At 35.3% G+C, this 144,179-nt stretch overlaps 7 protein-coding genes and 2 long non-coding RNA genes across 19 annotated transcripts; 2 read left to right on the top strand and 7 right to left on the bottom strand.

Moving 5' to 3' along the window:
• Positions 1-6,458: 6,458 nt before the first annotated feature.
• Positions 6,459-13,624, bottom strand: l(3)87Df (lethal (3) 87Df). Its single transcript, XM_066299886.1, has 3 exons — positions 13,445-13,624; positions 7,793-7,980; positions 6,459-7,288 (listed from the first exon to the last, which is right to left on the bottom strand). Exons 1-3 carry the CDS (start codon positions 13,502-13,504, stop codon positions 7,162-7,164), a joined length of 375 nt encoding a protein of 124 aa, XP_066155983.1. The 5' UTR covers positions 13,505-13,624; the 3' UTR covers positions 6,459-7,161.
• A 2,656-nt stretch (positions 13,625-16,280) lies between these two features.
• Positions 16,281-24,454, bottom strand: LOC136348746 (uncharacterized). Its single transcript, XM_066299877.1, has 3 exons — positions 24,111-24,454; positions 18,783-19,420; positions 16,281-16,773 (listed from the first exon to the last, which is right to left on the bottom strand). Exons 1-3 carry the CDS (start codon positions 24,339-24,341, stop codon positions 16,677-16,679), a joined length of 966 nt encoding a protein of 321 aa, XP_066155974.1. The 5' UTR covers positions 24,342-24,454; the 3' UTR covers positions 16,281-16,676.
• Positions 24,455-31,990: 7,536 nt separating this feature from the next.
• LOC136348751 (uncharacterized) lies at positions 31,991-34,816 on the bottom strand. The gene is made up of 3 exons (XM_066299884.1): positions 34,480-34,816; positions 34,217-34,426; positions 31,991-32,164 (listed from the first exon to the last, which is right to left on the bottom strand). Exons 1-3 carry the CDS (start codon positions 34,630-34,632, stop codon positions 32,006-32,008), a joined length of 522 nt encoding a protein of 173 aa, XP_066155981.1. The 5' UTR covers positions 34,633-34,816; the 3' UTR covers positions 31,991-32,005.
• A 9,708-nt stretch (positions 34,817-44,524) lies between these two features.
• On the top strand, positions 44,525-45,785 carry LOC136348747 (uncharacterized). The gene has a single exon (XM_066299878.1). The coding sequence runs from the start codon at positions 44,821-44,823 to the stop codon at positions 45,607-45,609; it is 789 nt and encodes a 262-aa protein (XP_066155975.1). The 5' UTR covers positions 44,525-44,820; the 3' UTR covers positions 45,610-45,785.
• A 1,881-nt stretch (positions 45,786-47,666) lies between these two features.
• On the bottom strand, positions 47,667-60,169 carry LOC136348742 (FGGY carbohydrate kinase domain-containing protein). Of its 4 annotated transcripts, none has more exons than XM_066299866.1 (10): positions 60,060-60,169; positions 58,391-58,627; positions 54,511-54,911; positions 54,297-54,457; positions 54,089-54,238; positions 53,828-54,035; positions 51,929-52,076; positions 50,212-50,286; positions 49,965-50,148; positions 47,667-47,920 (listed from the first exon to the last, which is right to left on the bottom strand). In XM_066299866.1, the coding sequence occupies exons 2-10, from the start codon at positions 58,574-58,576 to the stop codon at positions 47,742-47,744; spliced, it is 1,692 nt and encodes a 563-aa protein (XP_066155963.1). In that variant the 5' UTR covers positions 58,577-58,627; positions 60,060-60,169; the 3' UTR covers positions 47,667-47,741. The 4 variants fall into 4 exon arrangements, with proteins under 4 accessions (XP_066155963.1, XP_066155965.1, XP_066155964.1 ...); XM_066299868.1 differs by lacking the exon at positions 60,060-60,169 and having other exon boundaries at positions 54,511-54,748; positions 54,800-54,911; positions 58,391-58,780; XM_066299867.1 differs by lacking the exon at positions 60,060-60,169 and having other exon boundaries at positions 49,965-50,115; positions 58,391-58,784.
• Positions 60,170-60,309: 140 nt separating this feature from the next.
• LOC136348735 (high affinity cationic amino acid transporter 1-like) lies at positions 60,310-96,740 on the top strand. 5 transcript variants are annotated; one of them, XM_066299849.1, is made up of 15 exons: positions 60,341-60,482; positions 62,627-62,879; positions 73,117-73,245; positions 77,298-77,453; positions 77,779-77,883; positions 77,938-78,045; positions 78,114-78,292; positions 78,348-78,445; positions 78,504-78,643; positions 78,704-78,806; positions 85,481-85,573; positions 88,446-88,624; positions 89,335-89,501; positions 90,963-91,071; positions 91,210-96,740. In XM_066299849.1, exons 2-15 carry the CDS (start codon positions 62,651-62,653, stop codon positions 92,706-92,708), a joined length of 3,294 nt encoding a protein of 1,097 aa, XP_066155946.1. In that variant the 5' UTR covers positions 60,341-60,482; positions 62,627-62,650; the 3' UTR covers positions 92,709-96,740. The 5 variants fall into 5 exon arrangements, with proteins under 5 accessions (XP_066155948.1, XP_066155950.1, XP_066155946.1 ...); XM_066299851.1 differs by lacking the exon at positions 62,627-62,879 and having other exon boundaries at positions 60,310-60,482; XM_066299852.1 differs by lacking the exon at positions 73,117-73,245.
• LOC136348754 (uncharacterized) lies at positions 63,171-81,249 on the bottom strand. The gene is made up of 3 exons (XR_010733715.1): positions 81,228-81,249; positions 64,041-64,135; positions 63,171-63,598 (listed from the first exon to the last, which is right to left on the bottom strand). It is a non-coding gene; the product is annotated as an uncharacterized lncRNA (long non-coding RNA).
• Positions 76,246-77,058, bottom strand: LOC136348756 (uncharacterized). Its single transcript, XR_010733717.1, has 2 exons — positions 76,895-77,058; positions 76,246-76,517 (listed from the first exon to the last, which is right to left on the bottom strand). It is a non-coding gene; the product is annotated as an uncharacterized lncRNA (long non-coding RNA).
• A 470-nt stretch (positions 96,741-97,210) lies between the features above and the next one.
• Positions 97,211-137,003, bottom strand: LOC136348739 (cationic amino acid transporter 2). 4 transcript variants are annotated; one of them, XM_066299859.1, is made up of 14 exons: positions 124,716-125,132; positions 124,603-124,664; positions 117,536-117,787; positions 112,912-113,040; positions 112,697-112,852; positions 109,768-109,872; positions 105,254-105,400; positions 103,370-103,592; positions 101,883-102,022; positions 101,722-101,824; positions 101,517-101,656; positions 99,165-99,331; positions 98,994-99,102; positions 97,211-97,672 (listed from the first exon to the last, which is right to left on the bottom strand). In XM_066299859.1, the coding sequence occupies exons 2-14, from the start codon at positions 124,640-124,642 to the stop codon at positions 97,500-97,502; spliced, it is 1,884 nt and encodes a 627-aa protein (XP_066155956.1). In that variant the 5' UTR covers positions 124,643-124,664; positions 124,716-125,132; the 3' UTR covers positions 97,211-97,499. The 4 variants fall into 4 exon arrangements, with proteins under 4 accessions (XP_066155956.1, XP_066155958.1, XP_066155957.1 ...); XM_066299861.1 differs by lacking the exons at positions 124,603-124,664; positions 124,716-125,132 and adding an exon at positions 136,800-137,003; XM_066299860.1 differs by lacking the exons at positions 124,603-124,664; positions 124,716-125,132 and adding an exon at positions 130,362-130,456.
• Between the last annotated feature and the right edge of the window lie 7,176 nt (positions 137,004-144,179).

The raw sequence follows: 144,179 nt of genomic DNA, 5'->3' as shown, positions 1-144,179 counted from the left end.
ACGAATCAACGTAGCACCCTCGAACTTGAAGTATAAACTTTCTAAGGTTACGTCTTTGTAATGTAGACGAATTTTTAACAACAAAATCGCTATCTACGTGTACGTCAGGTTAGGTACTTTCGGGATTACCCTCGTATCCAAATTCAATGCTAAAGAGCATAACCCTGGTTCATCCGTTGTCATTTAGTACAATTTGAATGTTCTATCTCGTGATTATACAATTTTTTTTTTCTATGAGTATTTGTTCCTCTATCTCATTATTACTCAACATCCATATCTCACTCATTGGCGAACTTTGTGCTTGGGACACAATATTTATTGTTGTGACATTTCATGAATGTGTTCTGTGCATCATATTTGCTTGAGGACGGTTTGACACATTGAAATAAAAAAAAATGAAATTATGTTTTTTTTTTTTTTTTTTTTTACTTAAACGCTGCCACCCTGTAACTCGAGAATTGAGAAAAGTAGGATCTACGTTCACACGATCGACCCGCTTTAAAATGCACTTTTTCTGGCAATTGCTGAAGTGTTGATCATAAACCTGGGACACCCTCTATATTTCTACTCAAATTTGCAGTGATCTGCATGTTTTTGATATCTCGAGAAAAATAGGTCTCAGCTAAAACCAATTTTTACGCACAGTGTTTTACAGCTGGGCTTTAAATTGTGTTTTGCGAAAACATTACATATCTCAGAAAAATAAAGTACTGGGTGTACGAAAATATTTGATATGTTGTGAATAAAATTGTATATTATTTTTCGAAATTAATTTTTTTTTTCATTATTTTTGAACTCGCGTGCAATAAAAGGCCGAGAGAAGGTTACGCTCACGGTAGAACTTCTTGCTTTCGATAACTCGGTTAAGGACCTCTCACTTCCTTGGGCTCGAGCTGCGAACAATATTTGGGCAAAAATTACATTTTTTAGCCCTCTAACTGCTAATAAAGCAGTATTACACTCGATTATTTTGTTGAAGGCAGTTTAAAAATAAACGTGCTTTATTTACACTTTACGGTCTTCGCCTAGAGCGACGAGCGTTACGGCTACTTTACGACACATTGCTGTGAGCGACAAGGCGTGAAAATCAAACAGTGCTCCATGGACGTAAACTGATTGTTTCCGACGTGGAAATTAAGCGGCGATGAACGGTTTCGATCCGATCGAGTTAAAGGTTTACTCACAACACGTCAAGCACTTCAGTTCGCGCGTTAGGCCCTTTGCATTTAAGAGATTCATAGTGTTTGTGCGAAATACCCAAAGCAGAACCCTCGGCAATGATTTTAAATCGAATTTTCCTCCATTTATCAAGAGTCTACCGTCATCCTCCTCGGAAATTGAAAAAACATACGCATAGAGAAATAAAGAAATAGCAAGACAGAAAATGAGCTGCGAACAATTTTTGGCCCACCGTGTACGTGGCTTCGACGTAATGAAGCAACGTTTGAAACATATGCAATTTATGAGGTTCGTATTTTTCGAAATTAAACGGATCCTATTTGTGATACTTAACTTAAAATGGGTATGTCGGAGATAAAATTAATTTAAAGAAAATGAATTAAATGCTCTCACTGATAATTACGTAATCCTAGGTCACCCATTATATCTAATCCGAATGTAAAATATCACGTAAGTAAACATTTGTGGTTTTTATCTTCACCATATTGCATTATAATGTTTTAAGCAATTGCGCCAGCCTTTGGTACTTTGAAAACAAAAGCTGAGGACTTAAGCCGCTTATGAGCGTGACATAGAGAAATGCGTAATGCCGATTTCCGTTCTTCGTTAATTAAATGCTTTGACATTCTACGAGAAGGCGCGAACTAAAACTCTCGCGCCATCTTTGTTAAAGTAAACGAAGCAAAGGCTTTGAACGCGCGAGGTCTATAAAGGATCGTTTCTTACGTCAAAGTTTCCATCTTCCATCGTTGTTCGAGCCTCACCATTGGAATCTCGACACGCAAATTTGGCTAAACTAGGACAAAAGTTTTCAACTTGAAACTTCAGCAATTTTGCTACACCTTTCGACACAGGGTCTTCTATGAGAAGGAAATTATTTCAAAGGGTGATTATACAGGGTTTTTAGTTTACCGATGCACATCCGAAAGAGGGTGGTGGGCAAGATGGTTGTGAACGTATTTGACCGTATATACTATTATACAAAGTGTCACGCATTTCCAGATATTGTAATTTTTCCGAACTTTGCCAAATTCGTTGTTTACTTTCGTGCAAGTTACACTAAAAATTTAATAAAATATTTGTTGCGACTCTATCAGTTTTCGCATAAACTTGAATATGTATTTTATGGATATCAAACATGTAGTAGTATCTGCATATGAAAAAAAAAATGATGCTTTAAAATTCCAAAAATGAATTTCTCTAATATCTCTCGACTTTGTAAGTAAATAAAGAGAAAGATGCAAATGGAAGAGTCGTTCAAATATCTTTAAAAATTCCTCTGACCATCTATCTTTCGAATGACGCATTGAACGGCGCAGGCTCAATGCTCTATAAGGTATTTAACTAAGAAAGAAAAAAAATTGCAGAAAAAAAAGCAGAGGGCAATTTAACAAATTGAATAAAAACTTAATAAGTAATTATTATTTATGTAAATTATACTATTTACTTGTAACTAATTATTACTCTCAAAATGGGAACCACCGTTTCTGCTCCAACACCGACATCTTCGTCTCATCTCTGTGGTGGTTGCTCCTAGCCTCATTTCAGCCTTTATTCATTTTGCTACTCCATTAATTCTTTCAATGAGAAGGTCTCGATCATGAATTTCCTCATTGCACACCAGCTCTTTCGTTCGTCTCCAGACGTGGTAGTCAATTGGGGTGAGATCTGGAGACCTGGCAGGCCACAATATCGGTCCAGGAAATTGATTATTTAAAAACTCTTTTATTGTTCTCTGATAATGGGCCGGACACCCATCGTTTTGAAATATGATTTTCGCTCTTACATCTGAAGGCACTTCGTCCAAAATACCTGGTAGACTATTTCTTAGAAATTCTAAAGAATTTTCGCCATTTAAATGGCTTGGCAGAAAGTATGGACGAATTGAGTGTCTGCCAGCCCACACGTTTACGCTAAATTTATGTTGAAACGAAATTTCTCTTTTCACATGCGGATTTTCTTCAGCCCAATAATGCAGGTCATGAAAGTTGGTGACTCCTTCACGGGAAAATTTGGATTCATCCGTCCATAAAATCCTGCGAAGAAATCTTCCATCTTCAATATCGGCATGTAAGATAAACCGGCAAAAATTTGTTCTTCGGATTGGGCCTCCTTCCCCAAGCGCTTGCACGGGGGTATAGTGGAAAGGGTGCATTTTCGCAGAGTGTAAAACTGACCACACCTTCCACGTATATACGTTGAGATACTTTCCTAATGCTTGCAGTGGGTTCGGCTGTGCATCGGTAAATCAAACACCCCGTATAACTCATTTTCAATGAAACAATGTCATATAACTAACTGTCCGATTATCTAGTGTTTTAGAGTATTCGAAAATTACACTAAACAATCTTGGTTGAGAGGCAATTGATGAATTGGCAATAATGTAACGAAATACATATTAAACGTAATTAACATAAGTGAAGTTTAATTAATTGATATGTTTAATGTAAAAATAGTACAAAATGTTTACTTTATTTTCGAATATCTAATCTGCTCTCTTGCGAAATCGAATTAAAAGTGCGACCAATTTCCTGTGTATTTTCGCGCTTCTTCTATCTGTCCTTATCAATTCTCGCTAATCGAACTGATGGTTTAGAAATGCGCTTAATGTTTTAGTTGACCCCAGATGTGAAAATCCAAAGGTGTTAGGTCTGGATTTCGCGGGGGTCATCTAATTGAATCACAGCGCAAGGTTAGCCGCAGTCCCCTTTTAATCGTTACGAGCCGGGCATGGACCTCATTGCAACAAAGCTCATCGCCGGACTAATAACTTAAGGCGAGAGTTAAGCTTGCTTTGTAAGAAATTTAGGACGCCGTGTATACACTCAGGGTATTCAGAATAACGAAGGGATCTAGTAACTAATTTCTCATTAAGCCTAACCAGGACGTTAACTTTGAAGTTATGTTGTTAATGCAGCCGGGGAGTTTTAAATGGATTTTCGCGAAATGAATGGTGTAACTTCCTTGAATTAACTTCCAGCAGGGGTGAATGATGCCTCATCTGTTAATATGACTTGTTTCTCGAATTGTCTGCTTTCTGCGCCCTTTTGTGAACGCCACCGACAGAAATTCACGTGAATTTTCCTATCGTTTTCTCGCAAAGCCTCAACTGTGTGGTAATGAAACGGACTTTGATCATCCCAACGAAATGTTCTCTATGCCAAAATATGTACAGTGACTCCCAAAAATATCGAACACTTACACGTACAATCTTCTTTTGTGTGAAGTGATAATAAAAATAAACAATTAGGAAACAGGACTTATTCTTCTACTTAATCTTAACAAACAGGTCGTTGTTGGGGTCTCCAAAATATTCGGACATCTTCAGTAGATCGTAGTTTTGCCCATAAGGGCGTGTCCTGTGGTGGATCTAATGTTCTAACAGTGTTTCGTGGTCATCATGAAAGTTGCCCCTAATTCTCGCATACATTTTTGAGGGGCAAAAATGGGGAGAGTTAAAAATAAAGCAAATACCACTTGCGATTTACGGCATTTTCAACTTTGAGAAGAAGTTATCCTACAGAAAAACTGGCAAAAAACTTACTTTGAGCAAGAGCACGGTTGCAGACCTTATTCACCGGTACAAAGTTGAAGACAGAATTCTTTTGATCAAATAAACTGGCCGTGAAAAAGCAATAACCACTCGAGAAGAGTGATACGTCACGAAGACCATTGAGGAAAATCCTGGAATTAGTGCTCTTAGCCTGAAAGTAACTGTTAAAAATTACACCGATAAAAAGGTATCTCCAGAGACTATGCTAAAATATACAGGGTGTTAATTAAGTACGTGCAGATATTTCAAGGAATTAATCTCTGACCGATTCCAATACGAAAAGTTCCTATTAACATATGGTCGCAACAGATTCGTTTAAGAGATACAGAGTGTTTAAATTTAAATTTTAATTTGATTTCCTGCGAATATTTTTGGACACAGATGAGTCAATCAATTTTTTTTGTCCGATTTTTGAGATAGTCGACATTATCGCATTTTTTTTTCTAGAAGTTCTGCAATGCATATTCTGTTTAAAACTCATAACAATTCTTCTAATCAAAAAAAAAAAAAATTCTATAGAAAAAAATATTTTCTTGCTGTCTCTGTCTTGTCTACAGGGAATCGATATTCTTTTCATATCAAAATTCAATCATTAAAATGGATCGCTACACTTTGTACGAAAAAATAGAAATGGTTTCTGTTTATGGAGATGCTGCAAGATTTCCGGATGAAAATTCCCTGTTAAACGATTTTCAAGAGTAAATTAAAAATTTCAAAGAAACGAAAAAATGCAATCACTCCCGAATGGCAATACATGAAGGCAATCAAATAGCAGTTCTTGCGGCTGTTGCCTTTGATCTCCATGTAAGTTATCGTCAAACTGCTGGTGACTCAGGAATGTCAAAGGCAAATATCCAAAGAATTTTAAAATTGAAGAAATACCATCCCTACTACATTTTTTTACATCAGAAATTCCATGGAACTGATTTTGGAAATCGAATCGACTTTTGTAATAGGATAAAGCAGCAATTAAATCAAAATGCAAATTTCTTTTCAAACGTTTTGTTTTCAGAAAAATCCACATTCACAAAATATGAGGTTGCCATTTGGGAAAAAAGTCGCCCTTTAAACGATTTTTTCGCTAAAAAACATTATCTTCATGGCATATACCCCTCTTTATCGGACAATTTTTATTTTAAGTTTTTTTTCATACAACGCACCGTTTCTGAGTAATCTTCCATCACAGCTTTAAATGAGACACCGCGTATAGTAGTTTTCAGACGTGCATATATAATGTCACGCTTGGGCCCAAATTCTTAGAGCGATAAGACAACTTTATTCCCTCATTGCCTCTGTTCATAGACCTTCATAGAAGTTAATAATTGCGGGTGCAGTTCTCTACCTACGTCCTTTTTACTACACTATTTTTTCTACGAGAGCGTTAATTTTGTGGCCTCCAGTAAGCCCAATTCAATATTAGCATGTGGTAAAAAAGACTTTACAGGCGCACACGCTCGGACATTTTTACCGCACGCACAACAATCAAACGAATCAATAGCTTTATTGTACTTAAATACTTTTAACACTGACACGTGCAATTTTGCTTCGCGTGTGGTAATAACAACTTGTGTTATCAGTTTAGCATTGAATAGATTTGCGTCACGACGGGGATTCTGCCGTAAGATCGAATCCGGGTTCCATAATGTGTTCAGAGTTTCCTAATAAAATTTTGTTCCTACCGGTCTTAATTGTTAACTGAATGAATGATGAAGTAAAAGAAGGTACATAAACTAATCTGCTCTTTTTAATTGATTGTTTACCGAAATGATACCCGTCACTGGTTCCGATGAAGAAAACTGCGAGTTTAATTACACAAAGTGGCAGATTTGATAAACAATTGTTCAGATTTAGTTTACAATTTTGGCTATACGCCTCGTTAAAATTCTCCCAATTTCATCCATCATTTAGCCTAAATATACACAACAAATAGCCAAGCATTCTAACAAAGCTAAAACTAGTTTATCCTATTTTTCTGTTTATTATTTATTTCAACTCTTACCAATAGATTTTTTCCTGAACGAAAATATACGGGGAATTTAACTCTGCTGCAGCAAAGATCTAATAATAGGTTAATAAGTATATTATTCATCAAAAACGTAACCTTTCATTGCAATGTAATTATGTTCGGGAGCTGTTGCCATTTAACTATAGAGTATTTGAAGAAAGCCTAATTCTGGTAACGTGTCTGAACCGTACAAAAAAAAGGCCAGAATTGATAATTACACTAAATGATAACGGTCTGTATTATAACACTTATGCCACGAGCAACGTGTGTGGACTAGTTAACGCACGAGTCAACGTTAGAAAAGCACATATGGAATTGTTCTTTTGAAAACTGAACACGTTACAAAAGAATTATATTATATTTACAAATTCTGCGATAACTTAACTAGTGTTCTGGATAGTAGTGACACCTTTGGCAATTTATCTTAAATATCTAGCACCTCAATCGTTTCTTTCACACCAGGACCCTCTTCTACACCTTCATAAATAATATGTTGTTCCAGTGCGTGCTGCAGTTGCATCATTTCAAATTTCTTTTTTGAATATTGATATCTATAAAACAAAAAAAAACGTACTTCATTAGGAGATTGTTATGTGTGCAATTTCTACAGTGGTTGCTCAACAGTTCTGCAGCGTGAATGCTCATCCATTACCTACTCAAAAATACTTGAACAGCTCAAACCCAATTTAGTTTTCGGCGGTAAAACAAAGGTGATTATCGATTATTTTTATTTTTTAAATAAATAATTAAAAGTGCTAAACATATTTTGTGGTACATGAACGAATTCGGAATAAAACGATTTCCCCAAATTGGGTAAAAAAAGTGATAATTGAAAAAAAAAAAATTCTGAATGTGGCTTGAAGTTAAAATGTCTGATATAAACAATAACAATGAAAAGTAATAAAATTAGTGAAATTTCTTTAAAAAATCTTTTCTTAAACAAATTTAAAACTAAAAATCATATCGTGTATTTCTTTTGGACGTTTTTTTTTCTACTTCATTTTTATGTTTGGGGTTCCCTACATTGACCATAGAATACGTGCTTTTTGACTTACCTACATCGTATCCAGTACCCAATCGTAATCATGGAAAAAGCATAAACAGAGTAATTGGTAGATTTTACTATTTTACTAGTAAACATAAAATGGGCAAGGCCAAAACCTAAACCCCCAAGGGTCCCATACAAGAAGCTATTGCGGAAACATGGTATTTGTGTAACATCTCTGCCAAACAAAATTAAGCCCTAAAAACAAATATGTACATACATATTTATGCCACCATTACAGAGAGGGCTTTTTTGATGACATATGGATTGGAATCTTCTAATTACTAGCATTGCACAAAAGGTTACTTAACTAAGTGGAGAAACCTTCACGTATTACAGTGTTGAATTACATTATTTCGCAAAAATCTCTTTTTTAAAATATTCTGACGAGACCAAACTTCCTATATTTTCATTTTGATTTCTTGTACTATCTTCTGAATACTTTTTAGAATCATCTTGCCTATACGCCATAGATTTATCAGTAGGGTGCCATCTCACGCAATAACCAACTCTCCAGATTCAAAGGATCCATTGAGAAGCTTGAATTACATCATTGTATCATATACTACATTGTTACAACATACGAGTGCCTATAAAATAATTAGTGTAGAGATGACAACACTTAATTGCGTCTACCGAATTAATGAATCGAAAATGTTTTTGTTTAATACAAAAAGTTCAACAGACATATTCTTTATTTTTATTTTTTAAGAATATACACGGTGTTTAAAAAAAACTCGCCAATATTTAAGGGGCTGATTTCTGAGGTCATTTTATAAAAAAGAGTTTCCATAAGCATAGGTTTGAAAATGTATTATTTCCATAATACGGGGTGTACATTTTTTTTTATAACGGTTTTTGAAAAGTATTTCAAATATCCCGTGACCGACTTTTTTGAAATTTGGTTGCATCGTTTGTAGCAATGGGGGGCCGATTTGGCCCTAACTACATTATAATTGTTAAGTCCCATTGCGTCAGACGGAAACACCTTAACCAAATTTATTGACAAAAAAGCGTGCGCCACTGACATTAATTAAATTTCAATATTTGCATGAGATGAAGCAATTAAAACTTCAACTTTTTCATCTCTGGAATATTCGCTGTACTCTGCTTCGTTTAGGACATTAATTTTTTTTTTGTAGAGATACAATCTGTCACAATAAAGGTAAAAATAAATTGGACATTCAATATCTAAGCTGGCAATTACAGATTATAGTACTAAGTGGTGTAGTAAAAGGACCAACATTTCAGTCTCTTACTTGGTTGAATCTATGGGGCAAATCTAGAGGGTTGAACCTCTTCAACCTGGTTGTATATGTCGCTGTGTCCAGTAAATTTATGGCTAAGTGATTTGGGTGGTGATCTAATCTTCGCATGTAGTTATTTGAGTAGCTCTCTATTTCTTCTCGGACTGTTTTGATTGAGAGGTCGGAGTGAATTGTATTGTTGCTAACATACCATGGTGCATTAACAAGCATCCGTAACGTCTTAGATTGAAAACGTTGTAAAATTTCGATATTAGAGTTGCTGGCGGTTCCCCATAGCTGGATACCATAGGTCCACACGGGCTTGATGATGGTTTTATAAATTAGCACTTTGTTCTCTAGTGATACTTGAGAGCGGTGTCCCAGTAGCCAGGTAAGTTTTTTTGTTTTGAGATTTAGTTGAGTTCTTTTGGTCTTGATGTGCTTCTTCCAGGTTTGCCTCCTATCGTAGGTATTTCACTGATTCTGCCTGGGGAATTTCCACGTTGTTTATCTTCACTGGCGGGCAGGTATTTCTTCTTAAGCTGAAGGTGATGTGGGACATTAAAAATAAAAACCACTTTGTTGCATGTCCATTTCTAATACAAAAACATTTTCAAAAAATTCAAGAGTACATTCCCTTATTACCCAAGAATATTTTGTGCTTTGATTATTTTAAAGTTTCAAAAAATCGGTCGAAATATATTTGAATTATTTTTCAAAAACTGTTATTAACAAAAAAAACACTCAGTATCTTGGAAACAATACATTTCCAGATCCGTGTTTACAGGAACCTTTTTCCATAAAACACTGAGAAATCGCCCCCATAAACATTGCCGCATCTTTTTTTAAACTCCCTGTATATCCGAGATGTTTGCGTTAAATGGGATATATACAGGGTATTATTTAATCATTCGTCAGTCGCCAAGAAATCTGAATATGCAATAGTCGCTACGATATAGGACACCAACAGGAAAAACGCAATGCTTAGTTTACAAATGTTGAATATTTTAATATGAGGCATCTTATGCTTATCTATTTAGTTAAATATACAAAAGTCGTATATAAAACAAAAATTAATCCATTATTTCAGATGGCTCAGGTACATGAAAACAATTCGAAAGCCGAAGTAAAATACCAATCCTTTATATGCTAAACTTAAAACAAGTTCAAAGTTTAACTGGAACGCCTTGGCAAATAGCAAATATTTCTTTTATGCAAATGCGTTATTTACGCAGTTTTCACATATGGCAGGAACGTATTCCACGCACATAAATGTTTTGCATTTTACATAGGAAAATCTTGCAATCCTATTCGTTTGTGATCCACAAAACGAACGGCGTCCCTTTGCCCTATTCATAATAATATTTGAAATTGTTGTATTTTCAATATTGTAGATTTCTTTCATACAACACTTGATAGTAACCGGTATGTTTCTTACTGTAGTTCTAGTGCTCAAGTGGGGCCTGATAAGTTGATGTGCTAGGATCCACAAAAATTCTCGTCTCCTTATTTTAGATTCGGGGTTATTAGCTGATGAACTATCATTGTATTAATTCCAGCTACATTTAGAATAGTACAAAATATAACCATTGGCTATCGTCCGGTGATCCGACTAGTTACAATTCGAACGTAGTTGGTCAACATCAGCTTCGCCTTTCGTAGAATTGTATGCTGTTATGATTTCAGGTTTACAAAGATTACCTGTATGTCGCCTATCTATAGAATGATCATGACACAGCGATAAAATTTCGCTCGACAATGCTTCAGCCCTAGATGGTCCTGCTTTTTTGCTCGTCATTGTTTTATCATCAATTTCAATACTTTAATGCTAAAACTTGAAAACTACTAAATCTCCGACATACGCCTGTATATGAAACACACAGTCGTTTCGGTGGAGTAGCACCAAAAATAGATTTACAAACCACAAACAATTGCCAATTAGCATGGTCACTTACTTACTAAACCTCAGTTAATAATTTGCAGAAGGTAGCAATAGCGGTTCAAAGATACATTATCTTATGCGTAAACGTGGTTTAAATGATTGTCTCTTCAGTGTCAGACACCGTTGCCAACTAACGAAGGGATAAGTATATAGTCATACTTCAAGGGATGATTCTAAGGCAAAAAGTTTATATAAAAGTAAATCTGGTAATGTTTTGATTTCAAGACACAGGGTGTCGAGCTTTAGAAAAAAAAAGGTTTTTCCTAAAATAAAAATTTTTATGCTTTAACAGATTTTATATAAATTTGGCATTTATTTATTATTACATGTTTTTTACTAAAAAAATTGCATATTGTTTGTTTAAGTGTAGTTTTAATAAAACATTCTTTGTGTTTGATTTTTCATAAATTTCCGGCGTTATTCCTATGGACATTTCCAGCAAAAGGAGATAATGAATTTCGAATTTAAGGGATTCCCTTGTACTATATTAAAAACTGTCACAAAATTTCAAGGTTATATTAGTTTGCATCTCCTTGTTATTTAGATCTTTTTTAGTATGCAATGGCTACAAAAAAAGTTCGACACCCTGTATCTTGAACACAAAGCATTACCGAACTTATTTATATAAACTTTTCGTCTTAGAATCACACGAACATTTCTATTTTGAAGTTTGACCATGTACTTAAATAATGCCCAGTATATACATATATAAATCAATTCTATATATACATTCAGACATAGAGCGCAATACAATTATAGATCGGAAGAGAAATATTAATAAAACGCATACAATAAGTGAATCTCAGTAATACAATGTATGCATATGCAAATAATTACTGAAATATTATTTTTTGATCCAAAATAAGCTTGAGAATAGCCCAATTCGTCAGAAAAAAGTATTTACCCACAAGATGAACAGTATTTAACATGAAATTAAAGCATAAATTTCTCACAAGTTAGGTATATTATTTCGAAAGTTACTTAATATTATATATATTTTATTAAAAGAAAATAAAAAAATAATGTTATTCTAGTTTTAGAAATCAACAAATTATTTTTCAATACAAAAAAATAATTGCATATTATTAAACAACTTGGAAAAACAAATAAATTCTGCAGAAATAGTTAAATAAGTAACATAGTAATGTTAAGTATGTATGCCTTATTCTTTAATAACTGCTGCTAATCATCGAGGCGTCGATGCTACGAGTTTTTTTTGTAATATCTGATGACGTTCCATTCCAGGCTTCAGTGACAAATATTTTCAAAGCTTTTCTATTGGGTTAAGATCTGGTAATTAATGTGGAATCAAAAGCCTTCTAGGTGTGTAGTAGTGCAACCATTTTCGACTAATATATGCTAGATGCTTAGATTCGTTTTCCTGCTGGAAATAAGTCATATTCTCATAATCTTTGGACACTAAGCATCGAATTGCATCCCAACACATTTACACAACCACATGCAGTCATGATACTTTCTATGATTTATAATTTCCACCTTCATCCCATGCTATACATCCCTAATCTATTATATTCCTTCTATCATGTGTAAGACTATTAAGAAAATTTTTTGCTTTTCCAGCTATAATCACTTTTTCTAAATCATCAACATATAAGGAGGCTTAAAAAGTTTAAATATATTTTTATTAGAAAATATAACATTTGTCTAAAACTCCATAAGCATATATCTATGAGCTTTTTCAAACTTTCATTGGTTCACTTGGTTGTTTTTGCTTATAAACAACTTTCTTCTAGATTGCCTTCCATATAGACCTGCTTCATGTAAAACATTTCTTGTTGTTTTATGATGTAACAACTTTTCATGATGTTGAAACAATACCCTCGACAAAGCTTCTAGCAAATTTCTAACAATATGGCTCTTGATTCTTAGTTAATTTTGAAGAAAATCAACTTTGAGGTTTATTGTCAACTGTTCTGGCCTTTTACTACTTTTCAATTACTTATGTATCTAATTATGGAAAAATTAATTTTAATTTTGATGCAATTTCTTTATCCTTTTTCTTTGATTATGCAAGATAACAATTTAAAGTCTTGTTTTATAACTGATTTCACTTTCCTTTAGAGATATCTTTACTGCAGTGAATTTGCTGTGATATGAAAACAAAAAAAGCAGCAAAAAAACAGACACAACATAAACATTCCAATGCACTCTTTTCTTTCTTCGGCCATGATTTTAATCAATCATAGTGAAGGAGTGGAGAGTGCAAAATGCTTTTTTCCCATTAAAAATAATTTGTTGATTTCTAAAATAAGGATAACTTTATTTTATTTTATTTTGGTGGAATATATGTAATATTTAGGAACTTTCGAAGTTATTATCTAATTTGTCAGAAATACGTTTCAATTTCATGTTAAAGGCGCTTCATCTTGTGTGCAAATATTTTTTTTGCCATCTATATATCGTAGCGCAACATATGTAATAAACTAACATTCAATATGTATATAGGGCTCACCTTATCATCGGGTTTTTCCACCTTAGACTCCGGCAGAATATAAGGTTTTTCTTCTGTCATATTATTTCTAATATTATTTATTCGGTTTGTAGGTAGTTGCGGACCTCTGCATAAATATATAAATAGAAGTAAAACCCAATAATATCAACATCTTTTATAAATAATCCGGAAAAACATTTTAAGCTACAAGTAGGAACCAAAACTGAGGTTATATACAGGAAAAAGTAAGGTTATGAGTTCTAACGGTGCATCTTAGAAGTGGCAATGTTGGATGGTAGAGCGAGTGGTTGACCATCTTTTATTGCCGCCATTTGAGTGAAACCGTCCCACAGAGTGATTCAGGTTTTGATGCGGAAAATTTAACCCCTGAAAGAACTCAAAAATATAAAAAGAAATGTTTATATAAACTTATTCGTTTTATTTGTTCATTGGTGCGAAGCGCAAACTACATTAATGAAAAATTGCTGCACTACGAATAGCGCCTCGTTTCTCGATATGAAAAAGATTGTGTAAATAAACAAAACGTTTTCCTTTCTTGGACTTCATGTGCATATATTGAAAATTCAACAGTACCTAATTTAACCACGAAGAAAATATTACATTACTTTTTTACTCTAATTGGCGTAGCTTTGACGATGTTTTTCTATTTTTGCAGGAAGAAAATAACAATTAAAAATATATACAGGGTGTCCCAAATAAAGTGTTCTATTCCATTATCTCGGAAAATATACAGGTTACGGCAAAAAGTTCCCTACAAAAGTTCAATTATTTTTAATGGCCGCTTTTTATATAGTAATTTGACATATACAGGGTGCATCACTTTGGCGATATAAATAACAACTTCGGTATTTTAAACGGAACCCCCTACTTATTTGATATTTTCGGATTCGTCATCAAATTTTTGGGTCACTTTATATAAAATATCTGATGTCTAGAATTTTCCATTTCCCGGTTATTTAGAAAAATTCGAAAATTTTGACATCTGCAATCCTATGGAAATGGATGCTCAGCCCTAACCGTGGCATATTTTGAAATCGGAAATCTCGGATCACAAGAGGAATTAACGAGCAACGTTTTGGCTTATGTTAATTTGAGAAAAAGCCTTTCACAACCATCGAAATGTGCCCCCAAAATTGCATTTTTCCAAACGTCAGTAACTCTTTGTGTTTTTCTATGAGTTCACTTAAAGTGGTGATCTATACAAATTATCTAAATGTAAAATTAGTTTATTGATGTATTTGACTGCTAACTTAAACTTTTAATTACAAAAATGGTCATACATGGGCTGAAGAAAATCCGAACAGTATAGTGGTGTGGCACTTTCAGCATGAATTTAAATTAAACGTTTGGTTTGGCATAGTCGAAGATAACCTTAGACGATCTTTTGAACTTCCAGTAACACTAACTGAAAGTACTTCATTACTTTTAGATGTGTTTTTCTCAAAAATTGTAGCGACTTCAATAAGGCATACCTTTCTTAACTAGGCAGGAAAAGAAGAACGGCGCTACTTTTTGAGGCTACTGGTTTCAAGATAGCTGTACACCCATTGCTACAGTAGGGAGCAAAAGCTACATGATAGAAATGGAGTTATTAGGAATCCGTTAAAATAAAGATGTTTTTTAAAAATCCGAAGCATACATGTAAAATCTATTGATGCGCTTTTGAGCAACGACCATTAACGAAACTAATGCAGAAATTTTGCTTCTCTACTTGGAACAGTGATAGTACGAAATATCAAGTGATGTTAGTGTTTGTCGACTTTGAAAAAAGTGTAAATATCTCGAAATCCATGATATTTTCATTTAGGCTATTTTTTCATTTTCTGACTTCTAAAGAATGGGCCTTCTATCAGGCGAACTATTGTCGAAGGTTTACGGGACACCCTGTATAAGAATGGGTCGTCAAACAATAGTAAGTGAAAGAAATTTTGTTCCATTTCACTGCAGAGATGGATACAATCAAAGCGACATAGCTAAAACGGTAAATAGCTGTTCGTTAACCGTTCAGCACACCATTGAGCGTTACCGTAATGAAGAATAACTACCAGGTGGCTCCAAAATATTTGCGGAGCGCGAAGAACGATGGATTGTACGAAAAACAACCAATAATCCTAAAGAAAATTTTTCGAAATGTGTTAAAGTGGAAAGACAGTTTTGGAAAAACATGAAACAGAGAAAGAATTCGACATATTTCGAGAAAAATGACAAATGTGGTCGAACTGCTACAAATAAACCGTTTATTAGCTGAAAAAATTGAGAACCTCAATTGGAGGTCGCCAACACTTGAGCAATAACTTAAATTTCTGGAATTCAGTAATATTTGCTGATTAAATCAAAATCAACTTATTTGGGTTGGATGGAAAACTTTTAGTATGGAAAAAGTCCAATAAAGGGTTGAACTTAAAAAAAATTAAGGTTACAGTGAAGCACGATGGAGGTGGATTAATGTTCTGGGGGTGTATATTGTCTGCAGAAGTACTTAACTTGCGTTTTATTGAAGGACTCATCAACCAATACGTGTACATATTCAGATATACAGGATGTTCACTTAACAGCCCTTCGGATTCCCGTGAGTTCATTTTTGGTTTTAGAAAAAAATCAATTATGGAAATGTATATGCGGCTAATGAAGGTAAATTTTGAAATTAGTGATAACCCTTCAGGGTGGTCCAAAAAAGCGGAGCATCATAAAGTGTAATTTTCTAAAATGGGACCACCTGCATTTGTTTTCCACGTGATAGAATCCCCTCTGGATCTTTGGCTAATTCTAGATTTTTATTGCAATGCGGTGCAGTGACTCGGAACTATGAAATTTTAAACATTGGTGGTTATTTATGAAAAATTAGGAGAGGGGGGGTGAACGTATTCATGACCCCCATTTTCCCCACTCTAGTTTCAAATTTTTTTATCCCAAATTAAAGGAAAAGTGCGTTTCGTAGAAGCGAGCATCATTGCAAAGTATAATTAAAATATGTTAAAAAACGTCGAAATTATTAACGAAATTATTTTTTTAATAACTTCAAAAATCTGTAAAGTGAATATTAGTGCTAAAGAAAAAAGTCACATAAAGAGAGTCTAATTATGTTAACTCAAAGAATCTGTGGAAAGTTCAGGTTTGGCCTATTAATTTGCAACACCCTGTATATAATTTTTAAAGAACATTTTTAAATAAGAATTCCTTAGGTATACTTATTTAAATAACATTTTATTTAACAACTAAAGAATAACACTGTTTACTTTTCCGTGGGTTCAGAACTACGAAGTTGAGTCTCTCCAGTGGGCAATCGTAGCTTAGTAGCTAAGCTATTGGCAATTCTTGCAAAACCAAACCTGAAATAATAAGATTTTGTGTTAAACAAAAGTTCTTATACATTGAACCGTAGATGAATATTCGCGCCTCGTCAAGCTCGCAACATGCAGTATTATTAGTTCGATTTGACTTTGACCACCTAATTCGGGGAAGAGAAACCTTCTGGACCTCAGGGATGCTCCATAGGTCGGCTTTCTTAGTCCTACCAGGGGGATCCGGCGGTTCAGATTCGACTGGGGACCCCGTTCGGATGACTGTCCCATCCAGGTTTACTGTGACGTCCAGGCTCTCCCGGTCGGACCTTGATAACCGGGTTCCCCCTGTCGTCAAGATTGGCTTTGAATAGAGAATTTATTCTATAATATACAGGCTGTTACTTAAGTACATACTATAGTTATTTCAATTGATGAATCTTTGGCCGATTTTGTCACAAAAAGTTGCTATAAGTGTTCGCAACCTCTTCGTTTAAAGACTAGAGGGTGTTGAAATCTTACGTTTAATTGGATTTTTAAAATAAATTTATAACAATTATTAAAATTATTAAAACAATTTAATGTTGTTATGGTTGTTGAAAATGGCCACTTCCGATTTCTACACATGCATCTATTTTTCTCAATGCTGATTGGCAAATTCTCTCGAACACAGCCGATGTATTTTTAATTTTCGTAAAATAGTCGATTATTCTATTTCTCAGGTCTTCTTCATTATCCATCGGAGTATTGTATATTAGGAATTGTCAATTAACCCCAAGAAAAGCAATCAAGCGGATTCATGTCCGACGACCTAGGATGCCATTGTTGCGGTCCTGCTCTTCCAACCCATCGGTTAGGAGAACTGTGGTTCAGAAGCACAAGCGTCTCAACAATGGCCTCTTAGGTCGCCCGACAAGAATTCGCTGGATTTCTTTTCTTGGAGTCAATTGAAGTCCCTAATGTACAAAACTCCGGGGGAAAATGAAGAAGACTTGAGAAATAGAATAATCGACTCTCTTACGGATATCTAATATGCATTGTGTGGATTCGAGAGAGTTTACCAATAAATGTTGTTAAAAGTAAATTCACATATAGAAATCGGAGGTAGCCATTTTTAACAACTATTATAATATAAAATTACTTTAGATAATTTCAATAATTGTTATTAAATAGATTTTACCCAAGTCATGTTAACTGCAAACCCATTTATCTCCTAAATGGTTACTTCTACAGACAATTTCCCACAGTATTTTTTTTTCAATAGAACAAAGTGTATAATAAGCCTATTATACAATAATGGTAAACAGCATAGCGCACAAAAGTTAGGGCCATGGCGGAGCCCTGTATGTGAGGTCTTTTATCAGTAATGGAAAAATTCAGACAATATTTGGATTTTGCGTCATAAAAAACCTCCGTATGTCAAATTTTCCCAGATTATTATTATATTATATTTCTGTCCAAAAATATCAACAAAAACCATACTAAAAATGAAATTTCAACACCTTCCAGTTCTTAAACGAAGACGTTGCGAACCTACATACATTCATAGGAATTTTTTAGTTAAAAATTTGACCCTTGAAATAAGTACATGTACTTAATTAACACCTTTACATATAGAGTTATTTGAATGACATTTTGCAATACCCTGTATTAACTCGTTAAAATCTTATACTCGTTTTTGCGTTTAAAAATGTGAAATTGATATAGCAGGTACTATTCAAATAAATTTGTATTCCTAGGCGTATGATGTTCCAACTTATTGAAATTCGGGCAGCGCCAGGGAAATCAATTGTACTGAGTCTGTATTAATCACGGACAATGACAGTGGGCAAATTTGACATATGAGTGAGGTTATAAAGTCAATAAATGTCAAGTTTTACTAGACATCTGTCAAAATCATAATTTATTATTCATACAGATTACCATATAACTAACCAATAACTACTTTTGCCTTTTCTCGAATCGTCTTTCAAATATGGATAATTGACGAAAACCATTTTGCCATATGTGATTGCTGAAATATTTTATTTTTTAAGGAAATTTAAAGTGTCACTCACGGTAATTGATGGGCTCCACCTCCAGGTTTCCTAATTCTTCTACATCGACCTGCCTTATCCCTTGTAAATCCATTAGCACATTTTCGATAATTAGATACCTCGCCTTCCAATATTGTGGTTCCTCCATGTTGTATTTCTTCTCCTGGTACAATCCCCACGGCAGGAGGTGGAGACCCTAGTACTGAACCAGGAGCCTCGACGATTTGTACCTTAATTTTACCTGGAGTCATCGATTCTATCGGCAATAGGGGAGAAGCCGTTCGTGTAGGTACTAACAAAGAAGTTGGGGAGAGTGTGGAGCTGATGATAATGTCGTTGGCTATTGAATCCACCGAGGTTTGTTCTGTTCGATCTATGGTGTCGTCCTCCAAGAAGATGGGGAGTTTGAATGTGTCTGCATTTGAGCTAGTAAGCGATTGTGGATTACTGACGGTAGTATGTGAAGGATTGCTATGTGAGTTTATGGTATAGCTTGGGAGAAGGGAGGATAATGACGGAGCGTTGTTAATTCCAGAATCTACAATCGACGGTGCCGTTGTTGAGGAGGTGGTGGTTGATCGTTTGGTTGTGGTCGATGTAGATGAAGAACCTGCGGGTTTGATCGTAAAGTCTGCGTAGTCGTAGTTGTAGTCGTACTCCTACAACAATATACAGGAATAGAATAATACAGGTCGGACTTACGCGAGCACATTTTTTGTTTTAGTAAAAGACGCTCGGATATCCGAATTACCGTTTTTAGACGTATTTGTATTGAAATTCCAATTTCCAGATTAAAAAAGAAGTTAATACAGATACTTGAGCCAGGTTGATAAGTAAGTGACATTTTAATGGTATAAAATAGGCTCTAAACTGCTACTTTTAATCCCTAGGCTATGAACTGGCATTTTGCTGTCTGGGCAAGCCAGACTTTGTCGCTTTTTGTGTCATTTTTCACTTTTTCACCAATTTGCTTTTTTTTCACTTTGTGAAATCCAAACGGTAACTGTTAGTTACACTTTACGGTTTTGCGTAGAAGGTGTGCCACTAATAGGTTTCATTTTAGTTATTCAAAAAATTCAACAAATTGATGATAAAATTTGGTTCAAATGCCATCAAGGATGACGTGACAAGAAATGTTGATTTTTTCGTTTAATTTTTAATTCACCTTTTGCGTGAATTTGGCGATATTTCTGCTCTAGACGAGAGAAAAATCATACTTAGATGTGAAATGCAGTATCTTCCTAAATATACTCACGACACTTTCATAAAGACGTATAGTACGTTCCATTTGAAGTCAGATACACGAATGCAACTTTTGACGAGTCTCGCGAATGGCGAACATTCGGTATTCCGTAAATGCCAAGTAAATGTAGATGAATCGTTCTAGTAACATATTGGTTGTTCATGGTATTATTTGTCAATCTCGTTTGAGGTAATAAATATTTCTAAAATAAACATTTGTTTGCATTGAGAGTTTGCCAATTTGGTAATTGAAAAACGAAACTTGGTACGTAGTTACCAAATAGCGATTTAGCAGAATTCGTAGAATGCTGAAAAATCGCGAATATTAGGTTTACCGGAAAGTTCTGTCCGATAATTTCCTTTCAAGTTTAAACGTGTATGCGCACACTCTTTTGAGCCATATACAGCTGTGTTCCTTCATAACTGCATGTGCATACATGTTTCCTTCGAAATTAACTACAGTAAAGATAGCTCATGTCATTAGTAAGCTGGAAACGTGGGTACTAATAAAGTCCATTTGAGGCACTGTATGTTGCATGAATTCCAACAGGGTGGAAATGCTGCCGAAGCATGTCGAAATTTAGTGAAAGTTTTTGGAGGAGATGCTGTTTCAGGAAGAACTTGTAGGAGATATTTCGAAAAATTTGAAGATGGTGACCGCGTTCTGGTCAATTACCCAGCAGTTCCAGAAATCGAAATAAAGAATTACACTTTTTCCGTCTGATTGAGGCTCCAAATCAAAATTCCATAAGAGATAAAAAAAAAAGTTGCATAATAGACCGGACATTTCACATAAAAAAAACTAATAGTCTTCATGAGCGAATGAAAAAGTTCTTGCGTATAAAACATTCGACCTTCTAGGAATTGACCACTACCCCTGACGGTTTTAGAATAATGACCCCCGTCTAATGTGCCCCGAGAGGCAAAAAGATTGTGCATCAAATTTCGTTACAACCCATATGGCCATTTTCTAGTTATTTGCAAAATTAGAAAAAAAATGATACTTTGACGGGCTGTATCTCCAGAAGGAGGCAATTTCGTATCTAAGCATATCACCATGACTCGATATATTTTTGACAAAGGAATATGTGGGTAAACCTTGACATCCTCATTCTGAGACACCCTGTATACAATAATTAATTACCGCTAAAACTTTTTTTTTTTAATTAATAAGTGCACATATAAATTGGACTATTCTGGTTAATTTAAATTCGCTGCTCACCATTGGAATCTCGAAAACCGTAAAAGAGACGAAGTCGCTTAAATTCGGGCGAAGTTGTCCATTTTCGAGCTTTGTTATATGCCGTTTTAAAATTTTGAACGCTCCCATTACTACCAAAAGATAATTAAAAAAAAACAATTTCCACAAAGAGCTTTTATTTTTTAAAAGTGATTTAAATGGATTTTACTGGCCCCATGAACACTTTTGATATTTTACAAGATGGCAAGGTTAGGTTCTAAATGCAACGTTCCAGAATGTGGGAACCATCATAAACTTGGTTTTTTCAAACGTAGATCTGCATCTTTTTAATGTGTTTTCGGAAAGCCTTTGATTTTCTGAATTAAATGGTGTGCCACATTCGTAATAAAAACAAACGTAGTACTGCAAAATACATTTTAAATAAATAAAATAATAAATCATTACTCAGACATAGCTTTTACCATGGAATTAATTAAATAAGGGACCATTTCTACCAAATTTCATTTCATAGGGCAAAAATGTGAATGGTGTGGCCGTCGCCTTTCGGGGTATTCTTGAAGACATGCTTCACTCGCACGCACGAACCTGTAGTGTATGAAATTATGCCGAAACATGTCACGATATGCTTCATTTGTGTAATCTATAACTGCGTTTTTTGAAATTCAGTATGGTGTTGATAGTTTTGTAAGTATTACGCCACTGGTCATTGCATTCTGACTTACGAAAACCGATGTCTTATGGAGACTCGGTTTATTGTTTCCATGGTAACATTCATGTCTGAGAAGTGTTAATTAAAAATGTATTAATGCACTATTACGGTTATTTTTACTACAAGCGCGAAACATCAGTTAATTAGGAAACTCTAAGTCTTTTCAAAAAGGCAATAAAAAAATTCAGGTTTGCGTTGAAAAAAAAATGAAGCTGATGATGATTTCCAAATTCGGAAACGTCGTATTTAAAATCTAACGATGTCGGCTCATAAGAAAGCAAAAATCCGCATGGGAAGGTGAAATTCATCGTAACAAGTTTTTTCAAATAACTTAAAAAAAGCCATTTGGACGGATTACGTTTTTCATTTGACATCGTTCGGAAGTGATCGGAAATTTTCAAAATTTTAAAACGGCAGTTAACGAAATTCGAAAATACACTACTTTGATCCAATTTAGGCGACCTCCTATCTTTTATGGATTTCGAGATCCCGATCGTGAGCAACGAATTTGAATTACCCTTTATAGTCGAAAAAAGGCGGGCAGAATATTTTATGCATAATACGCTGCCACATCCAAAATCAAGAGACGGTTATGAATATGCCTAAGTTATCATTGAATATAGTAAACCATTTTATTTGAATGTTAAAAATCTAGTAACTTTTTCCAGAGCTTTTTTTAACTCTGAAAGAAGCAAAAAAAATTATTTAAAATCTTGTCCATCAATTTTGACATTCTTACGGTATTTATATGTGGAAACCGTAATTTTCTACCCGGATACTCTACATTCAAGAAAGCCGTTTTTTTGTAGCAGGATTCTAACCACGTATTCTACACATAAAAACAATAATAGTTTGCTATATAAATTTATCTTTTAGAGCTCCCAAAGTTTCTAAGATATTTAGCGCAAATCTTGAGCGTAAATCCGTAACATAATTGGACTGGTGTCCTTTACATTATCCCCCGGTGGTGAGAAATTGGTTAAATGCGAACTACTCACAAAGACGGGTAAGTCATGGTGGAGGTGGCCTCCTCGATCGCCTGATCTAACATCTCTAAATATTTGCGTTCGGAGGGTTATGAAGGAAAATCTGTACTCTACTGCTGTTAATTTTCAAGAAAAACTTATAAGGCGTTCCAAAAGTTTTGTTTTTAGAATAACCGCTCAAAATTTGAGTAATGCTTAGCGGTTTTTATGGAGATGTTTTAATTTATATGTATATAGAACTTAGTAATGATCACTTCAAACAATTTTAATAATATTAGTTATTTGATATTGAATTAAATTAGTTTTTTTTTTTTTTTAAATAAATTATCGCTATTCAATTTATTCTGTATTTAAAGTTACTGTTGTCCTCTCGCCTGCTATTAAAAAAAAAAAATCTGTTTTAAATCTTCTATACTCTTAGATCGTCAATAAATAAATCTTTACTTCAGTTCACGCCGTAGTAGTGTGTCAGAAAATGTGACGTCAGTAGAACGTCAGAATTGTCAGAAACCAACCAAACCTGCTCGATAAAAGAATTAGCGGAAACTTTTGCTTAAAGCAGTAAAATCATTTTGCAAATCACCGAAAAACGGTGACAGATACCGAACAAAGGGGTTTTGGTTGATGCAATGAGTTATAACCCGAAGAAATATCACTTTGCGGATTTTCACGATCATCTAGTATTATGTAATTATGTCGACCTTAAACTGTAGCTGATGCTCAAAATTTGAGTTAAGTATCTCGAAAACTTTGGGAGATATAAAGGATAAATGAAAAAAAATATATAAAACTTTAACACCCTGTATTTCCTTGGTAAAGCATCTTCTTCGATTAGAGCGTATAAAACGAACCAATGTCGTTTTTACGCGTAGGATAAACAGTTAAAATTCTGAGACGAAAAACCGGACATCCTGTATATTGAAAAATAGTACCAGTCAAGAACGTATACAAACTTTACGTTAAAAATACTTTTTATAAAAATGTAGGATGTTAGTAATTCAGTAGAAACATCTTTGTATAAACTTTTTTCAAACCCTGTAAGATGCGGTAGGGATCAAATGTTGTTTGTTCTAAAACGTTCTCGACTCACCGGACATTTCTCATGCACTCTAGTGATATAGCATACCTGCATGCCTAAATAAAGAACCAATTTGGAACCAGCTTGACAAATATGCATTGGTAATGATATAAACATTTGCATAAATACTTACCGACAAAGTATCATCTCCCAGCAATGCGATAATTTGAAAATCCTTGAGATGGAGCTGAATGTTATAATCACCCGTTTGCTTCTGATCATAAACGAGCTGTGGTGCGTCTCGTCCTTTGCCCTTTGACCTATAGGGCGCCGACCCCGCAAAAGCCACCAACCAAAGAACGAGCAATAAAACGGCCCTAATTAACAACGGGTCAAATGGTGAAGATATAGAAGCGCCCGCCATCCTGCCGGCCACTAACTATTCTATACACTGCCACTAAAATATTCTTCGGGTCATCTTTTTCTTGACGATCTTCATGCGAATCAGTAGATGCCTCCGGGTATAGTTTGGAAGTCCAAGTCAAGTCGATGACTTTTCGTCGATATACCCGTTGCAAACGGAATATTCAAAAGTTATTATTCCTGTTAAGATCGTTATTTTATTGTAACTTTCAGGTTAACGTACAGAGTGGACGAAGTGAAGAAACGTAGGATCAGCTGGTAAGCGATAACAGTAAAATAATAGAAAAGAGATGATTTATGTTTTTTTTTTTTTTTTTTTTCTACCTCAATTCTACATTACTATCAGTTTGGCGTATTCGACATTATATTAAAATTAAAGAATCCAAAAATATCTTTTCTCAACGTATAGAAAGTGGTTTTTTCCTGTATACATACATAATAGACAATGACAGTGGCCGAATTTGACACATGATTGAGGTTAGGTGTTCAGGGAATGTCATATTATATCAGGCAAGAACACTCGTAATGAGTGTTTTGAATATACCACGCTATATATGTATTTATATATTAACGCGATGGTGAAGTTTTTACTGACCCTGTATACATTGTATTGTGATTGGGAAAAAATTTCAAATTCGAATTATAGAAATAATATAATTTTGGTATTTTTAAAAATGCGACATCTTCTATCTTCTATGCTATTGGATATGTGAAGAGCCTGCCATATATTCTCTTCAAATTGCATATGTATAAATTAATGGATATATAAATTTATAATAATATAAACGATTATTAAGGAGCTTAGATGAAAATTTGATTTTTTCGAAAAAGAGTTAGCATTTAGTGGACTTCTGTATAAAGACTCAAAAATCCCATAAAAATTCGTTAAAAAAAAAAATATATATACAGGGTGGTCATTTAGTGCGGTCTCGAAAGATTACGATTAAACAATTTAATATTTAGAATTTCTTTTTTTTGCGTTATATAGAACTCGATTATGGGTACATTCAAAAATTGTTTTCATTTTATACAGGATGTTCTAAATAAGTGAAAAATATCAAAGTTGTGTTTTTTTAAATAGGACACCCCATATTTTATTACTCGAAATAAGAGATAAACATATGACTAATCAAATTATTAATTTTGCTACCTTTTCTTAAATCTTATTTTTCGAAGAAAACCTGTATATTTAGGTATAGGAAGGTGTAACGATTTTTGATTAGTCATATGTTTATCTCTTAGTTCGAGTAATAAAATATGGGGTGTTCTATTTAAACTAAGCAAGTTATTTCCTTCCAAAAAGAATGCAATTTTCATGTTATTTTTTGGACGCACTGTATGAGATATTTCAATTTTAATAATTCTAGCATAAAATACGTCTCATATCTAAGGTTTGGAATGAATTTCGATTTACTCCAGTTTTAAACTTCCTTCAAAACAAAGTTTTTAAAATTGCATGATTTAAAAAAAAAACTTAATTATTTCGAAATCCTTAAAATTTGGAACAAGTAAACCTTAATGAAACTTACATTTATTTTTCTCAAGAAATCTAAAACGATATTAATATATGGGGTGTCCTATTTAAAAAAACATAACTTTGATATTTTTCATTTATTTAGAACACCCTGTATAAAACGAAAACAATTTTAGAATGTACCCATAATCGAATTCTATATAACGCAAAGAAAAGAAATTCAAAATATTAAATTGTTTAGCCGTAATCTTCCGAGACCGCACTAAATGACCACCCTGTATATATAACTTCATGTACATATATTATGACGATTTTGAGTTCTTTGAAAAATTCTGAAACGTAAGATGTATTTAAAAATATTCAACAATACAGAATAATTAAAAAATAAAATTAACCAAGAAGCTCAGTAAACACCTCCTCAAATGATAAAACAGGAGGATTTGGAGGATTCTAATTGCGGCTTGTCCACTGCTAGGAAGTCAACGCGGTACAGTTCGAGCATTTAATACATTATTCTACAGTAGTTTATATTATTATTTTTTAACTGTTAATAGTTTTATCATTTTTTTTTGTTTTTTGTTCGAAACCTGTTAAATGTAAACATGGGGGTGTTACATCTAATATGTTGAGAATTTCTCAAAAAACTCAAAAACGATATAACATACAAGGGATTCCATGAGAATTTTTTGTTTTTAAGTACGTTTTTCTACTGCATGAGTGACCCAAGTTTATTTATTTACTTTTTCAAGGAAAATATTACGTTTTAGTGGAAGTTGTGTTTCATACAGATGATCAATTTTTGATATATAGAATATCCAAAGTACAATTATTTTTTCTTATTAAATCTTGGATATTTTTTGATACATTTAGTTCAAATTTAATATTTTAGGTTTTCTTCACTAACCCGATCAAGTGACTACTAAAATCTACTGATGGTATCTGTGAAATCATATCTCATTTTATTTCACCTAAATCGTTCCTAGCGCTACATTATCCATTTCTTTGTGAAAAAACTAAATATTCGTTCTATTTAAAGACTTTTTCATTTTACTGTATGCACATCTGACGCCATTTTAGTGCAATTTGCAAAAACATCAGGCAATGCATGCCACTTTTCAATTAATGTTTATATACTTATATCTCCTATTTCTATTAGCTTCGTATGAAATCCCAAAAAATCATACTAAATACGGTATGTTTTCTTCCATATTTTTATAAAAAATTAAAATGAGGACAGCCATACAGTAAAATGAAGAAGCGGACAAATTTCCTGAATTAAACAGTGAGTTTGGCTTTCTGGAAAGAAACGCCCAGTGCTACACTACGAAAAAGTTACACAGGTGAAGGACTATCGGATTCCATGAGCAAAACTCAAAGAAAAACTAATTTTTTCATAACTAAAATTTTCTCCAAGCCTCAATAATAAAACAGTGTTATCAAGATATAGCAGCACTTCACCATGTGCGCATTCAAACTCTTGATGTCTACACCCTGTATATTATTCCATAGGTGTGTGGCAACAATGTGATAACGTTAAATAAAAGAACCGTTAAAATCTGAGAATCGTTCGTCTAACTTCAATTTAATCACATGTAATTTAAACCGAATCATGTTTTTAAACGTGTTTAAAATTGGATCTGTTTTTTACACATTCTCGGACAGGCCTGCTTATGCAGACAGTCCTGAAGCAACAGACCTGCATATGAAGCATTGATTAAACTGCTGAGGACTCACGGGAAACAGTACCTGTTTTTTTTTAATATTTTTTTGTTATATGCAACTATGTTCAATGTAAATTTTATGTAAAAGGTACATTGATGTCCCACCATATTAAACTAAATGGCTGAAAAGCGTCCGAGCAGACGTGATACTTGACGTCTGCATATAAAGACAGGGATTTTGTGTCTTGAAAATGTTGTACGTGGATTAAAGCTGCAGCTGCGTTTTAGGAAACAATCGTACAGGGTGTCCCAAAAAAATACCGATAAAGTTGCGGCGAAGGACATGAGTGCGAACCTCTTTTCTTTAATAAATATGTGCCCGCAGAAGCAGTGCTGTGGAGCAAATAAAATATTTTAAGTAACATCAAGTAACTAAATTAATTTTTGACGTAGTTGCACGCCACTGTCTTTCCTTGAACGTTTTTCGTTTCAACTGCGGTTGTCGTTGCGGAACGCAAATATTTCTTTACCATAATTAGACATTCTAAAGATGCCAATTATAAGAGCGTGGTAGATATAATTTGTGTATTATAATCATTCAGTTGGCATAGTAACATTCATTTTTTCGATTTTTAAAATCAAAAATAGCATTGAAAACGGACGTTAATTTTTCATTTGAAGAACCTCCCGATGTGCAGCGATGCATCGGAAGAGGAGGAGGTACTGCAGTGGTCGCCTGACATCACCCCTCCGGATTTTTTACGAAACGCTTCTTCGTAACGAAGAAATTCTTTTAGCAAGAGGAATGGCCAGTTGCACGCATCTAGAAGCTATTCCCGGAATATTCCATATGGTCGGCGAGTCAATGAACCGACGATGCAATCTCTGCATTGAAGCAAATGGCCAACGATTTGGACAATTATTGCAACCCATCGTTTACTTATCAACAAAGCAACGTCTAACACGAAAAAAAGTGATTATTCTGACTAAAGCCATATTGCCTTTTCCCTGCTTAAACGGCTCATGCGCGGGAATGGGTTAATTTAAGGGAAAAAGTTTGTATTGATGTCTCCCACCACTCCTCAAAGTTTGTCAGTATATTTTCGGGACAATCTGTCCTGTTTTTGTATGACCCTACAGCAGAATTGACTTCCTTCATTGTTTTAACGATTTTTACATTCTGTATTAGTGGTAGTTATTTTTCCTAGATATTTCTGGCCATTTAGTGTGAGTTTTTAGCCATTATAGAAAAATATTTTATGAATTTACTATATTGAAATTATAAAGCTCTACGAAATTTTTGACCTCTTTTTTTGATTTGAGCAAATTTAGTCTGCTTTTAGTTCTTTCGTTATTATTATTTTTTTTAACTTGATTAGGCATTATGTAACCTAAACCTTTCACTTTTTTATATATGTATGTACAGGATGTTTCCTAACTACGTGTAAAAAATTTAAAGGCGTAATCCTCGACTGATTTTGAGTCAAAAATGTCTAATAAACATATGTCCGCAAATGCCTTATTTCCAAGATACAGGGTGTTGAAGTGTGACAAGAAAAAGGGATTTTATTTGGAAAATGACTCAATTTGGGTGTTTGAATTTTAAAAAAGTCAATTCAGGGGGATCCGAGGTTTTCTTCAATACGTCTTAAGATTTCTTCCTCCACTTCTGGTGCTCGACGTGTTGTTGGCTTTCCTCCTCCTGGAGTTTTCATAAGAGATCCTGTATCACAAAGACATTGAAAGAGGTTTTTAAGGTTTGGTGGTTGGGAGTTTGGTGGTTTGAAACCCTTCCCATGTAAATGCTCCTCGCTGCCAAACACTTACCATCAGCAAGGCCGTAAACAAAAACCATATTGGCCATTTCTTGATTAGTGTAATTAAGCATTTGAAAAATTTTCAAAACTGAGGTATAATCTGATTTTTGGGACACAGAACTGAATTCTTTCACTTTAGAGAGTAAAACACCAAAATAACACTGACTATCTTGTTTATACTAGTGGAAGTAGCAAAAAAAAAACAATAAACAAGTTAGTAAATACCACCAAACCTTTAGAAACCTTTAAAACCTTTTTCAACGTCTTTCAGTCAACACCCTGTATCTTGGAAACAAGGCATTTGCGGACATATGTTTATTAAACATTTTTGACTCGAAATCAGTCGAGGATTACGCCTTTAAATTTTTTACACGTAGTTAGGAAACACCCTGTATATTGTACGTATAATATACATTTTCTTAGTTTGAACGACACGTCCGTTTCTCTAATTTTTGAAACTCTCCTCTAAACTCGAATAGCTCTCTCTTACAGCTATGACCGAAAACGTGAAAATAAGAGTGAAATTCACTAACTTCTGATTTTCACAAAAAGGAAACACTTTCTACCTGGTTATGTAATCTACTAGGTGTGTTTTATTATTATTATTATTTTAATACATTCATTTGATAAAAAATATACTTACTCGTACGCACTGGGTAATGGTGTAACCGCCCAGAAGCTCCCTCGTGATTCCAATTCTAGATATATTCCTCTTTTATTTTTATCGCACCCTGTATTTTGACGCATTAAGGAGAACAAATAACCGTAACGAATTCATAATCAAATCTTTAATATACATGCTTACATTTATACATATTACTTTTCAGCAAATATCCTAGAAGTACCACCTAAAACACATTAAATAAAATTAAAATATAGCATATTCTATAGCAAACAGTATTCCTCGCGTTAAGCACTTGCGAATCTCATAAACTTTTATCGTAGTTTAAAATTGTAAGTTACACATGCACCCAAATAATCATCAGGTACCTAATTGTTCTAATTTGGGCATGTTCCGAAATTCACCGAAATCTGTCACCGATGGTACCAGGGAATGAATCGTTGAATGTTACCAGAACAGCGAGTATGGTAAATTTTGGAACCTGCTTAGACCCATTTGCACCCACCCTCCTTAAGCGACGAATAAATTATTGGAGCATTTAAGCGAAACTAGTGAGCCTTATTGAATACATAAAACTTCCTTATGTAACAGTGCTAGCGGTAAACTTACTGTAGGTAAATAATGTTAATTTATTAGGTTCTCATAAAAGTTTATGCAAATTGACGTATGAAATTTACCAACACGGCTTAGATTGTAGCATCAGGACGCTCACTTTGAAGAAATAGAAAATGAAGAACTCTTTCCCAAAAGTGGTCGCAGTAATCCAGGAAGTCGTAATTTTCTATAAATATCCAAAAATATTTATAATAATGTTCGTAATATGTGTGTGATTTTAATGTGTCCCCCCTTCTTACCTTTTTAACAACTCATAGTTTTTTTTTTTGTAATTGAAGAAGCGTTTAGTAGGACAAAAATACCACTTTGTTACTATGTTTGTTCATTTTTCTAAATGTCGTTTTAATCACCGCTAGCACAAAATAGCCAATTAAAAAAATTTCAAATACGGGTCAAGTGACACCTCAAATTAACGGTCATTCAAAACTATCGAAATTTATCAATTCGATTTTGAGAAAAACAGGTATAAATTTGGTAAAAATTGCGATACAAACTCAGTTAAATAGCACCTAACCAATGAAAAAATTTATTTGTTGATAGCAAATTGGGCCATTTTCGATTTTGTGGCCAAAAAGAGTATTTGGTTGATTTTATTTACTTTTTTTTAAACCAAAATCGTGTTTGTGAAGACAAAATCGGGAAGAAACCAATTCCCTATTAACGAACAGTAGTGCAACAAAGGAAAGTTTTTTCATTATTTACGTACTATTAAACTGAGCTTGTATTCCATTTTTTACCAAATGCATGCTCGTTTTTCTCAAAAATCAATCGATTATATATATATATATATTTTTTTTTATATCGGCCATTTTGGGCCCTCGGTGAAGTGAGGAATATTTTAAAAACATAAACAAACGTCCAAAGATAATATTTTCGTCCCATTTGATATTGCTTTGAATTTTAAAAACAATAATAAGTTGTTAAACAGTTAAGGGAGGGGGAAGGGAGGGTTATTTAGATCCAAACAGTATATACAATATCGTTTTAGACTACTAATGTGGCCAGCAAAGTTAATGCCTGCATAGCCTTTATAAGCAAAGGCTAATATGTGTGTTCATAAAGGTGATCTCTTTCACAACCACTATCACTGGAGTTTCCTTGAAAAAGAGAAAAATCATTCATCTTGAAGACAAGCAGGTTCATCCGAGACCACCAGAAAATTTGCTCAAGTTTATTTATTTATGATCGATTGGAACTCAACACAAACCGATTAAAAATCTAATTCACATCAGTTCGGTGAGTTCCTTCATCATTAGTGCATCATATAAATATCAATAAAAACATGAAATGCTACGTAGACGTCGGATTTCGCGCTGCAGAAAATATCTACAGTGCCGCCCTCTACCTTTCCATTGCTGAAGTATTTAAAATGACAGCAGCGTAATATAGTAAATTGTTTAATATTTACGTCACTGTACCTTCATTTAGTAAGTTGAATGTTACATTTGAATGAACCGTCGACAAGAAAAAATGGTCTTAACCAATGAAAAAAACTTGCCGTTTTGACCCACTGTTTGTTGATGATTCTGGCTTTGGATCTAGCTTGTGACTAGGGGGAGTACTGCTTTCAATAACCAAAATCGTGGGCGGGGAGGAAGCGTCGATCTCCGGTGATTTATTTAATTCCAATTTGTCCTAGGAAAATAATAAAACGTCTTATTCAGTCTAATTGTTCCTTTGATGAATAACTGATCAAAACTAAAACGCTTTTAATAGTGGAACTTTTCGAAGAAAAAGTATACTAAATAACAAGCACCGAACATTTGCGTATCAGGCACAGGTGAGAGAAGTAAGTCATATGAATAGGAAATGATAATTTCGCTCAAGTACGTGCTTACCTACTTTACAAAAGATATTTTACCGACTTAAAACTTACTGTATACCTATAACTAACAAAGTGATTGGTTGACATTCGTTTGTTTTACCTTGTTGCTATGGACACCGCTACTCAGCCGTAGGAATCGAGTTAATTTTGAAATCGTGGCGCGCGCAACACGTGGGAAATGCGGAATATGAGGATCTCTACGAATGATTGTAAAGTCATGATCAATCGAGTATTGTAACAGTTGTAGAAAAAATATCTTTGAAAATATATATTGTTGTGATTTAGTTTTTTTGCTTCTAGAATCATTCGGAACAAGACTAGATTTTGAATAAAGTTATTCAAATTAAAAAAAAACTTATTTATAGCGTACATATTTCAATTACTGTTTTTTTTAATGTGAGAGAGCTTACTATAATCCATTTTATTAATTTATTTTTCCATTTCAGAGACTTAATATTATATTTAAAAAATAGAAACTGGAGAGATGTACCAGGTGTGTCTGAAAAATGGTTGCCCGTCACAATTTTCTACAATTTTCATATTTAAGATATCTTACCTATATCACGCTTCAGATAAAAAAAAGTGTCATTAATTTTTTGAATAAAACCCAGTTAGATTCTACCTTTTTTTTTTAATATTAAAACACGGTACCCTCTAAAACCTCCTATATATATTCATAGAAACTTTTTTCTTTTTTAATTTTATTCGCCTTCCTTAAGATTTTTCCACGAAATTTGTATCGCTCTTTAGATTTTATTTTTACTATATATTAACGAAATTATGAAGTAGAGGAACTTACCTGTATTTCTATGTAACTAATTGAGAAATGACAACATTTTACTACTTTTCTTTATCAAGAAAGCGTCAAATTAATTGTAAAAATTAAAAAATCTTTCTTTATTTTCACATATTTTAACGATCCACGTCTAAGACTTGGTGGTAACCTCAATATGCGAGTGTGTAGATTTTAAATCAAAATTTTGAAAAAAAATACATTTGTATAAGTTTTTCAAAAAGTGTAAAATCAGGAAGTTCATATAAATTCAGAAGCACAAATTTGTGGCAAAGTGAAAATGTACCTAAATTAAAAACAACTAGTTATGCAGTGACCGAGAAAGCATGAATTATACGATTTTTTTTTAATTTAAAATTATTAGAAAATTTTATTTTTGCTAAAAGTTTGTGCGTTCCTGCAAACTCAAAGCGCATTTTACAAAATTTGTATATCTCATTTAGCCCAAAAATGAACTTTTAAGTTTCTATTACAAATTTGTTTAATGTGCCAGTTTCGTTTCAGAGACGAGTAATTAAAATAATCAAATTATTTCAATCTATTTCATTTATCTTGTAATAATTTAATTATTTTAATTACTCCTCTCTGAAACGGCATATTATTTTTTTTTTATTTTCTCTACGGGTTAAACCATAAAAAATTTCAAAAGAGTGTTTTATAGAATAGAAACTTGAAACTTCATTGGTGGGCTAAATGCGATGTACAGATTTGGAAAATGCGTTTTGAGTGTGCAACAATGCATAAACTTTCACAAATAATAAAATTTTCCGATAAATTCAAGTAGAAAAAAATCCCACGTAGCGCGTACTTTCTTCTTTACCGCGTGCGTACTTTCTGCCGATTACTGTATAACTAGGAAATCCTTGAATGTAAGCTATCATCCGATCTACTGAAAATTATATTATCTTACCTATTTGTTTTTTGGTAAGCTATCAAAAAAGGCGAAAAATTTTAGCATTATCCTAATTTTTACATAAGAAGGTACATTTCCTAATTAGTTACATAAAAGCTATCAAGCACATGCCTATTTGCGGTCCATATAACTTTTTTAATTTCAAAGCGTACTTACGGGCTTGAAATTGACGGTTTTATTATCGTTGTCAACGATATCAATCGTCTGAGTGCCTGACAAAGGTTCTTCAGGCTTAGATGCATCGGGTCCTAATATTATGTCAACGCTAGTTTCTGGATACTCTCCGTATAAAGCTGGCTCCAGGAGGGCCGCGGCCGCTAGTAATGAGTTTGGAGACCATACTAAAGACAACCCATCAATACTCAACTAAAAGAACGTCCCTTATATTTCCTTACTGAGCTGAAACAAATCAAACTTACTTTGTAGTTTTCCGTTCCATTCTGTCTCTGGTCATACACAACGTCAAATTTGTCCGAATCATAGACACCTTCATCGTCGAGCTTTCTGTATGGTGAACCGAAGACACTAACCGCGAACATTGGAAAGCCCAAATACCAAATTGTATCCCACATTTTAGTGTTTTATTGCATGTAACACGAAACAAAGTGTTTGTTTTCACACTTCAACAATGTTATGTTCTTTTCGTAAACTGTTCCTTCGAATGGTCCCGTGTTAAATGGCAATAATTAACTGGAGGCATCTGCCTTATGAAGAAACGGTACATATGTAAAGACATGGGCGGCCGGTAGTACCTACTTGTCGATTTTGCATTTTTTGTGTTAGGAGACCAGCAAGTTTATTTTGTGTCGTTGGCCTTTAGTTTCAAGTGGTGTCGAGCCTTATTGCGTTTCAGAACTTTATACAGGGTTCCCCATATTAAACTATGCACTTCACAAGGCAAACAAAGCCTTTCTAGTCAAAGTAAAAAATAAAAAAAAAAAAATATTATCGGACTAATATTTACATAGCTAATTCTATGGAATTTATTATTAATTTAGATAACTATTCAGTTTTAAAAAATCGCGCCTTCTAAAAGCTCTCCATCAACTTCTACGAAATTTCGAATTCTAAATTCAAAAATTTTGATCGCCCCACGAAGCGTGTCTTCATCTCGGTCTCGATTCACGAAAGAAAAATCTATCAGCTTTGTTAAGACTTCAATGATTATTAAAATGAATAGTTCTGTAATAATTATTAAAAATTTTTTTTATTCCTGCTGGTTCGACATTAGCGCAAAAATTCTCGCGAACTGTTTATGAGAAAACTTCACTTTTCAAAAGTCGTTGTTTGGTGTGGTTTAGCAACAGATCTGAAGCCAAAAGGGCGGATTCGAAAGGAAATTGCAAGAATAGTTTGGGATTTACCTCACTGAATGATGTAAAATTTTGACCTGAAAATTCAAAATTTAATCAAAATTCATAGAGGGCATTTAGAGGATTCGATGATTATAAATTGAATTGTTATCTAAATTAGGAGTAAGTCTCATAGAAGTTGCTATATACCGGGTGGTCCATTTAACCTGACAAATCGGGATATCTCGAAAATTACGCATCAGATTGAAAAAGGCCTTTTAGCAAAAAAGTTTCAAATGAAAGTATTTTGTCTCGAATGGATCCACGGCATAATACTAACCATGACTTCCCAACTCTTTTACTTGGGGTTGGGGCGGGGGTAACTTTGAAATCTCATATGGCAACCCTAATTTTTTATTGCAGATTTGAATTTTACGATAAAAATTACTTGGAGTTTGTCTGAAACTTTTTTTTCGATTCGCCACAGATGGCGCCGTAATCGGAAAAATTTGTTTTATTCTGATTCTGAAAGAAAGCATCGTGTCTTTCATATTTTTAATGGAAACTTGTTGGTTTTTTTGGGTACCTCCGATAGTTTAAAGAAATAAAACCGTCTGTGACAAAAAAAAACTTTATTTATTATTAAATTTCTAAATAAACTTAGATCCACATTGAATTTTCATTCCATTAAACACTACTGTTCGAACATTAAATTAATGACGAAGCAAATGTTCAAAATGTCCACCACCTTCATCAATACATTTTCTTAAGCGCATCTGTAATGCTTGTTGAGTAGAAACTAACACTTCGGGAACGACAGAAACACGAGCATCTCTAATTCTTTCCATCATGTTTTCGGGCGTTGTGGGTACTCTTCAATACGCTTTTTCTTTGAGATAACCCCATAAAAAAAAGTCGAGTAGGGTAAGATCAGGCGATCGTGCTGGCCAATAAATAGGTCCACCTCGTCCAATGGATCGATTGCGATATTTATAATGTAAAATTTCTCGGGACATTAAAGCCCAATGAGCTGGGCAACCATCATGCTGAAACCACGGTTTTATTTCTTTAAACTATCGGAGGTACCCAAAAAAACCAACAAGTTTCCTTTAAAAATATGAAAGACACGATGCTTTCTTTCAGAATCAGAATAAAACAAATTTTTCCGATTACGGCGCCATCTGTGGCGAATCGAAAAAAAAGTTTCAGACAAACTCCAAGTAATTTTTATCGTAAAATTCAAATCTGCAATAAAAAATGAGGGTTGCCATTTGAGATTTCAAAGTTACCCCCACCCCAACCCCAAGCGAAAGAGTTGGGAAGTCACGGTTAGTGTTATATCGTGGATCCATTCGAGACAAAATACTTTCATTTGAAAGTTTTTTCAATCTGATGCGTAATTTTCGAGATATCCCGATTTGTCAGGTTAAATGGACCACCCGGTATTAGTCCAGCAAAAGATATTTTAAATTTACCTTTGATTAAAAAGTTTTTATTTGATTTTTAAAATGTATAATTTAAAACGAAGGATCCTGTGCATTGTCTTCGTTTTATGTTGGTACGTTTTTAATCGACTCTACAATCACGATTTTTTGGGATTGAAGTGTCGTTCAAAAACGAGATTAAATGTTTTTTCCAAAGTTTTATGTCGTAATTTTAGATTTTTTCTTAGCGTTCGATTTTCAAGCTGCCACATAAAATCATATTTTTCAATGGAAATTGATCTGTTTTGAAATATGGACAATGGACAAATGGACCAAAGTGGAGAAACTTTATTCTTCGGTTGAAATTTTTTTAAGTGTTCATATTCGAAAATAATGAGTTAGGCCTTGAAATAGCTCTGATAAACACGTAAAAGTTGTGCAAAGATCAACACTTGTTGATCGGTTTTTATAGAACCTTTAGGTAAAAATAATTTTTTTATAGGGACATGAGGACTGAAACATACAAAAAAATTTGTTTATAACAATTGGAATTCGTTTTTAAATAAATTTATAAACACTTTTGGTATTAGTTCGGTTCCAACGTGGTTCGTGGAAAGCATTTGTCTGAAGACATTCGACATAAAATCATTAACGCCCATCGAGAAGGTATTAAACAAGTCGATTTTGCCAAAAGACTTAACGTTCGTAAATCGGTTATTTCAAAAACAGTTTCCAATTTTAAATCGCGAAATGCATTAAAATCAATTTAAAAAAGTGGAAAACAACGAGGCGAATTGATGCATCAATCAAGAAAATTCCTCAGAAATCTCCAAACAAATCTGTAGAAGAAATTCTATGCGAATTGGTGAAGCCCAGATGAGTTACGAAATTCAAGTTCAAAGAAGACTGAGGGAGGTGGGATTGTTTAGTCGCAAAGCTGCAAATAACTATTAATATCGAAGAAGAACCTGAAGGCCCGACTTCCTTTAGCTAATAAATATCTCCCCTGGACAAGCAATGATTGGAAAAAAGTGCTGTTTTCAGATGAAAGCAAGTTTAGCATTTTTGGTTCTGATGGCGTATCACGGGTCCATCGTCCCCCACATCAAAGGTTTAACTCCAAGTGTACCAAACCCACAGTTCAATATGGAAGTGGATCTTCCATGGTGTGGGGATGTTTCCCCGGATATGGTGTAGGGCCGTTACGTATCATGAAGAGCATTATGGATCGGTTTGTGTATCTAGATACATTGAAAAACACAAGGCTGCCATTTGCCGAGGACCATTTATCACTGATGTGGATGTTTCAGCAGGATAATGATCAGGATAAAAAATCTAGAGTCATCCGAGACTGGTTCTTTGCCGCGAAAATTACTGTTATGGATTTTTCTGCACAAAGAACAGTGAAGCTATTTAATATAATTAATTTAATACTTTATTTAATAGTTATTTAAGACAGATTAGCAAACATGTAAATTGGAAACTAAACCATTGTTAGTGCAATAAAAAGGAAAATTTCAAATTATATTAGAAATATTGCTTCATGTGTCCACCACGTTTTTGATACACATTGTATACTATTCAACTATCAGTTCTTTAATTTTTAATAAAACTTCTCTATTATTTCTCACTTAACGTATCGTATCTCTAATACAGAAAAAAAATCATAACAATGATATCTGCTAAAAAATACCAAGACATAATGGTGTCCCGTTTAAAAAAAACTATGGGACAACTTGAAAATCGAGCGTGATAGAAAAAATCTAAAATTACGACATAAAACTTTGGAAAAAAATATGTGACCTCGTTTTTGAACGACACCTCTATCTTAAGAAATAGTGGTTTTACAATCACTATTACACACACACGTCACAAGTAAAATGAATATACAGGGTGAGTCGGGAGGATCGTGCCAAACTTCAGGAGCGTGTTGTACATGAAAAATAAATGTAAAAAAACTCAAATGTTGTTATCCGATATTCGTTTGTTTACAAGTTATAGCGTAAATAAAATTAAAACATCAAGGTTAAGCAACATTTAGACGAAACGTTTCCTGGACGTTGGATTGGTCGAGGTGGCCCTATTAGTTGGCCTCCAAGGTCTCCAGACCTGACACCACTAGACTATTGTTTGTGGGGTTGGTTTAAAACTGAAGTGTACAGAGTAAAAGTAGACACTCAAGATGCACTAATTCAACGCATTAGAAATGCTGCAGCTGCCATTAAAGAAAGACATGAAACAATCAGGAGCGCAACGAATGCTCTTCATAGACGAAGCCGAAAATGCTGAGAAGTTAATGGCAATATTGTTGAACATTTACTATGATATCCAAACGTTCATTTATGGACTTTCTTATGAAATTTATAAATTTTTTAAATTTTATGTTTTAATTTTATTTACGCTATAACTTGTAAACAAACGAAAATCGGATAACAACTTTTGAATTTTTTTACATTTATTTTTCATGTACAACACACTCCTGAAGTTTGGCACGATCCTCCCGACTCACCCTGTATAGTGTGCTTGGATAAGCAGTTATAGATACACTTGTGGACAAAAACGTGGAATATTTTAAATCCATCGTAGTTTTATATCAAAATAGTTGATTATAAAACAATAAACATATTATACACAAACATACGAATACTTTTAAAAATATTATAAAGAAAAACAAGTAAGTTCATTTGTAGAAATATTAAAAAAAAATAAAAACAATAAATTATGCTGGACAAAATGGAATACTTCGTGAAATCTGTTATAAACAATAAAAAACTTTAAATAAACTAATACTTTGTGGCATATCCTTTCGAATCGATAACAGCTCGACATCGATGGTGCAAAGAATCGATTAAATTTTCACGAATGGAAATAGGAATATTCGCTCATTCTTTCTGCAGGACTTTCCACAACTCATTCCGGCTGGACACATTCGTGTCTCGAATTTTTCGTTTTTAGTGTTTCCAGAGATGGTCAATCGGATTTAGATCCAGCAACTGAGACGGCCACTCTACTACCGGGATGTTATTATCATTCAGCCAATTTTTTTCTAATTGGGACGAATGTTTAGGGTCGTTGTCCTGTTGGAAACGCCCAAGTAAAGGCATGTCTTCGTCAGAAAATGGTAGAAATGGTCCTCAAAGATGGCTTTGCATTGAAACCCATCCATAATTCTCTCGATTTTGATCGACAGTCCAACGCCGGATCGAGAAAATAATCGCCATACCACAACCACGTTTCATTATTGGTTTTTGATGGTTGGGGTCAAAACTTGCCCCCACAGGTCGACGAACATAGCTTTTCTCATGAGATTTAAAAATATTAACTTTAGTTTCATCACCGAAGAGAACATTACTCCACTTTGTAGGCGACCAAAACAAATGTTCCTGAGGAAATTTAGTTCTGGCTCTTGTGTTCTTCTTAGAAATCAAGGGCTTCTTCAATGTAATTCTTCTTACTGATCCCCTTTCGCACAACTGACAACGTACAGTGCGATCGCTTATATCGATGTCACTATTGTTAGTGTTTGCTTACTTTATAATCCTGGAGGGCTTACCAGGATCTGCAGATGATATTTTTTTTATCTATGAATCGGTAGTAGCATTCGTTTTTCTCGGACGTTCAAGTTTCAGGTCACGTTTCACGTCCCCATAAATGCCAAATTTTTTTTAAATTTTGGAAACGGCTCCTTGGCCGATTGTTAACGTCTTTACAATGTCTTTTCAGTTGTAGCAATCGCGTAACATTTGGACTATTGAATTTCGAAAATCTTCCGAAAAATACTTTTTCTTTGGCATATTTTGTATAAAATGCACCACACAATCCAACTAAATGACTGATAATGTTCCCATAAACGACAACACTACCATAGTATTCCATACTTTTGTTCAACAAAAAAATTGTTTTTAAAAACAACATTCCCAAGCCAAAGATTGTTCAGTGAATTTAGGAACACACTTTCAGCTTATCAACAAATTTGAGGACATAAAACAAGAATGATCACCAAGAAAATTTTTAAAAAAATATTCCATTCTGTTATTCATAACTGTAGACACTTGGTCTATACCAGGTGCCAATTTCTGGAGCTTAACCATAATGTTATAATTAAAGATACAGGGTCGGTTGAATTGGGGCAAATTTACAAAATTTGTAGCTCTAAAACGTAGGTTCAATTATAACACTAATAAAAATGATTAATATTATAATTATTATAATATTAAATATATTAATTATTATTTAAAAAAATAATTTTAATGTTTGACAAATTTTGAGGACTGTGGGAGGTATTAAAAAAAAAAATTAATTTTGGAAAAAAATTTTGTTGTTTCCTCTGCTTATTTTGCGATATTATTTAAAATAACTGTCGCTTTATCATTTTTTCAAATTTAGATTTTCAACCGATTTTTGAAAATCAACATCAACTTTGCTTTTTCTTATGGGCGCCATCTTGGATTTTCGCATTTTCGTATTCTACTTTTTTTCTAATTATGGTAATATATCACAAATTAAGGCCCATTGTTGCAGTTGGATGGAAATACCAAAAAATCCTATTCTTGCCTTGGAAATATCAGTTTGTTGGCATAACGCAATTTTTTTATTTAAAAAATAAAATATTATATTTATATGCTGTTCACAGGTACGTTATAATTAGGACATTTTTAACACTCAATCCAAATAGAAAAAAATCAACTCAAATTGGCATTCTAACCGATTGCATCATAGTGATAAAAAGAAATTTTATTAATTAAATTGATAAAAAAAAGTAATTGACCAGTTTACTCACAAACACTTGTATTCTGGAATATTTTAACACCCTGTAGACGTTATTGTCATTTTTAGAAAATCCTAACAATAAGCACTTCAACTTCTTGACATTATTCGTTTTTTACAGCCGTTTCCATTATCAATATCAATTCTTGCTTAATGTTTGAACAGGCTTAATAGGAATTTGTTAATGTAAGCCCTACTGCATTGAATATACAGCGTTTGCAAAAAGTATTGTGACATAATTATAACTTTCGTAAACCCGATATTTTTTTTAAATGTTTAAATTCGTATAATTTTATATAAAAAATGCATTTTATGCATTATTTTCGATGTACAAATTTTTTACCCCTATCCAGTTACTCCTACTAACTTTTCATTTTTAAAAGAAAAGGTATGCCTTGTGATATAACAAATGAAAGGTAATTCAATCAGGAATACAGTAATATATTCCCAGAATTAAAATTGGACTCAAAATTTCCTAAAAACATAAAATTATTGGATAGAGAACAGAGTAACTGTCAATTACATCAAATAACATTGAAATCATTACAGTAAACGTTCAAATTGAGCTCCAGTAACAAGTTGGCAATAACGCAATCATTACTTAAAGTCTTTTACCCAACTATCCAGAGTTACTTCTGTGATTATTTCTAATTCTGTTTGCATTCTAAGACATAAATCATCTAAATCTGGTCATCTATTTTTGTAAACGGAATCACTTAAATGACCTCACAAAAAAAATCGATGGGAGTGAGATCTGGAAATCGTGGCGGCCATGCAATTTCCTTTCTTCTACAAATCTATCTGTTAGGGAAAATCTCATCAAGACACCCTCTTACAGCCATAGCATAATGTGGTCATGAACCATCTTGTTGGAACCAAATATGTATTATTGGCTACTTAACCCAATTTTCTCCAGTAATCACTGGGGCGATTGATGGAATCATTTCGTTTTGCAATAAGTGGAATTATAATGGGTCGTTTAAGATCCCCTCTATGAAAAATGAACCGATGAATTGGTGGCGAATAATGCTCGTCCATACACTCAGATTTTGCGAATGTTGTGTATGCAGAGTTTGCATCCAGGAGAGGAGAATGTTAGCGACAATTATATCCAGAAATAGATGAAGCAAAACGTTGCTTCATCGGAAAATAAAATTCCAGGAAAAAACAGATTATGCTGAATACCTCTTCTTGCATCACTTCAAAAAGTTCCTTCCTGAAATGAAAATCTTGAGGCGTCAACTCTTGGGTAAGGGTAGTTTTGAATGGTTGAAATTTTTTTTTTTTTTAATTTCTTATTGATTTTACATTTATATCAAATTCATCGGTAAGTTTGCTGGTAGACTTTATGGGGTTTTCATCGATAGATGAAGAACGTCTAGTGCTTTACCGGCACCAGTTACTGTACGAGGTCTTTCACATTTCGGAACAGCTTCCATACTACCAATTTGCTGTATTTTTTAAAATTATTCGTCAAGATACACTTCTATCAACCTATGTATATGGGACACACCTCATCCCGGTTCTTTTGCGATCTCGCTACTCCAAAAAGATTAAAATTTCAATTCTGTGCTTCTCAGATAGAGAATTCATTTTTTTCATATTTTGATTGTAATAGATGTCTAACAACTGAATTCAACCACTCATAAATTCTATTAAAATCAAAATATTTTGTATCTGAACAATTCATTGCAATGAAGCCGGTTTGGAATTTGTACGTGTTATTGTCGTTTTCTCACTCTCTTTTAAAATGAAATAAAACTGGATTGCCCATCTGCGAAGCAAAAATTAAAACTTTTAATGTTTTTAGAATCCGGACTTTGTCCTTCTTTGTAAAGGCAACTGTGAACCCAATTTTAGTTCTGAGTATACCGATATATGCCCTATTGAATTGCCTTTGATTTGATATACTGCAATGAGTACATTTCATTTGAAAATAAAAAATTTGTAAGGGCAGCTGCGCGGGGGTGAAATTTTTGAATATCTAAAATAATGAATTAAACGCCTTTTTTTCCAAATAAAATTACACGTATTTAAGCATTTTTTCAAATGCGTGCTGCAGTACTTTTTATAAGTGCGATATATTGAAGGCAGATAGTTTTCTAAACGTCTCAAGATATGAGTGAAACACTTTCCCGGGAAATGTCCCTTTATCGGTAAAACAGCTAGGCCGGCATCAATAGAATGGAAATCTAACTTATAGTTGTAGGCAGGCTACCACTTAACTGAATGAAAATTGTCCAGGAAAAGGGACGTCACGATTCCATAAGATGGCCTCCACGCATCCCAAGACCCGAGGGAGGAGTTCGGCCGCCCAGGGTTGCACGGATACGCGGAATTCCCCAGTGGGACTGGCCCGGTTAGAGCGGGACTCCCACGATCCATCTCGGTCGGATCTTGTCTGTCGCGGGAATGCTTCTTACGGACATTGTGTATAGGGTGATCCGCAAAATATTGTCTTTCCCTTGTCCATCTCCTTTCATTGCGACTTCTTGAAATTTACTTTTTTGTTTTCGGTATTTTATTATTTAATTGTTACACTTATGAGGAATTATAATTCACGATTATCTCTCAAAGTTTTCGAATAATTCGATTCTCTTTTTTAATTCCTCTCAGAAATATTTTTCTCTTTCTTTTTCGTTTCGCTTCCGATTCTGCGCTTTTCGATTTAACCATCAGAGTAAGAAGTAGACAACTACTTGGGACCTGGATTTAATTTGTGCCTTCGGTTCAGGCATTTCACATACTATAGATAACTGCAAAAAGCTACCTGCAAAACATACCCACAAGTTGATTAAATAAATTCAAAGATTGTAACGTGGACTGAATAATTATTTGGATAAATTTAGCTGAGGTCTCAGATTATTTAAATATTTTTCTTTTTAACATCTTAACAGCAAATTCAAAAATATGACTACCGAATGTTCAATTTATATTTGTCCATTTATCTCCTTTGCGTCTTGTGTATAAGCGATAACTCACCGATAAGGGATCTATATTTGTACCACGCTTCTACGATGATAAGTAATTGAGTGTATCAGTGATGGGTTTCATGCATTGCTCTCAATTTCATGGAAAATTAACCCACATGTGAAGTGAAACACCACCGAGACCATTTAATTTTATAAAGCAAATCCCGTTATACAAAGAAGCGCCAGTCTCTTACGGTAAAATCCACATTGAAGACCCATTCGCTAAAACAAGAAATCTTTCTCTTGCGGACCAGTTCATAGTCAATAACCGGTGAGTTGCCTCTTGAACTACAAATTTTTTCACTATGAAGTATCTCGCGAGTGTGTTCACACTGATGGTGTCTTTAACAGTTTCACTAGTTATCTCTAATCCAGTACTCAGTAAACACTCAAAAAGTGTCGACAATAAGGAACGCATTCTATATGATCAAAGGCAAGAGGGTGAGTTCAATATTAGAGCAGACTTAAAGAATTTCGTGATCATGATCATACCTAAGAACTCGGAGTCGGTAGATACTTCGGGAGGTGGTCTTCTGGACCTCCTCGTCAGGGCGCATTCGAAGCATTCTGGAAAGCATAGCGCTAAGAAACATCAAGACGGGAGCGAAACAGGAGGCGAAACTATGCATTTCATCGAATCTAAAACTGCGCCCTACCACGTAGATATTACTAAATCTAGCAGTCACCTGAGGAATGACGAGATATTAGCCACCCAATCCCCTCCGGTCAACCCTACTGCCCTTAAGACTGTCGAAGAGAACAACCAACAAAAGAAACTAAAAAAACGTTCTGCGGTGGCAACCACGGCGGCCGCCCTGATGCGCAAACTTAGGTCAACCAGACTTTCCAAAGCGTTCGTGCTGACGGTCCCTGAGGACGACTTTGTCTTGAGTAATACCGAAGACGACAAAAAGGTGGTGAAAAAGGATGGATTTAAGAAGAAAATAACGAATAAGAACAAGGAGGAATGGGCTCTTGTGGGTGCGCTAGAGCAGTGCGGTCCTGGAATGGTGCGCGATTACGAGGGAATTTGCAGACTAAAAGCCGTGGATAATATTCCTGAGGATGCTCCAGTTGTTGACCGTGATGAGTGACGATTTTACATGATGTTATAAGTGTTAAATTTAGGTAAATTATTTGTATTTAGTTAGAGCCAACTTTGTCGAATCGTAATATGTAGTGTATATTGTTAGACACCTTCAAATAAACGCGTCAACCTTCCTTAGATAAATCCCTGTTTTGATGAATGATAATTCAAGAAATTTGAAAATAAATTTTATGTTCTTAATACGAAACGTTTTCAAGAATTTTTTCTGTAAATGCAAAAACGTAAGCAACAATAGGCATCTTTAAATTGAAAAATTACCCCCTAAACCCTTAAATAAATAATAATTTCTAGAGTCCATAATCTTGGAGATTTGGAAGAACTCCCAAAAAAGTATGAAAAATAATATAATTTTGTCACTCAGAAGAAGCAGTTCAACTGGGCCTAAATGGTTGGTAAAGGTAAGGTGTAAGGTGTGCGGAATCGTTTTGGTCACCTCACTTTCTGTTTCTCTATTTCTAATGCGAACTTCTGGTATTTACTCTTTTTTGCGTGCACTTTTTCAGAAAGTTTTTTCTTGCTCGATGGCTAACATTTGCTAATGAATTGTGTCTCTTGATAGAGACCTCTTCAGTTGATGCCATTTGGTAAAAGTTTGCAACCAGACCTAATATGATTTATGGTTCCTGGACATAAACCACATATCATCCATTTTTCATAGTTATTAATTGTCATAATTTGATACTGTATCTAAGAAACTTCAAATTCCGATGCAAATCTATATGACATTCTAACCCGGTTCAATTATTTTTTTAACTTTAGTTAACTTTCAGTTTTTCCGAGCACCCCGAAGGTCGGTTTGTCGAGTTAATCAAAAAAACCAAACATGTCAAGCATACAGGAAATTATCTTACTGACGGCGTGTGTCGACTCCTTTATGCTCCATGTGGACCAAATCTTCGAGTTTAAGGTCTATTGCGACTTTACGCTTCGTTCCAGCTCATATATTCGAGGTGCTTAGGTTAATTAAGTGCAAATTAACCTAAGCACCTCGAATATGTGAGATGGGTATAGGACATGGCAGATGGCGCTGCTAGGATAATTTGCTGCAGATTCAACATTCATGACGTCGACGTTGTCCAAAAAAAAATCATATGCCTGCGTTTGATTGGCTCTCTAACGCAAATAGCAGATATTCGTCATATTTGACCTAACCTGATCGTTTCTCACAAAACGATTTCTTTGTGTTTTTGAACATATAATTTTGTACCGTTTTACATGGCCTGTCTTCGCCAAGCTGGAGTTATAATAATTCAACGAAGTTTTCAAACCTTGGAAAACCTTCCATTGCCATTAAATACCCTTAGGATCCACAGATCAATTCACAATTGCGAACTTCATGTGGATAGTAATTTCCATAGAAACAACGAAAAATGCAAAACCTACAAATCCCCTCTTGTGTTTGGCTAAAGCTAAAAGAAAGTGTCAGATTTGGACAACGACCCTCATTGAGTTTTCCAGAGTATTCAATCAAACCTGAGTAAAAAAAAGACGAGCTTTAGCTGATTTATACATTTCTGGACTTCTTTCTCCACCCGACCCTCCGGATAGGGTCCCTCCGCCATCACTATATATTTTTTAAGTTTTTGCTGTAAAATTTAGAGAACAATCAGAGCAAATTATTGAGATTTGAGCTATGAATTTGCTGTTATATGCTCCGAATGAGTTTCAAGCATTTTTGTAGCAAAGTTTAAAGAGTTTTCATCGTAACTTAGTTAAAGAGGATAGGAAATGGAACATGTAAAACGCGCTTCTTGGGTAAGTTTATACTTTGCCGATAGGTCTCATTATGATTTTCCGCCCATCATCTTATCAGTAGTTTTAAGCAGAAATAAATTGGAACTCACCGTTTGATCTATCCGATCCTCTTTATCAGGCGATTGAAATGTACCTCAATATGTGGATAGTGCTCAACATCCAGACAAAGCAAAAATGCATTTAATAAAAATAATGTAGATTTCCATTGAACCGGGAAAGTGGATTGCTGGAAAAATCTTAGGCTTCTTATAGGGAGTGTCCGGGTGAGTCATAGAGGTACACAAAAGATATCACTTAAGCCATCTTTAGTAGTAAAACCATATGTGTTTGCCAATATTAAAACATATTTTGAAAGAGTTCTTATTATGATCCTTCCATCAGTTCCCTGTATTTAATTTGATCATCATGCATCTTTAAGAAAACCTGGTATTTCTTGTCGTGAAAAGCTGTTACGTCAGGATCTGGAAATACAGCTTTTCCTTTGCCACCCATCGAGTGTATAGCGTGCTCCAACGAATCAAAATGATTTGCAGCCACAGCACCTACATTAAAATTAACTTGAGCTAAGGTCATTTAAATGCAGAAGATACCTCTAGAGTGTATCAATAACGTTTTTACTTAACATATCTTCGTAGAAGTATCGAAAAACGTATCTTCGTAGAAGTATCGAAAAACGTATCTTCGTAGAAGTATCGAAAAACGTATCTTCGTAGAAGTATCGAAAAACGTATCTTCGTAGAAGTATCGAAAAACGTATCTTCGTAGAAGTATCGAAAAACGTATTTTCGTAGAAGTATCGAAAAACGTATCTTCGTAGAAGTATCGAAAAACGTATCTTCGTAGAAATATCGAAAAACGTATCTTCGTAGAAGTATCGAAAAACGTATCTTCGTAGAAGATATGTTAATGCGAAATATTACTTGACTAATTTTAAAGCTCGAAGCGCACTGGTAGAAAATCTACAGGGTATCCCGAAATTAGGTTTATCAGTGTTTTATCAGTGTATTATGTTTGCAAATAACTTCAAACGATTTCAAAAGATAAAACAAAACTTTTAATGGATTTGACTCGGGACTTCATGGTAGCCACAGAAGTTTACTGCCCCTGACTAATCCCTGGATGGGGAAAATATATATTCAAAAAAAATCTTATCTGTGTCTCTTTCCAATTCCCACATAAATTGAAAATTCATGTTGAAACTAATCATGTTTCACTAAATTTAAAATATTCTGTGTGGTAAAAGTGGGTGTTTTTTCAGTTAAATATGTGTAAGATCATCAACAGGGAGACTTTCCATGATGATATAAAGTATTTAGTTCACTTTTAATAGCAAGAATAGAAAAGGGCAAAACCAACGAATTCGCTACCACACGAGCGCTTCTCGTCACTTGCCAATCTAATCTGCCTGTCCCTTTTTGGCTTCTGGTTTTCCAGATCTCGCGAGTCCTTCAAATCCGAGGGATAAGGTACCTGCTGGTCCCTATTTCCCACGAAGGCTCTCACACATGGCTTCTCGATTTCGCCCTTGGTGGTAGCGATCTCGTTCGACAGTGCTTTTCCTTAAGACGGCCTTGTCAGCCGGCCCTTCGTCATACTATCAGCTCGTGATGTTACGCTTTATCACTTAAGGACTAATAAATCTGCGACATATGCATATCCCTCCTTGTAAATGTGGCCTTGTCGAGGGACAATATTGTATTAAAGAACAAAAGGCCATGATGTTGCTTTTGGAGTAACAAATTGCAGAAACCAATTTGGGGGTGAAAATTGGAACAGACGTAAAATAGTATGGGAGTCACCTCAGCTTCCGTATAAGTCCAGAAATTGATAAGTTGCTGACTTTTGTCGCTTTAGTCTCTGGCTCTTTCAGTGTTCACGCGGAGATTTCGTCTCTTTGGTTTACAGTGGGAGATTCTGATCTTCCATGATCCGGTTTTGAACCAAGTGACACTCTTACCCAGTTTGTTGCAAAGCCGTTTGAAACTCCGATGATCTGATCGTTCATTATCATACTATTTAATTTGTACTAATCTTTCCGGGACATCATGTATAATTTTCTTAGTTTAAAGAGAACATCCTGTATACTATCTCATTTCTAAATTTGACAAACAATTTTAAATTGTTTTCGAGGTACTGATATTTGAAGACGTTGAAACATTTATGAGAACTTAGGTGGTCGCAACCTCCATTTGATACTTGGATACATGGTAGAAATATCCGTGAAAAATTTAAATTTTATTTTATCATACTAATATTATTTATTATTAAAAAATGTACTTAAAATATTCTTAACGCCTTTGTAGAGTACTTTTCAAAAACATTATCAATTTTCTTCAATTACGAAAAATTAGAGATGAGTTAATCAAAAATGAGGATGCTGTATTTGATGCGATGGCAACGCAATGATCTCAACTTGACATTAAATCATAAGAAAGTTAACATCCATTTTCCAGTGTAACATGGATTAACATGGGTTAACAAGCCTATCACCTGCACCGGTTTCCTTAGTTTTAGATTCTTTGATAATCAATTTTTTTTTCAATTCGTCGTTAATTTCGGAAGGAGCACCCTGTATTTAATACTAACCTAAAATGGCAGAACCCAGCAGAACGCTTTCAATTTCATCAGGGCATATAACAGGGAGATTGCATACGTTGGCCTGGGCAGCTGTAAAAATTGGGTTCTTACTGAGGCCACCACAGATGAGAGTAGATTTTATATTCTGGTACCCTGAATCCTTCAATCGGTCTATTATTTGACGGGTTCCGTACTTAAAAGCATTACGTTGCAGGACAGAAGTACATGCAATAATGTAAAGGAAAGGAAAACTCACCGATAGAGCCTGCACCGTGGCCAGATAGAGCATGGCTAAATTTTCTTCATCGCTGTTTAATGTTAATCCAGAAATCTGCCAATAATGATTATAAATATAATTTATGAATTAAACCTTAATGTGCAGGGTGTTTAAACTTGGCGGGTTTTGACGGGATACCCATATTACCAGAAATAGAAGAAAACTGATGTTGGTGTTATAAGCCTAAATGTTAGGGAACCCCTGGAAACCCTGATAGATAAAACAGGGTTAACTTATTTTTAACACGTATTGAGGTACGCGTTGAGTTATTCTTGAGAAGAGATTCGGGCCGCTTCTCATTTGCATGACGTCGAAATGACGTATTTTGAAAAAATAAAAAAAAGGTATTAATGGTACGTGATTTTTACGTCATTCGAATACGGCATCGTCCGAATCTCAAGAATCTTGAGCCAGAAAGCTTTTTAATTTTGATTTTGGTTTTGAAAATTTGAGACACGTGATTCTGTTACGCTGATACCGTCAAAGGATGTAAAAACTATTTGACATCTTATTTACCATTTAATCGCAAAATCGTTATTGCTGTATTTGTATGTTAATCTGATTTCTATAATATTATGGTGCTATACGATTAAACTAACAAATTTTCAAAATTAATAAAGATGTTCAGTTTACGCAACAACAGAAATTTTGAAAAACCGAGCCTATTTCCTTAAAGGAGGAAAAACATAATTTTTTTTTTTACATTTTTTTTTCTTTAGAATTATAGAGAAACATCTCTGGAATATTCTAGAAGAATTGTGAAAATAATTTCGAGTGCCCTGCATTTGTTTCTAAATGTGCTATGACGTCAAGTCGTCCGAACCATACCAGTGGAGACGCACGGACGGAAGAATATATCCACCCATTTTCTCTTTACCAAGATGTGCAAATTATGGGCTCTTGCATGAATCTCTCGAATATTTCTCATTTAACGCTATAAAAAAATAGCAACAATAATTTCTAAAGAAAACCTTTTTTTAAATGTTGCCTTTTTTGGATTCTTCGGAATTTTCATAGCTTTTTAAATTCGTGCAAAACGTATTTTCATAAATTAACGATTTTTTTGGGTACTTCTGTTACAGATGAGTTTACCGACCTTCGCAGCGTACCTCAGAATTTTAACATGTATATTTTAAGCCGCCATTGTTTCACGATTGATAAGTATTTAAAAAGAAGTGCTTTGTAGCTATTATAGTCAACAATAACTATGTAAAATTACAAATCAAACGACGCACTAATTTCCGAGAAAAAATTCTTAAAAAACAAACTCTCTGTATATATTTGTCCCTTAAACCTTAAGAGATCTGCAGAGCCGTTGACAAAATGGCCGCCGAACTGTTTGTTGTTTCCTCGTTGCGCTGCGTTCCTAGAGTTACCAGTATTACGACGTAGAAATAACCTCATTTAATATTCGCGCACGCACGCACGCGCACTGATTTTGAAATGCAACGTTTTTAAATCAACACTGTTTCTTTGAAGTCACAAATACGTGATGGAAAGCAATTTTACCGTGCGAAAATGGCCATGTTTCGCAGTAAGCGCTTAACATAGGACGAAAATGTTTCACCTATAAGGGTTTCTCAAAATTTTCAACAATAATATTAGTATCAGTTTTCTTGTATCTCCTCTGGAAATGAGAATTTTCTGTCAAGACACTCTAAATTTAAACAACTTAAACACCCGCGTCTGTCCATACCATTCCCTTTAATGTTGGATTGGCCAGCAGTCTATTGCCGTGAAAATCTGGATAAACATGGAGGTCTCTGGTGAGATGTGCAGGATTGCTAAGCTGCTGCTTTTTGGCCAAATCGTATATTATGTTGTTCAAATATTCGATGATATGCCTGGAAAGTAGTCGCTTTCAAAAAGATAATTGTTTTTGTGTTAGATGCGCGAAATATTCCTTCGGTGGATGAGATGGTAAGTTTTATCGATTGAAAATCGAATGAGACCGGCAAAGAACTTTTACGCACGACTTGCAAACAATCTTTTTTTCGAGGCTTGGAAATGTTTTATTAACGCTAATCGCAAAGATGTTCGATCTTAATTTGTGTGAAAACCCATCCGCTTTGTTTCACACACAAACGTATCGCTTGAGCTTAAAGAAAAAAATATAAAATATTTTTATGTACTACTGATACTAATTATAATCTGATAGAAATTAGGTATGACTGATAGATATTAGGCCAAAAAGAATTGACGATCGACGTCCACAAATGCTCTGCGCGGAGTATCTGCGCTTCCGTCTAATCTCATTATTCGACGTCAGCTAGTTTTGGAACATCACGTGATCTCCAGCGACGGATAGCAAATTGCTCTGGAAACACGTCACAGCTCCGGCCAGAGGATATTTTTTTAGTCTTGTATGGTTCAAATCGCGCAACTATCTATTCACGTCACAAAATCTAACGATTTAGAGCCGCCTTATGTAAAATGATAAGACATATAAATTTAATGTGCTAAAAAAGAATGAAGATATATTTGAATGTCTAATATAACTCTATTTTTTACACGGTTGCCGTTTAGTCTGTTGAAGTTTCGGTTTTGGTGTGTTCTTTATTTATCAAACTAAGGCGATAGAAATTTGTTCATTTGAGCTCTAAAACAGTGCTCCTGGTTATTTATTATCGGTGTTGTTATTATTATTGTTGGTATATAATGCCCAAATTCTTAAACAGTCGATGCAAAGAACTTGTAGCGCCCCTTAGCAACTCTATTTTGAAAGAGATTTGGAAAATAATGTGCCCTTGTTACCACTGACTTCGGTTAGAGAGTTAAATTAAATTATAATATTTTGGATTGGAATATTATAAACAATTTTTGTCAAATTTGAACTTGAGCTTGCCTACTGTAAGCAAGATATCAGCGGCAATGTGAGGCCACATTCCCTCGAGGAAAATTTAAGGAGAAAGAAGCCAATGACTGACATATCACTGTTAAAATGTTAGTGCTATCCGCAATGTAATTTATTATATACAGTGTGACCCAAATAAGAGCGGGACACCCCTGTAAAATTTTTATTTGTGGTTCGGTTTTGATTATTTTTTTATATGTTGTAAAGCATCAAAAACTCTAGTTTGTGAGAAGTTCTTGTTGTGCTCACTTAAAATCCAAAATCTAAGTATACCAACTTTGGTGCTGATGCTATAAAAACCCAAAGAGTTAATCAGGTATTTTAAAATAAAATTTAAATGTTTAACATCCTGTAATTTGGAAACACGCAATATTGGTATAAGCCATGTGATCTCGGGTTTTTCCATGCCCCGTTCCCAATGAATCACCCTGTAGTATTAAAAATGTATACTTTCACGATTGATTTATATAAACTTTGAATAGATGCACGAGACATGCTCTAAATGAATTTCTGAGAATCCTCCGTAGATCCGATGGTGTCCCGTTTAAAAGATGCAGGTTTCTCGAATACTACACTGAACCGCTCTGTTTTTTCCCCATATTGCATATTTAGATATCAATATGTTCAGAATTTCCAAATGTGCGCAAAAGGGCTTTCCCGTTTAATCTTTTACTATAACTCAATTCTTCAGAAAATATTGAACTTTTCTGAGTTGCAGTCGGATCCTATGTAGGTACCTACATGTTTTCTGGTAACTTTTTTCTTATTCCTGAAGTGGCTGGATGACTATCAATTACATGATCCACTAACTTTCCAGTAGCACTTTGACCTCCTTCGTTCAGCCACATACCTGGGATCATGGCGCTTTTATAAGGACCCCAAACTCCAGGGGCAAATATGGCCTCCTTTGCTACAGCCATGTGACAAGTTGATGTTCCACAGATCAGTCCTAATAGGTTTCATGATTCTAAATTTTTTTTTACGTTGAATTTCGGATCATACCAACTCTAGTCTCGAAGTGAGGATCGATGTTATCCGCCTCGCAACCTATTAGTCCTAAACCGCCTGCATGGGCGTCTATCATTGAAGTACCAACTGGAGTTCCTGGAAAAAGTCCTAATTCTTTGGCGGCTCTTTCAGATAAGCCATTTCCTAGAATCAATTTGTCCCTTAGAGCGTTGGATATTTTTAATTTCCGTTGGAAATTTACCCACTGGGGCTCCTGGATACTGGACGACTGATCCAATTTTGCTCCAGTTGTCCTGAGCCAAATCCAGCAGGCCTATTTGTTCAAAGAACGTTCTATTCCAAGATTCTGTACCGTCTACCTTCATTTGGTAGGTCCACTTACAGACTAGAGAACAAGATGATCTAAAAAGCAGGATTAAAATGCCAAATGAGTCAACAAAAGCCACCGCAATTACCTGGATGTTGAGTCAGTGGCTCGCCATGTTAGGAAATCTGGAAGATCGAAAAAATATCCAGCCTTTTCCCATGTATCTTTCAGGTATTTCTTCAACCATAACAATTTAGGTGTTTCCATTTCTGGAAATATTTTTCCTCCAACGTATTGCAATACTGGATGATTGAAACTATTAATATATTCAGTTTCCTTCACTGCCCTGTGGTCCAGCCATAATATGACATTTTGTTGGTTATTGCCTAAAATTTTATTTGCTTTCTGATTAGAATTATGGAAATTTTCAGTTCTACCAGAAGGACTGACTGTGAGAGGATTTCCAAATTTATCTACGCAGACCAGTGAACAAGTCGCATCGAAGCCAATACCTTTAATATCTTGCGGCGATACGCCCTTAATGACTTCCTGAGGAAAAATACACATTTGGCAACCCAAATTCTAATTGTAATTAGTGTACAGGGTTGGGCAAAACTAGCAATGATGGACACTTCCCATAAATTACTATATCTAAAAAAGAGCTAAAACACGTGGATGTTCCCTGTTTATTCTTGCGTTTTTTCCACGAGTGTGATCATACTCGTATATGAACCTATTATTTTCAAACGCCGAAAAAAATTACTAGAGCATCTTATGTATCATTATTGAATAAACTAACGGCAGAAATTGCGGAAAAACGGCCACATTTGGGCAAAAAATAATTTATTCATCAAAATAATGCGCAGTGCCACACCTTAGCGATTGTCATGGCTAAAATCCATGACTTACAATTTAAACTATTTAACCACTCTCCTTACTCACCAGATCTAGACCCAATCGATTTTTTTCCTAAACTGAATCGTGCACTCGAAGACATAGATTTTCGGCAAATGAAGAGACAATAACCTTTGTAAACAATTATTTTGCAAAAAAAGACGTCAAGTACCATTTGGATAGATTGAAGGGATGGGAGCTTTGCTTTGACCGCTCGGAAAGTGTGCAGGCTTACAAGGAGACTGTGTAGAAAAATAAAATAAAATTGAAGAAAAAATGCCTCGTATCTTTATTAGGTCGGCAACTTTTCAGGCCACCCTCGTATCAGGATGGTCGACCAGTGGGAATTTGGTAAGAAGCAAGGAATATAAACTTGAATAAATTGTCAACATTAATTCTAGACCTCAAAATCTGGATGTTGTGCAAACACAGGCACCAGTATTATTACTTAACCCTTCGAAAACATGTCGGAATGTAGGACCTGCGCAGTCATTGATTCTGCAGAGAACTGCATTTTTCAGTGTCCAAATATTGGTGAACAAAGTGAAAAACTAAAGTTGTCCGTCAGAGAATCTTTGCTAGAAGAAATTCTAGAAAGTAAAATCAAATGGAACTGATGCAGCAGCGCTACTTCTGCAATAGCTAAAGGAAAAGAAAGGATGGAAAGCAACATTCGAAATGCCTAATCCTACGGAGCAATATTAACTGAACGAACGCAATAGGGCCATGATAAAACAGAAGCCCTAAATTTACGCCCCCCAAACTCCCAAGCCTTTGTCCTTCAGCAACAAGTCTGAATGGATGCGGGTTTGAATAGGAATACAGAGGGTTTTAGGCTGTAGGTGCTGTAGACAATCACTTGCTAAAAAAATTGTGTCATACAAACACTTACAATGTGTCATGCAAGAACACTGAACGCGAGTTCTGGGTTTTGATTTATTTAATTTTTGTTTTTTTTTATTTATTAATTTCTTTGTCTGGCGTTTTATCACAACCACTTTAAATCGCCGATTCAAAATTACTAATTTTTTTGAAACCTTAATCAATTTAATTTGTACACACGGTGCTCAAATTTTCATTTTTAGTCTTCTTTTTAGCTTTCACATTCTAGAAAATTCTTTTTATTAAAAATTCTATCATTATTATTACATATTTGGCACCATTTCATTTTACTTTTAGTCTTTTTGTATAGTTGTTATCTATAAAAAATTCATCCGGGCCAATATTCGTTGTATATCATATCTAATTTAGGTGCTATTGCTAATTAAGTGCTCTTCATTTTTATGATTAAATTTTATAGATCTTTATTACATTATTGGTAATTAATTTCGACAATTGTACTAAAGCAAGGGGGAACTGAGACATTACAAATCAAATTTAAGGATAATTCTAAAACTACAATTTCTTGCAATGGCTTAACTGATTCTTTAGAGCGATACGCATTTAGATAGGTCCATTCTTGAACTGTCCATTATTTACTCTAATGATATAAATGTGTTTTTTTCAGTTTTTTCCGCCATTTTTGGTAAATCAAGCACTAATTCGTGTTGGCGAAATCGAAAGAAGTCACGTCACCATATTTTTCGTATTATATGTATATGCCTTGATTGCGACGGCGCATGCTGCATCTATGACGCCAAAATTACGTCACAAGAGTTTCATACATGGCGGTATTTTTTCAAAAAAGAGGGCCAATAATTTTGGTGGAACACCGGCAACTATTACGTCGTTGGTAAAATCGGTTCTGAAGCAAAAAGTCCATACAACAAAAAAAAGTATTGGTTTCAAAATGCTTTTTTTCTAATTTTGACCCTTTATTGACAATTTAACACACCACCAGTAGTTTTTATATCTTTTATATCTCAAGGTATACGTATGTTGTTGGTAAGTAAAGTAACTGACAGAAACTACGCACGCACATGGGATTTTTTACTTGAATTTATCAGAATATTTTATTCTTGGTAAAAATGTGCGCATTTCTGCAAACTCAAAACGCAGCTTAAAAAATTGTATATATCATTTTACATGCGGAAGATTTAAAAATTAAGAAAATAGCTCACGAGTAAAGTATCTTTATTTTCAATTTTAAAGAAAACATTTATTATGAAAAGTTGTTTAGAATTAAAAGATAAGTCCAAAAATGATGTTTCAAGTTTCTATTGCAAAAAAAACTTTTTTGGATGTTTTTATGGTTTACCTCGTATAACAAATAAAACAAATTTATTTAAAATCCTAGATTCATTTCAGAGATGATTGAAAAATACGAATAATATTATTAGTATTTTGAAACGAAACTGGCATATTGAATAAATTTGTTTGAATTTCTGTACAGGGTAAATTATAAAAATTTCAAAAAAAAATTTTCTGGAATAGAAACTTGAAACATTATAGTTAGGCTCGTCTTTTAATTCTAAACTAGTTTTCATAATACACATTTCATCTAAAATAAAAAATGAAAGCACTTTACTCAAGAGCCATTTTCATAATTTTCGAATCTCTCTTAAATGAAATAAGATATACAAATTTATATTATTACAATTACAAAATAAACAAACTTTCAAATATTATTTTCCCATGATTTTATTACAAAAGTGCATTAACTGCACGTATTTGCAAACTGTAAGTGGCATTTAACCGCACGTTGAAGGTAAACATTTTTCCCGCACCAAATTCAAAGTGGCATTTGTTAATCTTAACAAAATTTTTGCAGGCATTGTACGTTGACGAGAATGTAGTAAATCCTTCTATCGTACGTGTGCATGTAATGATCTTGTCGCACGCTAAAATCTCATCTAACATGCCTAACGCAATGAAATTAATATACATGCACTCGTAGGAAAAATATTGTACATGCCACGTGCAAAAATATCTTTACCGCACTCAATTGCTGTAGCATTTAACGTAAATATTTCGCACTAGTCACATTAATATTCATTTAGTGTGGACCGATGAGCCTTACACATTTTCCCCTTGCTCATGTCAGCAAAATAGGGAAAAAAATAATAACGTTATATTTTTTTTCCTCCGTCGTTTTGCAAGTAATGAAAAATGGTTTACACACAAATTGGTGTGTATGGAGTTAGGAATCCGCTAAATCTAATGATGTGAATTTAGGAAAACTCTGTATATTTTACCTTGACACAACTAATAACAGCCGCCCAAATGTCGTCAGTAGACTGCTCATAGAAATCCGGTTGAACGTTCCAAGTTTTCGTGCTACCTGCGTGGTTCTTTAAGATCTTACCATTTTCAGTTACCAACGCAGCCCTTACACTTCCTGTGCCGACGTCCACCCCTACGAAATATGCCCTGGGAGTCATTCTTATTTAAGTCCCTATGTTTTCTCGTGTTTAATTCAGATTTTTAAGAACCTAGAGCAAATATCCACAGATGTATCGATTTGATTTAAGACGAGAACTAATAATTTTCATCTTATGAAACCTCGATGTTAATTCCAAGGTTGTTAACGATTAAGCGCATATAGCAGAGCGAGGGAAATAAAATCATTATTGGTGTCGTTGCTGGAGCGACTATCTACATTTTACTAGTTTGTACACTTGGATATCACTTTATTGCTGAAATATTTTAACAAACTGATAAAATTTTGTTTTCTTACTCTGGTCACCATAATACTTTTAACCTTTTAGTATTTATAGAATAAAATTTGTTTATATATACATAAATATACAAGGTGTTTTAGAACTTAAGGGACGAAGCTCCATAGAGCCTGTTTATAATTTATTCGAATCAATTTTAATCTTTAAAAATTCTTCTTTTTTAAGTCTATGAGTACATTATATCCCTTTTTCTATAACATTATTTGTTGTAAACTCAAACTTATAAATTATCCTTGATATAATGGTGAATGCAAGGTGCGTTAAAAAGTCTCTAAGACAGAGCATTTTATTGGTTTTAAATTCATGGCAATGATAAATACCAACTAAACCTATTCAGACAGGCAAACTTATTAAACGAGGCCAGTAATAATTATTATGAACTTTTTTAAATGACTTAATTTAGTTTTGTTTTGAATTTACCTATATACATTTTTTCAAATAGGATGACCGTTATATTGACTATTTACTCTGTTGAAGCATTCCAACGTGAAAAATATGTGAGAAATCCAGTCTTCAATTTGTCACCAGATATGAAAAGTCACGTTTGTTCAGATAAGTCACGAAAGATGAAAAAATAAAATAATGAAATTGAAGCATGGCCAAACAAACAATAGTAAATAAACATTACAATATTTGACCTCATGGATAATACGAGACGTCTTTAAGTAAAAAAAAATCATGAAAGCGATGAAAACTTTTCAAAAATCAAAATTTATCATAAGAGTCCAAACTGAGGAACGTTTGTTTACGTTTGGGTTCTTACAAAATGATACATGGTTCTCTAGGAAATCGGTACTCTAACATAGTGATCGTGCCATGGGGTCAATAATAAGGGGGCGATAATAAAAGATACTGAATGTTGCATAATCCTAATACCATTATATTACTATAGAAATTCTTTTTTCTTTATAACGCGTTTTGTTATAAAAATTTGAATTTACGAATTCCTCTTGGTGTAATTGTGTGCGTAATGTGCTTCTAAGAATGTCCTATAATTAGAGTTTTATTGATTTGAAATGCGTGGCAATGGGAAATATCAACTAAACTTATCTAGGCATGCAAATCTATTAAACTAGACAAATAATTGTAATTCTGAATCTCCTTAAAAATCACCTAATTTATTTGTCTTTTACATTTACGTTATACGCTTTACATTAAGTTTATCTTTGTTAAACAAAATACTTACTATATTGACTGTTGACTCTGTTAAAGCGCTCGAATCTGGAAAATATGAGAAAAAATAGTCGCTTTCTTTTCAAGAGTCGGTAGATTTGAGAAAAGATAGTTAGTATGTATCGGAATTTTTCGGAGATCTATAAAATATCGAACGAAAATAAATCCTAAAAATTTTAGGCGTGCGCATCACTCCGATGTTGCAACATTTTCGCCATCGTCGCCTAGATCAACCCATACGATGTTCCAGATAAGTTTCGTTCACTCAATCTATTTCTTTCGTCCGTCCACCGTCGTTGTCAGTAATGATTTATGTGTTGTCCCTTGTATTGTTTACTTGATAAAAATTGTTATCAGTTATCAATAATAAATAAATGGGGCGTAAAAATTGTTATTAATATTAAAACGATTATTATCGCACAATTATCTTTTCTGGGTAAGTTCAGACATAATATTTTTATTTAGTTATGCGCCGTATAACTTTTATATTAAACAATTCACTTCAGTGTGTTAAAATTGTGTTGATGAAATTCAAATATTAACTCAAAGTTCAAACTAAGGAATTTCATATGCAGCCTGTAACTTAGATCATCGTAGGCATCCTCATAGATGTTTATCATTTTGGAAGCGAATCTCATGTCAGTCACTAAAAACTGTGCGACACCAATGGGTTTGAATCTCTAGAAGGTTTTAGGATCACTCACTCTAGAATTATTTGAAAATTTGAGCCTTTCATTGGAATAATTGTTAACAACCTCAGGTTACTCAACTCTAAGGATTTAAAAATATTTCTGTTTCATTTTCTGTTCTAATCGATTTTCACACGAACAGTAAACCAAATTTGTATCTACACTCACTTGGTTAATGGAGGACCAGTGGCACGTTTAATGGAGTAATTTTGTGATACATTGTTTTTGATTATGTATTACAAGCTAAATTGTTGAACTTTGTTTTTAATTTTTTTGGGTTTATGATAAGTGTGTTAGATATCTAGGTAAGACTTGTTAATACGTTTACAGGTGATTATGAATATACCCACTGATGTGTGGTACTTTCTATCTTTGTGCATAAAAGCAGTTGTGTCTGAAAGATTAATTTTATTATTATTATATTATTTTTCCTGAATCACACTAGGTGTGTACTTTATCATGAAATTTTATGATCAGGATTTCATGATCGGTTAGATAGCATATTTTAAGGAATGTTGCTTGTATAAACATACGTCCATACATATGTATGTATGCCCTAAAATTTCTAATTTCTTAATTATAGAGTGATGAAGTTAAAAAAACATTGATAAAGGCTCTCAAACTAAATTAAATACCCTAAAATGCTCTTATGTAGTGGTATAAGATAAGTAATAAGAAGTAAGAAAATTCGTCACTGAGGAAGATATGGCTATTAGGTGCTAACAAATAAATTTTAAAACATGAAGAGGATCACAGGATGGAACATAAATAGATCAAATATGCCTTTCAATATTTCTTTGTAACTGTAACCATTTCGCCAGACAATTGATTTTTGTGATATGAGTGAGTTGCATTTCTGCTATGAAAATTCATCCTGGGTATATCAGAGATATAGATCTTTTGTTTGAAACATCTAAAGATTTAAAAAATTAATTTAAAAATTTTACTGTTTCTGAGAGTTTTCCCCCATCTCTCAAAAATGAAAACAAATAGGATCTATGGTTTACACTTGTTGATTTTGCATTTTTTGCCTCAAAAAGTGTCATCTTTTTGTTTCACAATTAAAGCATATCATTTTTTCCTGCCACTAGATTTGCTAAAATTTCAATAAGCCTATATGAAGTAAGCCTAAATTAAATCCAAGTCATAAAAAAGGCAACACGTCTTAAATAATAACGTCAACGGTAACGTTTTATTTAATATTTGTTTCCACAGCAATTATAAGCAAAAGAACAATGTAAGTGTGAGGACATGTGGTCAACTTCCTCTTTAATTCGTTAGCTAGACAATGAGATATATAGGCCATTATTAACCTGTTTGACTGTTTTAGAAAAAATATAAAAAAATACACTTAACAGTCTTTTAAAGCTAGTAGTGGAAAACATAATATACACTCTATGATGAAAAGTATTTTTTGTCTTGAGCATTAACTAACTTTGGTTGAAGGTGGTCTTTGAGCCCCACAAAAAAGACAAATTGTTCAAATCGCACTATGTGTAAAGGATGCTATTTTTCTTAATATCATGTTTTATTTAGAATAAATGAAATAATTTTAATAAAAAAATCCTCTTCCAATCAATCAAAAGGAGTTTGCTTGTACAGTTCTCTATTTACTATACTCCCTATTCAGCAAATACGAATAAACAGCAAGGGTGCTCTTCACAACTGCAAAACTAACATGATGCATTTTGGAAACAACTGAGTTGAGGAACAAAATTACTATTTATGCGCGTCCTTTTTTTCTTACCCATGGATATAATCAAAATTATCATTTAACGGATTTCTAGATTCGTAGATAATATAAAAGCCACTTGGAAATCATTAGAAGCTCATCCCCACCTCATCTACTTCACGCGAACTTCATCTCCATATCCTTTATCACTTTTTGCAGATCCTTTCCATATTCCCATCAAAAATGGGTAGAATATGGAAGATCCTCACCCGAAAGAAAGTTATTGACCCAGTGACTGCAGAGGAAACTCGTTTAAGACGCAGTTTAAATGCCTTCGATTTGACAGCCCTGGGAGTTGGTAGCACACTCGGGGTCGGTGTATATGTCTTAGCAGGTCAGGTCGCCAAAGATATAGCTGGCCCATCCGTTATTTTAAGTTTTTTAATTGCTGCCATTGCGTCAGTGTTTGCAGGTAAGACTAATTTGTTAAATACAGGGTTCAGATCCGTAAGTTATTATTAAATCAAGAGGAGTGATTGAATTGGATGAATTTGCTGGTTGGCCCTTGGACATTATCGAAACGATCTCATTCGCCACTAAGTATTAAAATGAGCGAACAGTCTTTTGAGCGTTGGCAGGGCAATACTTCAATTGAATATATCGATGATATCTGAAGGAATTAAAGACACCGTGGCGTCATATCAAAAAGATTTTATTTCAGTAGTCTTAATTCAACTAAAAAAAAAAAAAATGCAGAGGGGGGTGTTTCTAGTTAGAGCGAAAGTATAGGGCGACTCTTATTTTAAACTGAACGTCTTGTATATTTTTGCACTTTTGGATTTGTTTGAAAGTTTTAAGTATGTTTTCTGTAGTATATTTCATTCCGATTTCCAACCATCTTTGAGATATTAACATTTAAATTATTATTCTTTTTGCATCTTGAAAATCCATAACTTCCACACGGAAGTAGTATATATTTTACATTATATCTTCACTTATTAAGACGAATAAAAAAATCAGTTATTTTGCTTCGCCCGATGAAATGTCCGGCGGGAGCCTCAGTGTGGAATCGGAATGAAGAGCTGTGAAGTTGGTAGTTCGGAGATCTCTGGAGGGAACCAACCCGACACCATGTGGGCAACTTAGCTCGCTTTATGTCAAGCCCACATTACTAGCAGATTCTGTAATCCTCTACAAAAAAATGATATTTTGTTTAAACCATCTATAGATTATTGCGTTTACAAGTACATAAAAAAACATAAACTTTTGGGCAACTGTTTTGAAAACCGCCAAAACATACATTCATATATAGTATTCTTAGTAAATTAAAAGTGATCTATCTGAATACTTTAGGTTTCAGTCTCATATTGAAAATATTTAAGTTGAATGGCCCCCATTGCTTTTAATATTTTATTTTCATGTGTATTTTAATTACAATTTTCCCACAATCACTTGACATTGTACATAATTGAAATTAATGGGACACGCCGTATAATATAAAGATCAAATGAGACAAATTGTTTTAAGTAGTTCATTTACTACGCATTAAAATCGTTTCTGTCTTTTTCAATCTCTTAGTATTATGAGCCATCAAAGAATTTCTTTTTGTCTGTGATAATTTTAAAATGTTTACTGAATGCTGCCGTACTGCTATCATCAAAATTCTTCGTCTTGTTAACGAGAGTGTTTCTCCCGTCTTCAATGCAGGTTAATGTTTGGTGGAAGTCTCTAGTACCGAAGAAAAAATTAGAAATTAAAGTTTAATCACTTTTAACAAAGTTAAAATGGGACCCAGTAAGAAGCTAATTGATAACGTGGATGAGCAATTAAGTATGCGCAAATAAGAGATACTTCTTTGTCAAAATATATAGGGTCCAAAAGTCCAAATACATTATGGATGGATTTTAACAATAATATTATCTGATCAAGTGTTGATGTCGTGAAATTGTAGCATTCGAATATTTTAGTTTTCTTCATTTCTGCAGCTTCCTGCTCTTGATTTCAATACTATTTTGACTTTTTTTTTGTTTTCTTATCGGTCGACACATGGCGCGTTATCAGGATAATTCTCAGCAAAAGGATAAAATTGTGAAAATGCGTGAAAACCGTTTTTGAGGAGGTCGATTTTTGATATAAAATTCAACCCCCAAAATTCACTCTTAACCGCGCCCAAGCAACTTCCCCGAAAATTTTAAATTGCACGAGGGGTCATATGACCCATCAAATTCCAGGTATTTATATCTTGTACACAACTGCGTTTTTATTTTGAGGCCTCGAGAGATTTGCAAGAAAAAAATTTAACTGAAATAAAAATGCTGATATTAAACAGAATTACGTTTAATTTAATGAGTTGCTCAAAATGTCCCTCATTCGCTTGAAAAAGATGATAAAGTATATCGTAAAACGCTGTTCCAGCATTAGCGAAGGCCTCAGGTGTAATTTATCGTCATTGCTTTGCGATTCTCTGGCACAATTCTTCTAATGTCTGAGGTTGTATAGCGTACATTGGCGATTTTAAATGGCCTCACAAGAGAAAGTCTAAAGGGGTTAGCTTAGGTGATCTGAGTGGCCTTTTGACGAGATCGCGTCTACTAATCCAATGTCCAGGAGCACGTTTATCCAAATATGAGTAGTAACAACACAGTGAGAGAGTGCACCACCGTCTCGAAAGGTTGATTAATTTAATATTAAATTACCGTAATTTTCTAAAAATTTATGTTATAGGTTCAGTAGTGTCCATCAACAATTCTGAATAATTGCTGTAATCGAGATTTGCTTGAATAAAAAATGGTCCGATAAGTTTGTCGCATAGAATTCTGGCGCAAACATTCAATTTTTGAGGAGTGTGTGTATGAAATTTTCTGATTAATTGAGGTTTAATGTCGCTACACCAACAAATGTGACTGTTCAGTGCACCATTAATCAAAAATGTACATTTACAACATGTGCATTCGTCCAAAAGACAAATGTTCTACAGTAGATATTAATTCTGATAAAGTTTCTTGGAAAAATATTCACAAAATTGAATTCAACAGTCAAAATCATCTTCATTTAACTCCTGTACAAGCGTCAACTTAAAGGGACGAAACTTGTGTTTTTTCAAAATTCGCTGAACACTGGAAGCAGATACACCAGAAATCTGAGACACTGCATTAATTGATTATGTGTTATCAATTTAGAAATGACCCATAATTTCCACTTCAACTGTTTCATTTCAACTGACCGGTTCAATTCGCGTTTCTTGTTTAAGAATGAACCTGCTGCAACAAGCTTATTCATGAGTCGTCTAACGTACTGATGGCTTCCATTTCTCTTAGGATGGGATGAATTGAAAATTTGTGCTGTGATTTTACCAGAATCATGACTTCGATACGCCATGCAACAATTTATACTTTTATTTTTGATACAATACATCACTTCAAGGACATTTTTACACCATTTAAGAAGAAACTGCTAACGGTTTAGTGGTGACAAGTGAAAAACAGCAGTAAATATGTTGGATTTCAAAAAGAACTGTAATTGCATTTTTTGTCGTTGCTTTTATCTAGTAAATTTCATTTCGCTATCAATAACAGCTACAACAAAAGTAACTAAAATCTTTATTCGTCAAGGGCCATCGACCAATTGGTTTTTCTTGCTCTTTTCATCATTAATCGAATACAAAAAATTTGATTTTATTTATTTATGGTTTTTATGGTTAATTTGAAATTAAAATGAACATAAGCGTTTTTATTTCAAATATATTTTTTCTTGTAGATTTCTCAGGGCATCGAAATAAAAAAAAAAACTGCAGTTGTTTACAAGACAAAAATAACTTTAGATCGATATCTCATATGTCTCCTTGTGCTATTTAAAATTTATGAGAGGGCTGAATTTGATATAAAAAATCCTCCTCTAAAAACGGTTTAGAAGGATTTTATACATTTTATTTATCTGAATTGTAAGAAAACGTTCCACTTGCGATTAGACGGGTGATGTGCTATTAGGATGACGGCTGTCCAGCCCATTTTTCTAAAGTGTCTCGTGAGGTTCTGTATAAAAATGTATCCAGATGGATGGATTGGACGAGGCAGTCCGATGAACTGGCCTCCTAGGTCGCCTGATCGGATCTCACTAGATTTTTTTCTCTAGGGTTTTTTTAAAGGACAAAGTTTATGCAGAAGTACTAACAACTGCAGACGACATGAAAAAGAACATTGAAAATGCGTGTCAATTGATAAACGGGGAGACGTTACGCAAAGTAAACAATCCTGTTCGAATAAGAGTTGAGACGTGTTTGGAGCAGAAAGAGCATTCGTTTGAACATTTATTTCCAGAAGTTTGTCAAATCAGGATTTTAAATTAATTTGCCAATTAAAAAAAAATCATAGAAATAATTTTTGTTGATTAGACAGAATTGTTATGAGTTTTGAACAGAATTTGCATTGCAAAACTTTTCTACAAAAAACAATACAATAATTTCGAGGATCTCAAAAACTGGACTAAAACCAGGGATAACTCTGTAGCAAGACGTCTAATAAAAAAATTGTTTAAATAAAAGATATTCTTTTTTTAAAGGTCTACGAGGATCTGTAAAAATGATACGGGGTTGTCATTTGGCAAAAAAATTGCTCTTGAAATGACCTGAAAGTGATGTTTTGGCTAAAAGTCACTATCTTCAAGACATGTTTCGCTCTTTACCGGGGAACTTTTATTTTATTTTTTTATATAACGTACCGTTTTTGAATAATATTCAATCACCTCTTTAAATGGGACATTCTGGATTTTATTGGATTATACAAGATATGCGTGTCTGTTGTACCAGGACCTATAACCTATAGTGGGTCGTCATTTTGGTGACAACAGCCATAACGGTACAATGTTGTGTATGCACTTTCTGGTACGGTAACAAATATGTTGATAAAAGAGAGCGGTTTGCCAAAAATGGGTTGATTGGAAAAAGTGCTTTGTTTCGGTCGCGGACATTGTAAAACTTGAATGAAAAAAATAATTACTTAATAAATCAAACACTACCTGTAATAAACTACAATATTCTATTAATTTCATATCGTGGGGCCAAACTAAATTTAAATAAATTTTGTTAGGAATATTTAATTTTTTATAACATGGGACTCGTGCATTTTCTCATCATTCGCCGATGATGATAAGTTGTCTTCTTCCAGAAATATGGTCAACGTCAAAACACATTTTTTTTTAAATTTCCAATTAATCGTCTTTATTTTCTCAAAAAGAAATTTAATTATCTTCACGTTTTGACACCAAAGTTTACACGATCCGTTAAAAATGAAAGACATGGTTGTCTAAAATCACAAAAAAATTATCCTACATGGAGCAAATTTTCTGCCGGAACTAAACATATTTAAAATACTGGAAGTCCCATTTAGAAGTCATAAGTAAGAGCAACAATTTCTAGTAAACAATAGAAAAAAAAACAAACAAGGTGGAATAGAAACGAAATAAAACAACATTTGTTACGAAAAAATTATTTTATATTGTAATAAAAACTTGTAATTTGCATATAAAAATACACTATCTCGAATTAACATCCCTTCCATTGTCATTCAGCATACATTTTTGTTGATTCGTTTAACTTCAATACCTCCCTGCTTGATACAATTTGCTTTTCATTTTATTATTATTTTTTTATTATTCGGAAAATTTATCCTTGGCATACCTTTTAGAATGCCTGACATAATTTCTAATTTATTTTAGTGAAAAAAAAATTATTATATTCAAAGTTCACTAGCATCACTTTAGTGTAATTGGTATACGCGTTCCATTGTAATAAAGTAATAAACTGATAAAGGATCTAATTAATTTCTGGGTAAATGTCGTTAGTCACAATTAATACGGTTTTGTCACGATGACGTGATTTATTCAGATCTTACTCACTTTATACTTTGTAGGATTATACACATCTTCTAACTTACATCGATTTTTTGCAAGTTTTTTTAATAGAGAACACGCACATTATTGTATTGTGCAAAATTAATATCATCTAAAGTTCTTATTTACAAACTTAGTAATATATTTTTTGTAAATTTATTTTACGATGTTTATGGAAAGGGTTCTCCCAAAAATTCTAGCTAACGTAGCTAATGAAATAAGCTGTATACAGGGTGTCCCAGATCAAAGTGCAAATATTTTAACTATGATTACTACTAATAAAATTAACAAACACGTATTTTTTCTTTTTGTCCAAAAGTCTGTCGTTTAAGTTCTAGGGATCTTTGAATATGGGGCCCCATTTGGATAAAATAATTTATGTTGGAGAGCCCTTCAACGGATTCTTATGAAATTTGGTGTGCAAACAATTTTCGATCGTAGCAATTCGCAAGTAAAGAAACGAAATATACGGATTTGCCATAACATAAATATAAGGGCCGGACTATGAATGTAGCGGCTCGTATTTATTTAACTGTTAAATATTTCGATCAAATGATTACATTACTTGATTATATTTTTAATTAAATTTTTTTTTGCCTCTTGGAGATTTTTCGCAAAATGCCTCGTTTTCTCGTAGTAGCAGTTCCAAATTTTACGTCTTTTTTATTGCAGGAATTTGTTGTTATTAAATAGGCCACGGCTCGAATAGCCATATCATTCTTCTTGTCAAAACAATCATTCTGATTGCCATTTTCTGGCATATTGTGGTCAACTAGCAGTAGATATTACTCGTTAATGCTATTATTGTCATATTTGATTACAAAATAACATAAACATTAATTTTTATTTGTTTTATGATGGCTCTTCCGTTTAGCAATTCCGAGTATGTCGATATTCACCTGATTTATGGTGAGTGCAGACAAAATGCTCATGGGGCTAGAGTACTCTATCATCAGCGATTTCCTAATCGACGACTTCCAAATGCAAGAACGTTTACAAATGTTCGTATCAGGTTGAGGGAATTTGGTTGCTTCGCTCCTCAATGAGGAGAAAATCATAATATTAAGCATTATGGGGTAGACGACGAGCAAGAAATAATAAATTATTTTTTGGATAATAAAATTAGTAATTTAAGAAATGCTGAGCATGACTTAATGATCCCAAAAAGTAGTATTCAAAGAATTTTATGTCAAGAAAATTATCACCCTTATTATTTAAAAAGAGCTCAGGAATTTGTAGTCACTTTGAATAATTTTTATAGTGTACAATTTCATTCTTCTTTGTTATTTTGTTTCAAATAATTCAATAAATAACTTTAGGCAGACACGGTCTTATCCGAGGAAGATAAGTAAGAATTGCTTTAAACTTACTATGGGAAAACGACGCATTCTGCGAAAAATCTCCAAGAGGCGAAACAATTTCTAAATGGAAAGTATAATCAAGTAATGTAATCACTTGATCGAAATATTTAACAATTAAATAAATACGGGCCCCTATATTCATAGTCCGGCCCTTATATTTATGTTATGGCAAAGCTGTATATTTCGTTTCTGTATTTGCGAATTGCTACGATTGAAAATTGTTTGTACACCAAATTTTATAACAATCCGTTGACGAGCTCTTTCAACATGAATCATTTCATCCAAATGGGGCCCGACATTCAAAGAGCCCTAGAACTTAAATGACAGACTTTTAGACAAAAATAAAAAATACGTGTTTGTTAATCTCAATAGTAGAAACCATGGCTAAAATATTTGCACTTTGATCTGGAACACCCTGTATAGTATACGTAGCATTTTATCGAAAAGTACGCAATTGATTAGATTTCCAAGCACGTGAGTTTTAATCATTCATTTAAGATTTTGTATGACCATTATTGGGCAGGAGTAAGGTGACTTTGAACAATTAAACTAATTGAATTTTTTTTTCTTACAGTTTGCATAGATTAATCATCGATAATTGTTCGTTGTATTTAATGACCCCAATGTTAGTAGCTAAATTTTAATTCATGGCATTAATTCCCCACAGCAATGCCGGAATCTTTCATCATTACACCTGTTGGTTGCACTCTGTAGATATTGATCATATATTTTATTTTATGAAACGTTAGAGGATTTTCTTTGTCCCGATATTTTGCGATAAACCTGTAAACCGATCCATGAAATTTCCATGTCGGATGATTAAAATCGTACTTATAATCTCACTAAATAGGAATTTGGAGTATTAAAAACAAATTTCGAAATCTTTGCAGATACGGCACCGAACTTCAATTATTTAGCTATAAGAAAATATACTGGATGTAAATTTAAACTGAGTAAAATTTCAATTTCTGTAGTTGAATATTTGCAAAGTTTGGATGAGAAACGCAGTGTTGCCATCATCAGGTTCTTGCATGCTGCCAAACTTGGATTTGTCGCCTAAAGCGCATTTATATCGTATTAAAAAAAAACTTCTTGCCCCACGTTCACTTGTAAACACACTAATACAGGGTGTTCTCAAAAAACTGGCTACTTCAGGTGTTAACTTTAAAATTTCAAGTGGAACGCCACATTTTTTCATATTTTTTAATGGAAAATATTTTTCTGAATTTAACGATGTATGACAAGTTAATGTTAAAACAATTTTTAACAGAAAAATATTTAAACAATTCGAACAATATGAATTATATGGCCGTCTGTATTATAAATTTGGACATTATGCACCCATCTGCATCGTTATGGAGCCATCTGCATTATTCTGTGATCATTTGAATTTCATTTTGTCATTTTAGTGCATCATCTTGTACAAAGACGCCAGATACCATGACTAACTGGCGTCCATATGATATGCAGCGAGAAGGGACAAGATAAGGCCGCCCTTAACTATTAGAACCACATCGTTCTCCCTCATAATATTCGGTGAGCAGTTGTGCTGCAAGTTTAATTGTTATAAATTAATTCTTCAGTGCAATAAAAATATTTATTAGCGTTGTTATTGGCGACAATTATCAAGTGCCAATTTGAATAAATATGTTGTTAAATGGAGAAGAAAAATCCCATTTGTAACGTTCCAGCCACTGTATTAGTATCCAAAAAAATAAAGCTTTTCACTTTTTTCAGTGTAAAATTACTTTAACATTAATTTGTCATATATTATTAGATTCAGAAGAATATTTTTTTGGGAACTAATTTACAATAATTACAATTGCAACGTAATTGCTCACAGAAAATAATGATGAAGAACGATGTGGTTCCAATAGTCAAGGGAGGTCCCCCCTAAACCCCCCCCTTGGTCCTTCTTGCTATGTATCACATGGCCTGCCCATGGCGCCGGGCGTCTTTGAACAAGATGATACAATAGGGTGATATGGAATGGAGTGCATATGACCACAGAATGACGCAGATGGCCTCATATTGATAAAGATGGTTACATAACTCATAATGTTGAAATTTAGGTTGTAGGTGGCTACATATGTAACGCATATTGTCCAATTTTTTTGTCAGTTAAAAATTATTTTAACATTAACTTGTCATATACAGGGTGTCTCTAAAAGGTCTGTACAAAATTCTACCACAGATTTCTGAGGACAAAACTTTAAAACTTTAAGCTTCAAATATCTCAAGAAGGAAGCCTCGTAGAGATTTTTAACAAGAGACCTTTTTTTCTTAAAAAATGTAGTTTAGTCATAAATAAATTTTATACCGGGTGATGAAAAAGTTATGCTCTTTTAAAGAGGGTTCATCGAGCCCTGACAACGCCCTCTACATTGTGCATCGAAAATGTAAACGGATTCTGATTTCTTATCCCCAAAAACCGCCCGATACGACATTTTGTGTAGATAGCAGCATTACCAACGAAGAAATTTATTTTTTTGCTTTTTTTTGTTTTCACTTTGACGCCCTGTATTTCGAAAACCGTCCACTTTTGGACTAAGGTAAATTGGGTTAAATCGTCATGTTTTGACCTCAGAAATCTGTGGTAGAATTTTGTACAGACCTTTTAGAGACACCCTGTATATCATCAAATTCAGAAAAATATTCTCTATCAAAAAATGTCAAAGAAATTGGAGTTTTATTTAAAATTTTGAAGTTGACACCCGAAGGAGAAGTTGAGGTAAAAAAAATATCTTTAACGTTGCTTGGTAGACTGAAAAATATCATTTTATTTTATTTTTAGTTCATCAAAATCCCTTCGTAAATAAACCGAGTTATTGCTTCGTCCGGTTTTTCGGACACTCTGTATTTAATTAAATTGAAAGACAGTATATGTACAGTGCGAAATTAACACACACGCGGTCATCGGAAAAATATTGTACTCTTCAGCGGACACGGTTGTTTATTGACCATCGCTTCGCGTCGTTCGCCGAACTACATCAGTATGAATTAAATTTTAATTTTTAACACTTGGCAAGTAATAGTTATTTACGTGACAAGTCCACTAGGTAGGTGACTTGTTACAGTACGAGTTTGTTATAACTTCCAATGTTATAAGTTCGTTAAGGTGAATATTTTGCTCAAGGGATCTCAAGCTTAAATACATGTGGTTTCGAGTGTGTGTCCATGGAATATGTTGTAAAGCTTAATAATATGCATATCTGACGCAGTTTGAAATACCCGTATATTATCTGGTTGTATTTCTAATAATGGTTTCTGTGAGGTTAACCCCGTGCGTTAAATTTAATTAACGCTTCATATATGCATGTGTATAGTTGAGCTATTCAAGTATAAATCGTTGTTGGTGGAAATGCTGGGTTTCAGTGTTGATATGTACGGATTATTATTATTCCCATTGCACATATCTAAAACAATATTATAAACGAGGGAATATATTATGTATGCTTTTAGGATTGTGTTATGCAGAATTCGGAGCAAGAGCACCCCGGGCTGGCTCAGCTTACATTTACAGTTATGTCTGTGTGGGCGAGTTTGTTGCATTCGTAATAGGATGGAACCTAATCTTGGAATACGTGATCGGTAAGACCCATTCATTTATAAGCATTTACGATAGAAAACCGGAAAGTAGTGTTTTACAAGGCCAGCCAAGTGGATTAAGCCGTGGGCAAGGTCTGGAAACTTGGAGAGCCTTGTTAAAAACAAATTGGTGTTGCATACAAATTTTTTGGACCTTAGCTAATACTTTATTGACTTTCTATATAAAGAGTAGTCAGTTCATCTTGAGACACTCTAAATTCTCAACAACGGTGCATTTTTGAATCAAACGTTCAATTTAGGGTTGTTAAGTGTTAAGGAGGTGACAAAATAGCAATTTTCATATTTTATTTAAACACAGTTTTCCAGGTTATTTGCAGGTGGGTAACCTCTAATTTTTTCATAGCAATATATCGTTTTTATTACAAATTCATACGCTTCTGGCAGAGACAAACAACTTTTCCTTGAAACATTTTTTTATGCAAGTGCAAGTTAAGCAAGTTTGGGCATTACCTAAAAAAATTAAACATGTATTCAATAATAATTTTTTTTATTATGGACATTGATAGTCGATCGGAGTTTATTTTCATTTTTTGAATTGGTATAAGTTTTTATAATTTTAAGTTGGTCTTTTTTAAGATCACAATTTATACGGAGTTTCAGTTTAATGTCCATTATATCTTGTGGCTAATATAAAACGTCTTTCTATTGCAGAAAAAGCTGAAATGGAATTTCTGTACAGTAAATACAGGAGAAGTATATTACGGATGCTGTTGCATTGTATGATGAAAGTTTTCCCGATAGAAATGCTACAATGACTCCCTAAACTATTTAGACACTTACCCTTATAATCTTCTTTCGTGTGTAGTAATAATAAAAACGAACAATTGTGAATTGGGACTTTGGTATATGTTTGGTATTAGTTTTTGCTTACTAACAATGCAAAAATATATTTATAATTTAGTGTCAAAATATACAAAAACTGAAATATCTTCACAAACAGGTCGTTTTTGGGGTCTTAAAAATATTCGGACCTATTTAGTAGATCGTAGTTTTGTCTATAAGAGCGCGTCTTGTGTTGGATCTAATGTTCCGCATTATTAGTAAGAAAAAATTAACACGAAACATATACCAAAGTCCCGTTTCCTAGTTGTTTATGTTTATTATCACTATACACAGAAGAAGATTTTACGTGTAACTATCCGAATATATTAGGGAGTCAATGTATATCAAATGCGTCCTTTTATAGTGTTGTAAGTGAATTCAAAGACAGTGGAAGTGTATGGTCTCCTAAGGAAGCTATGACAACGTATGCTAACTGATATAGATAATAGTTTCCGTATTAGCGGCAGTTGCTGCAGATTGTCATATTCCCCACGGAAACTTTCTCGAGACTCTAGTATTTCCAAAAATAGTATTTTAACAATACTGAAGCGACATAAATTTTACCCGTTTTTGCATGCAAGAACTTCTTGGTGATGATTTTCAAAATCAAGTGATATTTTCTTAATGGACAAGTAATAAAATTGAAATTAATAATTTTTTTCCTAAAAGTTCTATTTTCTGATGCATCCAGTTTTACAAATCACTGACAGATAAACCGTGATAATATGCATTATTGGAATGTTGAAAATCCACTCTGTTTGAGAGAAGTGGAAAATCCGCGCTCTTGGTAAACAAATATATGGTGTGGAATTATCGGAAATAAATTGATTGGCTCATATTTAATTGACGAAGTATTGAACGGGCGAAAATATCGAGAATTTCTGGACATCTTCCAGTTCTACTTAAAGACGCGACACTTGAACAAAGTCTAAACATCTGAAATCAACGTGACGACTGTTCCGCCCACAATATCAAAATTTCCGGTGAAGCATTAAATCAAGATTTTGCTTATCGATGGATTAATTGAGGTGGTTCTGTTTGATCTGCTAGATCACCTGTTTGAACGGGCCTTGATTTTTTATAGGGATGCTTCACAGACAAAGTTTATCAGGAAATCCAACTATATCGGAAAACGTGAGAGAACGCATTACAAATGCTTGTGGCACTGTTAATAAAGAAACTCTTTTGGAATATAGTGGATCATTTGGAAGGAAAATTAACAAGTGTATTGAAGTTGAGGCTAATCATTTTGACCACTTTATAATAAACATTTTGCCATTATTCATTTTGTTTTTTTGATAAAAACAGATAAATGAAAACTTAAATTTTAGATGTTTCACCTTATATCTGTTTAATTTGTGCCTGTATAAAAAATAGTTTAAGTGAAATTTGTTTGTCTCTGTCAAATTTATTTGAATTTGTAATAAAAACGATGCATTTTCATTAAAAAACCTAGAAATAAGCTAGAAAGAAAACGCTGTTTAAATATAAAAATAAATTTGCTATTTTGTCACCCCTTTAGCTGTAAGTAACTCTAAATTGAACGTTCAATTAAAAAATGTGCAGCTGTTGAGAATTTAGAGTGCCTCAACATAAATCGATAATCCTGTGTTAGTTAATGATATATAGATAATTATAAAAAGTAATAATAATTTGGTAATAGATTACAGCACAATGTTATAGAAATGTTGTCAAAGACTCGACCTTTGCCAATTATTATTTAACAGACACTTTAACCGGTACTCAAAATAGCAGGAATCGGCAAATAATTTTCTCGATTCCTTAAATCAAATTTCTGGCTATGCTTAATAAAAAGTTAGAAAGTTAATACCATTAGCTGATTATAAAAGATATAGTAAACATTATCTTATTAAATAGTATGTTGATTTTCAAATGCTAGTAATTGGATGCTACTAAACCCATCGTAAGTCGTTTTCTGCTGCTTTTAAGTTATAATGTAAGTGTCAGTTTAAAGCAAATAGTTCATACATAGATACATGTATTACACCCGTATGGGATATTTCGTTATAATTGCACCTTAATAGAGTTTTTATTTGATTAATAATTTTCTGAAAAATACAGTTGACTTAGAAGTTTCCAATGTAAATTCCTTATCTGGATCGATACAAACGTGTCATTAGAAATGAAACATGGCCGATCTTTTAAATCTTATGATTTAATTATGTTTAAAAAGGATTATTCACATGATGTAATTTATAAAGAGCTGTGAAACGACGTGCAAAAGTTTTAGAAGCAAACATCGCAAAAATATATGTGGATTTAGGTATATAATCTTGATAAAAACTGGTGCATCAATCCGTCGTTTAAATAAAGTCAGAATCCTTTGATTTCTCCTCACTTCATGCCATTAGTTCTTCAATTTTCTTTGGTCATTAGTTTTTTTCGGGCAAGCAAAAGGTGCTCGTGTTTTCCTAAAAAAAAATTTTCTCGTTTTTCCAGAATCCTCCCTTACCGATGCAGTTTTCGGTTATTATTTTAAAAAATATTAATGTCAGTTTAATTAAGAATTTTTAAGAAATTTTATCCAAATCTACAGTAGTTCAGCTAGTGCTCGGAAAGCATTCGCTTTAATATAAGGGTTACGGGAAAAATATTTTATTTATCCAGAAAATTTATCTATCTCAGGTTTTATGATTAAGACTTATCTTTGATCATAAAGTTGATATCAGTAATATATCTTTAATTTATGTTCATAGCTCAAATGAAATCGACTCAACAATAATAAATTGCAAAAACTAAGTCTAGTTTCAGGTATAATTTTGATTTATACTTGTCTACTACATCTTACTTAGATACTAATTTTTGTTTTTCTAATCTGTATTTGTGAATATCGGATAGTTGGGGCTTGATACCTCTGCCCTGTTGTACTATCGTTTGTTGTCAATGTCAAATATTTGATCGATGTCATTGATTGTCAAAGTAGAATAGTACAGGTTATCTTATGCTGCTGAATTTTCCGTCGATTTGTGGTCGAAATGGCGACTGAAGTTTCTGATAGAGTATCTTAACTTGCAAGGCATTTTGGCAAATTTGATAGCTTCAGGTTTTCAATTAACATAGACGTTATACAGACACTAATGTGACATAAATTCATTCTTTATGTGTAACCAGAATATATGAGAGCCAAGTTTAAAAAATTCTTCATTAAATAACTCGGTCTTATATTATTTCTAAACTGTTGTCTGTTTCAGGGTCTGCAAGTGTGGCACGAGGTTTAAGCCTGTATCTAGATACCCTACTAAACAACACACTTCAAAACACCTTCCGGACGATTGCTCCAATTAATGTTACCTATCTTGCAACCTATTTTGATTTCTTCTCCTTTGGTATCTCGATATTACTAGCCAGTGAGTAAAAAGTTCATATGCCAGGTGTCCGTTTCTGCAGCTCAACCATGGAGAATTAGTTAACCATAAAAGATACGAGGTTGGTTATATTGGGGCAAAATTGGGCAATTTGGAGTTCAAGAATCTGCTGTTTCAAAATTTGAAAAATTTTGAATGAAATTTTTCAAATTTTGAAACAACAGATTCTATTTTTGAACGCCATACTACACAACTTTGTCTTCATTTAGCCGTCTTCATATCTTTTATGATTATCGAGATCCTCATATTTGAACCCCACAAATGGACAAGCTGAACATAACCAAAACTTAACCATTGTTTCTTTCAGTTTGTTTAGCATTTGGTCTTAGAGAAAGCAGCAAAGCCAATAATATTATAACTTGCTTAAATATTGGAGTGGTTATATTTATAATAATCGCTGGTGCGCTTCATGGTGGGAAAAAATCACTTTTCCTTAACGTTGAAATAATTCTGTTATTTTTTTTAGCAAATCCCGCCAACTGGCATATAACCACTAATAATACAAATTATACTAACTCTACCATAATAGGAGATGGGGGATTTTTTCCTTGGGGTGTTCAAGGAATGATTAAAGGTGGGTAATTATTTTTTGCTCCGCTGACAAACTAAAACAAAGAAACACAAATTATTATTTTTTTTAAGGAGCTGCGACTTGTTTTTACGGTTTTGTGGGTTTCGACTGCATAGCAACTACAGGGGAAGAGGTAAAAAATCCTCGTAAATCCATCCCACTATCGATTGTCGTATCACTATCAATAATTTTTTTGGCATATTTCGGAGTGGCGACCGTTTTAACGCTGATGGTTCCGTACTATCTACAGGTATTTGGGTATTTTTAATTATGTATCTTCATGGTATAATATTCAATATGTTTAGGATTACAATGCTCCGATCCCCAAAGCGTTTGAAACTATAGGTTGGGACTGGGCTAAGTGGATAGTAGCAATTGGTGCTCTCTTTGGACTCTGTGCTAGGTAATTCTTATTTTCCCCAAACATTTTAGTAGTGAACTGGTACGAATTAAATTCTTAGTTTGTTTGGAGCAATGTTTCCATTGCCAAGAATAATATACGCTATGGGTTCGGACGGCTTGGTATTCAGGTTTTTGGCCAAAGTACACCCAAGATTTCAATCACCTGTAGTGGGAACGCTCTTAGCTGGTTTGTTGACAGGTAAGGCAAATTGAAGTTTTTGCAGATGTGTTCCTCATCTGTTACTCCTAATGTCTAAAGGTTTGATGGCCGCGCTTTTTGACTTATCACAACTTGTGAATATGATGTCTATAGGCACTTTGCAGGCTTATACAATAGTAGCAGCCAGTGTGCTTTTATTAAGGTAAGTCGTTGTTCTTATTACGAAATAATTACATAGCTTCCGAGGAGATTTTTATTTCTTGCCATTTCCTTTCAAATTTTTGTGCAAGGTGAGTCAATGTTAAGGAAAAGTAGGTTACCTAAATACGTGTAACAACTTCAAAATGATAATAAGTATCTAGTTTTGCCTTCCCAGCAAACATCGTCCAAGCTATGTACGATTAGAACTCGGCGTGAAAAAACTACGGCGCTGCGGCCTCTGGAGGCAACATTTTATTTTTTTGTGGCGGCATGTGAACCGAATATATCTGCACGGCATTTAGACGGCTTACTTCTTCTGATAAAGTGGTAAAAGATAACCGCTAGCAACTGCAAAGGCGAATAAATTTATCTATAGTTTGTAGTTTGGATTTTTGCGTGTGTATCGAATTAGGTGGCACGTACATGTAAAGGATATATGTGGAAATGTAGTATTCAAATAACAAAAACAGAGATATAATATGATTGTATTTTACAGAGTAAACTGATGGGTCATCATCGATAATGGGAGTGTATACGGGTTAAATAAAGACGGTGAAATGAATGTATCTCTTTGAGTTGGTTATTTGTTACAATTGGAGCATGATCGAATGTATGACAATATACGGTGTGTTCATTTGAAAATTTACCTTTCCAAATGTCGTAAAAATGGAAATACGTATAAAAGTTCTGACTAGGGTGGCCATTCAGCTTGCGAGGGGAACGCTTGACATCTGTTTAAACCTAATAGTCATTTCTTGTCACCCTGCTTCCACCACTTGACAGTTTTAAATGGCACCTCCCAGCGAGTTGCACCTTATATTAAAAGTAATTGAAAGTAGAAAATATCTGTGCATTAAGAAATTCAATTTGCCAAAGCGTTTTCGGAAAATCAAGGAAAAACTGATACCACGATTTCAAATACACGCAATAAATTTTCGAACTTCTCAGATTTTTTACTATTTTTTTCTGTTGATGAAGTAAGTAATTAATTATTTTTCATCATATGGGACACATTCCATTCATCATTTAGGACAGAAACTCATTTTACACATATTTCGCTATTTAGTATTTGTTAAATGGTGTTTGATAGTGTGAAATTAGCAACTCGATTAACATGGTGTATTCTGTAAAAAAGTAGAAATTGTTTTAATGTATGGTGCAAATGACCAATATCCCCTCAACAGACTGCTAGGATTTTCATCGAGAAATATCTTTAAAAAATATTTGTCAAGTCCACGAGAAGCAACTTTTAGAAAAAATTAAAACGGAATCAAACTAAATTGTTGAATGAGGTTGCCACAATTGCAGTGTTGTGGCAATTTGTGACTGAACCAACTACATCAATTAGAAAAGTGTCTCGACAAATAGGAATTTCAATCGGTTCTATTGCAAAAGTGACAAATATATGTAAATGCCATTCGTACAAAATACAAATTCATCAGGCACTGGTTGAGTATAATCCCGATCTCAGAATTGAATTTTGTGAAAGCATAGCAGCACTAAATACCATTATTCCAAATCTTGTTGAAAAATATAAATTTTTGCGGTGAGTCCATATTTTATTCAAGTGGTTGTGTTAACAAGCATTATTACCGTTATTGGTGCAACAAGAATCATCATGTTTTTCAGGAACGCAATACCCAGTCCCCTTGAAAAGTTAATGTATGGATTATATTATATATTATTTAAATATATCTCCCATTATTATATATACAGGGTGTTAGTGCAATAACGTTCGTAAATTTAATCAACTATAGAGAACATAATTTTAGACAAAAAAAATCCGTACAACAGGTGTCCTAAACCCAACCATTTCCCGGGAAAACAGATCGGAAATTATGTTATTCTCTTCGAAATTAGCAACGTCACATCGTACAGTTATATGACCACCTTATAGAAGGCCCATTATTCAGAAGCACAACACGCGCCACCCGTGCCTATGTAATAACACGAGCCATACGTGTTGTGCAGACTTAGCACTATTTTTTATATAAATAATTGTGTCACTTAAGATAGCAAGTAGTCTTCAAGTATCTTCCCGTGTATCAATCCTTATACAGTATTAAGTGTCAACACGTCTTTTGCAAATAAAATAAATATATTAAAAAAATTTTTTTTGAACTTACATTAAGTCCTAAACGTAACTGTACCTCTAAAATCGTGTGTTTGTTTATTTTGATACCAAACAGCGACAAAAACTATGTGTTTACGCACGACTTTTCTCTTTCTGTTCCCTGGCTATGTATTTACATAGGTATTTTGTTAAAGTACTAAGGGACTAATTAAAAATACTTCAAATAATTCTTCATTAGTTAGATGAAACTACTTCCCTTAGTTATTATTGTCAATTGTTAATAGTACTGTTGGAAATTACGAGGATATTTAGAGGAAATTGGGATTAACAAAACAAGAATGCACTAACCGACTTTGCCTATAAACGGCACAAACACTACTGCGGTACGAGCATCACGAAAGATTACAAGAAATATTTCCCTTTTTATACACACCTGAATCAGCTCGATGCGTACACAATATGAGTCAACAATGCGGAAATTATTATTGATCTATTACTATTTAGATTTTAGTTTTGTACATAGATTTGTAATTTAACAAATCCAACAAGTACCTACCTATGTATGTGCATATGTAGTAGCATCACGCTAGTACCTTTTCACCACATTCACTTCATAACTTCATTATTATTGGGTTTTTAAATTAAGTGTTCAAAATGTCCACCATTTGAATATATACAAACTTGACACCGTTTTAGCCAATTTTCCCGTACACTTTGAAAAATCCCTGAAATATTCCTGATATGATCGGCAGCATCGAAAATGCGTCGTCGCAAATGATTTTCATCCCTTATTTCGGCAGCGCAAATCAAATTTTTCATAAAACCCCAAAAGAAAAAATCTAGAGGATTAAGATCCGGAGATCTGGCAGGCCAACGATTGGGACAATTTCTTCCTATTCAACTGTTTCCATAGTTCTTATTTAAGCGCTCGACAACTGGACGGCTTATGTGTGCTGGAGGTCCATCATGTAAATACCACATAATCGCACGCAATTGAAGAGGCACATTTTCTAATAAATTTGGCAAATTATTGGTTAAAAAATTTAAATAGTGTTGTCCATTTAATTTTTGAGGTAAAACAAATGGCCTTATAAGCTGATTTTCCATTATCCCAACCCACAAATTAATTGAAAATTCCTGTTGGAAGTTTTTTTAGGTTATTGCGTGGGGATTTTCTTCCACCCAATTATGAAAATTGTAAAAATTCCAAATTCCATTCCATGTAAAACAAGCTTCGTCTGTCGATAAAATAGCAGGCAGGAAATTTGGATTTTCTTGTTGTTGTTCAAGAAAATGTTCACAAAATTGTTGTCTCGGCGCAAAATCAGCTAGTAAAAGAGCTTGAACTCTTTGTACATGATACGGGTAGAGCAATTTTTCTTTTAGCGTTGTAGGTACAGTCCAGTGGGAAACACCTACTTGATGGGCAATATTCCTTGTACTTCTTGTTGAATCCTCTTCGATAAGATTTAAAATTTCTTCTTCAATTTCTGGACCGACTTCTCGCGCTTGACCTCGTCTTTGATATTTAGGGATTATGCTACCTGTATCCAGAAGTCTTTGGGCACATTGGACAAATGTTTGTCGGGCTGGAAGCTGTCTTTCTGGATAATGATTCTCGTAAATTCGCCTGGCCTCTTCAGAATTTTGTGACGCCTCTCCATAAATCACAATCATATCGTAATACTCACGGAGATAATACATTTTTGTTTATTTTATATCGAAGTTAATTCACGAACTATTAAGTTAAAGGCCAATGAATGCACTGACAAAGTTGGGTCCATCGGAAATGTAACAAATTTATCAGAATAAATACCTACAAACGGTAAAGCAGCGTAGTCGAGTTAGATTTCAGTGAAATCTTAGCTATTAATTAGATTTTAAATTGCTTTTGGCAATGTCATTGCTAATTAATTAAAGTTTTTTTTGTTATACGTGAAACAGTCAATACTTGTCAAACACGTTTTGACACATTTGTTCAAATTTTACCGTTTAATCTAGTTTTTCGGTTGCCAAATTTAACCCTTTTTTCTAATAAAAACTATCAAGTTTTCGACCCTAATTATAAGAATCTTTTTGTTTAAATTATGTTCTTAAGTGTTGGTTAAATTTACGAAAGTTACTTCCCTAACACCCTGTACATAATGGGAAATGCTGCAATTGGACCATTATGCATCGATGCTAACCCTGATAGTGCAGTAAAATAAATATGTTATAAGAGGCAATTGATTATCTTCTGAACGAAAATGTTTTGCACTTTAAACAAGACGTGGCACCTCCACGTTATGTCATGCCAGTACGAAAGTGGCTTGATGGTCAATTATCAGGTAGGTAAATTGGCAAAAAACGGGTAATTGACTGGCCTCCAAGATCTCCTGATTTAACACCTCTTGATTTTTTCCTTTGGAATCATCTTAAATCAGTTGTTTATAAATTAGATCCTGAAGATATTGATGAACTAAAAAATCAAATAATCGCAGTCTTGTAGGAACTCGAAAGTAGATTGTATTTAGCACAAAATAGAAATCATTTTAAACATGTAGTGATTTAATTATAACGCAATTACAAGTCGTTATTCATGCACAGTTGCTACTGCTAAGTTGATGTTTTTACCTCTATTGGTAAATAACGTTAAATTAACTTTTCATTCATTTCTCCTTACTTTTTTGAAAATTCTCTGATAAACTAAGTTTCTTAATGCACCGAAATTTTGTACTTTTAATTACCTTTAATATGAGGTGTAACTCGGTGGGGAGCGATATTTCAAATTTTCAAGTCACATTGTATGGGGTGACAATTCGATTTACGCAGATGTCAGTAGTGTTCCCTCTCGCAACCTGAAAGAATACCTTACTCAGCACTTTCATATGTATTTCGGTTTTTACGATATTGGGGGTGGTAAGTTTTGAAGAGAACACACTGTATGTTAATGATTTCATTGTATTCCGTACAACTATGAAGAGTGTTCTTGATTTTATTTTTATTTTTCTGGTGTTTAGTTCGTGAATTAATCGTTCTTTATCCGCTCATTATTTACCCGTTTTTGTGACAGCTTTTTTTAAATTTTAATCTAAAAATATAAAATTTACGAGACTCCACTGGGCATATTTTATGTTGACTTTGAATCGATTTGGTGCATACGATTCGTATGGATGATGCACATGTAAAAATCCAAACTAGAAACCATATACAGGGTGAGTCGGGAGGATCGTGCCAAACTTCAGGGGCGTGTTGTACATGAAAAATAAATGTAAAAAAAATCAAATGTTGTTATCCGATTTTCGTTTGTTTACAAGTTATAGCGTAAATAAAATTAAAACATAAAATTCAAAAAATGTATAAATTTCATAAGAAATTCCATAAATTAACGTTTGGATATCATAGTAAATGTTCAACAATATTGCCATTAGCTTCTCAGCATTTTCGGCTTCGTCTATGAAGAACATTCGTTGCGCTCCTGATTGTTTCATGTCTTTCTTCAACAGCAGCTGCAGCATTTCTAATGCGTTGAATTAGTGCATCTTGAGTGTCCACTTTTACTCTGTACACTTCAGTTTTAAACCGACCCCACAAATAATAGTCTAGTGGTGTGAGGTCTGGACACCTTGGAGGCCAACTAATAGGGCCACCACGACCAATCCAACGTATTAATTTATGGAATTTCTTATGAAATTTATAAATTTTTAAAATTTTATGTTTTAATTTTATTTACGCTATAACTTGTAAACAAACGAATATCGGATAACAACATTTGAGTTTTTTTACATTTATTTTTCATGTACAACACGCTCCTGAAGTTTGGCACGATCCTCCCGATTCACCCTGTATTTTAATATGTTCAATAGTGCAGTGGTTAAGTCGCCTGTAAGCTGTTTTGAAGTCGTAGAAATTTCACATTAGATTTAGAGTCTATTGGTGGATATTTCTACATTTCTGGGTTTGGTGCGTTCCTAGCATTAAATTAAATTTTAGTGAAAATACTTAATTTTTATATTTAAAACAAGCTCGAATTTCTTGTTCACAAAACGGGAATACGAATTATTTTGTTTAGAAGAAACCACACAACTCAAGAGTATAATAGAACGAATGTCAAAATGGCCATTCGCCATCGACTTTCTTGTTTTGCTCTTGACCGTTCTGCTCTTTCAAATTTCAGTTTCTTATCAGTTTCACATCAAAAAAATTACATGCCATTGTTTTTCAGTAATTTATGTTTTAAGAAAAATTTTCGTTTGCTGGGTTGCACATTTTCTTGACTATTTTTGGCGAGCCGAAATTGTTCTTCCCTGTCATGACAGAACTAACGTGCCATGAAAGGTGGCACATAAGGTTCATGTTCAAGTCTTCTCTATGAATTGTCTTCCTATTTATCTAGAATTACGCAAAAAGTGCCTACCTATCTAGATTTTGCTGATTTTAGCATTGATTTCACTAATTCCTTAGTAGTTTTTACTGGAACGTAGATAAAATTATGTTGTAACTGTGGTGTTTTATGTAAGTACTACATGGGACCCTATGATGCATTGTTTTTGTAGCTTGTAGCCTTTTGTTCATCGACATGTAGCCGCTTAGCTTTAACCTATAACCTTGTTTTCCCTCAGATACAAGGAAGAGGTGAAAAAAGTGTATACACCTATCAAAACAACATCTTCAGACACTGAAAGTGTTAGTAGTGAGAGTAGTGTTGACGAAAAGTAAGTAACTTACATTAAAGTCTTTAAGTAGTATTTATTTGCACATTTAAGTGTAGCGGATGATAGATAATTTCCAAGTTAATTTAGTTACTTAAATATGGCTAGGTAGACAACGATTACGAATGGCATAAGCATTTGTATCCTTTTCCCTTGATATTAGATAGATCTGCATGTAGCTTAAAAAATGAACAAAGACCAAAGTTTCGTTAATGGGGTTTAGTTTTTGGCGGATGGTTAAAGAAAACTTAAGAAAGTACAATTAACTTGGGACACGTTACATAATGAAAATATGCCGAAGTATTTGAGTAAAAACGTCGAGAAAATTGTTATCTCGTGTGTGGAAAATTTTAACCTGAAAAGAGACAATATTTTCGATCTAGTTCTAGGAAAAATGTATGTGACTTCTGAGATTGAAAACCAAATAACCGATCTTAAATGGTTTACGAAATGGAACAGATTCAAGAGTGTCGCAATTGTTAAGTTTTCTCAAATTTTTCGAAAATCGATAAAAAAATTTTGTCACATTGTAAAGATTTCCTAAATTACTTCGATAAAAAGCAGTTTTTTCCCCATTCAAAGATTGCTTAACTGTATATATTTCAAGAATAACAAACGAGCACCTACTTGAAAAAGACAATTGAAATGTAAAAATTAGTTTTATTCCCTCATGAAAATTATGTCTCAGCACAGGGTGGTCCATAAAGCGAGACCACGTTTCTAGACCTTCGCTGGAAAACTGGGAAAAATACAAAAATAAAGATTGTTGGGTTTCAATTTTTTTAAATTATTTTATATACATGAAATGTTTAAATTTATGTGGGTAAGTAACAACCTTCTCATTTTAAATGAAATAGGTTGCTTATATTTTATTAAACTTTAGGATTCTACTCAAAAATTAAGAAATATTTTATCTAATTCACTTCCTTCTGTTATTTTTTTGGAAATATTGGCATTTCGAAAACAGTTTAAAATCGGTTTGTGCTACGTGAAATATTTTTAGAATTTTGGCTAGAATTGATAAAGTTGAATTCTATGTGGGCGGGGTATTCTATTTAAAATAAGAAAGTTGCCGAAAATTTAAACGCTGTTTTTACAGGATGTCTCCTAAGTGTTAGGCACAAATTTAGGAGGCTGTTCTCTGGGTAACTTTAAAAATTTATTATCCTTTGACGATTTTAGGAAAAATGTTTTGTTTCCTAGTTAAAGGCCATAAATATTTATTGACTAAATTTTTTATTTTTTATTAAAATTGTTAAAATAAGCGTAGAAATGTGTGTAAAAATAGTGTGAATCCCAAAAACAACATTAGTAAAGACGTTGAACGCCATTTAATTTGAATACGTTTCCAAATTTCTCACTTAAAATTTTTTTTTATCATGAATACCTATAGGAATGCTGAGATGACTGACATGCATTTTATGAATGAACTTGCCAATGGAAATTCTTAACGATTCAGACAATTTTACACAGAAGGATTTCCAAATCATAACGCTTCCAATCGAAAAATGATAGAAAGAATTCATCTACGTCTTCGGCAAACAGGTACATCAAGAGGAAGTGGAGGACCAGAAAAACCAGTGGCAGTGAGAATGGCAGAATTGGAAGCAAATGTGCTAAACAAAACAGAGGAAAATCCAGATACTTCTACTATAAAAATTAGAAGGGCTTTCGATGTTATTAATAAGACGGTGTGCAAAGTTTTAAGGGACAATTTGTTGTATCCGTACCACCCACAACGGATTCAGGTTCTTACGGATTTTCCCTTGAGGATCGCATTTTGTCAATGGCTTTTGCACATATTGGTGCAAATTCCGCAGCTACTGTCGTTGATTCTTTTTATCCATGAAACAAATTTCTCGAGAAATGCACTAACAAAATTTCATAATAATGATGCATGGGCCTAAGAAAACCCATATGAAGTATTAGAAATGAATTTTCAACACCAATTTTCGTTAAACGTTTGAGTCGGAATTGTGGGCAATTAGCTAATTGGACCAATATTTCTAACAGAAAGACCTGCAGGTGCAGTTTATCGTAACTTTTTGGAACAATCGCTTCGTAATTCCTTTGGCAACCAAAAATGCAATGTGGTTTATGCACGATGGAGCACAAGTGCATTTTAGTGGGATTACTGGCGAATTTTTTGATGGAAACATATGGAGATCACTGGATTGGTCATCGTGGACTTCACTTATAGCCAGCTAAATCCCCAGATTTGAACCCCTTGGACTATTTCTTATGGGTCATTTAAAATCATCGGTTTATACTAATCCAGTGGGAGACTTGGAAGATTTGAGAAATCGCATAATTGGTGGGTGCAATTCAATAAAAAACAGTTCTAGTATTTTTGAAGGAGTTCGGCTGTCAATGAGGAGAAGATTAGAAGCATGCAACCAAGCTGGCAGTAGTTATTATGAACAATTATTGCAGCTTTTAATAAATTTAATGAAAATATTTATCACCTTGTATCTAGGGAGCAAAAAAATTTTCCTAAAAGTGTCAAAAGACAAAAAAAAACTTAAAATTACTCAGAGAATGGCCCCCTAAATTTTTACATAAAATTTAGGGAACACACTGTATATAGCCCAATTTAAAAAACTTGTTTTTCAAGTGTTTTCGTAATATCCTCTAATTAAAAAAAAAATATAACACCTTTCGTTGGGCTGTTCTGTACTTTCCACATTCCTGTGTTGGTATGTTTTTGTTCAGTTTGTGTATATATACATGTATATTTATTAAGTTGTGTCTGTGGAGTCTTGTTTTATTGTTAATTATCACGTTAAACATAATTAAGGTTGTTTGAAATTTGGAATATACCATGTTTTGCCTTTTATTATAAACATTAATGTGGTATCTTTAACATCTTCCGCAGGTACAATGATGACAGTATCAGGCAAAATTTTGACGGACCGACGACGAGCGACCAAGAAGAATTACTGACAAGCGATTCTGTCGGCTTTGCTCGTTCATTGAAAAATGTTATTAATTGTAGCATCAAGCAACCAAATAGAATAACAGAAAATATTGTTGCTGTGGATGTGTTATTATACTGTAAGTACGTCTAATCACTCCTGAGACGTTATCTATCCTGTTTTCGTGTTGATTCTCTAACAAATTGAATTAATACCTAATTAATGATTCATCACGTCTGCTTGAAATGTGGATTGACTACGATCCACAAGATAAAAAATATTTAATTTAATATTTTTGTTGCGATTTTAATTATATAAAATCTGAATGAAATGAAATTATGTATTTTTTTAACTTTTCCACAAACATTAAATTTAAATTCAGAATGTTTACCATAATATTATATATTTCTGAGTAACTACTACGTATTGCGTGCTACGCACAAGTACGTAATAGTAATTCATACTGTCAGGCAGGCAGTATTGAAAAATTAGTAAGTTTTTATGCATTTCGTTTATGTTGACCAACCGCATTTATTGCTAAATTTAATTTTTTAGTTAATTGTGTCAATAATCTGCTTTGTTTTGTGATTATTTATGCTCAAGTGCATTTTCTATCTGTAATAATCAGTTGTAACCTGTGGAATATCCATGAAGCAGATTTGCATAAAAATTTCCTTCCTGTAATGTTATTATTTATTTGATTCTTTAATTACTTCTACGTCAATTCTGAACGTTCCAAACATGAACTTCTGTTCAAATGAAATTTAAACTACAATATTAGATTTCTTTGATAACTCAACAAAATATGCATATAAAAATTACTTTATAATAAATTGTGTATTTTTGCAGGTGTTTTTTGTGTTGCAATCGGCCTTTGTGTGATATACATGGGATCTCACATTTCCAATGGAGATGTCTGGGCAGTGGTTATAATTTCAGTCGTGGTCAGCTTGACCCTAATTATCCTATTGTCGTTAATGACGCAGCCAAAATCACGAAAAGAACTCTCCTTTAAGGTAAGTTTTTTTTTTATCGTAAGGAACAAATAGTAAGATATGATCCAGTTTCAATATATTCCGTTATATTATTATTTTTTTAAATAATGTTAAACCTGGTTCAAATTTGGTGCTCAACGTTGGAATTTCGAAAATCTTAACAGATGCAAGTTTTTGAGCGATAAAAAATTAGTTCCGCGTTTATTTTCTCGCTACACCCTACTGTTTCTAAAATTGACATACTCCAAAATAGGCATAATACGCGGTTCTGAACTTCCCCTTATTCTGCCAATTCTGACAGACTCGTACTCTATGTGATTTGATTTGGCTGGTGCAGTCAGCGTGTTGAAAACCGCCGGGGAACCTTCGTATGAAACTTTTTGGAGACTTTCATTGTGGGACCCTTGCAAAAAAAATATATTTTTGTTAAAAAAAAAGTAGAAAAACGCGCCAAAATAATTTCCTCGCTTTGCGAGCACTCGGAATACGCCAATGAAAATTTTCTTATTCAAAATAACTCCCTAAAATTTATTCTTAAAATTTATGATTGTTCGACCAGAACTTAATTGCACGGCATAAACCTAGTCAGATACATCACAAATTGCCTTCAGATAATGAAGGCAACCCACTATACATTATACATTATAAACGTTGTTCGCTCGCGCCGAGCACATGGTTGTTTAACCACGTTTCTCTCGTAAATTGTATTATGATCTTTGTAAAAGTTTAATAATTATTCCGACATTCAGGCTTCAAATCTGTTCTATTATATCTGTAGAAATTGCATTACAATTTATAATTCCTACGCGATTAAACACGTGTTTCTTCCAACTAAAGGGAACCTCGCTGGGTTCGGCAACTAATAAACTCTAATTAGGCCCTAACATAGAAAAACAATAACTTGCGATCAAACGCTACAAAACCTATCAATGAGAAATATTTTATCTGGATATACTGTTCAGTCCTCAATTTAAAAAGTCCAACAATAATTCAGGATTTGCTGGGCCAACCAACGTAAAAACAGGAATTCAGGCATAAAGATGGTACTTAACAGTTAATCCGTGTTGTTCACGTGTGTATCGTGTTTTTTGGGCTAATTTGTCTGATTTGATAGCAGAAATGGCACGAGATCCCCAGAGACAAAGATGGGCATTGAGTGTATTCTAAATCACTTTTGGAATATCCGGCCCCTTAACTCATAAAATGTTCTAATTCATGTAAACCTTTGTTAAATCACCAACAGGGAGGTGCCAAAAATATTCATGTCGATAAGGCTATTGAAGTTTAAAGGAATTCTGAGCGATTCTTCAGCTATGTATGACGAGAAACGCTTTTAACTTTTAGCTTTAACCTCTTCAGTAATCACCCATTAACTTTTGGCCTCGCACTGTTTTGCTTACTGTAACCGAACCAATTTATTTTCCTACGTTATATCACATTTTAAATAAGAAATTAATATTTCATACAATACTTTCGATTCAGGTTCCCCTAGTGCCTCTCATTCCAGCCCTTAGTATTTTGGTAAATATCTACTTGATGTTGATGTTGGATTTTAAGACATGGGTGAGATTTGCCGTTTGGATGGCTGTGGGTAAGTAAAACATGCTCTAAAATGTATGATTCTCTGAAACTGCCCGTTAGTTTACGTAATTTTAACTTTTTATATTGCATATTATTGATAATTTGAGCGATTTTCTTAAATCCCCAATATAATTGACCTAATTCTTAGGTCTCCCGATGTATTATATTGGTTCGTGTCAACCAAAATTGATACCCATAAAACAACAAAACGGCGATAACTATACTTCCAACTTGACCAACGGTCACGCGAAAGCTTCCAATGGTCTTTCTAACCCTGCTTTCATTCTCGTCGAAACCAATGGGTCCAGCCCTAAGCAATACAGTACCAAGAAAAAATTGCCCGCCCCTCCTCCTCCTACCATTTATGAGCAAACGGAGAGTCAGCACGAGCACGAGGTTCTGGCTGAGTTGGACGAAGTCTTGGATAAAGAGGTCGCAATAGGGCAACTAGATGACGTTTTAAATGCTGAAATTTTAAACGAAAGAAAGTTGTCCGCTGGTACTTTGTCTAATGTATCTGCTGTGGCGTCTAATTCCGAAGATGTAATCGCTGATGTGCATCGTGCTGATGTTAGTACCCCCGTCGCTGATCCCAAAACGATTTCCTTTCCTATTGTTGCCCGCGATACTCCTCTCCCCCCGGATGGATTTATCGGTTCCGGTAATTCTCAGAAAAACCATGATTATTTACAAGGCGGAGCTGAAAGTTTTATGAATGGACCCAACAACTCTTTGAAAAGACCTGACAATAAGGGTTCAGCAGGCGTAGGTGGGGTCGAAATAAAATCAGAACAGGATAGTTTTTCCAGTACAAACACTAATTTTCCTAAACAAGCCTCACAGGTTGTCAGGTATGGCGCAAAAGAGAATGTATCAGACGCTAGCATCGAATCAAAAAAACACATACCCCCTCCACCTCCTCTGTTGCAACTCGCAAACGAATCTGAAAGTGCTGCGCAATCTGTAGAAAAATCTGCAATGCCGACTGCTTCAAATCTGAAAAGTGTGACACTTCGTCATGTAGAACAGCAGATCAAAGATGTCCAGCCTACAGACAGTAACACCGCTTCTGACACGAACTTGAGAGTCGGTTCGCAGGAGTACAAGTATTTCGTCGATCTTCTGGATAACCGATTGAAGAACACGCCCAATCGACCGAGTATTTACGTTCCTCTTACTAAAGATCACGTGTTCGTGAAGCCAAAAACATCGGAACGTAACGAGAACGTGATTGAAGATAAGATAGATCACACCGATGCGAGGGAAAAGTTGAAAGTGTTTTATCAAACTAGAAATGCTCCCGAAGCACCTTCTAGAAGTGCCCCAACTGTCCCACCGATGCGCCAAGGCCTGCGGGAGAGTAAAAGTGTTGATGATTCTTTATTGCAACGCACGGACACAAAATCAACTTTTGGTGCTCGAAAGGCCCCCCTCGGTTCCCCGTTGTTAGAGCACAAATCTAACATGGAAAACGTGTTCGGTAGCATGAAGTTTAAGAAATTAGATGATAACACCTTGAAGCGTCGCCTGTCTAAGTCTTTGAGTAGTAAATTTGCTAAGGAGGACGATCAAACGAACCATAAGCGAAAGATGACTGATATTTTTGTCAGCATAAATGCTCTGCGCAGGGAAAGCGTGAAGGAGTGAAAAAGTCACTCACGTACATTTTAAATAGTTTGTTTTAAAGAGGGAGGAATTTGCAAGAAATCTAAACCAGGTAAACGACTCAAATCGAAATACTCTTGAAGAAGCCGGTCCTGTGCAATTTTTCCATTGCAATACTCACAACGAATCTGCTTTTTGTTTTTCCTCATTTGCTTGGTCCAACTTGGTTGTTTGTCTTTGCTTGTTTGTTCTGCCATTTTGATTGCTTGGGGACTTTGTTCTATAATAGAATAGAACTTTTCTTTTCCGTTGAGGGAAAGAAAACAGTAACGTTGCTCCTAGGGAGGAAAAACTTTTATTTCATAGAGGGTAAAAGTTTTCCTCTCTATGCGTTACAAACAAGTAATAGTTATTTCTACAAGGGAGGAAAGTGTTACTCTTACTCCCACCTGAATCTAAAATTGCTAGTTGCACTCCATTTATAAAAAAAAAAAACCTGCGTCTTTTTTTTATAAAACAGAACATTAGTCGTATAAAAAAGTAGATGTACGCCTCTTGAGCAAAGTGCCTTTTGGCCTCTGAGTTGTTAAATCGTCAAATTATTGACGGGAATCAAAATGCCACTTTCCTTCCTTGTGCAAATAATAATTTTTTTTTTGGTGTAAAGAAAGGTGTGTCTCTAAGCAATTCCTCATTGAAACACTGAATCTCTCGCGGAACTAAGTTCTCAGCCGGAGATTATTGTTTTCCACTGAAGTTGACACTTGATATTTACTAAGTTCATTTTTCCGAGTTATATCTGTAGATAAGCCTTTTTGGGATATAGATTTATGTAGACTCATTAGAATAGTTTTTTTTAAATTATTTTTCATGCAAGATCAAACTGAATCTGATAGTTGGATGTTTAAAGTTGAAAGTATGTTTATGAATTTTTATTGTATTAAAATCCTTATAGTTGTTTATTTGTTATTTTTTGCATGCATTTCCCCTCTAAAGTTAAACTAAGCGGATCTTAAAATTTCTCAATACGAAATTAACTATTGCGAAGACAACGAGGTTAACGTTTTGGTGACAATTACTGCACCATGAATTTGACGGAAACTGATCAAAGGACCTTATGTAATTGTTTAATAATAAATGAATGATAGTAATATAATAATACTGAATTAGCTATCCGGTGATTCTCTTAATTATTTTAAGGCGAACACGAAAAACTCTAGCCACATCAGCTATGTGTTTGTGTAATTTTTTGTGTGTTTTCAGTAATCATTAAAATATGAAGCTTAAATTGATTTTGTTGTCTATGAACATTAAACGTGTTATATCGACTTGAAATTCGAAAAGCTGATTGAGCACGACCTTAGTTGTGAATTATTTAGACTATTCGTAATAAATAAACGGTAACTTAGAATAATGTATAAATTGCTGCCCAAACGAAACCATGATGTAAATTTTGATTGTTCACAAATTTATAGACGTATAATTTAAGAACTCAGACTCATATCGAAATGTGTTTTGTTTCGATTTCGAGCAGCACATTTCGAAAATGATATCGAATCTCAAAACATTTTCTAGTGTCATCAAGGGGCCCCGTACAGGCGCATCAAAACGGTATTATTTAAAAAACGAATTTTGGCGATTTTTGCCAAATTCATACGTTTTCGATATACAGAGAAGTTAACATCATTCCAACCCTTTTTATAAATAAACAAGTCAATTATCAACAATGAAGTTTTGATTTTTGACTGCTAAGAAGAAAAATAAATTTCTAGGGTCGGGGTACAGGTAGTTATGGCCTATTCTTCCTTAAAATGAAGGGCATGGGCGGCTAGCAATAACATATTTTAAATTTGATTTCTTAATTGTCTTGAGTAGTAAATTATGCAATAAACTTAATAAATACCTTTTCAGGTTTTTCCGTTTACGGATTTTACGGACTTCCTAATAGTTTAAGAGGATTTGTTTTAGATTATGAGAGGATAGAATGATGTTAAAAGCAGTCGAGCAGTTTAGATTATAGTAGCAATAGCATTAGAATTAAATAAAGTTTTTCTTTATCAATTAGTTATACTATATGTTTTACACCGTCTTCAAGAGGAGAATGAACAACATATGTATATATTCCATAAACGGTAATAATCACAGAGAAGTTGTAGAATTAATTAAATAATAACTAAATGGAGCAAATCAAAATGGTTATTTTTAACGTAATCACTATGTAATGTAGAGATTGTTCATACGAATCGGTTGATGGCAGAGCGAGCTTACAACTGAGTCTGTGCATATAACGTCTTATGCTCGATAACATGTTAATTTGCTAATAATTTAACTTTTAAGTTAAAATAAAATAATTTCTTGTCGTTGCTTTTTGGTTCAGAATGCGGTATGGTGCCACTCTATGCATGCGGTTATTTTAAGGTACGTTCCTAGCAAAAATAATATTTAATAAAATTTTTAGTTCCCGCATAGATGAATAAGAGATCATTTAATCGTTAATTTAGTTCCAAAATTTTTATCAATTTAACCAAGACACGTAAGTAACGAAAAGCTCACATCATCGTCATACTGTTCGTTCTTCTCTTGAACGCACTGTTGAAACATTACACGTGATTTTTTAGTTTTATCTCAGACAGGTACTAAGATGAGATTGAGCCTGTTGTACGTATTCTTTATTATCGCAAATGATGAAAAGTTATTTACCTGCACTATTCCTTATGCGAAAATAATTATACTCCCCTTGTAGCACTGTTCTTTGGTGCTTTATACTCGTTACACAGGGTGTTGGAGTCAGTAAAAAAAAACTTTTATTAATAACTTGGATGTTTCTTAACATATTTTAATGCAGTTTTGCAGCTATGTGCAGTTCGATTGGACGCAAATGGGCTGTGATTTGGATTAACAATAATTGTAGAAGGAACGAGAGAAATGAGGGGTCGTGTACACGTTTCACCCCCCCAACTTTCTTTTGTGCACACCAATGATGCATTTGTTTAGTCATTCAAGTTAGTCGTTTATTTATCTCGATTTTACCATTCCTAAAATTTCGATTTACAGCTTGCTTTAGAAGATATTTCAGCTTGCTACCCCCAAAATGTGACTTCCATCCCTTATTTATTGGAATCGAGAACGTAGTTCAAAAATACACACGATTGTCGTTTTAGTATTTAGAGTACGTTGAACTTATTAACGTTTTGGTTTTCCATTTGAAAAGCAATAATTTTCGTGCTACTGGCCGGTTTATTATGGACAATTTGTAAAATTTAATCTTCCCGGTTTAGTAGAAATAAATAAATAAATGGAAGCCACGTATTGGGGCAATAAGGTGAAATATCTTCTAAAATAAGCTGCAAATCAAAATTTAGTAGGAACGAAGAACTTCATAATACAGAAACAACTAGTTTGAATAACTAAATAAAAGTATAATTCACGTGCACGAAAAACGTTGAAGGAAAATGTGTATACGATCCATTGTTTTCTCCATTGTTCCACTAATTCTTTTACCCAAATCATATCCAATGTGCGCTTAGTCGAACTATACATCACGGTAAAGTTTCATTACAACATGGTAAGAAATATCCAAGTTATTAACAAAAGTATATTTTTAGTATATTTAACACAGTGTGTAATGAGTATAAAGCGCCATAAAAAACTGCTCTAACGGAAGTGTAATTGGTTTCACATAAGGAATCTCCGATTAGCGAATTCGCCTACTAACACCAGACACCCTGTATATTTACTTAATTTGTTTAGACAACCAAAGCCAAGTTGCATTCGTTACTACACATCATGCAGTGCGCGATACTCGGTTACTCTTACATAACTAAAACGTAATATTCGATATTGAAGTAAACATCAGTGGATTTACCTCATTTCTTGACTTTTAATTTTTGATTATAAAAGAAAATCTAATCAAACTAAGTATATTTTATAGCAAATTGCCGTGAACTGTGGGTGAAAGATAAAGCGCGTACTGTATGTTACAGAAATTATGGATATATTTTTTGATCGAATTTAACTTACGTTTAATTTTAATAGATAAGTATTAAATGTTTTAATAAATGTTATTTAAATTTATTTGTTTTCTTTGTAATCACGAAAGTTCCAATGTCCAATAGTTCGAAGAAGTGCGAAACAAATCCCAAACTTAAACACTGTTTGTTTACATTTTTGACAATTTATACATATTTCACGTAATATTCATTTAGAAATTCGACTCATTTTGCAACTTGCTACAACCCCATGAAACTTCCATATTTACATAATTTCCCTTAAGCTAAGAACGACAAAGCCCACAGAGCGACCAAGAACACAAAGTGATTAATCAACAAAATTCATTTATTTCAAAATTTCACTTTTGCGTTCTAGCGAAAACCATAAGACGATTTAAATTGCTCTTCTAAAACTACAAATGTTTCTCCATTGAACCGACTTCGTAACTGTGCTACTTACTGAAATTTCAGCCCTGGATATTGAAAAAAACTCGCCCTGTAGAGTATAAAAACACTTGCATTAGTCGTCAAGAAAATACTTTTATTCTGTCGATAAATAAACTAAATAATAATCTTAAAAAAAGTCCGTATTAAAAAAAATAACAAAGGTTAAATAACTAAAATTCATAAAAAAAATTATACTATCATACGTCTAAAATTAGAGATTTTGAAGGAATGATTTTCGAGCTCCAAAAAAATCCAAAATTTGCACAAATTATGCTCGGCCTGGCCAATTATTGTATTTAACGCAAAATCTTAAAAAAATATTGGGCTTCTGTGTATTTTTAAATATAAAATAGAAATAGATTTATTCGTTACCATAATTGGTAGTATAGAATACAAATCACAGTTTTTCTTCATCAGTGTCTAATTTTCCAGCAGTGGTAGCTCCATAATACTGAATAATGTCATTGGCGTGCCCATTTTGCTTCACCAGATTAGGGTTCGCCTTGGTGGACAGTGGAGGAGACCTTTCCTTACTGTGCCATATCCCGTAAGTGAAGTAGATTACCAGACCTACAGGGAGAACTACCGTTTAAAGATTCGTGTTTTAAAATTCGAATATAAACAGAAGATGCAATCAATTCTGTCTTAAAAGCATTATTTATACAGGGGGGTATTATATTGGATGATCAGTAGAAAAACCTCGCAGTAGTCGCGGTGAACCATAAACATTGAATAAACCATTCATTGTTGTTTGGTACTAACCAAACATCTAAACTGATAACATGTAACATACAGGGTGGCGCAATAGTGTGACAAAGTACCATATCTTCCTTATTTTACAAAATAAAAAAAACTGTTCGTATAACAGTTATACGTGAACATACAGCTTACATTTAAAAAATATTTTTTATCATATAGGGTGTTGCATAAAGACAGGTCAAAATATTTATTCATTTTATTTAACGGAACCCCTTATATATTATTGTATATTTGGATTCAGTAGCAGATGATTCTGTAAAAAGTCCAAATACACTTCTCCTGTTACTCTTTGTTCAAAAAAGTATGGACCAATTACGTTATCACCGATAACTAATTAGGTAAATGTCTATATTACACAGTGTATAATATTACACAATGTATAATATTAATAAATTTAAATTAAACTATTAATAGACGTAGCATGCTTTATTTGCAAATGTATTAAAGAAATGAGAATTACGCCAAAACTAAAGGGAATGCGTATAATGTTACCTTAACAAAAGTTGAAGAGGATTCAAATCTCTACAATATAGGATTCGTAAATACAGGGTGTCCCATTTAAAAATTCCAAGAAAAATGAATTTGAATATTTCCAAGTTGCAGGGCCTGTAGAAAGTATTCTGAATAAGAAACCGACTTATTCGTTGAACAAGGCACTTGAGCATCCCTTTGTCTTCTGTTGTGTCAATTTTTGTTAAAATAATTAACGTTTTTTGAAAGTTATAGCGCATGTTATGGAACCATGTTGTGCTTCAAATTTAAACATTTTTCGACATAAGCAGACAACGTTCCAATTTAATTTAAAACTAATTATCCTACCATGGAGAGAATTTTACGAGGAATCCAAATATACAATAATATATAGGGGGTTCCGTGAAATAAAATGAATAAATATTTTGACCTGTCTTTATGCAACACCCTATATGATAAAAAATATTTTTAAAATGTAGGCTGTATGTTCACGTATAACTTTTATACGAACAGTTTTTTTTTAATTTTGTAAAATAAGGAAGATATGGTACTTTGTCACACTATTGCGCCACCCTGTATATTTTATTTTATTTTTATTTATACTCTGATGGTGATGATATTTAGACTTCATCGACACCTAACAAGATGTTGCGATTATTACCTATAGCAATCCAATAAATGTACTTCAGCCATGTGTCCTTATTGATATTGGTCATTAAGTAGATGTTAATAAATATGCTGACTCCCGGAATCCAAGGAACCAGTGGTACCTACGACGTCGGAAACATTCTTTTGTACACAACTCTTCCTCTTATATCATGTAATCACTTACTGAAAATCCTAGTTTAACGTCAGAAGTGGGCTGGAATGACACTGCAAACAACAGTAGAAGAAGAAAGGTTCCCAAAATTAGGCAAACGCCCATGAGCCAGAGTTCTCCGTTGTATAGACTGTCCTCGAAGATGGTCATTATGGCAGAAAGTAGGAAGCAGAAAATAACTGAAAAGTTTTTAAAAGGTTCAGTAATCAAATACGTGGTGGTGAAACAAAAATGGATCTTGAGCCTATTTCGGAACCGGTCAGGTACCTTTGAAAAAAAAATTTTTTTTAGGACAAAGAAGCATTGTTAGACGAGGAACGAGCAGCATCAATTTTTATATGTTCCGCATTAGATTCTGCAATGTTTAAAACACCTATTGGAAAACTACGTATACAGGGTTACTCACTAGTGCGTTAAAGTGCGATAACCCAATAAAATGAGTTTTAGGCGGAAATGTTTCATATCATAGTTTTTGGTTTTTAAAAGGTACGTATTTTAAGGACATTTTTAAATGTACAGGGTCCATCATCAAAGAGTGACAGTACCAAGTTGTATTTTTTAAATAAAACCGAGCAATATTTTGCCATTATCGTGGATTATCGTTAAATTTTAAGGTCAGTTTTTGTGAAGAGTCTTATGTCAAAAAGTTCGAGTTATTTGGAAAGTTCGAAAATTTTGGTAAATGCAAATTCTCACGAAAATCAGTATTGTAGCTTAACCGCTGGAAATGTCGCAATCGGCTTTATGGGGGTCCAAGACAATCTAATAAGCTACGTTTTGACGAGTTTAGGTTTGAATTTTCATTATACAAAATTTGAACAAAATCAGTCGAAATTTACGGTTTGCAGAATTTTTTTGAGCGACTGTATAAACGACAAATAAAAAAAAAAAAAATACTTATATCATGAAGACTTAACCTTAAAAAGTTTATACTTAAAGTTTGAGGGTGCTACGTTGATTTGTGTTTTTTAGAGCCGGTTTTAGTGAAAGTTTTTAGAGAATTCGTGAACATGGCAAAAACTGCTCGTCGATACGTGATCCAAAACTTTCATTTGAGAGGTCTTAGTCCAACCAACATCAAAGCGAAGTGGTTATTCGTTAACAACTCTAAAATATTGGGGTGGAAGAGTTTAAACGCGCTCGCACGAGCTACGAAGACGAACTCCGCAGTGGTCGGCCCAACGACACTCCAGATCTGACCACTCCAGAAATTTTGGTCAAAATCCACAAAACTGTACTAGAAGATTCCGTAAAGTATTGTCCATCGCATTTTGACCACAGAATTGAATATGAGGAAGCCATGAGTATGAGCGGTGCCACAATTAGTCATAATTAAACAAAAATAGCGCCGTAAAGCTGTGTCAAGGGAGTGTTTGGCAAACTTTCCAAACAATAAAGCTCAGTTTTTGGGTCGATTCATTGCCATAGCTCAAACATATAGGTCCATCAGTTCACGCTTGAGACGAAAGAGCAGTCAAAACAATGGACTCAAAAATGGATAATCGGCTCCAAGGAAGGCGTGAACCGTTCCATCTACAGAAAGGTGATGGCATCAGTTTTTTGGCATTCACGTGAGATAATTTTCATTGACTATTCCTCTAAAGGAAAAACAATAAACAGAGAATGTTATACAAATTCAATGCAGCGTTTGAGCGAAGAAAATCATGAAAAGGAAACTGCGTCCAGCCAAAAAGAAACTTTAGTTTCACCAAGACAATGCACCAGTCCACACTTCCGTTATGTCGATGGTGATCAATCAACTTGGTTTCAAATATTTTCCTCATCCACCCCATTCGCCAGACTTAGTCCTCTCAGAACATGTCCTACTTCTGAACTTGAAAAAACGGCTCTGTGGGTGAGGGTTTACCAATAATGAAAAGGCGGAGTGCGAGGTTGATGCCTATTTTGAAACACAGGAAGCTTCTTACTAGAACTAGGGCATAGGAGCCATAGAACATCGCTGAGAAAAGTGTGTCAAACTCAAAGAAGACTGTGTTGAGAAAGAATGAGAAATTTTCCAACTTTTTTTTTCTTCAAGTGTTAGGTCGACTGCTTCTGGGATTGTCCTCGCGTCACCTCGAAATCAAAGGGAGGAATTTTGAGATTTCAACGTTAAGAAATTTTCCGAAAACTGGATTTCTTTTCGAATGCCTGCGCAAGTCACCCAAATTTTCCAAATTTGGAACCGGCCTTGCATTTTTTCTGATTACCAATATCTCAATGGTTGCCATTCAGCAACGGACGTGTCCGGTGCACATTCTAGTCGTTTCCAAATGATAAATAAGAGGAAAGGGGGACAGATCTCTAAATTTTCACGACAATCCTATGGGTAAGTATTGTACCTATACAAACTACAAAACTTACAGAAAACAATTATAAGCCACGAAACAACTGTTGATGTCACTTTAGTTGAGTACGTAGTTTGAGCTGACAAAGTCTGTTTCAACAGGGACTTTATGGTTATAGTTTCAGCAGTCTCAGACTTCTTGGAATCCGGTGCGTACCTGTAAAAATAACGTTATAGCGTTTCACTTAGGTTCACACTTACGTACCAACTACTTAGTACTACCTTAGAACTAGAACGCAGGCAGCCACCATGGAGTAAGCAAGTAAGGTTCCAATGGACATCATTTCCGTCAGCTTCTCCAGGTCAAATATGCAGGCCAATATACCTGGAAAATACATTTTTATTAGTCCTAACGAGCTTGATGGAGTTTGTTTCGCATTTACCTGTAACTGTACCAGCAAGTAGGGTGCCAACAAATGGCGTCTGAAACTTGGGATGAACCCGAGCTAATGCTTTGAATAATAGACCGTCTGACGCCATAGCGTAGATGATTCTTGGTAAAGGGAACATGGCACCCAGTAAGCTGAAATTGACGTGTGTTTCAATAATGAGGAAATATATACATAATAAAACTGTCAGGGAATCTTTTGAGGTTCAATATTTTTCTATGAGCGCACGTGTATTAACTTTATAAATTCAGTAAGTATTACCATGAGGTAAAAAGTTTTACAGCACGTTAGTAAAAGCGAGAGCTACTTTTAGGTCGCAAATGTGTGCGGCAAGCGCACGTTACCGCACAAAATAGTCCTTATGTGACGTACTGCACTCACCTGCGGTTTGTGCGCAAGTGCTACTTTACCGGGCGGCTTTAAATTCTACATCTCCCCTCCCTGTCGACTTTCTCACGTATCATTATTTCTTAAAAATTCAAAAGCACAATACCATCTAATGGCATTTATTTATGTTTTTAAAATCTTGTTTCCGTCACCGGTAACGCAAAATGGCCAATTTAAAAAAATTTAAATGTAGGTCAAGTGACACCTCAAATCAAAGGTCTTTCAGGACGACATTCAATGGTGCACCGTGATTTCAAATCTATCTATTAGATTTTGAAAGAAATCGGTATAAATTTGTAAAAAATGCATTACAAACTCAGTTAAATCGTACGTAAATAATTACAAAACTAGTTTGTTGATAGGAAATTGAAAACTTGCTTTCGATTTTGTGCTCACAAACAGTCTTTGGTTATTTTGATTTATCTTTATGTTCTTTCTTTCTTTTTCAGCAAAAACTGTTTGTGAGCACAAAGTCGAAAACGAATTTCCAATTTCCTACCAACAAACAGGTTTTTTCATTGTTTACGTACGATTTGACTGAGTTCGTATTGCATTTTTTACCAAATTCATGCCCGTTTTCCTTAAAACTCAATCGATATATGTTGAATCGTAACACACCATTGAATATCGTTTTGAAAGACCTTTAATTTGAGGTGTCACTTGACCCATATTTAAATATTTTTAAATCGGCCATTTCGTGTTACCGGTGACGTAAGTAAGATTTAAAAAAATAAACGAACATCAAAAGGTTTTATTGTTCGTCGTATTTAATACTGCTTTTGAATTTAAAAAAATAAAAAGAATTGGTGATAAAGAGAACGGATTTGGAGGGGGAGTGGTTGGGAGGTTATAGTCCAGAGTGTTAGAGCCTTACGGCATGCACAAGAGGTAACCGTTTTGTACAAGATTTAGGGGATATTGTTTTTATCAGTCAGTCTATTAACATGTAGAAAATTGTACTTTGTGCGATTAAATTATGGAAAGTTCAAATTACTATTGTACAAAAAGTACAATATTGCGGAAAACAAAGGGATTTAAGGGGTTCTAAACTTAGTCCAAGGTGCTTTAATGACCATGTTGAACTGCAAACGTACCTGGAAAAAAGGCCGCAACAGGCTCCAATGCTGACAATATACTTCACAGCGGTCCATCCAATCTTTTCGTACACGTGTGGTAATGGAGCAGTGGTGTGTTGCTCATAATACGGCAACATCATAGTTAAAACTGTTGACATGCCAAAATATGCCAGGAACACTATTAACAGGGACATTACCACACCAATTGGAATAGACTTTTGGGGAGTTTTGGCTTCTTCACCTAGAAAAAAACAGATATTTGCGTTGTGCCTACTGCAGCACACATCAAGTACACAAGCTAATCCTGGATTCTGGTAGGGCAAGGGAAAATATTGTCGGTTCAGGTTAGTTCAGGTTCAGATTGAGGGTCTCAAGTAATTTTTAAAACTTTGAGTTATTGAAAACATTTTGGGAACGTAAAATGGAGTGAACTCGGATAAAACTAGTTTCCCATATATAGGGCGGTGCGAAATGTTGTTTAGAGAATTAATGAGGTAAATTGTAGAACCAAAAATAGGGAAAAAATTAGAGAGCGAGGTCGGTTGTGATACGAAAATGACCAGTTGCTAAAATGAAAAAAATATGTACTTAAAAAATATTCAAAAATATGAACCTCCAGGAGTTTTTGAGGTATTTAGTTCAAATTTTGAGTGGGTGCTGCTGTTAACGATGCATAACAACATGATACTTCAATGTAGTTGACAATCCACCGTGTTGCAGCTGCTTTATAGAAAAATATTTTTGGAAAAATAAATGGTGATCTGACCCAAATACAAGTATTATCCCATGGATCTCCAGCTCGTAGTGAGTTGCCATGTCGTATATATGGGGTGTTTTCTACACGTGCGGCGCAACTTTAAATGGATAATTCTAAGTATAAAATGAGAAAAAAGTTTTTGTAAATATATGTTGGGAATCGCTTCGTTTCTAAAGTAGAGGGAGTTGAATTTTAAAAAATAAACCAGTTTTTTGCTACTTAAAAAAAAAACCCTGTCAATTCAGTAAAAATGTTCGTCATTTACTGACAACATTATGGTATGTTCTTACGTGTATTAGCGTTTGTTCAAAAATTCAGGGGCGTGCCTACGGGGCAGTTTGGCCGGAATGAAAAAAAAAGTAACTCCCGACAAAATTCGTGCAGAGCAGCAAAAATAAAACTTTTCTGTCTCGTTTCGTTTTTGATATTAAAATTTAAACTTAAACACTTACACATCTCTAAATAGGCCCAAAGCAAATTAAAACCAAAGGAACTAACGCTTAAAAATCTACAAAAATGATCTAAAACGACGACTACCAACTAAGGTGCACAAATTCAGTCGTCTTCCAGGTGACTGCCGGACTTTTTCAAAAAACCAGGGTTGCTTTTTTAACACCCCGTATACCGGAAACGATATGATTCTGGACATGTTGTCAAGAACTATGTGTTTACGGTGATCTAACCATTGTCCCTCTAATTTTGCACCGAATGTCGGGGAAACACCGTCTATACGGGGTGTTCACTTAACAGCTCCTCGACTTCTTGTGAGTTTATTTGTGATTTCATTTAAAAAATCAATTATTGGGTTGTGTATGAAGCTAATGAAGGCAAATTTTAAAATTGGCGACAGTTTTACGGGGTGTTCCAAAAAAAGCGGGGCGGCATATATTTTTTTTTTTTTATGAACTAATTTACTATTTTCTTTATAGTACAAACTGTTTATGATATATGTTAGTATGCTTTTTTTTCCTTGCTTATATATATTATTATACTAAACTGCGATAGTTCCAAGGAAGTATCAACAAAACAGCAATGTCGAGAGTTTTCCTAGTTTTGACCATTCGTGTAAGTATAATTTTTTTTTTAATAGATTTAGCGAAATTAGCATTGTGTTTTGGAACACCTTAAAAGTCCATCGTTATTACCTGCTGTGGCAATGCAGTCGAATCCAATAAATCCGTAAAAGCATTTGGCGGCTCCTTTGATAATTCCTTTGATACCATAAGGCGCGAAACCACCCAGGCCGATGCCCATGGCTTCGGCAGCAGTCCTATTCCAATTATTTGGGTCGCCTAAAAAACGTGTTACCTATTTCTATTTCTTATGTAGGTTTTATGTGAGCCTGTCAAAAGAACCCGAACGGTATAAAATCTGCAGAACCAACGTACGCAATGACAGTTTTGAAAGGACCTGCAACAGACTCTGTACAAGGTGTCCCAGAAGAAGTGCTACAAATGAGTATTGGGCGCTAGAGGGTAAACAAATACAGCTACTTAGCTTGCCTCATAAAAAAATTGCCTGTTTTTATTCTAGAGAGTACGAAGTTTTTTTCTATAAATTAAGAATAAATATTGCAGTTTTGTATTTACAGACTTGAAATTGATTCTGGCAAGGTTTTTGAGGGCGATGAATTAAGGCACAGCGGGAATTTGAGCCCTTCCTCTATCAGGATTTGACCGAAATGAACCGAATGAATGAATTATCGGAATGCAGTTTTGAGTTCATCGCTTGTCAATTAGGCAGGAACAGAGATTTTAAATGAATTTAGAGTACCCAAAAATCCCTTTTGGAAAAATTTTAAGGCGGTAATTCAAAAATTGCGAGATTTATTCTTTTCATATTTTCCTGAATTATACTCATTTGTACCGATATTTTTGGGAAACAATCTATACAGGGTGTCTCTAAAAGGTTTGTACAAAATTCTTCCACAGATTTCTGAGGTCAAAACATGACGATTTAACCCAATTTACCTTAATCCAAAAATGGACGGTTTTCGAAATACAGGGCGTCAAAGTGAAAACAAAAAAAAGCAAAAAAATGAATTTCTTGGTTGGTAATGCTGCTATCTACACAAAATGTCGTATCGGGCGGTTTTTGGGGATAAGAAATCAGAATCCGTTTACATTTTCGATGCACAATGTAGAGGGCGTTGTCAGCGCTCGATGAACCCTCTTTAAAAGGGCATAATTTTTTCATCACCCGGTATAAAATATATAACTACATTTTTTAAGAAAAAAAGGTCTCTTGTTAAAAATCTCTACGAGGCTTCCTTCTTGATATATTTGAAGCTTAAAGTTCGCTGCATGTCTTTAACAATAATTTTAATGTACTACATATCTATTCTTACAGTTGGATCGAAAAAAATCAAAACTTAAAAATAGTCTTCAATTCGTATCCTTTTATTTAAATCTTCATGTTTTTATTTGTGCATACCAATTTGAAGAGGGATAGGTAGAGGAAATGATGCTCCGGTACCATGGCCACCGCGCTTACCGGATTTAACTTCGATAGATTATTTTTTATGAAGGACTCTAAAGTCCATGGTATACTTCACGGCCATAAATAGTGAAGAGGAACTATGGGGACGATTTCAAAATGCAGTAAACATTTTAAAGAACGACGAAGAATTGATGAATAAGGTACATTTTAATTTCTTGCGTCGGATTAATCTTTGTACGCACGTCAATGGTGGTCATTTCGAACATCTACTAAAAGTATAATTTTTTCGTGTTTATGTTTGGTATCTATGTTTTCAAGTAATTTGTAATCTATTTTTAAGTTTTGATTTTTTTCGATCCAACTGTAAGAATAGATATGTAGTACATTAAAATTATTGTTAAAGACATGCAGCGAACTTTAAGCTTCAAATATATCAAGAAGGAAGCCTCGTAGAGATTTTTAACAAGAGACCTTTTTTTCTTAAAAAATGTAGTTATATATTTTATACCGGGTGATGAAAAAATTATGCCCTTTTAAAGAGGGTTCATCGAGCGCTGACAACGCCCTCTACATTGTGCATCGAAAATGTAAACGGATTCTGATTTCTTATCCCCAAAAACCGCCCGATACGACATTTTGTGTAGATAGCAGCATTACCAACCAAGAAATTCATTTTTTTTGCTTTTTTTTGTTTTCACTTTGACGCCCTGTATTTCGAAAACCGTCCATTTTTGGACTAAGGTAAATTGGGTTAAATCGTCATGTTTTGACCTCAGAAATCTGTTGTAGAATTTTGTACAAACCTTTTAGAGACACCCTGTATATTGCAAGTTCGTTTAAAAACTGATTGCACATTTTAAGCGCACATGAATGTAAACTCATAAAGGTCCATTGTCTTCGATGGCGTGTAGTTTCATCTTTTACTTGCCTCGTAAGACTCTAGACCCACGTAGCTTCAATATCGTCGGTCTTCTGGTAGGTCCTTGACCATATCTCTTTTTGGACGTCAATTTTCCAACCTTGTAATATACACTGTGCGACTCAGGAGACTTCAAAGATTCTTCATGGGTCTTGCCAAAAGCACATATGGACAGTTCCCGTTTCGCCCAAAACGTTTTTTCCAAATTGACTGTTTAACTGCATTTCAAGTTTCGGATGACTGACATAGATATGCCGGGTGATTCTAGACAAATGGGACAAGCAAATATCTTGAAGTCGAGAAAATCTAGAATAAAAAAAATGTTGGAATAAAGTCTTTTGTATTCGGGGGCTTAACTTTTTATCCTGTCAATTTTTTTCCCAAGGTCACTTTCACCTGTCATTTATGGCCAACTTCGTTTTTTTTTTTTTCAAATGAAACACTCAATTGTTTTTGAAGATTCGAATTCTTTGTTGGCAGTAAAAATGTTTTTACTTGAAACAGTTTTTGCTGAAAGTGATATAATTCATAATAAAACTAGATACATAATAAACGCTTTATAAAACTTTATTAAGCGATTTGAGCATTTTTATTTGTTATGCAGTAAATTTTACTTTATTATAAAAAAAAAATCAGTACCCCCGCTATTCAAAGCACTTGACCGTTATGTTTTGTAACGATTGTGTGGCATTTTTCAGCATTTTATCATTAATGATGTTTCGACAAGCGTTTCTGATCCGAATTTTCATGTCTTCGGCAATAGATGGCGTTCGATCATAAGCAATAGTTGAAAATGTCCCAAAAAAAAAAAATCTGCTGAGGTCAAATCTAGTGATCGAGCTGGCCAGTTAACTGTACTGCCACGCCCAATCCACCTTTACGGAAAATGTTCATTTGAAACTTCTCTGATATTTCTGGCAAAATGAACAGGGCAGTCATCGTGTTGAAACCACACTGCCAACCTTTGCCCTAAATTACCTTTTTCAAAGTGTGACAAATCTTGAAAAAAATTTAATGTTCCATTTGAAAAAACGACGTTGATTCTAAATGACAAGTGAAGGTCACCTTGAAAAAAAATGACAGTATGAAAATTTTAACTCCGGAATGTAAAAAACCTTATTCGAACCTTTTTTTATTGTGGATCTTCTCGATTTCAAAATATTTCCTTTGTCACATTTATCTAGAATCACCCGGTAGATAACTAACCTGAACCAAGGTAGGATTCAAAATTTAGTACCTTAAATTTTGTGTCATGTTGAAAAAACACATTGAGATGAGAAAGAGTTTTACCAACTTCATCCTTTAGTAAACATCACCTCGCACTCTCAGTATTTCTGACAATTAAAAAAAATCATGTTAACGTTACTGATCATAAGGAACAAATACTGATTTTACTGATAACATTGTCTCATTAAATATATTCCAGTAAGCATAAACTTTAAACTTAAGTAGAAGTGTAAGAGGTGTTCCGTTAGGAAACTTTATTATTTTATTAATTTATTTATGTGATTTATTAATTTTAGTAGTTAAGTAACCCAAGGTATGTTCCAACATATTCAAAAGGGGAACCAATTTCGGATCGTCAGAAAAATTCAGAAATTCGGGTAGTATACCTGTCCACCGGGGCTTCTTCTGATGATTGGAAATTGTTTTTTTCCTGGTCTCTGTCTATGTTTATATTTTTTATGTTTTTTCTTCCTCTTAAGCATTTGATGAATTACAGTTCTATTCAGTTTTCAAGCATAACTCAAGCTAAGTTTTAAGACGGGTATTTATCTGGAACACGAACCAAGACGCAGAAAAGGGGATTTAACGCTCGGGTGTTCATTAAACAAAAAAAAAAAAACAAGTTTTTAACAGAAAAATTTAAGCTCGCTAATAGTAAGAAATTTTGTGACCATTGGTTGCCTACAATGTTATCATAACGATCTTCTAGTGCCAACTAAAGATGTATTGCTTATACTTATTTACAAGCAATAAACAAATTTAATTGTTCTTCGTGAAAGACATTAGGCAGATTTTTTTACCGTTCTGGTTCGATCGACGAATTTAAAAAATCATTACGAATTTCGGTTCACCATGGAAGGCAGATGTTTTCCTTGTGTCAATAGTGGACAATGACAATGGTGAAGTTTGACACACGAATTGCATATGACTGAAGTTGTCAAATGGGGATGGAAATTCAGCGCATGCGTAGCAAAATTTCACATTTGTTGATTGTCTAACCTTATTTGTGTGTCAAATTCGACTGCTGCCACTAACAGAGGGAAAACATCCGCTTTCCATGAAAAAAATACTTACACTTAAATATTCCAGATATTATGACTAATAATACTATTGCAATGTTCACACAAGTAAATACATTATTCACTAAGGAAGACTCTTTGGCTCCAAATGCTAATGCAACTGAAATATGGAGGTAACTAATTTTCATAATAAAACAGGAGGATGGTCTCAGAAGTACCCGACGTGACATATAGATGGCGAATTTTTGTTAAAAATTTGAGAGTGCTACGTAAATTTGTGTTTTTTGTTTTGGAATCGCTTTTAGTGAACGCTTTTGGCAGTTTTGTGATCACGACAAAAACTGCTCGTCGATGCGTGATTCAATACTTTCATTTGAGAAGTCTTAGTCCGACCAACATCAAAGCGGAGTTAGATTTTACTTTGGTTCTTCGTTAATAACTCTCAAATATTGATGTGGAAGAGTTTAAACGCGGTTGTACGAACCACGAAGACGAACCCCAGTGGTCGGCCCAACGACACTCCAGATCCGACCACTCCAGAAATTTTGGTCAAAATCCACAAAACTGTACTAGAAGATTCCGTAAAGTATTGTCCATCGCATTTTGACCACAGAATTGAATATGAGGAAGCCATGAGTAAGAGGGGTGCCACAATTAGTCAGAATTGAACCAAAATTGCGCCGTAAAACTGTGTCAAGGGAGTGTTTGGCAAAGTTTCCAAGCAATAAAGCTCAGTTTTTGCGTCGATTCATAATCATGGCTGAAACATTCAGAAGCGGAAAAATGTAGAGCAACTTTTGGAAATTAATATAATTAGGGTTTTAAGAGTTATAAATATTTAAGTATAAATTCGATATGAAGCCAGTGTATGTCCAAACACTTCGAAAAAAAATCTTTTTTTTTGGGGAATTTTATATTTAAAAATAGCATTTTTTGTTGGAAAAAAGTAGAACAATTTACCAAATTATAACAAATATTTACCTTAAAATTTATTTCATTCGTGATATGGCGTTGGTCAAAATGCCTCCAGGCAAACATTTATCAGTGGAAATTTTCATTTCCACTGAATTAGTTGTTTGAAAGTTGTATAGAAGTGGCCAAAAGCAAGCAAACATTGCTAAAACATTTAATTTAAACAAATCTATTGTTTCTCGAATTATCCGACAATAGCGACTGTCCTAGAATACAGATGTAGAAAGGAAGTATGGCGGACCTAAGAAAACCAATCGTTACCACGATAAACAAATTTTTAAAACTGCGAAAAATGAAACTTTTCTAAGATCGAACAAAATTACGGACCGTATTTCTGATGAACTCGGTGTTGAAGTGACTTTTAGAACAGTAAGAAACAGATCACTTGAAGGCAAATTACATGGAAGAAGACCAGCAAAAGAACCTCTTTTATCCAAAAGAAATAGACGTGCCCCACTTAATTTTGCGCAACAACATCTCGATTGGATAGAGCAGGACTGGAAAAAGTGATCTAGAGCGGCGACTCAAAGATTTCATTATTTAATAGTGATGGTATCACCTACGTGAGGCGTCCCAAAAATAAGAGACTTAATCCAAAATACATCTGTCCTACAGTAATGCACGGAGGTGGGTCCATAATGGTATGGGGTTGTTCTTCCGGTTATGGTGTTGGCCCCTTTACAAAATAGATGGTCATATGAATAAATTTCAACATAAGGAAATCTTACGGAATGAAATGATGTCATATGCGGATGACGATATGCTTCTAAGACACCTTTTTCCAACAGTATATATCAGTCCAAACCGCACGTGGAAATATGTGAAAGAATGGTTCAGAAGAGAGAGGGAGAGAGAGAAAGAGAATATGCGTTTTAGAATGGCCTTCACAATCCCCCGATCTAAATCCCATTGAGAACGTCTGGGAAATCTGGGATCGGAAAATCACGGACAGGACCTATAAGAATCTAGACGAAATGTTCACCGCTTTAAAAAATACATGGATAAGCATGGATCCAGTTATCATGACCAAATTGATGAGGTCTTGGACAAAAAAGACGCGATGCTGTAATTCAAAACAATGAATATTTTCTGAAATATAAAAAAATTTTAATGTTGTTTTGATAAATTTTAAGGTAAATGTTTATTATAATTTGACAAGTTGCTCTACTTCTTTCCATCGAAATGTACTATTGTTAATAAAAAATTAGACAAAAAAAATAAAAATAAAAACATTTTCTTGTAGAAGTGTTTGGACATTCACTGGCTCGATACTGAGCCACTACCTGAATGTTTATAACAATTAAAAATCTAATCATATTAATTTTTCAAAAGTTGCGCTGCATTTTTCCACTACTGTAGCGCCATAAGTTCACACCTGAGGCAAAAGAGCAGTCAAAACAATGGATTCAAAAATGGAAAATCGGCTTTCCGAAGAAGGCGAAAACCGTTTCATCTGCAGGAAGAGGATGACGTCAGTTTTTTTCGGATGCGTGTGGGATAATTTTTAACGACGATATTCCTAAAGGAAAAACAGTAAACTAAACGCACAAAAAATTATTGCAGCCTTTCGGCACAGCAATTAGGAAAAGGTGGCCGCATTTGGCGAAGAAGCAACTCTTGTTTCATCCAGACATTATCCCGTCATGTCGATGGCCCAAATCCATCAACTTGGTTTCGAACTTACGCTTCGTCCGTCCTATTCGTCAGATTTAGCCTCCTCAGACTATTTTCAATTTCCAATTGAAAAAACGGCTCAGTAGAAAGGGAGCTTCGCCAGCAGTGAAGAAGTGGAATTCGAAGTTGATACCTACTTTGAAACATTCGAAACTTCTTTATGGAACATCGCTAGGAAAAGAGTTTCAATCTCAAAGGGTTCACTACTCGTATGTTGAGAAATAACGTAATGTTTCTCAATTTTTTTTTCTTTAAGTTTTATGTCGAGTACTTCTGGAACAAGCCTTGCGTAAGGTTGTCAGTTTGTTTGCTTAATGCTCATAACATGAGTAATTTACCTGCAAATACTATAGATACAGTTAATGAGAAGACATCTGCGTAAGCTGCAATTTGCCCTCCACCCATGGGCATTATCTGCTTTAAAAATGTCGACATCGAATTGTTGGCTAAATCATCCGAATAAAGGAATAGCGCCTTTAAACACGAAGCAGAACCTATCATAATTATTGATAGTTTAGATAGGTTGGCACTTGTTGGTAATGATAGCTCCTACCTATAAGGTATTCTAGTATAAGGTTCCAGCCTATTATAAAGGCGAAAAACTCTCCTATGCACACATAACTATAGACATAAGCAGAACCTGCTTTCGGCACTCGGGCACCAAATTCGGCATAGCATAAACCTGCAAGGATCAATATTAGGTATACATGTTTACTGAGGATATATTTGTAGTTCAAGTAAGCAATTTTCAGGTTGACTCGTCATTGTTTGAACATTTTATGGGGTACCCAGCAAACAATCGTCGATAGAAAAATAGGACTTCGGCTAAACACAAATGTGTCGCAAATTCGATTGCTACTACGTGGGGATCTCGAAAACGACAAGCGCTAGAAGAACGGTTAAACTGACGGAACGTGTGTAACTTAATAGTTTCTCAAAATCTGCTTTAAGAGTGGATAAATTCAAGTATTTTTGCTTACTAATTCGAAAACCCATAATCATAGTGGTATAAAAAAAATATCATAATTTAAAAATCTAAAATGGCGCCTCCAAGAAAATCTAAAGGCGAAGAGGTTATCTCACAGAAAAAAAGTCGAATGAGAAACCTTATGTTACCACTAAAAAGGTCTCACAGGTACCTTCTGGTACCACAAAAAGGTCGCAGCTAAGGATCTTTCACCACATATTTGCAACACTAGTGATTCATGATCATCTCTGCTGAAAGTCAATTGCATTAACACAGTGCGGCTCTAAATTGACCGCTCCCCGTTAATTTTTCTATTAATTATTTTTTCTTAAACTTCAAAAGCGCCATGAAACAGGACAAAAAACACTATCTTTTGCCGTTTGTTGATTTCTCCAAACGTGGGTGACGTCGCCGGAGGGCAAAAGGGCCGATTTTTTCAAATTGAAACATGAGTCGAGTGACACCTCAAATTAAAGATTTTTCAAAACTCAATTTAACGGTGTTGCGCGATTTAAAATTGATCGGTTAGTTTTTGAGAAAAAAGCTATTAATATAAAGAATTAAATGTAAAAAATACAATACAAATTCAGTTTCGTAGTATATAAACCATAAAAAAACTTGTTTGGTAATGGGAAATATAAAAATGATAAGATAATAAATATAATTAATAATAATAATAATAATAATAATAATAATAATAATAATAATAATAAGAAGAAGAAGAAAAAGAGGAAGAAGAAGAAGAATAAAATAAAAATACTATATCCTATTTGAGTAGCGAAGCAGGATATACTCCTACAATGATTCCGCGAGCCGTAAAAAAGGACAAAGGGCCGTCACTCCCACGACACTGTAGACATCCATGAGACTGGAGAATAACAGAAAACCTCGGAAACTGTCGCTGCCTGGGGATCGCCTGGGCATGTCTGGAACCGGCGCTGGACAGAGCAGCATGCGGGACATTGATGGCAGGAGAGTGAGGAAGCACGCTCTTGTTGCGCAAGAAACTACAACTCCACCGTAAACACTGCGAGGCCCACTAACAACACGAGCTCCTCTCGCTCAGAGTGCTGCACGGAAACAACGACGTGCCCCCACCCAAACGAGAACATTCAGGAAGCGCATGAAATGGACTTGTGCCATGAATGAGACGATACTGCGCATGCACTTCCGGGTAACACGAGGAGGAGCGCAAAAAATCGGCTACTGAGAACAGGTACAGACCGAAATCTGTAGGTAGTTTCCTGATCTTCAGGTTGCAGGACAAGGGGTAACCGATCAATACAGCGTCGTCCAGCGAAACGAACTCATTCCCAACATCCGAATAAGTACAATTAAAGCCGACGCACAGCGGGAAACTGAAGAACAGGATGCGCCCCCCACTGCCTTAGACAGTAATATGAATGTCTGGGAATAGCTGATTCGTGCTGAATCCCACTATGGATCAGAATAGCATAGACCCAATCCAGCACGTTAATGATAATGAACAGCCCTATAACAGCCTCGATACTAATACGAAAGCAAGACTATTTGAGTGCCATGGTATAGACCCTCTCTTTGCAGACCGTTACTCCCGCAGCTGAACTCGTCAAAGAGGCTGGTCGTTGTGATAGAGCTTTTAACGAGCAGGATTCTCCTGGATTCGGTTGCAAACACTCGCTGTCTTGAGCATCTACATACGGTTATCTAGTGTGAGGCAATGGTAAATGTGGAGGCCGTGGGAGCGAGGATTATGCGTGAGAGGCATTAGTCGTTGGCAGTGTTCCTAACACTAAATTAGGAAAGGGGACTGTACACCGAAATCGAAATTTTTCAGCAGAGAATAAGACAGCTTTCAGAGTATATCGCCAGAAGAATGTCCAGAAGACTATGGACGAAGGTGGAAAGTATATTGCATCAAACATGTATTTGTTCAAAGCAAGACCCGGACAATGTCGCTGCACGGCAATGCCTGGACACCCTTAGACAAGGGCTCTCGTTACTTTCCAGTGGGCTAAGTATATATAAAATTATCAATAAAAGGAAGCCGAAGAACATGCTATTCCAACGAGAGAAAAGGAGTTTCTACTTAGAGAAGTCTTGAAGAAGACGAGAATGAACCTTGGAATTGCTCTACTAAGGGCGACATCAACCAGTACTGGAGGGAACAAGTGTGCATGCCGGTTCCATGTGGGGTCCAACTTGCCTGGCTAAATGAGGAAGAGATGGAGTATCATAAGGGTGGGGAACACTACCTAATGAAGCATTAGGTAGTGTCCAAAAGTGCTAATAGTTTTTTAGTTAAGCGTGCGTTAGTTCTGTTGAAGTAAGACGAAATTACCATGCTGCCAAAGATTGTTCAGTGAAAGAGATTTTCCTTTATTTATTTTATTATTATTATTATTATTATAAGTTATATTATGTAAAACAATTAAACTTTAACCGCCTTTTATTTTAGGAAGCCAAAACAGGTGCTAAATTTCCCTAATAGTTCTCTCACTGTGGCACCTAAGATGGTGAACCCCGCACGTGGTAGTTCCCTCGAGGAGCAAAAGAAGGCGCTCCCGGACGGGTGGTAGCACATGAAAGTATTGTGATAACCGTGTAAACCCCCGAATTATTGAAAGACTTCTACTAAGAATCTATGCGAGAACAGTGGCGACCAGGAGCAGGTATGCCGTTGGCCTGGGCTCATCGTTTATTGATGATAACATACACTTGGTGCATAACGGTGCGTTGAGGGCCATAATGTGATATTATCGAAATCCTCTGCACTTGCCTGTTGATTAGGGTGCGGGCGCCTTCGGGTGTCGTGTCTTGTAACTTGGAGGTGTTACATGCGGCCTGAACGACACGGATAGGTCGGGGACGGCCAATGACAGGTAATCCCCTACTGTTTCCGTTGGGATTCTACCTTTTCGCCACAGGCGTGAGTCCGGGGGAGCCCATACTTATTTCAGGGGGGCACTAGCTAGTTGTCGAAGACATTATTATTACTGTACGTAAACGCTTGGATTTGATGTGAGGTATCAGCGCAAGGATATCTAACATACTTAAGCAAGGTAGCCACGGTTAGAGTAGGGGGCCACATAACCCCCGGTGAGTACACCTTAATTCGTTCTGCCTTGCAGGACAGTAATTGTGAATTATACTTTTCATGTGTTACCCATACCTAACGGGACACCATGCTGTTGTGGATGAAAATGCATTGTGATGACCCATAGTAAGACCAATGCCTACAAGGTAACCAAACCTGACCAGGTGTCAAAAATGAAGAACGAGAACCGAATTTTACAATTAATTATCTTATCATTTGGCATTCTCTATTAACAAACAAGTCGCTTTAATTGTTTATGGGTAATGAAACTGAATTTGTGTTGCGTCATAAAAAGTGCTTTTGAAACACCTTCGATTTGCAGTGTCGCTCGAGCCATGCTTCGATTTTTTTTTAATCGGCGTTTTTGCCATCTAACGATGACATAAACAGTATTTAAAGAAAAAACAAGTCAAATGACAGTATTTAATGCTGCTTTTGAATTGAATTTTTCAAAAATAATAAATGTTAAAAAGGGCATTGCCCTGAAGTAATGCTTAACGGCGGTTCCGGGGCGGAAGAGGGGAGATGGTTTTAGTGGGTAGGCGGGTGACTTCGGCCATTCCGGAAGCTCGAATCCCACACTACCTGGCCCCAACCACATCCTGGGTCAGGTGTCTTTAGAAGATTTCCACCTCCTCGCAAAAAAAAAAAAAAAAAATGTTAAAAAGGGAAACAGAGAGGGGGGGAGGAGATGACAATGCAGTCGCACTGTATACTAATTCGCCGGTTTTATAATATGGATTTCGACCAAAGATATAACTCGCCTGCCAAAATCCCCTCGTGACACCGTCACTGAGAATAAGGTAAGAATCTTGCTATAGGTAGCTCATCATCATGCCATATCCTACGTAAAAGAGCTGACCTAATAATATTTGACTTTTGAAAAGGGCTTTCGGCTTTCTAAAAGAACTCGAGGGTAAGGGCTTCTCGTATCGTCAATGGTCCAAAATCGTCTAACACTCTCATGAAATACTCTATCGAAATCTTTGGGACGACTTCTATATTACCGATTTGCCGTGCAGATATTAGATGAATTTCGTTACCTTTGTGAATCCGGTGGACATTTTTAACATATGTAAAAGATGCGCAAAGTGACACTCAATAGAAGACAAATCAACCTCTTAACTCTCTTACCTGCTAATATAGAGGCCAATGCCGCAATTAGGAACGATATTATCACAGCTGGTCCTGCGGTGGTCTTAGCAACTTCACCAGCCAAAACGTATACTCCCACTCCCAAAGTACTACCAACTCCAAGAGCAGTGAGATCAAGCGTGGTCAGAACCTTGGCTAGTTTTGTGTCATCCTCCTGTACCACGAACTTTTTTCTGCTGAGGGTTTTTTGCGTTTGGGACCAAGAGGGAAACCGCATTTTCTCTTTTGGGTCTGAAATTGTGATTATGTACCTAAATGCATTTTGTTCGCATTTCCGCACACCCGTTTCACGCGTAACAGCATGTGCAATATTATCTTTTGGTATTTTGTCAAAAATGTCGTGCTATTTTTTTCTTGTAAAAAATCTGGGATATTTAAGGCATTATCCCCTGTATAATGCAAGGACGGTTGTTACTCAGTTGAGATTATACGGAGCAGGCAATCGAAAACGAAAGAGAGAAATTTAACAGTACTGTTTGAGGGGGGGGGGGGGGGTCTAAAATGTTTATGTTAGAATTGTAATAAACAAACCATATAAGAAATTTGAATCCCTTTCGGCATCTTAAATTTTGGTTTTAGGACCAATATCATTTTACTGCTGAATGCATCATTCAATGGATGGATTTGTGTGTTTGCTTAATCAGCATTAGGCTAATGTTTTTTTTGGTTCCTTTAAGTTTTAGTCATAATAAGTTCAGTCTTTTCTAAGCTTCAATACTGTAGACAACTCTAATAAAGTCATTAAAAACGTTTCGAAGGCCTTTTTCTTTAACAGTTTAATTGCAGGGGTAGTCCAGTGGCGCCTCGTTTGAAAAGTCTTTTAATTCCCTGCACAGCGGTGGCGTACACTCTAGATTTATTGCATCGATTATCCAGAATAAAAGCACTAAATCTTATTCAAATGATCTAACCACGATAGAAAGTGTCAAAATTCCGAAAATTCTTTGTTGTTTACTTAAATATGCGCTGGTGAAAACATGATTGAATTGTAGTGTTCACTGGAAATTTCTTATTCTCTATTCAAATTGCGTTCAATCTTGATGGTGGTTTAGTCGATTGCAGAGAGGATTAAAATTGTCGTTCTTTTTTCAGGATATCCAAAGCGTTTGATCAATAACGCTAAACGAAGCATCTTCGTAAAAAATAAGTTTTTAAATCAATACAAAAATTTCGTCAGGTCGGTCCACGTGTAACGAGACACGAACCGTGGAAAAGCTTGTAACGCACGAAGCTGCTAAAGGTGCGCTTTTAGGACTATTGGATTAGGACTCCATCTAGTCTTCTGCATACCAGCGTTCGAAACATAAAAAAAACTTTATTTTCATTCGTACAAAATCCATTTGGCACGAGAATTTACTCGAGCCGGCTCTGACTACCGTGCAAAATTTTGAAAAGTTACGCGTGAGAGAGTCGCAGAGAACTCAAATTCTCTTTTTAATATCTGTTTCTCTGATGAGCCTCCTTTTTCCTTAAACGACATCGTTCTCTGAAAAGAGTTCAGACTTTTCTGGAAATTCCGGATTCCTGCGATGAAGTATACTAAAAGTTAATATACCCGGGGAACCAATAAACCCGCGGTATTATCAAAGCATCAAATTCAAAGGGTAACGGCAGTACGGTTTACTGCTAGCTGATAAACGTATCTGGAATTTTCCGAGAAGTCTTAGAACCATACAATATCGGCCGCACATGGGCCATCGTCCAAGATTCAACATCTGGGGCTGCAAGATTGGTAACCGTAAATTCAGAGACTGACAAGGGGCTGGTTCCTGGTTTCTATGGAACCCAAGTTTATGGTCACTAAAAGAAGTTGGACTGAGCGACGATGGGAATTTTCAACCGCCTTGTTGGACTAACGGTTCAACCCCCTCCTGTAGGGGTGACCGAGTCTGGGGACAGGGGGGAACAGAAGAGACCAAGTTGAGTCAGTTCCATCTGTGTTTTCTAAGAAGAATCATCTGCAATCGACCCTCGCATCGCTTAGTGCATGACCAGCATAACTTACAGTGCATATACAAGCAGGGTGTGGTTTCATCACTCAAGGGACTCAATTACAAACTCTTGCAACTCAATCAAACTAGTTATTCTCGGAAACACCAGTGGCTACTTATTCTTCAAACATCAACCAAGTACGGTCTTTTACAACGTGTTTTACTTGGAACTATGAGTTACATCATTTACGAAATAAAGCATTAAATAATCAAACAAGAGTGCATGAATCCAGTTTTTCTCTGTCTGGAAAAAACCGGAAGTGGTTCTTCGGTATAAACTAAAACAGAACCAGCCGCGGAAGCAGATACCACTAAGTGCCCTGGAGAGGTGCAACAGTCTCCCCAGAGCACAGCCGCCAATAGCCTACAACTGCTGCTACTGTAAACGAGACAAATTCTAGAATCGTGAGGAACACACACACAACAACATCAAAAAATAAATGTCTGGGCAGAAATTTTTGGAGATCATTTGGTCGGTTCTTTCTTAGATGGTCATTCAAATGGGCATAAGTATTTACAATTATTAACCGACGCCAATAATCCGGTTTCCACGGAAATTATTGAACACAACGAGGAATACAACGACAACCAGTTCATATTCCAACGAGGTGGTGCACCTCCGCATTATACAGACAGTGCTTGGATCAAAGACTTCCAGGACGATAAATTAGAAGACGACGGGCAATACATTGGCCTCCAGGATCACCAGATTTGTTTCCGCTAGATTTTTTTCTGTGAGGTTATTTACGATTGCACAACTCGGCCAGTATTTCTAGAAGACTTACGACAGTGTGTAATCGACGAATGCCGCCAAATTACTAGCGGAATGTTACAAAATGTCCGACAGGATTTTCAGTCAAATTTTTACAATTTTATGGAAGCAAATGGTCAACATCTTTAACATTTATGCAACTAATGTAGAAGTAATCCGTCTCAGTCCAGTTTACATTTAAAACAGCTTTTTTCGATAACTAAGAAAAAATGAAAAATGTAATCATGACACCATTGTGAAAAGAATGAAGCGACTTTTCAAACAAGATGCTACTCCACTCCTCTTTCCATTTAAAATTTTAGGAGTGAAGTCCCCTCTTCTTAGGGTGTTGCAGATAGGGGACCGGAAATACGTCACAAATGTTTCCCCCTCGATAATAAAATCGACGCGCCCCGCCCTTTTTCAAAATAATATACAGGGTTTCTCAGTTTCGGTTTTGTTTGGCCACCCTGCATATACTATATTCTTAAAAGGTTTTGATTACTGTGAGTGTAGTTGTCAGATCGGCAAAAGAAGTTAAGTTAAAAATGATGAAGAAAACAGCCTGATACGAAGAAACATGAAGGTCTTCGCCAATGTGTTATTCACATTTGTATTATTTGCGTGTGTCAATGCGTTACTCAATTTGGTTATTTCTCATGTAAAGGAGGCAAATCTAGAAATTAAGGAACACCAAATTCGAGAGTTTTTTTTTTCAAAAATCATTGCTCGAATTTCAAATGAATTTGGTCCACTCCGTGTCAATTTGGAAACGAACCACCCTCGACACTTCGAAAATACGCAAATATGCGTGAGTTTATACCACCGCTGAAATCTTAAATGGCAAGAGGGGTTGATTTATACCACATTTGAAGGATCTTTCAATTACCTTTCCAAGTATACCTGTTTTTTTACTTAAAAAGTTTTCCTAAAGTCGTGTCCAAATCGTAAATAAACTTAGGTATCAACGTATCATAGGAAAATTGTTTGTTAATGTTTTAAGTGTTCAAAATACTGCCGATTATTTTTAAAACTTTTTTATATAAAAAAAGTCTATTCTCAAACTGTTGGAGTCCCAGGGAAGGAACCTCCGATACCAGGTATTATTCTACACGTGGATACCACCACGAAAAAGCAGGACCATGGGCGAGAGAGGCACTACCACGTAACCTCAACAAATCTCTCTATTAGTTTCTAAAGGTCGAATCGAACAAAAATGGTTATGGGTTGGGGAGATTCGTCGTGTGTTTTTGGTCAACCGAACTGACTTCGTCTTCTGGGTTTCCGATCTCGTAAAGTTTGGATCACCCTTCGTTGACCTGGTTGGATACTTTCCCATGGGTCAGGGTTTTCAGGGTGGAAGTGATCCCAACATGTACCTTAATGGGATTTTGCCATTAATATGTCAACTCGCGAGTTCTGCGAATGGTCAAATCGCTGATATCAGTCTGTAGGCGGAGAACCTTCACAATACCCTAGATGAAACATATGGTGGATCTGTTTTACGTTTCTTCTAGCAAGCCCAGAACTGCCCTTTGAGTCCAGTAATTTACGAATTTGACTTTTCGACGTTTAACATGTAACAGACTCAACCATAAATAACATGGCGATGTGGATGGGAATCCCACAAAACTATACTTTGACATTTACAAAACTTCTACTTGAATTGTGCTACACATAGCTATACATCTTCTCTTCGATCCTTCCAAATCTTGAGGCTGGGTTTTACAAAAAACAGATTTGAGATCTGCCTAGAAATAAAATCCAGAAGTGTTAAATTTGGCGATCGCAGAGGCCACCCACTCTTCAACCGACTCATTTGCCAGGAAACCTATCGGGTAGCCGCTGTATAAAGACGGCGCAAACGGTGGGGCTGCATCTCCTCTGATAATGAAGATCTTATGATACGTTATTACCACTCTTTAATCCGCGTAATAAAATTTACAATAATAATTTAACAAAAAATTGAGTAATCCCATCGTCCTTAGCACTCATTAGAATAAATCATTGATCATGAAGGATGAGGGGACTCGCTCATCATCTGCCTCAAGCACAAAGACGAGAAAGCGATGGCAGATCTACTTATCAGTTCGCATTAACGCAGATGTGAAAAAAGTGACAGAGGGTTGCAAGCGGGGGAGGAAGGTGGAATGTTTTATGTTAATTCCTTGGAGAATAAGCAGATGCACTCGGGGGATGACTCCGATGCATTTTTTGGTATGGTGGGACGTTCAATTCCCGATCCTGAGGAAATAAAACAGTGTTCGTCGAGATGTGGTTGTACACTCACTTTTACATGAAATGCACCACCCAGTAATACTAATCTACTAAGTCTTGTAACTTTGGCAAAATAATGCTTTATAATGGAGTATCAAATGATCAGACTTTCAGTAAAAAAGTAAGAATGCTGGTGGTTTTTTTGTCATTGACCTTTTAGGTTTTTTATTCAATTGTAAATAAATAAAATAATATTTACATGGAAATATCAGTTTATTTTGTTGTTGTTGGACTGTGAACAAGACATCTCAAAATGCCCCCAGTGAGACAGCATCGAAGTTTTCCCCACGTTTTAGATTTTGATAGAGGGCGAATTATCGACATGAAGGAGGGTGGACTTTCTTTGGTGAGATTGCCCGATGAATCAATCGGAACCACACCACGATTGCGAGAATATGGTCTCCATGATCTGAAGAAAGGGTTCAGCAACATCGTCCAGCTGGACGTCCTCCCCGTAGCAGCAATGCACGTGAAGATCGACTTCTTAGACGGATGGCCATTGGTGATCGATTTCGAACAACAATGTCTGTTGCAGTAGATTGGATGGGAGCTCCAAATCGTCAGGTGTCGATGGCAACAGTTTACGGAAGAATTTCGTCTTTCGGCCTGCATTCATATCGCCCAAATCTACGACTGCCACCAACCGCCCAACATCAAGCTTCCAGATTGGCCTGGTGTCAAGAACGAGTTGATTGGACTCATTAGTGGAACAATATCGTCTTCAGTGACGAGTCGCGATTTCGTTTATGGATCAATGATGGTCGTAAAAGAGTTAGACGATACCGAGGTGAAAGAAGAAATTTGCAATTTTGTGAAAGGCGCCACACAGCTTTAACACCCGATGTCATGGTCTGGGGTGCGATATGTGTTGGTCGAAAATCTTCTCTTTTGTTTATTCCAAGCACCCTAAACACACGTCGCTACATTAACAACGTTCTGAGGCCAGTATTAGTACCCTTCATGCAAACTGTACCAAATGGCATTTTCCAATAGGATAATGCAAGACCACATAGTGCGAACATTACTCGACAATACCTGAAAGAAGCACAATTAGAAATACTGCCTTGGCCTGCACGGTCTCCAGACCTAGCGCCCATCGAACATCTTTGGGACATGGTGAGTCGCCGTCTTCGAAATTTACCGAGGCCTCCAAACAATGTGGATGACCTACGACATCATCTCGAGGTAGCGTGGAATGAAATACCCCAGGAGGATATTGATCATTTGTCGCAAAGCATGCCGCGAAGAGCACGCGCTCGCATTGCCGTACGAGGCGATGTCCCTCATTATTATTTTTTTAATTAACAAGTGTTGTATCTTTCTACTGAAAGTCTGATCATTTGATACTCCATTATGAAGCATTATTTTGCCACAATTACAAGACTCGATTATTAGTATTACTGGGTGGTGCATTTCATGTGGAAGTGAGTGTATTATTTTTAGGAAACCATCTTAACAATATATAAACATAAATAAACAAATATGTAAAAACGGAAATAATTATCTGTTGTTTATAAAAGCCAGCCTCAGCATTTGGAAGGATTGGAGAGAATAATAACATCTGCTTGTAGGGAAATTCAAATAGTAGTTTCTGTGAACGTTAGAGTAGAGTTTGAAAATAAACTTTATTTCCGTTTAGGAAATAATGAAGATCGTTTTGAACACTTAAAACATTATTAAACAATTTTTCTACAATACGGTTAGTACCTAAGCTTCGGAACGGTAATTAAAATCCCTTTCAAATGAGATCGGACTCAACCCCCTCACCCCTTTAAGATTTTAGCGATTGCTGGCGACCCCCCAAAAAGGTTCACGCAACTTAACAGCCTTAAAGAATGCCCCTCTTGAAAAGAAAAGCGACGTTTTTTTGGCATATTTACGGTGGTCCGTTTTCAAGTTAACACCCCGTATAGTTGCGTCTTGCGCTGCATGTATGTCGCTGCCGCACGTTAATTTAACGGTTCGGCAGAGATGTTGTCTTCAGTACAGCTTTGATCTAAATCTACACGTCCGACGACAACACTTACCAATGTTGAAGACGTAAAGGACTTCCTCCATCATGGGCATTGTGAACTTTTCTATTTCACTTCTAACGACAATTAATAAGAAGTGAGAGTGTTTGAAACTAAAAATACTTTACCAGAGGGATCACTGACCAACGATTGATTAATAAAATTCGAAACAATTGACACTGATTGATTGTTTTATTAGTCGGGAACAGTTTGTTTAAACAATAAATTTCTCGAAGGCTTTTAATGCTGGTTAAATGATGTGCACATGCACCTAAGCAGTCAAAACAATTTCGAAATTTTACGTAACCCGGCACTGCGCTACATGTGAAAATACACCGAAATTAAAAACTTCGAAAAAAGTCGCCGATTTGAAGTTCGCAAATTGTTTTTATTTGAATTAATTTAATTTAGTTTAAAGTCCTTCAACGTGACTTTCTGTAATATTGTCCACTTGATATTTCGCACGAGATCAAGGCCCTGTATTAATATACTACAGCCCGTACAGTTCACAGCCTACATCAACACCGATTAGAATCCATATAGTTTGGTGAATGAAGCTTTGCGCTGCGCGCATGCGCTGAAATTTTGGAATAGACGTGAATTCCACACACGACGTGGTCTACTGGCCGCATCAGCCGAAAATCATGAGTGCAGTTATACAGGGTGAGTCGGGAGGATCGTGCCAAACTTCAGGGGCGTGTTGTACATGAAAAATAAATGTAAAAAAACTCAAATGTTGTTATCCGATATTCGTTTGTTTACAAGTTATAGCGTAAATAAAATTAAAACGTCAAGGTTAAGCAACATTTAGACGAAACGTTTCCTGGACGTTGGATTGGTCGTGGTGGCCCTATTAGTTGGCCTCCAAGGTCTCCAGACCTGACACCACTAGACTATTGTTTTTTGGGTTGGTTTAAAACTGAAATGTACAGAGTAAAAGTGGACACTCAAGATGCACTAATTCAACGCATTAGAAATGCTGCAGCTGCCATTAAAGAAAGACATGAAACAATCAGGAGCGCAACGAATGCTCTTCATAGACGAAGCCGAAAATGCTTAAAGTTAATGGCAATATTGTTGAACATTTACTATGATATCCAAACGTTAATTTATGTAATTTCTTATGAAATTTATAAATTTTTTTAATTTTATGTTTTAATTTTATTTACGCTATAACTTGTAAACAAACGAAAATCTGATAAAAACATTTGAGTTTTTTTACATTTATTTTTCATGTACAACACGCTCCTGAAGTTTGGCACGATCCTCCCGGCTCACCCTGTATGTAAGTGAAGTGATGACCGAAAGTGTGGAAACTTGATTTATTTCAAAACGTTACTGTTCTGTACCATAGAAACGAGGCAATTAAACTGAAAAGATATTATTAAATAATATTAAACACAAACGGATGTGGAAATTCAAAAACAATCTACATCGGCTTTATTACACTTTAAGAAAAAAATTGGTGGTCCAAAGGATGAAATAAAGTTTTTTTTTCTTAATAACTTTCGTCGAACATTCAGCGTTTTATTACGCAATCCTTTGGCCTAATGACTGGTGCGCATGGTCGTGGCATGGAATCGGCCAGACAAGCACAGCGTTGCGTAGAAATCTCTTCCCATTCTTCATTTCATAAATTGAATAGTCCATTAACACTGGCAATTTTTGTTTTGCTGAACTTGTCGGTTCAAATGCTCCTAGAGATCCTTGATGGGGTTTAGATCTGGTGACTGGGACGGCCAATCCATTAGAGGGCCGTTATTTTCAGTTAACCATTTTTTAACTAAACGCGATTTGCACTCGTTGGGAAAAAACCCAACATAAATCAGCGGCATCGCTGGGTTCCAATTAGGCCTTAGAGACCTTGGGACAATTCCAATACACATCTGCGGCATCGCACCCCCCGATGCAGCACTTACCCCTAGGTGCCTAAACCCGGCCACAGTGATGCCACTGGTTTCTTGATTTATCGCTCTTCTGGTTGATGGAGGACAGCAATAAAAATACCAAAGGAACCAGCGAGCCACATCTGAGCTTTGACGGTGGAAACTTTTGGGAAAAAGCTTCCCACGAACCAGAGGGCGGTGTCCGTTGGGATTGGTCGAGGGATTATCGTGGTGATCTCCCTCCAGCCCCACCATCCCTGGGAGGCAAAAAATCCAACAGTTCTTACCAAGACATTATCCGAAAACCAGTGCTCGCGAACTCTCTCTCTACACAAAGCTCTCTGTCTCAAATCTCTGTCTCATAACATTACTCAAAAACCAGTGTTCGCGAACGGAAACACCCTCTTGCTCTCAACTCTAACTCTGTTATACCCTAAATATTCACGGTCGGTCGCTCAACTCTCTCTCTCTCTCATTTTCTCGGACACTTCCCGATCCGTGAACGCGAAACTCTCTGTCTCAAACCTCTATTCCGTAACTTATATGTAAAACGACTCTCTAACCGTACACGTAAACCTTCTCAGATCTCGAGCAACCCAGTACTGACTCTGTAAATCTGTAGTGTATATAAAGATGCAAAGCTGTAGTGTGTAAATTAGAGTGATATCTGTAGTGTGAAGTAAATTCATTAGTTCGCGCTACAAAGTTGGTTTTCCCCGAGCCCTTGGACCCCATATATCTCAATTGACGAAGCATCGTCTGGTCCTTCGAATCGTAACAACTCTCACCAGCGAAAGGGAGATACCTCCTCGGGTGCCTTGTGAGGCAGTCGATTCTGTTAGGCAGAGGCTAAAAGCCCCTGGCCTAAACAGCACTTGAGATCGATATGTTGTGGAAAAACCCATTGTAAAGACATTTCTTCTTCGGCACAAGGCAACATATTATGTTTCAACAATCTCGATAGACAAGACGATCCATTACACGTTTAAGTTGGATTAGGTTTTTTCAGGCCCAGTGCCAGATCTGGCAAAGTAGAGCCACACCATCACTCTGCCTCTTCCGTGTTTCGCAGAAGGGAATTGATGCTGATAATCACATCTTTTACCTTTTGGTCTTCTTCCACACATTTTCCATTTCAAATAGCTATAACTCACTTTCATCACTAGAAAGGTCGGAGTTCCACTTGGTCGGTGCTCAAGATAGGTGTTGACGTGCAAATTTGAGTCGCGCCTTTCGATTCTTTTTGAAGTTAAAAGTTTTCTTACTGCAACTCTTCCAAGTAATCCCTGACCACTTAGACGTTATCTAACAGTTCATGATGATACCACGGTGCCCATATCGCCAATTTCTTTGGCGATTTCGGTAGATGTGCTTCGATCTGCCAATGAACTTCGTTTTACAATTCTTCTGCCCTTTCACTCGACACTGCAGGTCTTCCTGACTTTAAAGCAATTGCAGTTGTGCCTCTCTGGTTGTACTTTCGGATCATTTTTGAAACAGTTCTTTTTAAAATATTAAAATTCCGCCTTATGGTGATTTGCACAGCTCCTGCCTCGTGTAGCTCTATCATTTTACTTTTTAAGTTCGATGAAAAATATTTTTTATTGCTCACAGCACTGGAAGATGTTCACCACGAACAGATCTATTCAAGTCAAAGTAAAACATAATAGAACCCATTTTGCTTTTAGGTTCCGTACCTTTCGCCGACCAAATTTAGGTCTCATCTCCAAAAAAACTTAAATAGCTAAAATCGAACGAATATTTTCGAGCAATAATTTGTTTGTCTATGACAAACGACTTTTTAACATAAAAAAATTTAAGATAATAAAGTTGTTGTCACAGTGCTTAAGAAATAATAAGTTTCCATACTTTTGGTGTATATGGCAACAGTGAACGCTTCTTTTGTCGCGACAGATGACTGCTCTCACCAGTGCGATTCGGTGGCAGGGATGATATAGGATTGTTGTCAGAATCGGCACTGCCCATTTCCTGTTAGTAAATGTCTACACTCATTTTCGTCCCAAATGCACCACCCAGTAATAATAATAATTAAATCTTGTAATTTTGGCAAAATAATGCTTTTTAACAAGGTGTCAGTGGTCGCAGTTTCAAAGAAAAAGGAAGAGACGCCAATGGCTTTTTTATCTTCTAGATTGTTGATTCAATTGTTGATGAACAAAATGATATTTACATAGAAATATCAGTTTATTCTGTTGCTGAACTGTCAATAAAATACCTTAAAATGTGCGGGAGAACGTCGACATTTCTCTCACGGCTCGGATTGTGATAGAGTGCAAACCATCGGCATGAATGAGGGCGGACTTTCTTTTCGTAACTTCGTGAAACCGCCCAAAGAAAGAATTGGAACCGCACCACTATTGCCAGGATATCATCTTCGTGGTCTGGAGAAGAGATTCGGCGTCACCGTCCAGCCGGACGTCCTCCCCTGAGCAGCAATGCACGTGAAGATCGACTTCTTAGACGGATGGCCATTGGTGATCGATTTCGAACAACAATGTCTGCTGCAGTAGATTGGATGGTAGCTCCAAATCGTCGGGTGTCGATGGCAACAGTTTACAGAAAAAAATCGTCTTTTGCTCTCCGTTTAGCCCTTAGCCCAAATTTATGGCTTCCGCTAATCGCACAACACCAAGTTTCCAGATAGGCCTGATGTCCACAACCAGTTGGCTGAAATCATCAGTGGAACAATATCATCTTCAGTGACGAGTCGCGATTTTTTTTGTAGGTCAGTGATGGTCGCAGAAGGATCAGACGACATCGAAGTGAAAGAAGAAGTTAGCAGTTTTGTGAAAGGCGCCACACAGCCGTAACACTTGGTGTTATGGCTTGGGGAGCGGTATGTCTTGATGTCTAAACTCACTCCTACAATTCTTCCAAACTTCAGAAGACATGGCCAATGCGTTGCAAACAATTTGGGCAGCCACGCCTCAAGAATTTGTCGATAATTAGGGGTGATCCATATGGATTAGGGGTCTTCCAGAGTAGGAGCCCTAGGGACAAGCACTGGAAGTCCTGCACACTATAAAGCCTTTTAAGATAATGAGGCAATTTCTGTTCTAAAGAGCTTTAACTTTGTTATTTTTCAACAATTCAAAATTTGTTATTTTTTATGTTGTCTCTCCGTGTTTGGGATCTCCCTTAATTCCCCACTTTAATTGCACTTTCAGGCCCTTTTGTAAAAAATATTTCCCTGCAGCTTATTCCCTCTTTTATTTACTAAACATAATTTTTTCTTAAATGTCCCCTTCGATCGTCGAGTAGTGTATTTCGGTATAAACAACGCCTTTTTTTCAACATAAAGAAGTCAAAGTAACAAAATAAAATTGTGCACACACCCCTGTGATTCCCTGCCACGGAAATCCACCCATTATTTGACGGATACGCGCAATTAAACCGCAACGTTGCAAAGGGATAGATAAATCCGTGCGTGTATGGACACCTGCTACCTGTTCGAAAATCAACCTGGTTTTGGCCCCGCTATTTCTGATGTAATGGTGTGGGCGAGTTGGGCGATTTTATGAAGGCTTTCGATTGAATCACGTTTGTACAGTGTATTACGTTAAGGGGATTAGTCCGACGTAGTACTTTCCCCCCGTTCCTTTAACCTGAATTTTGGGAAAAGAGTTTGTACGTCGGCCGAAATGTGTGCTTTTTTACGGGAACAAGTGAAAATATCGTTAAAAATGCATTTTCAGTTCGTGTTAGGAAAAATCTGATTAAACTTTGCGGGTAAACCAATGAGGCGCCGCGGAAAAGCGAGTACTACGTGGCGATCCCCTTAATGCGGTTACTCAACCGCTAGATATTACCTAAATCTTAGCTTATCATAGTACTATGACGCCGTGACGTAATGGTCTGCGCACATACCTTCGTAGTTAAGATCACAATTGTGGAACATTATTTCAAACGTATTTTTAGACTAATTGTGGGTTCACAATCAAAACACCAACACATTGTTGAAACGGTACTGGGTGTTAGGAAAAAGACTTTCGTAAATTTAACTAATAATTAGGAACGTCGTTTTGAACAAAAAAAGTTCCTTACAGCAGGTGTCGTAAAGATAGCAATTTCTCCGGAAAGCAAAAACAAAATTTCTTGTGAGAATTGGCAACGTCGCGTGGTGTTTACTTCGTTTCAGTATCTCCCTGAGTAAGGTTTTGGGTCTCATACCTGAACTACTGAACCAATGCCTTATCACTTTACCCGCAAAGTCAACTTGGGCGAACCGTTAAAGGGTCAGGTTGGCAGGGTGCGGCGTTGCCGCTTACGTTCACTTTTACCGGTTAACTTCTGTTATTACTTATCAATTAAGTTTCGAATTTCTTTTAGCAATGTTATTCTAGAGTCGTTTTAACTTTTTTCGTTAAACGTCGAACAATCAGCATTTGCCAAGTGCGTTTATCAACATTTCATTAAAGGTTCAAGCTTATCATAGCTTTTCGGTTGCTAACTTTAAAATCCTTTTTTCAACTATTAGGTTTTCAACCTCTGTTGTAAGGGACTTTTTTGTTCAAAATCGTGCTGTTAATCATTAAACTTGCGACAGTTATTTCCCTAATCCCCTGTATAAAGAGCGTGTTTCGCCGAAAATAAGACCTGGTCTGGTATTAACTTTTGCTGCAAAAGACGCATTAGGGCTTCTTTGAAGGTTTGATTTAATTAATATTTATTCAAGTTGAAGTAATAAAGCTGTTTTTTTTTAAATATGCAAAAATTATAGAAAAAGTTGAAAAAATTATTTAATTTCTTCAATCTTCGAAAAATATAGTCACGTCGTCTCCTTCTGAACATCCAGATGAATTATTCAGTCCCCGAATTCCAGCCTGAACTTGTAACATCTTCATTACCTCACAGATCATGGACCCTCTCATGATGACCAGTGGCGCCCTCCTCAAATAAGCTCTTCTCGTCTGGGTACATTATTCTATGCATTCTTCATCCAAGTAACGACTAAGTGTCCGCGTTCATTTCTCTCTATTCTATTTTTAGTGTAGTCATTGATTTCAGTACGTAAATGATCTTTAAATGATTTGTTTATTGCAAAATCGACGGTATGAAGATACGCAGTAATTCCTGCCGGAATCATTATTTGATCAATGTTTCTTCCCGTAAGAAAGTTCCTCACGGCTTTGGCACGAGGAGTGTTAGCAGAATACCACGTGATCATACCTCTTTTGGTAGAATGCATCGATCCACTTTATTATCGCCATTTGCCCTTAGAGATGACTAGAGGAGGGACTTTCTTTCTTTCGGTACTTTCGTAGGTAGTGGAGGAAATGTAGATTGGGGAAGCGCCCTTATGACCCCAATGGCAGTTTCAGAGTGTTGATCAGAGTAGTTTCTTCCGTAGTAATCGTGTTGGAGAGTACGCACATAGGAAATCGATGCCGTCAACAAAAGTCTTGAAAACAAGAACAAATTTAATAATTTCATTCAGTTCATATGGCTGAAGCAAGCCACCCACCCAGTGTTGCGACGATTTAAATTCGTCTGGGGCGGCATGTCTAGCTGTGGTACCGTTGCAAGAGCAAATGCTCGACTAACAGCCCTATGATCGACCAAACGCTTTGTTCTTCTGTCAGCAATCTATTCTATGTCTTCCAAACCAGGCAATAATGGTCGCCCACCTGATCCACACTTACCATTCTTGCCATTTCCCTCGTCGACTTGTTGACTTTGGATGTTGTACTCGGATCGCCACTTTCGAACCATTCATAGGTTCATGTCCCTTTCCTTACAAAAACCAGTCAATTTTTAATCTCTGGAGTCTTCAACCATTCCTTTTCTGCATTCCATCGAGTAACTCTATTTTCTGCACTCATTTTATGTAAAAAGAAGTTAATGAGCAACTTAAGGTTGGTTCTTGAAACGACGTTTAGCACACCACCCGTGAATGGCGAATGGCGTGCGCCACTGATCAACACGGAGGCTGGGAAATGGGGTTCCCCGAGTCGTCCTGTTAACGAATTGGACTATGGCTTACTTTACAGGTAGGGCTTATATTAAAAATGCCTGCAAAAGTCATGCTAGGGCTTATTTTTGGTGGAGTTTTACTTTCCGGAAAATAACGTAGTAAATGAATCAATTATTCTACCTCATGAGGTTTGTATGTTGATACAACTTCTCATCTCTCTCTGTCATTTCTCAGCCCTATACAGGGAGCTCTAAAAGTTGGAACAGATTTATCTAAAATTTTGGAGTTCTATTTCGTGAAATTAATGACAAATATAGAACCACGCAAGTGTGTGGGGTTTGGCGATCCACTTACCGCTACACCCGCCACTGAGTGAAAAATGTACGGTTCTGTTACAAAGAACCGCACTTTTGGAAAAATTGCAATTTTGTTTAAGTGAGAAACAGCAATAGAAACCAGTTGAAGGAGAAATGTGAATAATTGCTGGATCTTATTAGATTTGCGATATTTTTTGGAGTACATCTTTGCTGAGTGCTGGAGACATGAAAATTGCACATTTATTAAATAGAGAAAAAGAGAAGCATGCCGGACATACTTTTTAAAATACAGGATGAAATGACGCAACATATCTAAATAATACATACAGAGTGGCCAAACGAAAACGAAACAGAGAATTTTTCAGAAATACTGTTTTTTTTTGACAAACGCTCGGGCACGTTGTGCTTATTATCCAGAAAAAATGTTTTTGTGACATATATTTCGAAAATTTGAAACATTTCTAGAGTAATTTGACAGCATTCGTTGACTACACACTGTCATAAGTCTTCTAGAAGTACTGTCCGAGTCGTGCAAACTTTATATCGTAAATAACCTCACAGAAAAAAATCTAGCGGAAACAAATCCGGTGATCCTGGAGGCCATTGTATTGCCCGTCTTCTTCTAATTTATCGTCCTGAAATCTTCGATCCAAGTACTGTCTGACAACCAGTGCATCATGCGAAGGTACATCACCTTGTTCAAATGTGAAATGGTTCTCATTGTATTCGTAACTGTGTCCAATAATTTCAGTTGAAGCTGGATCAATGGCGTCTCCCAATAATTGTAAATAATTATTTCCATTAAATTAAAGGAAAAAAGAGTGAGTAAATGATTTCCAAAAATTTCTCTCTAAATATTTAGTTTTTGATGTTATGTATGCGCCTCACGATAGATTTTAGGATTAGTATCTGATCAGTGGCGGCAGTTGTAATGATCAATGGCATCATTTAAGAAAAATGATGGCTCATTGGAAAAACAGATGTTAAAAATAAAATTGGAGATTTCTGTTGAATATATTGACATGAGCACGTTATTAAAATACACCCTGTCTTTAACTTTCCACAAGCATTGATGTTTCCGATAAATACTTGTAAACTCTTTAATAAACTCTGGCTGATTTGCCATGGTACGGTAAAATGTACCAATGTGTTTATTTATGGTAAAAATTTTGATACGGACTCACATTGGGGCCGGCAGTTCAAGAACTGAAATGCGGGACTACACAAGTTCAGTTTCCTTCATATATCGGCGGACGACAGGTCCTGACCTGCCGTCTGACTGATCGTGTGTAGTCGATAGCGGCCGGCCGGCTCTGGTCTCTCCGGCCACGACCGGCCGGCGAACTGTACGTGCAAAGATACCTTTAAGTGAAACTGTTCGTGTGTATTAACCGACGACGGTGGCCGGCCGTACCTATCAATCCGATCATGGACGGCCGGCTGACTGTACGTGTATAGGTACCTTAAAGGTTAAAAGTTACCACACTGTATAGTTTCTTTAAACAAACCTGCGGCTCAATATATGCCGCACTCTCTTGGTGACCTTATTTACGTTAATGTTAACTATGCACGATTCGGTGAAAATTCCGAATAAAATTAAATTATTTTTAACGAGTAATTAAAAAAAAAACTTATAAACGGGTGATTTTTGACAATGAAGTAAAATATTTTTCTTCAACCCCTTAACTGCAACCCTATCGAACTTTTTCTTAATGGGAATATGTGTCATGTGTGGGCTCGTCGAGAAGTTCGCGAAAAAGGAAATCTTACCATACATTTTTTTTTTAATTTTAGCTATGTGATTATTAAGAAATAAAAAAGAAAAAACCTTTTAATAAATCCAAAAAATTACAAAATCTTTCTTAGTCGTATCTACAGGTTATTTAACGTAGCAGATGCTGAAAATGGCTGCCGCCCTCTATTTAGCATGCTCGCAGGCGATGTTAAAATCCATTGATGGAGTTTCAAGAGGCCTCAGCCGGTATATTATTTGAGTCCACTCTAATTTAGATTTTAGGTCTCAACCTATGGGTATAAACCTTACCTTTCGCGTATCACTAAAGAAAGTAATTCAAGAGCATTAAGTCTGGAGATCTGGGTGGCCATTCAATAGTGCCACGTCGTCCGATTAAGCGACCCGCAAATATTTCATCAAGATATCCACAGACTTCAACACCAATGTATGGGAGAGTGCCGTCTTGCTGGAACGAAATTGTTCCGGAGAGTATATCTGGATCTGCCTCGTTGGGAAGTATAACAGACAGATCAGCCGCCATTTTGAAATTTAAAATGTCTAAGCAGCGTTCAGCTGTAGGGGTTTTTTCAAAAAAGAGTGGCCCTAAAATTCGGTTGATATGGTACATGTCCATAGGTTTAGTCTCTGAGGGCGCTACGTATGCGCTTTACATATCCAGTGTGGATTTTCCTGACTCCAGAAACGATAATTGCGCCTGTTGACCTCTCGATTTGACTAAAAGGTAGCTTCATCCCGAAAGGATATGCTCATTAGAAACCCATTGTTTTCGTCTTATTTGGATCTTTTTCTTTTCTTCTAGTTTTCAAAAACTTCGTGATTCTGCGTCTAGACACAGTATGGTTTTGGGCCAATTTTTCCTCAGAGAAAAGGCGATTATCAATTTTTCCAAAAGCACATGGCTGACCACCTCTGAACAAGTCCTCCGCTATACCATTTTGCTCGAATTTGTGGAATGTCGTATTCTGGATAATTTCATTTGCCCGATATTTTGCATTAAATAAGGCGAACGCTTAACTCTGACTTCGCATTCTATTCCCACATCCCAACAATGTCAAAACTTCGATGTGCTGCCTTTCTGGCAATACCGTTTTTGTCTAGCAAATCTAAAGAAAACTGTCAGATACTTTCTTATCCTTAAACCAAGCACCCTATGTTACGCCTATGGATCTGTCTCCCACTTACATTGCTCCTATTTGATTCTCATGAAAGCGTAATGGCGATGTTACAGCGCAATTGGAGTACTGGTTTGTTTGAAAAACGTCATCCCTTTTTCGGATACGACAAAATGATCAAAATATAGTTCAGTTAGATCAAAGGTCTAAGATCTGTTTAAATTACTACTAACTACCCTTAACGATGTGCTCTAGATAAACTCATGTTAACGGCTGTACGCCCATGGTTTCACAGCAGTATAAGTAGTCAAGACCCATTCATTCAAAAAGACATTCACATCCCAGATTCATAGAGATTCCATTATTCTAGGTTTATTCATAGTTATTATAGGATTATTAAATGTCGTTGCTGACTCTCTTGTGCATTAAATGCTCGTACTATCTTTCCCCATTGGAAACACTAGTGAAGTAAAAAGTTGTTAGTGACTTGCGTCAATCTTGACAAATCTACATCGCGGTGTCGACAACGTATAAAATACCGACTGGCGTCGCAACGGAACCCCTGGAGGGCACACAAATTAGCAAATTTAACGTTTTATTTAAATTTTACACAAAAATGCCCCAATTTAGAAAAAATGTTATGTTTATCGAGGTAATGAACTTGGCATGAAAAATGCAACATTTTTTCGCCTTATGAAGTACATCTTGATATGCCGAATACCACTTTGCTTGTTAATCTATTTTATGGATGTAAAATAAAAACCCATTTAGAATTAAAGACAGCGTATCGGAATTAAATTTATGGGGTTTTTCCATCGGCCGGGACCACGTCATGTAGAGGGTGGAGGGCATTTTCAGCACCCGCTACGTTACACGACCCGTAGATGCGACTAAGAAAGTGTTCGCCATATTCAGTTTTTAAAAGAGTTTTTTTTCTTAATAACCTCATAATTGAAATAAAAAAGGAGCGTTTAGTGTGATTTCATTTTTCGCGAGCTTTTCAACGAGCCCACACACGATACCTGTGTGCGTTAAAGAAATTTTTGGAAAATGGTTCATTTTGTTCGCCAAAAAACACGCAGAATCCAAAATCAACTCACTCGTTTAAGGTTTGTTTTTTAAGTTGCTCGTTGAAAAGGACTTAATTTCATTCCGGGCTTCGGTCCAGCCCTGCACATCCTAGCAAACGAAAGTAAATGGACTCACCTTTCAATAGCAAATTGCGTTTTCGACAGGGTCGCTTCTAAATTCCAGGTACCTGTTGCAGAGATGCACAATTGATTGTCATTTCGTTCAACAACAAATAATTAATTTATTAAATTGCACCATTCTATCAACCGGTAGATAAGGAATTTCCACGTCGTAAAAGACAATAAACTTATCTAACAAAAACGTTAATATGATGTACAATCAGAAATCAGAAATAAAAATTTTAAGTCGAGCTTGCGCCTCTTTCGACTTTTTGTTTGCCCGTAACTCAAGTGATAACTGTCGGTATCGTATTGTACAAATTTGTTTATTGGAATTTGATTGCGTGACAAAGATTGTTAAATATCTTGCACTAATTGCTGTTTACCAGTAAAGGATTCAAGTAGCTAGAATTATCCTGACGGTTCCGTGGGAACATGATCCATATACACGTACACTACGCCGTTCTGGTTCGATCTGGACATATTTAAAAGTAAAATAATTAACCAACTTCTTCGTTTTAAGTAATTTACTGACCTACTATAAATTAATTGCCTTAACTGCTTATTGGCTATTAATCTGTAGACTTCGTAGCTGATTTTTGCAGTTTTTTGCTTAATACAGGGTGTCCCGATTGAAGGGAGCCGTGTCGGATATCTCTCAACCGTCGTGTTTGGAAAAGCTTCCCGAGCCACGCCGATTGATTTTTCTGGAGGGACATGTTTCGACATGCACTTTTTTACGGATTTGAATGGGGAAGAAGGATTGTTTGATACCTAGTTTTAAAGGTCTTGGATCTCTCTTCGCATCGGGCTATAATAAAAGTCATTTTAACGAATCTTTTTTGCACAAATCGGAATTTCGTTTGTTATCGTCAAATTCACTTGCAAGAAGAAAACAGATTTTCTTTGGAAATTTTCTACTTCTCACCTCGGGATTTGATCAACTTCGATAAAAAAAAAAGTTGCTGGATTTGCGATTTTTTTACCGCGCAGGACCTGATTTTCTTCATTGTGGATAGAAATTGCCGACTTTTTCAAATAAGAATCTAGTACAGCATGCGTATGTACAGGGTGGGCCGCGAGCAACACCTCGGAATTTCGTGGCAAAGCCAAAAGGTTTTTTAACCGTTTCTTTTTCCGGATATGTACAGATGGAGTAGGGCTACATTTTAAAATTACTTTCAAAGTATACAGAGTGTCCCAAGCACATGTAATTAATCAAAGTTGTATTTTTTTAATTGGGACCCCTGTATGTTATATCATTTTTGAATTCAACCATTAAAAAAAAATTAAGTTTGATTAAGGTTTATGGTATGTAACTCCAGTCGTTTTTTAAATAACTCGGTTTTTGTCAAAATGGAAGACAATTTTCAATGTCCAATTCTTCATCCTACATTTAAGTTTTTAAAACAAAATTTTAACAGGAAGTCAGCAACGGACCAAATTTTGTACTGAAATTTTCAAAAAACCAACAAATTGTGCAGGGTGTTCCAAAAGCAGCTCCAAATTTGCACAACTTTCAACTCTTAATAACTTTTTTGATTTAAATGGGACAGCCGGTATGTTGTATTGGTGTTAGATGTCAAATTCACTTATCTACCGAACATCACTAGAGTCCCCTATACCTAGCGCTACCATACATGTTTAGAAAAATATCTCAATACTCTGTTTCAGCATATGAAATTTCCAAAATGGCCATAAAATTTTGACATTAAGTTACATTGCTATCTTGTTTAGGTCCATCATATACAGGTTGTTTCCTAAGTACGGTACACGACTTCGGGGGCGTATTCTACAGCTAAAATACAGGTAATTTTGTTACACAAACTGTATCCCAAAAATGCTTCGTTCCGGAAATACAGGGTGTGAAAATTTCCTTAAAAAATTACAATTTTTTAAATATTTCCGAAACTACTCGAGACATTTTAATGAAATTTTGCATGGTGTGAAAGTACTCCATATGGAAGATCATAATATTAGACTAGCGAAAGTAAAAAAAATCAAAAAAGGGTCTTGAAAAGTCACTGATATCATTGAGACTTCGAATTGAAACAAAAAGGAGAAAACTGTGAATTAACTCAAAATCTAGTAAATTTAAAAATTTGCATGTGCATATGGACTCAATTCACTCCTTACTTCATGCCTTGTCACCTCTCCAAAGGAACACGTCGAATTACCAGTATATGTATTAAACCTTTCTTTAATAAATCGTTTATTGTTTAGATCACGTTCGTTAATAGAAATATTTGGATCATGTGAACCTCACTTGATTGGAATTAGTTTACATTATCGAAAGTCGGCTGTATAAGCTGCACAAGCTATGACCAGGATATGGACGTCCATTGTATTGAGAATTTTGCTTTGACCGCGCAAAGGTATTTAAATGCTGCTCTTAAACCAATTGTTGTTCCTTACCCAGCAGCTATGAGGAAAAGATTAATTTGCGCGAATGATAATGCTCACCCACATAAGGCAAAATGGTGGATCATTTTTTACACAAGAGTGAAATAGAAACAATGAACTGGCCCGCTAATTCTCCCGATGCCAACCCGATCGAACCTGCATCTAGGAAGATCCACCACCATGAGAAATTTGCCATCGTGAATAACTCCTGAACTTTAGATCGCTCTTCCTGAAGCCTCGAGATACTGAAGCAATGCTTCGAGCCGTTTGAGCAGCCCGGAGAGATCATGCGCGTTATTAACATAAGATTTTCATAACTTCATAAATAAAATATTGTTTTCAAAGGCAATTGTTCAACGCATTCATTGTGTGCATCTATAACAATAAACTCTCTCAAACTGATCCACGTGACTTAAACATGACGCACTTTTTATGTATCGGCTCATTACGTCACAGATTAATCAGGAAAATTTTTAAAAAATCGCTTATTGTTTTGTGCTTTTAGCAATTTATTTTATTTAAAAATTCGTAGATTAAAAAAAAGGGAGCCACGCCACTGGAATTTCACATTACATATGCAGCGTGCACGAATTGTCCAACAATCCAGAAATATCTCGAAAAATATACGATTAATTAAAATATTTCTTATGTAAAACTTGAATAAGACTGAAAATTATATGATTCTGCGGTATTTAGAAATATACAAGGAACGTCATGAAGTAGCAGTGAATTGAAGTTGTGTAACATTTTCTGATTCACCGTCGCATTCTCAACACATTTCATGTAGCATATTCTATGGCTAACTCTAGCCATTCACTAGTGAGTGCAGATACGAAGAACACCAAACAAGCTGATTTTCATCGGATTAAATGCCCACAATGTGAAGATGAGACAAATCTGATGATTTACGAGGTCATCCCAAGTATCATTAATGAGGATGACGAAGATTTGTCTTTTTTTGTCTAATCTATAGAAAAATCAGACTGTTGCGCTTAACACCCAAAATTTCAGAATGAAGCGTGTAACTTTGCCCATAACAAGAGGTTTTGTTGATAAACAGAGCTTTAAAGCTGCTTTTCCCAATAGAGGACTGATAGCGAAATCTACAGAATAATTCGTAGATTCGAAGAAACGGGGAGATCCAATGATAAAGTTCGTTCTGTCAGACCAAAAGCGATAACCTGTAATGAAAATCCTTTAAATGCATTGCTGCAGTTCGTCAAAGATCCACAATTATTATTGAGAAAAGCTGCCGCACAAAGTGATATTTCGTTTAACTTCATCAGAGCTATAAAGTTAAAGAGAAACCATTTTGACCCTTACAAACTCGTTTTAATTCAAGAACTTTCAGCTGAAGATTTTAGCCCTAGAAAGACATTTTGCGGTGCGATGATGCGTTAATGGGAAGAAAATAACGATTACTTCATCCACATCATCCCTTCTGATGAGGCAACTTTTGTGCTAAATGGAGTTATTAATCGACGTAACTGTGGTTACCGCACAGCAGACATTGTATGCGAGAAACACACAACTTGTATGACGCATTTCATCGACTGTGGAAGTGAAATAAAGTCCCCCTAGATCACCGGACTTGGTGTCTCTTGACTATTTTCTGTGAAGCCACCTAAAAAGTACGGTATATGTCACGAAATGGGCAGATTTAAATGGTTGATTTGAAGGCAGATTGAAATTAGTTAAGAAGAAGTAATACTGACTGTCACATTACTCCTGAAATGCTAGAATGTGTTACTGAAAAATTCTGTTACAATTTAGTCCATTTTCAAGCAGTTCAGGAACTACATATTGACCATGTGGTTAATAAATATAACTTCACTAACATTAGAGTAATTTCCTATTATTTTCGTTTTTTCCTTAATTCTACGATACCTGTTGGCCCCAGAGTTAGCCGTAGGACATGTTACATGACACGTATTCAGAATACGAGGGTGAATCAGAAAATGTCAGACAGTTTGCCATGCTACAAGAAAAAACGTAACTTCAATGCAGCTTTGTGACGCACCTCGTACATTTCTGAATACCGAAAAATGATATAATGTTTAATTCCCTTTAACTTTTATATACGTTTTTTTTCATTGTATATTTTTCGAGATATTTCAGGGTTGCCAGACTTTTCGCAGACAATGTAGCTAAACTCTAGAAGGGGATAGGCAACATCGCTGGCAAGTTCGTGATATTTCAGTGGCGTTACAAAATTTTTCAATTCTCGATGGCTGAATACAGAGTTTTGTAGAATTTGAATTTACTTGAAACAGGACTTTATCACTTCAAGAAAACGCACTTATGAGTGCCGTATATAATGCGTATATACATATGTTGTACTCTGGGGAGACTGTTGCACCTCTCCAGGGCACTTAGTGGTATCTGTTTCCGCGGCTGGTTCTGTTTTAGTTTATACCGAAGAACCACTTCCGGTTTTTTCCAGACAGAGAAAAACTGGATTCGTGCACTTTTGTTTGATTATTTAATGCTTTATTTCGTAAATGACGTAACTCATAGTTCCAAGTAAAACAGGTTGTAAAAGACCGTACTTGGTTGATGTTTGAAGAATAACTAGCCACTGGTGTTTCCAAGAATAACTAATTTGATTGGGTTGCCAGAGTTTGTAATTGAGTCCCTTGAGTGATGAAACCACGCCCTGCTTGTATATGCACTGTAAGTTATGCTGGTTATGCAGTGAGCGATGCGAGGGTTGATTGCAGATGATTCTCCTCAGAAAACACAGACGGAACTGACTCAACTTGGTCTCTTCTGTTCCCCCCTGTCCCCAGACTCGGTCACCCCTACAGGAGGGGGTTGAACCGTTAGTCCAACAAGGCGGTTGGAAATTCCCATCGTCGCTCAGTCCAACTTCTTTTAGTGACCATAAACTTGGGTTCCATAGAAACCAGGAACCAGCCCCTTGTCAGTCTCTGAATTTACGGTTACCAATCTTGCAGCCCCAGATGTTGAATCTTGGACGATGGCCCATGTGCGGCCGATATTGTATGGTTCTAAGACTTCTCGGGAAATTCCAGATACGTTTATCAGCTAGCAGTAAACCGTACTGCCGCTACCCTTTGAATTTGATGCTTTGATAATACCGCGGGTTTATTGGTCCCCCGGGTATATTAACTTTTAGCATACTTCATTGCAGGAATGTGGAATTCCCAGAGAAGCCTGAACTGTCTTCAAACATACATATGTATATACACTTGAGGACTTTTATACCTCAATGCTCTAGTTTGCCTGGGAAAGCAACTTCACCTGGAATTTGAAGTAAAGTTAAATGTAATGTAATGTAATGATAGTGAATGTTTACAGCCATATAGACAAATCCGTATGTTCATAAATTTAAAGCTTCTAAAGTTTAGGAGCTATTTAGATAAGTCGGTTATTGCTGTACGTAATACGTGGAACGGATGAGCCCTAAATATTTTATGAACAAAAATGTTTACGAGATGAAGGACTGAACACTATTTCCAAAATTTAGATTTGAAGTATAAGCAGGATTTTGTTTAAATATTGTTCCTCTTTATTCATGTTTTTTGGTCTAAATCCAAGAAAAAGAAATTAATTTTCCTTAAATGTGTTAGCGCAGAAGACTCCTTCTTTTTATTATGTCAAACAGTTTGGGAATTTGCCTTATATTTGACTCTTGCAGGTCAAAACTGAATTTGAAGCAGCTATGACCATATCACGGACTGTCTGTAACTGAGATGTAATGGAAAATGCGCTAAAATCACCGAAAGACAAGGTATTAACAGTGGCGTTGGATTAATTACCAAGTGGAAGGGAGTTCAGAATAAAAACACATCAAAATAGGAAAGATGCGGATCCTGCATTCACGGAACTTGTCAGCAGTACTAGGTGTGCAGTCTCCAGGTTCTTTTGATCAATGAAAAATGGAAACTTTTAAGAGAAACACAAAAATGATTTTGTTCGAAGTATTGTCTCTCTCTATCCACACATTTTTCCATATCTCTGGCAATACATAAATACCTCGACGATAAAATGACGCGTCTTTGGACCGAAACCATTCGTTCAACCACTTTGGCACTTACTCGAAATTGCCCAAATATAGCCCCCCTGCCCAGCCAAGAACCATCAATCGGAATAAGTGAAAATCGGAGGGAGACAAGTCTGGCGAATATGGCGGGTGCGGTAGCAGATCCCATTTCACTGTTTTGGTGGTGTCCTGGACGATGAAAGTGCAACGGCTTGGAGCGTTGTCGTGCTGCAATATCACTCGTTCGCGTCTCGTGTTCCATTTGGTTGTTTTTCGAACAATGCATGGTTCAGATTGATTAGTTGCTGTCGGTAGCGATGCCCATTGACAGTTTCTCCCGGTTTCAGCAGCTCATGATAGACGACTCCTTTTTGGTCCCACCAAACGCAGCGCGTTGTCTTCTTTCTGAAGCGATTTGGTCGTCGAGGTCGCTGCTTCGCCAGGTGAAAACCACGACTTTTTGCGTTTAGGGTTCTCAAAATATATCCATTTCTCATCTCCAATAGCAATTCGGTGCTGGAAGCTCTTTCTCTTATGCCGTAGAAGCAAAATTTCGGATGTAGTTCTCCGATTTTCTATCTGTCTCTCAGTCAACTCATTCAGCACCCATTTTCCCTCTTTTTGAATTTGTCCCGTAGCACGCAAACGTTCGGAAATACCTTGGCGAGTCATGTTTAATGCCTCCGCAAGTCGATCTTGTATTTGCGTATCGTCTTCATCTAATAGCTCTTGCAGATCGGCGTCTTCAATTGATTTTGGCCTTCCGGAGCGTTTCTTGTCCTCGATGTCGAAGTCGTCACTTCTGAAGCGCTTGAACCGATCTACGCGAGTAGTTTTCGATGGTGCACGTTGGTCGTAGGCCTCCTCAAGCAAATGACGTGCGTCAGCTGCATTTTTTTTACAAATTAAAGCAGAAAAGCAAAGACTCTCGCAAATGTTGCTCATTTGGCACAAACTCGACATTTTCGTTATAACAAAAAAATACTT

Source organism: Euwallacea fornicatus, chromosome 35 (assembly GCF_040115645.1).
Source record: "Euwallacea fornicatus isolate EFF26 chromosome 35, ASM4011564v1, whole genome shotgun sequence".
Classification (NCBI taxonomy): Eukaryota; Metazoa; Arthropoda; class Insecta; order Coleoptera; family Curculionidae; genus Euwallacea; species Euwallacea fornicatus.
This window is presented reverse-complemented; position numbering and strand designations above follow the sequence as displayed.

Excerpts from the sequence above, each read along its gene's own strand:
- LOC136348746 (XM_066299877.1), bottom strand. The coding sequence starts at position 24,341 with ATGGCGGGCGCTTCTATATCTTCACCATTTGACCCGTTGTTAATTAGG. Across the intron at positions 19,421-24,110 it reads TGGGAGATGATACTTTGTCG|GAGTACGACTACAACTACGA; the intron begins GTAAGTATTTAT and ends ATATTGTTGTAG. Across the intron at positions 16,774-18,782 it reads GGTGGAGCCCATCAATTACC|GTTTGGTTTTGCAAGAATTG; the intron begins GTGAGTGACACT and ends TTATTATTTCAG.
- LOC136348751 (XM_066299884.1), bottom strand. The coding sequence starts at position 34,632 with ATGTGGGATACAATTTGGTATTTGGGCTTTCCAATGTTCGCGGTTAGT. Across the intron at positions 34,427-34,479 it reads ATGGAACGGAAAACTACAAA|TTGAGTATTGATGGGTTGTC; the intron begins GTAAGTTTGATT and ends ACGTTCTTTTAG. Across the intron at positions 32,165-34,216 it reads AAACCGTCAATTTCAAGCCC|GACAAATTGGAATTAAATAA; the intron begins GTAAGTACGCTT and ends TTATTTTCCTAG.
- LOC136348747 (XM_066299878.1), top strand. The coding sequence starts at position 44,821 with ATGAAGTATCTCGCGAGTGTGTTCACACTGATGGTGTCTTTAACAGTT.
- LOC136348742 (XM_066299866.1), bottom strand. The coding sequence starts at position 58,576 with ATGACTCCCAGGGCATATTTCGTAGGGGTGGACGTCGGCACAGGAAGT. Across the intron at positions 50,287-51,928 it reads ATCCAACATTAAAGGGAATG|ATTTCTGGATTAACATTAAA; the intron begins GTATGGACAGAC and ends CATTATTGGCAG. Across the intron at positions 47,921-49,964 it reads GCTGGGTTCTGCCATTTTAG|GTGCTGTGGCTGCAAATCAT; the intron begins GTTAGTATTAAA and ends ATTTTAATGTAG.
- LOC136348735 (XM_066299849.1), top strand. The coding sequence starts at position 62,651 with ATGGGTAGAATATGGAAGATCCTCACCCGAAAGAAAGTTATTGACCCA. Across the intron at positions 77,884-77,937 it reads AATCGCTGGTGCGCTTCATG|CAAATCCCGCCAACTGGCAT; the intron begins GTGGGAAAAAAT and ends TATTTTTTTTAG. Across the intron at positions 78,046-78,113 it reads TGTTCAAGGAATGATTAAAG|GAGCTGCGACTTGTTTTTAC; the intron begins GTGGGTAATTAT and ends ATTTTTTTTAAG.
- LOC136348739 (XM_066299858.1), bottom strand. The coding sequence starts at position 124,642 with ATGCCCATGATGGAGGAAGTCCTTTACGTCTTCAACATTG. Across the intron at positions 105,401-109,767 it reads AATATCTGGAATATTTAAGT|GCGACCCAAATAATTGGAAT; the intron begins GTAAGTATTTTT and ends CACGTTTTTTAG. Across the intron at positions 97,673-98,993 it reads CATTTATTGGATTGCTATAG|GTCTGGTAATCTACTTCACT; the intron begins GTAATAATCGCA and ends TTCTCCCTGTAG.